The sequence below is a fragment of the Agelaius tricolor genome, unplaced genomic scaffold (assembly GCF_023055355.1).
Source record: "Agelaius tricolor isolate 1412-34295 unplaced genomic scaffold, bAgeTri1.0.p SCAF_21, whole genome shotgun sequence".
Lineage (NCBI taxonomy): Eukaryota > Metazoa > Chordata > Aves > Passeriformes > Icteridae > Agelaius > Agelaius tricolor.
Genome location: NW_027269281.1, coordinates 7057366 through 7201544, shown reverse-complemented (window position 1 = coordinate 7201544; position 144179 = coordinate 7057366). Strand labels below are relative to the sequence as shown.

At 42.9% G+C, this 144179-nt stretch overlaps 2 protein-coding genes and 1 long non-coding RNA gene across 6 annotated transcripts; 1 reads left to right on the top strand and 2 right to left on the bottom strand.

Annotated features, from left to right (window-relative positions):
- The first annotated feature begins 58620 nt into the window (after window positions 1–58620).
- LOC139598969 (mothers against decapentaplegic homolog 4) lies at window positions 58621–86638 on the top strand. 4 transcript variants are annotated; one of them, XM_071445906.1, is made up of 12 exons: window positions 58621–58829; window positions 66423–66789; window positions 67690–67864; window positions 68267–68296; window positions 69835–70050; window positions 72241–72360; window positions 72494–72604; window positions 74377–74427; window positions 77841–78024; window positions 78903–79071; window positions 80233–80371; window positions 81551–86638. In XM_071445906.1, exons 2-12 carry the CDS (start codon window positions 66541–66543, stop codon window positions 81760–81762), a joined length of 1656 nt encoding a protein of 551 aa, XP_071302007.1. In that variant the 5' UTR covers window positions 58621–58829; window positions 66423–66540; the 3' UTR covers window positions 81763–86638. The 4 variants fall into 4 exon arrangements, with proteins under 4 accessions (XP_071302007.1, XP_071302004.1, XP_071302003.1 ...); XM_071445903.1 differs by lacking the exon at window positions 72241–72360 and having other exon boundaries at window positions 58623–58829; window positions 81551–81797; window positions 83654–86638; XM_071445902.1 differs by lacking the exon at window positions 72241–72360 and having other exon boundaries at window positions 58623–58829.
- Window positions 86639–87378: 740 nt separating this feature from the next.
- Window positions 87379–88197, bottom strand: LOC139598924 (uncharacterized). Its single transcript, XR_011682072.1, has 2 exons — window positions 87935–88197; window positions 87379–87654 (listed from the first exon to the last, which is right to left on the bottom strand). It is a non-coding gene; the product is annotated as an uncharacterized lncRNA (long non-coding RNA).
- A 16977-nt stretch (window positions 88198–105174) lies between these two features.
- LOC139598989 (RNA-binding E3 ubiquitin-protein ligase MEX3C-like) lies at window positions 105175–129915 on the bottom strand. The gene is made up of 2 exons (XM_071445922.1): window positions 129330–129915; window positions 105175–108205 (listed from the first exon to the last, which is right to left on the bottom strand). Exons 1-2 carry the CDS (start codon window positions 129913–129915, stop codon window positions 106980–106982), a joined length of 1812 nt encoding a protein of 603 aa, XP_071302023.1. The 3' UTR covers window positions 105175–106979.
- Between the last annotated feature and the right edge of the window lie 14264 nt (window positions 129916–144179).

The window sequence follows — 144179 nt, the reverse complement described above, 5'->3', positions numbered from 1 at the left end:
GTTGCCAGCTTTTCCAGGAGTATGCTGTGGGAGCCAGTGTCAAAGGCCTTGCTGAAGTCCAAATAGACAACATCCACAGCCTTTCCCCCATCCACCAGGTGGGTCACCTGGTCATAAAAAGAGACCAGGTTGGTCAAACATGACATACCCCTCCTAAACCCATGCTGGCTGGGTCTGATACCCTGGCCATCCTGTAAGTGCTGCATGATGACACTCAGTATAAACTGTTCCATTACCTTACTGGGTACTGAGGTAAGGCAAATTGGTCTATAATTACCAGGATCCTCCTTCCCAACCTTTTTGTGAATGGGCATCACATTGGCCAACTTCCAGTCATCTGGAACCTCACCAATGAGCCAAGACTGTTATTAAATGATGGAGAGTGGCTTCACTGGCTCATCTGCCAGCTCCCTCATCACCCTGGGATGGATCCCATCTGGTTCCATAGATTTATGAACATCCAAGCGGCTCAGCAGTTTTCTGACTGCCTCCTCCTGGATAACAGGAGGACCATTCTTCTCCCTGACACCATCTATCATCCCAGGAGGACAGTTGTCCTGGGGACAAGCCATGTTCCCACTAAAGACTGAGGCAAAGAAGGCGTTGAACACATGCGTCTTCTCATCTGCAGTTACGAAGTTCCCTCCCTCATCCAACAGAGAACTGAGGTTGGTCTTACTCTTCCTTTTGCCATTAATATATTTATAAAAACATTTTTTATTATCTTTTACAAAATTGCCAAATTATTTTTGAACTGAGCTTTGGCCTCCCTAATTTTTTCCTACATGCCCTAGCAACTCCCTTAAATATTTCCTGAGAGACCTGACCCTCCTTTCAAAGATGATACATCCTCTTTTTATTCCTAAGTTCCTTCAAAACCTCCTTGCCCATCCAGCCTGGACGTTTGCCTCGTCAACTCATTTTTTGGCACACAGGGACAGTCTGTTCCTGTGCCCTCAAGATCTCAGTTTTGAAGCACGCCCACCTTTCCTGAACTCCTTTGTTTTTAAGGACTGCTTCCCAAGGAACTCTCTGAATAATTCTCTGGAATAGGCCAAAGTCTGTCCTCCAGAAGTCCAATGTAAAAGTCTTATTGATGTTCCTCCTGATTTCACCAAATATTGAGAACTCTATAATTTCATTATCACTATGCCCCAAGAGGCCTCCAACCACCACATCTCCCACCAGCCCATCTCTATTTACAAACAACAGGTCTAACATAGTCCCTCCCTTGGTGGGCTCACCCACCAGCTGCGACAAAAAGTTGTCCTCCACACACTCTAAGAATTTCCTGGACTGCCTCTTTTCTGCTGTATTAAGTTCCCAGCAGATGTCTGGTAGGTTGAAGTCACCTACAAGAACAACGGCTGGTGATCCTGAAACATTCTCCAGCTGCTTATAGAATAAGTTGTCTACCTCTTCTTCCTGGTTGGGTGGACAATAACAGACACCCAGTAGGATGTCAGCCTTGTTGGCCTTCCCCCTAATTCTTTCCCATGGGCATTCAATTTCATCATCATTAGTTTCAATACCCATGGCATCAAAAGCCTCCCTAATATACAGGGCCACCCCTCCACCTCTTCCCCTTTTACTGTCTCTCCTGAAGAGCTTGTAGCCATCCAGTGCAGCACTCTAGTTATGTGAGCTGTCCCACCATGTTTCTGTGACGGCAACTACATCATAGCGTTGCTGGTGCACCATGGCTTCCAGCTTTTCTTGTTTGTTACCCATGCTGTGTGCATTAATATACATGCACCTCAGCTGGGCTACTGATTTCACCCCTAACTTGGGCTTACCACCCTTGGGCTTGCTTCCAGACAGCCCATCTGCATCCCCTTCCTCCTTCAAACCTAGTTTAAAGCCCTCTCAATGAGTTTTGCCAGTTCATGAGCTGAAATTCTTCTGCTCTTAACAGAGAGATGCAGCCCATCCAGTTCCAGCAGGCCAGGTACCATAAAAGTTGCCCTATGATGAAAGAACCTAAAATTCTGCTCATGACACCAACCCTTGAGCCACTTGTTGACAATGTGGGCACTCCTATTCTTTTCACCGTTTTTCTCTGCCACGAAAGGGACTGAGCAGAACACTACCTGTGCTCCTGCCCTATCAACTACTTGACCCAGTGCCATAAAGTCCCTTTTAATTGCCCTGACGGTCGTCTTTTCAATCTCATCACTGCCAGCCTGGAGTATTAGCAGTGGGTAATAATGAGAGGGATGAATCAGCCTGGGAAGTCTATCAGTGATATCCTGTACCCAGGCCCCAGGGAGGCAGCAGACCTCTCTGTGGGGTGGGTCCAGTTGACATATGGGCCCCTCTGTTCCCCTCAGAAGAGAGTCACCTACTACGACTACCCATCTTTTATTTTTAATGTTAGAGGTGGTGATCTGTCTGACAGATAAATAGAACAGAGCTCCATAAGAAAAAGTCCCTAAAAAAAGAAAAGGTGAACCTAACAACCAAGGCCCAATCTGTCACTATTTCAAAGAATTTAGGCATTTAAGGCATAACTGCCCACAGAGAGAAAAGGACCTGAAAATTTTTAAAGAAGCTCAAAACACAAATGAATAGGGATATCTAGAACTCTACCTCCTGGGGTCCAAATATCAACAAGAACCCTTAATAACTTTAAAAGTAGGTCCCCAGGAGGAGGAATTAAATTTTTTAGTAGATACAAGGGCTGAGAAGGCATGTGTTTGTAGAATCCCAAAAAAATGTGAAAAAAAGCCAAAATAGAATTCAAGTACTAGGGGCAAAAGGAGAAAGTGTTAAAGCAGCAGTTACAAAATGTAATATTTGAAGAAACAAACAAAATAGGGATGGGAGATGTTTTATTAGTACCGGGAGCAAGATATAATTTGCTGGGGAGGAATTTTCAAGTGCAATTAAATATCAGAGTTCTTTCAGAGGGAGAGAAAATGGTAGTCAAACTCCTCCAATTAAAAGAAAAAGATAAAAAACAAATTAAAAAAATAGTTTAGGCCAAGCCTGAAAATAAAGGCAAGTTAAATATAACCCCTATAGTAATTAAAATTAACAAAGATTGCCCAATTTGAGTAAGGCATTACCCACTTACTTTACAAAGAAAAAAAAGGGTTGCAAAAAGTAATTCAAGAATTACTTAAAGATGGAACTTTAGAGCCATGCATGTCTCCCCACAATACACCTATATTACCAATAAAAATATCAGATAGAACCTACCAGCTTGTCCAAGACCTGAGAGAAATAAATAAAAGAACTATAGATCGATATCCAATAGCACCCAATCCCTATACACTATTAAGTAAAATCTCCCCATCACATCAATAGTTTGGTGTAATAGACATCAAAGATGACTTTTGGGCTTGTCCTCTAGCAAAAGAAAGTAAAGATATATTTGCTTTCAAATAAAAAGATCCCAATACAGGGAAAAAGCAACAATTCAGACCAAACTACCCCAAAAATTTACGAAATCCCATAATTTATTTAGACAAACTTTAGAAGAGGTAGTGCAACTTTTCCCTACTATACCTGAAGTAAAACTTATCCAATATATTGATGATTTACTTCTCTCAGGGGAAGATAAAGAAAAGGTCCAAGAATTTACCATGAAGTTAGTAAATTTTTTAGAGAACCAAAGACATAAAATATCAAAAGAGAAACTTTAATTTGTAGAAAATAAAATAAAAAAAAATACTTAAGGCATATAAGTAACCAAAGGAACCAGCGAGTGAAGCCTAAAAGGATGTCATGGTTTGGAATGGGAGGAAATTCAGGGAAGTGATGTAAAGCTTTTTGTGTAACTGACAGTGTTGAACCACTGAGAAGCTGGACACGTCTTTGTGAAACACACATGTTAAAGACGAAAAAAGCCAGGAACTCTCTCCTTTTCTGGTCGGCAAGGAGGTGGCGTGTTTTGAGTAAAAAAGTTGTCCATATTTTTAAAAGTTGCAGAGTTCACAAGTTAAACCAATTGCTGCCAAGTTGGAGTTCTAACTATTTATTGTTAATACTTTCATGTTGTAATCTCCTGTTGTTAATAGTTTCCTTTTAATTACCTGTTCTTAATTGTTGCCCCGACCCAGCCCGCCGCTGCCTTCCCAGCTGTGCCGGGGGAGCCCCACGGGGGTAGCCCGAGAGTGTCCCAGGAGCGGGGGCCCGCCCGGGGAGCAGCGGCCCCCCTCCCCGCTCAGCGCGGGTCCCGGCCGTGCCGGGAGAGCCCCGCAGAGACCGGCTCGGCTTGTCGTGTCCCGCAGGGGCAGCTGCTGGCCGGCTCACCTGCTGGTCCCCAGCGCGGGTGAGTGTGTCCATGCCTGCTGCTCGAGGCACCGGCGCGCAGGGGTCCCCCTTTGCTGGGCGTCGCCCTGCTACTTCCTGGAAGATAGCACCCGGCACTGGGAGGAGGAGGGGACATCGGAGCCAGCATGCAAATGACATCGGAGCCAGCATGCAAAGGAAGAAGCCCCTCACCAAACCTAGCAAAAACCCCCTAAAAACAATGAGCCAACATGAAATTGACGGATCCAAATGATGTCTAGATGTGAGGAACAGAATCCAGTATCCACTAAGACGCTTTCTACCCCTCACCCTAACCTAAAAAGATGTCGGCTAGACAGAGAACCACGAATGTCAAACCGAAATAGTGGGTATGTCCGTATGCTCTTGTGAGGACGGAAGCTTCAGCTCTGCCCGCAGGCCAGCAGACAAAGCTGCACTCTCCCTCCTCCTCCATTCCATTCCTGGAAGCAGAGGTGGCGTGAATGCAACTCGTCGGTTCTTCCCACCCGAGCTGACTTTAAATAAAGGCATTAAAAAGGAGAAAGATCTCCTGCCCTAATAATTTCAGCTGGGGGCTCTCCGGGATAGCCCTGCCTGAAGAGGACACCGGGATTGGGACAGCTGCCCACACTGGACCTCCAGGACAGCTGGCTATCAGGACCAAAGAAGATTGGCTTGGGACCAGTGACGCGGAGGAGCGTCAGACTGGAGAGAAGTATCCGGTGGCGGGAGTAGGGGGCGAGTGAGAGTGTGTGAGTGAGACGAAGGCTGGCAGCTCAGACCCTCGGAGCAAGTGTGGACCTCCTAGTACGGCGGTTCCGGACTCCTGCGAGGAGGCCGTGAGTGAATCGCCTCCTAAGGGGTAAAGAGGGCCCCCCTCCGGGCGTGCAGAGGAAACAGTGTATGAGTGGCACGCACCCCAAAAGTCCTGACAGAGGGAAGTCAGGCAGATTGCAAGTCCCGAGAAGGATTCGGGCAAGCTCACAAGTCCTGCAGGCAAATTAAGTCCTGACAAAGGGGTCAGGCACGAATCCCGGCGGAGGAGGCTGGGGTCTTGTGTTTTTAAGTCCTGATACGTAAGTCTTAGCATTGGGGAAGTTAGGCAAACTAGAGATCAGGCAGTTCTTTTCTTGTAAAGTCCTAAAAAAAGGGGTCAGGCATATCTGAGGTTCAGTGGAGGAAGCAGAGACTCCTCAAATAAGATTTTTCTTGAGTCACCTTTTAGTACATTCTTTTCGAGTAGAGGCACCTTTGTGATTTATTTCTGTTGAGACCCGGAAAAATGGGAGGATGTAATAGTAAGAAGAGAGGCAAGAGATTGAAGAATATACCCCCCCACAGTCCCTTAGGTGAACTGCTAGAGAGATGGGATTCTATAGAGGCCACAGAGGGATTAGATAAGGTTAAGATGATTCATTACTGTGTAGAAGTCTGGCCAGAGTTAGATGTGCAAGGAGGATGGCCGTGGTGTGGGACAAAAGACAAGTGGATGTGTCAACAATTGAGTCACTATCTGACAGCTCGAGAGGATACTGATCCCCAGCAACTATTATATGCAGCTTGTTGGTTAAAGAGTGCTATTGGGGATGAAGGGGTGTGAATTTGTAAGGTGCAGAGGAAGAAAGAGGGGAATGAAGGAGGGGATGCTGGAGTGAGAGGAAGTAGTAAAAGGTGGGACCCCCTAGACTATTTGCCTCCTTATGCGCCTCCACCTTATCATCCTCTTCCTCGGGCACCTCAAATGGCAGATCCAGCTTTTCCCCCGGCTGCCATCCCATTACCACCTCCTCTAATTCCTTCTTCTACCTCTTTGGCTTCCCCTGTGGTAGACTCACTATCTCCCCTGGTGGTCACTCCCTCACCACCACCTTCGGCTCCTCCAGTTGCTTCTGCACTCCCACAAGTGCCTACTCCACCTGTTGCACTCGCCACCCCTTCTCCAGCTCCACTTAATATGCACACAGGCTCCTCTCCCCCTCCTATTGCTGTCCCTTTACCTCCTCCTAGTTGGGACACAAATGCCTCCTTACCTGGTAAACTCTTATCACCAAATACAGCTGTCGACCTACAGAAAATCCAGGGTAATGCTAATACCCCTCAAATAAGTATTTTTGTGTCTGAGGATGGGCCATCCTGCGGTACCCGATCCAGGACCTCCAAGGTAGAGAGACTTTTTTCCCTCAGGGAAGTTCCTATGGGAGGAGTAGCAGGAGATGTTGGCTTTGTGAATTCTCCTCTAACCACTTTTGAGGTGAGAGGATTCAAGATCTTGTTCATAGATGGCTCTTTGAGGGCAGTAGATGGAAAAAGAGCTTCATGTTATGCTATCATAGATGGAGAAACACTACAAATTGATGAAAAAGGGAAACTACCACCAAACTGGTCAGCCCAAAGTTGTGAAATATATGCCCATAAAAGAGGATTAGACTTACTGGAGGGAGACTGGGGAACTATTTATACAGATTCCCAGTATGCATTTGGGATAGTTCACACATTTGGGAAAATATGGGAGGAGCGTGGATATCTAAGCGCAAAAGGAAAAATCTTAGCCCATGAGAGCCTGGTCAGGTCCGTATTAGAATCTCTACAGAAACCAACAGAAATAGCAGTAGTCCATATAAAAAAGCACCAAAAAGGAGACAGTCTTGAAGTTAGAGGAAACCAACTGGCTGATTAGATAGCAAAGGAAGCAGCGTTAGAACCAGGAGATCCAGTGAAAGTTTTTAAAGCAGAAACCGCACCTGAGGGGGGAGAAAGAAGAGAGGAACCCATATTTAGTGAAAAAGAATTGGAGGTTATAAAAGATTTAAAGTTACACCAAGTGCAACGAGGGGAGTGGTTAACCTCGGATGGACGGGTGTTTTTAAACAAAGCACTTGCTCGGACAGTGCTAACAGAACTACATAAATTGACCCACTGGGGAGTCCAAAGACTATGTGATCATTTCCGAAGAAATAACCTGTGCATAGGCATATATGGCCTGGCAAAAGCAATTACAAAAGGGTGTTTAATTTGTCAAAAAAGTAAACCAGAAGGTTATGAGAAAGGTAGTACCCAGAGGGAGAGAATTAGCTCTAAGACCTTTCCAGAGCATACAGATAAATTTCACTGAGATGCCCCCAATGCAGGGATACAAATATTTAATAGTTATAGTAGATTATCTCACCCATTGGGTAGAAGCCTTCCCGACTAAATGGGAAACAGCACAGGTTGTGGCAAGAGTAATCTTGGAGAACATTATCCCCAGATACGGAATGGTGAACACCATAGACTCAGACCAAGGTCCACATTTTGTTGCCCGAACATTGCAAAATACAATCGAAGCTTTAGGAATGGAATGGAAATTACATACTCCGTGGCACCCCCAGAGTTCTGGGAGGGTGGAGCGGATGAACAAAACTCTCAAAAATGTATTGACTAAATTGATCGAAGAAACAAAAATGAATTGGCTAAAGTGTTTGCCCCTAGCGCTTTTTGCACATTAGAACAAGACCCCGGTCTGATATAGGGATTTCACCCTATGAAATGATGTTTGGACTGCCATTCTTGTTAACACCCTATAGCACAGGAGACTATTTGGAAGGAGAAGCTACCAGAAAATATTTAGAAGTCATTGGAAGAACCCTGGAAGGACTTAGGAAAAAAAGATACATCCCTCAAACTTCCCCTCTGGACACAAAAGTACATAACATTAACCCAGGAGATTGGGTTTTGATAATATCCTGGAATAGTGGACCATTAATGCCTAAATTTGAAGGCCCCTTTCAGGTACTCCTCATCACTAATTCGGCTGTGGGGACCAGAGAAAAGGGTTGGACCCACATCACGAGAAGAAAAAGACCAGTCTCACCCCCGGGCACTGGACAGGACTCAACATCTGTTTCTCCCTCTGGCATTGGACCAGAGTCCACACCACTCCCACCCCCAACTCAGGACAAGATTCAACCACATCACGAGTTAATTCACCTGAGTATGCCATTATAAAAGGACCAAAAGACTTAAAGTTGACTCTCAAAAGGAAGAGCCAAATAGACTGATGAACTGAATAGGAAAAGAGTTTGGTATCAGAACCATACCATATCTTAAAGTGTTTTCAGACAGTTCTGTGTTTAAAAGAAGTTTGTAAAAAGGTTAAAGACTGTCAATAAGTAATTCTGGTTAAGTTCCCCCAATTTAGTACCATGGATTCCAGGTTAATCTTCTACAGAGTACTCCCCTAGGAGAAACTAAATTAAGAAAGACAGACCAAGAGAGGTTTAACCAGAGAAGCGGGTAGAAGGGACTCTAAGGAGTTTGGAAGCTTCTTCTTAGTAAAGTCCCCAAGAGGCAAAGCCGAGTGGGCAAGTTGTGCGAGATGACCCATACCGGACTCTTGGGAAGGGTAGTCATGATGGATTTCATTGCTGGTGGTGCTCTGGGGAGCCCAAGAGAGCCGTGCAGTAAGTGCTACCAACCCCTCTATGAGGAGGAAGAAGTAAGCTCCTTGACGAGAGTCCACACCAATTCCAACCCTTATTGTGTTAACCTCTCCCAATTGGTCCTTTGCCAAGAGGATGAGAGAATGTATTGGATGGCCAGGAATACCGCCACTTTTAGGCAGTGACTCCTGGGAGAGTGCCCTGTAGGAGAAGGCTGGTTGTGCTTTGAACGTGATGCAACTGAAGCAAGCCTGGTAGATCGGGTCAAAGAGAAAGAGATAGCAAAAGCAATAAGAGAACAAGACCATTTAGAGATACCCCAAGGTAAGAACCTATTCATAGATTCAGTAGAAAAAATCAGCCACAAACTGAATCTAACTAATTGTTGGGTTTGTAGAAGTACCCAGATGACTGAAATTTGGCCATGGGAAGGCATTTGTCTAGGGCTATTGGAAATCTTTAATTGGATACAGAATAACCCAGAATTTAGTGTTACAGAAGTGAAGGGAAAAGAACAATGGGATCTGAAAGCAAGAATAAGAGAAGAAAAAGGTATCTTAAAAAAAGGGAAGGGGTACAGTACGCCAGTAAGAAGAATGGTTTTAAAAGGTATTTAGCAGTAAAAAAACTCTGCTACCCAGTGGATCCCATGAGATCCCCATAAATTTTAGTCTGTTGAAATAAAAGAAGGGAACAGGTGCATCCACCATGAAGCATATGAACTTTATGAGTGTGCTGAAAAAGGGATAAACCCCTTTTGGGGAATGAAAGAAATTTTCAAATATTGGGAATGCCCAACAGAAACTAAGAACACATTTTGGGGGGCCCCTAAACACCTGTTTTGGATCTGTAGTACTACGGTGTACACTAAATTGCCAAGAGACTGGTCTGGCAGTTGCACCATTAGAATGATAAAACCAACTTTCTTTTTATTACCCAAAGAATCTGGATCAAGTTTAGTGCAGTGTGATATATTAGCCTGTCTCAGTATCCCGGTTCTTTACCCAGGTGTGCCAATAACCCTCTCCTTTCCCCTCCCCTTGCCTCCTGCTGAGAGCTGTCCGTCAATCTCGGTATGCCAGCAAGGGCGTCATATGATTGGCAAAGTTCAAAAGATGCCTCTCAGCCCTGGGGACATTGGGCTATCCAGGTGCCATTTGTCCCTTGAGACTTCCCCCCCCCCCCTTACCTGGTTGGTGGGATACCTACCTAATAAAGCCTCTCGGATTTGGCCTTATTATAAAGCAGAGAAATAGGGCTCAGGAGCTCAGTCCCTGAGTAGGGACCGGGTGCCCGAGGCTAGCTCGCTCATGCCAACGCCGCGGGGCTACCATCTAGCAAGCATGGTGATTATCAGCTATATAGTGATTGCAAGCTCTTAGGATTTCAGCTTTGCTTGCTAGGTAGTGGTGCCCTGGGCTTGAGGCTGCAGCAGACGGAGAGAGAGGAGAAGGAGAAGGCGCAGGCTGTTCCACGAAGATGGCTTTATTTGGGGAGGTCCATGAAGGGTCTCTGCTCTTCTTCTTTCTCAACTAATGGGGTACAGTATGCTTCTTTTATAGGGTTGGAAAGGATCCAAGCTTGACCAATAGTAAGGGGTTAACATGACATTGCCTTATAGGGTTACAGAGATAGGTTAAGGGCAGAGGACAGGGAAACAGGAATTTTCTTTTGCTGTTTCAGCATTCCTATTGTTCATATTCTCCATGGTGCTTTTCCTAAATCTATGGGGTTTACTACACCTACCCCTTCCCTCCCCCTCTCCCCGGGCTTAAAAGACACAGCAACCACGCGGTTCTGTGTTCTGTTGAAGCTGTTGCTGCATTCAGAGGCCTGTGTGCCAGGAATAAAGCTCTGGATCGAAACCCCCCAGCAGAACCAGACTCCTTTTTCCTTCACTTCGCCTAAAGCCTTTCTGCCAGAGGCAAACCTGAGTTCCTGCATGCCTGGACTCGTCCCAAGCGCCCAGCTGCAGCATCCACCTAGCCAAAGGTGTCTCTGAGGTGAAACCACCTCAGCTGCCGCCTCTGGTCAAGCAGCAAGAGCCAGACGAGCCCAGGCACATTCCATCCGGTAATATTGGGATTTTAATTCCAATAGTTTAGGAGTTCCTATATACAAAGATTTAAGAGAAACCAAAGGGAGGAGGTGAAGTTCAATAGAAATTGGGGGAATCCAAAATTGGAAGAGCCAGGTTTGGACCCCAAGAAAAATTATCGTGACTTATGACCCAGCCACCTGGGCTCAAGATGGGTCCTGGGGCTATTGGACCCCAATATCTATGTTAAACAGAATCATCAGGCTTCAGGCAGTATTAGAGATGAAGAGTGCAATCATTAGAAACTTCTTGAATGAAATGAAAAACCTAGCATATGTAAGTAACCAAGAACGGACTCCTAAACTTGATTCCAGATGGTGGGATAACCTATGGACTTTCAAAGGAGATTGGTGGAAAAAGGTAGCTTTCTTCACTGTGTGTACACTTGCTGGTTTGCTCTTTTTACTGTGCTTACTTCCCTGCTTCATTAAAATAGTAACATCTGCCGTTCAGACCAACCTAGGGATCTCTGAAGAAATTAACCTGAAGAAACCAGAAAAGGTAATAAAGTTAAGTAACCCTGATTACCAGAGTGCTCAAGAAATTTATAATCAATACAAAAAATGTAAGGACATTCTATGCTCATGAGTCAAAAACTGCAAGTTGATGCGAGCGTAAGTTTAAGCCTGATCAAAGAAAAAGAGAGGGGACTGTTAAGAGTAAAAAAGTTGTTCGTATTTTTAAAAGTTGGCAGAGTTCACAAGTTAAACCAATTGCTGCCAAGTTGGAGTTCTAACTATTTACTGTTAATAATTCCATGTTGTAATCTCCTGTTGTTAATAGTTTCCTTTTAATTACCTGTTCTTAATGATTGCCCTGACCCAGCCCGCCACTGGCTTCCCAGCTGTGCCGGGGGTAGCCCAACGGGGGTAGCCCAAGAGTGTCCCGGGAGCGGCGGGCCCCCCTGCCCCCTCAGCGCAGGTCCCGGCCGTGCCGGGAGAGCCCTGCAGAGACTGGCCCGGGTCGCCGTGTCCCGCAGGGGCAGCTGCTGGCCGGCTCACCTGCTGGTCCCCAGTGTGGGTGAGTGTGTCCATGCCTGCTGCTTGAGGCACTGGCGCGCGGGGGTCCCCCTTTGCCGGGCGTCGCCCTGCTACTTCCTGGAAGATAGCACCCGGCACTGGGAGGAGGAGGGGACATCGGAGCCAGCATGCAAAGGAAGAAGCCCCTCACCAAACCTAGCAAAAAACCCCTAAAAACAACGAGCCAACACAAAATTGACGGATCGAAGTGGTCTAGATGTGAGAAACAGAATCCAGTATCCACTAAGACGCTTTCTACCCCTCACCCTAACCTAAAAAGATGTCGGCTAGACAGAGAACCACGAATGTCAAACCGAAAAAGTGGGAATCTCCTTATGCTCTTGTGAGGACGGAAGCTTCAGCTCTGCCCGCAGACCAGCAGACAAAGCTGCACTTTCCCTCCTCCTCCGTGCCATTCCTGGAAGCAGTGGTGGCGTGAGTGCGACCCGTCGGTTCTTCCCACCCAAGCTGATTTTTAATAAAGGCAAGAAAAAGGAGAAAGATCTCCTGCCCTATTTTTTTCATGGCGGGCCCCGGCCCCCCTGTCTCAGCCAGGACGGGCCTGACGGTCCTGCCGCGGGCCGGGCCCCTTCCCCTCCTCCCATCGGCTCTGGTCTGGGTGGGCTGGGCTCCAGCAGCTGCTGGGCAGGAAGACGCGGGAGGCTGTGGCGTGACCGTGTTCACAGGGGTCATAGGATGAGGTATGAGACGAGTATCTGACTCCATGTTTCAGAAGGCTTGATTTATTATTTTATGATATATATTATATTAAAACTATACTAAAAGAATAGAAGGATTTCATCAGAAGGTTAGCTAAGAATAGCAAAAGAAGGAAAGGATAACAAAGGCTTGTGGCTCGGACTCTCTGAGCCAGCTGACTGTGATTGGCCATTAATTAGAAACAACTGCATGAGACCAAGCACAGATCCACCTGTTGCATTCCACTGCAGCAGATAATCATTGTTTACATTTTGTTCCTGAGGCCTCTCAGCTTCTCAGGAGCAAAAATCCTAAGGAAAGGATTTTTCATAAAAGATGTCTGTGACACTGTGGAGCCCTAGCCGGTGCAGGGCTGGCTGCGGCTGTTAAGATCTTGCTGTCAGGTCCCCTCCCCCCAGTGTGGCTGAGACCAGAGACCCCTGCAGTTTGTGCAGAGTGGCCCTGCGGATAGAATTGAACACAGAGAAAACCAAAGACCAGCCATGAAGCCGATCCTGACCCAGCCCAGCCGCAGCTCCCCGGCACAAGTTACTGGCGGGTCAGGTAGACCCCAGGCGGGATGTTAACCCTTTCAATGCTTCAATCTTTCCTCGAGTGAGAGAAAGGAACAACATAAAAACATGTAAAAGAACAACATGAAGACATCGAGATCAGTGAGGAAGAAGTTAAGTCCCAGATGGGAGGGATGAAGGAGATGCCTTGATTTTGGAGCTGAAATCCTCTTGTAAGCTATGGAGAAAGGACTCTTCTTCCTTATAGCGCATAAAACTATGGGGAGATGAAAGTGTTCAAATTGATATCAAGTAAAGGCCTCCATGTTAAAGTAAGCAGATGTTAAAGTAGCTGTAATCCCATGAGAAGTTTGAACAGAGGAGAAAAGAGTAGTCCAATGTCCCCAGGAGAAGATCTCTGTTCCCAGGGAGGAAGATGATTTTAGAAATAGATAATGAGAACTTTTGCCTTTGAACAGCTCATCTTTAAAACAATACCCTATAAGTTGACATGGCCCATTGACAAGCTGTGGGAAGGCTTGTAGTAATGGGAAGGACTTCACAATGGCAGGGTTCCCTGGGTGGCTGTTATTTGTGATGAAATTAAGAACCACGAGAAAACTGTTTTTTTTCCTCTTGTGGAGAAGTCTCCATAACCTTAACAAGAGGGACTTCTCTCCCTAAGTGAACTGAAGAAAGACTATTTTAGAGGTGGTAAACTGACTGGAAATTTTAGGATTTGTTTCTTTACATTGTCAGTGAGAAAGAAAAGGTTGTAAAGGGAGAAGAAGTCTTCTGAAGGGTTGATTTTAATTTTTTTCCCCCTCTTTCTTTTACTTGCCTTTAATAAAATTTTCTTTATACCCTTTTAAAGTCTTGAGCCTGCTTTGCCTTTCTCCTAATCCTATCTCACAGCAGGAAATGAGTGCACTTGTGATTGGCCAGCACTGAAGCCCACCACACTCATTAGTGCATTGGCTGGGAAATCTCAAAATTGGGAAATCTGAAATTGGCAAACTAAAACCACTACAAAGGATTACAAGAATAACCTCACTCCCCCAGCCAAAACCTAAAAAAGAAATCAGAAAGCTTTTAGGCTTATTAGGATATTGTAGATTATAGATAAAAAGGTATATTTAAACTGTTAAATTTCTGTATGAAAAATTAGTAAAAAATGAAATTATGTAGGAAAAAGAAGATAAAGAAAAATTTGAAAGTTTGGAACAAAAATTGATCAGTGCACCTACTCTAAGTCTTCCTGCTTTAGATAAACCTTTTTTCTTATTTGTAAATGTAGAAAATGGGGTAGCCCATGGAGTCTTAGCCCAAGAATGGGGAGGGTTCAAGAAACCAGTAGCTTATCTGTGAAAGTTATTAAACCCTGTTAGTAAGGGGTAGCCAACCTATATCCAGGCAGTAGCCACTACTACCTTACTAGTAGAAGAAAGCAAGAAATTAACTTTTAGAAGAAAATTAAAAGTGCACACCCCACATGCAGTTAGAAATATTTGAATCAGAAAGCTGACAAATGGCTCTCTGATTCTCAAGTGCTAAAGTATGAAGCAACTCTTATAGAAAAGATAATCTAAAACTAATTACAGATAAACACCTCAATCCTGCCCAATTTTTGTACAGAGAACCAATAAAAGTGTTGCATACAAGTAGGAATCTTAGAAAAGTTTTATAAAATCAGGGCTTAGGCCTATCCCTTCTAAGTACGGCTAAGCAGCTAAGTTCCCATGTGAAAGAATCTTGGGAATGAAAAGTCAGTTAACACAACAACATATTCTTGTAGAGGAAAATAAGTTGCACCTGTAATAACAAAAGATCTGTCTCATGAGAATCCACAAAGAAAAAGTGTAAACACCTGCAGATAGTTCTAACTTGTACACACAGGTACTTCTAACCAATGAATTGAGTGGCAAGAAAACTACCAATTGGAGTGAACACGAGGTCTGTGAAAACTGAATAAAAATGAGTTATTTGAATAAAGAATTGGCTTTTCTGCATGAAGAAACTGAATCCCATCTGCTTTACTGCAACAATAAAAGAACTAATACATAATTGCTTAGAAATCATGAACTATCAGACCAAAGTGAGGAAAGATCTAACAAACAAACCCCTTCAAGGTGGGAAGCAATTATACATCAATAGGTATTCAAAGATAATTCAAGAGCAGCAAATGTCAAGATATTCTATGATAGATGAAAAATTAGAAACCATAGAAAAGAGAAAGTTACCCCTCAGCTAGTCAGCTCACACATGTGAGTTATATGCTTTAAAACGAGCCCTCAAAATAATAACACAAGAGAGGAGGACTGTATATACTGACTCTAAATACGCCTTTAGAGTAGTGCATACTTTTGGGAAAATCTGAGAAGAAAGAGGACTGTTAAATTCAAAAGAGAAAGGATTAATTAATGAAAAGCTTATCTCAAAAGTATTGCAAGCTTTATAATTGCCAGAAGAAGTTGCTGTTGTGCATGTTTGCGGACATCAGAAAGGGACCACCTTAGAAATACAAAGAAACAATTTAGCAGACTTAAAGGGTAAAAATACAGCCAAGTCAAGGGAAGAGAAAATAATGATATTCCTAACCCCCACAGAAAAAAATTCAAGGTATCCCAGTACTCAGTGCCATAAAATAAAAAAATTTTCTTGAAATAAGAGCAAAAAAAAAAAAAAAGACAATAAAGGGAAGTGGGTATTACCTAATGAGAGACAGTTGTTAAATAAACCACTGGCCAAGAAAATATTAGAAAGTATGCATAACAAGACTCATTAGGGAATTAGCCTTACGACCCTTTCAAAGTATCCAAATAAATTTTACTAAACTTTCCCATGTGCGACAGTAAAATTTTTTGCTGTTAATAGTAAATCATTTAACTAATTGGATAAAGGCAGTACCAACTGTTAAAGCTACTACCAATGTTATATGCAAAACTCTTTTAGAATTAATCATTCCCCGATATAGAATAGTAGACAACATCAACTCAATTCAAAGAACCCATTTCACATCAAAAATACTACAGCAGATAGTCCAAGCTCTAGGTATAAAATAAAAATTACACACTCCGTAGCATCCACAAAGTTCAAGACAGGTTAAAAAGATGACTCAAACTCTTAAAAGAACTCTGACTAGACTAATGATTGAAACCCAAATGTTGTAGGCAAAATGCCTACCCTTAGCTTTATTAAAAATTTCGCCACATAAGATTGTCACCTATGAAAAAGGGGAAGACAGTATCAAGAAATATGTCCTGTCTATAGCACAAACCCTAAAGGGATTACCAAAAAAAGGGTTAATCCCTCAGACTGCTACCCTAGATTTTAAAATTCATAATGTTAATCCTAGAGATTAAGTAATAGTCAAATCATTGAAAAAACAACCATTAACCCCACAACAGGAAAGTCCCTTTCAGGTGCTATTCACCACTAAATCAGCTGTGCAAGCTACAGAACAAAGACTCATGATAGCAAAATAAAAGACCAGTAGAAGAACCCAATGACTAGAAAATTGTCACTTCCACAAGAAGCCTAAAAATTACTCTAAAACAAATCACGTGTACTCAGTGTAGCAAGTAGACAATGGACAAGAACACACCAATCCAAACTAGAAAGGAGTTCCCTGTGGGCTTTATTGATTTTTTTTATATTCCCAAAGGCCAGAGGCTCTCCAATCTCCAAGACAACCTTTAAAGTGGTAAATTACTTCCTCCCCAATCAAGTGGATCAGGGTTATATAAATTAAAAGACACCAGTGCCATAAGTGATCCTAAAGTTTTTGCTTTTGCTTGTGACCTGCAAAAAGAAAAAACACCAGCTTTCCCTGCTGAGACATCTTCCGGCTTTATTCACGGTCACATACTCTACTGAAAACACCTTAATGCAAGTCATTCAGGTTAGATACAATGTCAGTGTAAAAACTGTGGCCAGCTCAAGCAGTGTAGATCCCCCAAGTGGCAAGCATGTTACAAAATTTGTCAAGAGAAAGGGAAAAGTTCAAACATAAATCGAGGGCAAGTACCAATTTTAACACTGTGTTATAGAGTTAAATTAATGCTCTCTGATACTCACAAGCTATTAAAAGCTGAGTAAGAAACAGTTATTTATCAAAAACGAGAAGCAAATTTTAAGTGCAAACAACTCCATATGATGTACCTATAATAAAACTATTCAAGAAATAAAATTAACTGTGCTAGTTAACTAAGGAACAGTAAAGAACCACAATACAAGCAAGTGACATAAATAATTTAGTGATAAAGAAACAGAAAGCAAGACCAGATTGACCACTGTACTTGCCACCAAAAAGATTATACATACCTGCTGCAGGCAGCAACCCCATAGGCATGGGAAGTGGGAGTACATGCCATTCCAGAGTTCTATTACTCCTTATTAATCTTTTCCCTCTTAGGAATCTAGATAATCCTTGTCACAAGTGCTACCAATCACTATACTACGGAAAACTTCAAAGTTCTTTTTTCACCACTCACACCCTTATCAACCAGTACTGTTATAACTCATCCAAATTAGAAACCTGACGGTTCTTTATCTTCTTCTCCGCCACTATCAAGGTCAGGATTTAAAGTGCTTGAGACAATATTTCACATTCAGACTCAAATGCTTATTATTTGTTACCTATACACAGTCTCACAAGTTGTGAGTTCTACAGCATTCTACTAACAAGCTACAAAATGGCTATCTTTCTCTACAAGGTCTTTTAAAGCTAAACTATCCAATTAAGAAATGACACCTAAATTATTTTCACTTTTAACCCAATAACTACTTACCTGAAGTCCGCAATGCGGACTTTTCAAATCAATTACATAATACTACCCAAATCCATGAAGAAGAAGGTGAAGAACAACCAGCCATGGCCCTATAACCTCCATCTTGCCCCATATATATTGCTATATTCTAAAACCTTAAACTCTAAGTTTTCCACCCTGTGATATCACACACTCCTATTCACACTACACACCTGTAATCCCAGTGCTTTCTATCAATTTTGGAAGCCTTCTCCACGGCCTCAGGTCAAATGCAGTATTCTCTTGTAGGTCTGTGCCTTTCAGCACAGAAAGTTTAAAATTCTCAGCATCCAGGGTTCCAACATGTCATAGGTAGACAAGGACATGAGTTTTCTTGGGAAGTTATAGTCAAACCAATCAATGGTCAGATTTGAATATTGACACCTGGTGTAACCACTGAAGACATGGATACACCTCTGAGAACACAGGAGGTTAAAAGCAGAGAACTCCCAGAGGACTTTCTCTTTTGTTCAGGTCAGTGAAGAGTTCAGACCTCCCTTGCCCAGCCACAGGCTGGGTGGGGGAGGGGAGGCCATGCGGCCTAGGCTAAGGTAGGCCAGGAGCCCCAGACAGAGAAGGGGGGTGAAGGGAATGGAACCAGGCTGGCCCCTGCAGGACAGAGGGGTGGAGAAACACTGGGATGTCCCGGGCAGCCCTCCCCCCCCCCCCCCCCGCCCAGAGAGAGAGAGAGCCTGTGCCACCTTGAATTTTATCTCATGCGCTGGCAGCACACAGGCAGAATAGAAAGAGAAGGGGGGGGGGAAGGAAGGGTGCCCAGCCATGGGAGTCCTGGGCAGGCTGCTGTGAGATTTCAACCATCCTGAGGGCAGCAGAGCCCGAGATTTTAACCCTTTCTTAGACAAAGAAAACTTTGCGAAACACTAATCCTACTTGACCTGAAAGAGAAGAGAGACAGCCTGGGACCTGAGATGTTAGAAGCAGATGGGAAAGAACCCTAGGTGGGAAGTGATGATGGAGTGGCCTTTGGCTGGACTTTTTCTTGTAAAGCCATAGACTGAACCAATTTTCCTGTAACACAGAGACTGCATTTAGGGGGATGCAGCGGTTTGAGCCAAGAGAGTGACCTGCTGCAGTGATTGCCAGGGCAGGAGAGAGAGTGACCTGCTGCAGTGATGCCATGTGCCAGAGTGAAGCGAACAGAGAAAGGTGAGGAGAGTGTGGTGGTGCCCTCTGTCTTCAGGGAGGAAGAAGATCTCTGTTCTCAAGACCCTCGGCCCCAGGGGGGGTGAAAACGGGGGGGACTGTTGTCCCAAAATGAGAAACTGTTGTTTTTTGGTACTTGGCAAAGCATCCTTAAAAGGAACCCTATAAGCAGTTTTGGTCCATGGATGGTGGTGAGAGCACTGTACATGGAAGGAGGATGTTACGATGGCAGATTTTCTCTGGGTGGTGCCTTTTGTGACATGGAAACATAAGAGGTTTCAACTGTATTTCCTATGGAAGACTATGGTACAAGAGAGACTCCTCTCTCCCTTGATGAACTGAGAATTGATTATCTGAGAGGTGGCAACTTGACTGAGAATCCAAGGTTTTGTCTCCCTGTGCTTTGGTGGAAATTGGATGGGGGGAGGAGGAATGTTTTGGAAGGTTTTCATTCTGAATTTTGTGTGTTCCTTTTATTATAGTGTAAGTTAATAAAGTTTTTTTCCTTTATTTTTAAGCTTGAGCTTGCTATGCTCTGTTTCTGGTCACATCTCACAGCAACCATTTGAGAAAAATATATATTCATGGGTGCACTGTCACTGCGCCAGCCCATGACACAACAGAAACCTGTATACAGAATAAGCAAACATTCTAGGTTGCAGAAAACTTAAAACCGAGTAGCATAAAGCTAGGAGTTAGATGCCCAAAGAGGGAAAAATGAGTATACTTGCACAAGGATAGAAACCAAGAATAAATAAATAACCAAAATTTAATAAAAGAACAAGTAATAAGCAAGCTGACAAAGCAAACACAACCATCTAACTCAAAATCAACCCCAAATTTAATAAAAAACCAAATCATAAGCAAGATAACAAAGCAAATACAGCTATCTAACCCAGAACCAACGCCATGTGAGGATTTAAATACAAAACTCAAACAACAATTAAAAAATAAAATAAAAATTCCAACATTAAAAAAATATTTTATTTATAGATTTAAAGGAAAGAATCAGTAAAGAACAAAACATTACCAACTACTATGTATGTGAGAGAGCCTTAATAGCGAAAGAATAGACATAAAAAGGTAATAGCCTAAGCCAAATTAAACTTCTTAAATGGAACAGGACTGTGGTACTCACATGCCCTCTGAACAGAGACAAGCTGTGAGAGAAGCAGAGAAAAGAATGATCAAAACAATTCTTATCTCATTTGCTGCTCCTGTGTTTGTGCCCATGTGGAATGGGTTCTGGAGATTGCTTACCCAAGGTGATTCCTTGACTGGATTTTGGTGATGGTTGTTTGGATTCATTGACCAATTGGATCCACGTGTGTTTGTCAGGACTCTCGGGCAGAGAGTCACAAGTTTTCTGGTTAGTTAGTTAGTAGTAAGTATGATATAGTTTAGTATCTCTCTTTAATATAGTTGTAATGTAATATAGTATAGTTTTAATAAAGCCTGTGTTCAGTATTCCAAAGCCTTGGAGTCAGATGCCAATCATTCACAGACATTTGGGTCGTCTTGAATTACTATACAGGACTAGCATAAAAGAGAGAAGCAGGCCAGAAGAGTAAATTTTAAGCACAAAAATAATAAGAAAGGAATGCCTCTAGCATATTAGAAAAAAGTTCCTTAATAAAATAGGACAAACTCCCTATAAAAAATATAAAGTCTCTACTGGAACTTCAACATAGTAGATCCCTGAAAAACCCACACAATATTAGACCCAGGAAAAAATTGTAAACAAGATAAAGAAATTGAACTTTTCTTGTGCCATAACACTGAAAAAAACCCCTATTATAGAATCCCTAAAATATCTAAATTTTGGCAAAACATAAATCACCAAGGCAATGATTATTAGAAAGCACTGGATGGCCTATTCTAAATATGTAAGAAAAGAACTTATACAAAACTCCCTCCCCAATAGATAGGAAGTTATGCTCTAAGAATCATAAAACCAGAATTTTTCCTTTTACCAAACCGAGACAGAGATAACTTAAGAGTACTGGTTTATGGTGCATTAAAAAGAAATAAAAGTAACATAAAAATAATTGGAAAATATCAGAAGTGAGGTAATGACAAATGAGCCACATGCTTATCTACAAAATGGATGCTCTTCCTTTTATACCCTTAGCCCCTCCCAAAGTTTTGTCAGTCAACTCCTCCTCTGCTGTCCATTGGTGGTGATTACCTTCTTATATCTTGATTCAAGGTCAGGTGTTGTTATAGTGCACCTTTTGGTAATAAGCTGGCCCTCTCCAGATGCACTGACTACTGAGGCTATTACAGTGGGGAGGGGAAAGAGGACTATGGAGGACATATTACTATAACATTACTATAACATTACTATACATTTTAACATCCACATAATATCTATCTCTTAATTGTGAGAGACAACTATTTCATTACTCATTTATAACAAGCCCCCCTTTTCCTTTTCTGTAAGTTATTTGGCTCGAGCAATTAACTCTCATTTTTGATTCTGATAATCTACCATTACTTCTCAAAAAAGGAAATAAAATAAAAAATAATTTTTATTAGCATCTGTTAGTGTGGCCGAGGACAGTGGGAACAGAAAAAAACCTTAGGTTTTCTTTAGACATACTTATTTGGAATGGACAAAATGGGATCATAGAGCTCCAGTATGGCCTTTTTACTCTCATCTACTGTGTCTATGGGGTTGCTACTCATAGCAGGTGTATTTTAGTGGTGAGTACAGAGGCCAACTCGGTCTTGCCCTTTAGTGTCTGTTGTATTAAGAGACAACTGAGGAATGATAGTGGTCTGGTATGGCTTTCTTGTTCCCACTTTACCATGCCTATGGGATTGCTTGCCCACAGCAGGGCTATAATCTTCTCAGTGGCAAACACAGAGGCCAACCCAGTCTTGCCCTCTATTTCTTGTTTTACTTTACTTATTGGTTCCTAAGGAAATTGCCTCAATACCTCTTCCGGTTCCCTGTGTACTTCCCCTCAACAGATGCTTGTTATTCCCATCTATTAAAACAGGACAATTACATCAATAAACGGTACAGTTCAAACTCCCTGCCCAAAGTGTTAGTTAAAACAATCTTCAAGCTGGCTGGTGGAAGCTCGACTTTACTTTTCACATGTCTTTGGGTTTCTTTGGCTATCTCTCACCTGGTCTGGATGTTATAGTCTATTCTTTGGGTTCTTTCATTGGGCCTTTAATTTGATTGACATGAGTCTACTCTTGCTCTGCAGTTTGTACAGTCGATTCAGTGGTTAGTTGTTCCTGAGAGGGATTTCTCTACTGAGGGATTAAACTGAAGATAATGTCTGTAACACTGCTTCATATGTTTTCTTGAATCTTAAAGTAGTTACTTACTACTGTTGACACAAGGGAACTGCATGGTTTAGGAAGCATTACAATTATAGAGAGGTTTAGCACTTGGTCTAGCATCCTGTTTTGCTGATAGTAGTTTTTAGGGAACATGGGCTAGAACAGCAGTGGGTCACAGTGACTGTAGATACTCCTGTTTATAGAGATTTAATGGAAACTTAAACACTATTAAATCTGATGGAAATCACTGTATACAGCTTTACATAAACTTTTGGCAAACTTATACATAGAGGCAAATTCTTCTCCTTACAAGAACAGGGTGTACACAGAGAGCTAGAGCTATGTCCCTGGGCATGCCCAGGGATATGTTCAGAGCTAGTGCACATACACACAGGTACCTGCTCCCTTGCACAGAGTTCTTGTATACTATGGTATTTTCTAGCTGTGGAATCCTCTGAATCCTTCCCCCTCAGGGAAATCCCCAGGGCATTGCCTTGGAAAAACATAGCATAGAGTTTTCCTCACCTAGGGGGACAGAAAGGACTTCCCCATGGAGTCTTGCACAACACCATGAACCACTCCAGCTCCTTTCCCCATTTGTCCCAAATTCTTGTTGTTTCTCCTTTCCCTGTTTCCTCATTGGTTGGGGTATCCATGGTGGCTGGCCCCGTCTTCCCTGTAGGCCAATGGCCTTTGCCCTGCCCTTTGTACCGCCCCCGTGCCCTCCCATACTTAACCTTGTGCAGACCACATGGTCTTGTCTTTTGTCCCTGGTTTCCCTTTGGCATGGTGGATGCAATAAACCTTCGCTGGAACAGAACCATATAAAAGGCCCTTCTGCCTCTCTTCGCTGAGCTAGCCGTGGTGAATCTGGTGTATGGATTTGACTGCTTTACCTAAATGCTTACCTGAGTGGCTTTTCCACAGGAGATGCTTATTGGGGAATAGGTATAGGTAGCAGTGACCACAAACTAAACCTGTACTGCTACAGCTAGCAGTATACACTTGTGTACACCCAACCTGCTACACTACTGCATATGTTACAAAGACATTAATGTACAGTCTTTACTAAGGCATACGTGCCTACAAGCACAAGATTTGTTTGGACGTAGAACTTGAACACGCCAATGTGTGCAGTGCCTCATACAGAGCTATGCTCACACTTGTAGAACCTGTGCACACTCACAAGCACAGAGCTGTGCACAGGTTCACTCACACTTGAGAGTGTGTAATTTAACATACATGTAAACAGCAGTGCACATATCACAAGTACATGTCAGTACATCTATGTGAATAGTGATGTGTACACTAACACACATGTACACTGTGCAAAGCAGGACGTGTACACTCACATTTGGGCACACAAGAAAACGCATGTGCACACAGAGCTGTACACACTGGCACACACGTGTACAGCACTCTGTCAGAGCTCTCCCGGCCCTGATGCCCCTGTGGGTTTCTCTTCATGGGATCATGACACTGTGGGGATGGGAACAGGAGAGGGGAGTACGGGTGGGACATTGTGGTACAGTTTAAAGAGCACCCTCTGTGCCTTTGGGGTGGGAACAGACAGGCTTGTCTTAAAGGAAAAGTCAAAGGGAGACTATGCTGGATTTTTGCTTTTTGCTTCTCACTCTATAAGGGCAAAACTGAGCACTTTTTGCTGTCTTGTTTTCCTCAGGAGTCTGACAAGTACAAAGGAGAGGATTAGAAGGACGTATTGAGGATCACTGCTAGTGCATAGCACACATGATGTTTCTTACCTCTTACATTATCATGGGATGTTGGGGTAGGAACTAACTTACCCCACTGCCTTGGAAGCTTGTGTTTTGTTAAGGGGTACTTTTTACTTTTTAACTGAGGAGGGGTACTTGTGGTTTTTATTACTTTGAAGGGTAGCTCACAGTCTTCTGGGGATATGCTAAGGAAAGTTTTAGGCCTCTCTGCGGTGGTGACAGTGACTTTGAGATAAAGCTTTTATTAAGATATCATCTTGGACTGAAAGAGGGAAAGGTATCTGTGTCATGCATGGAAAAATATCTAAGTTTTTGACACTTAAGCTCTTCTCTTAACATGAAAGAAAAGTAGCACTTTGCCAGTGTTAAAGTTGAGTGGAGGCAGCTCAAGACTTTTAGCTAAAGGAGTTCAAAGCGTGACAAATGTGTTCTAACAGGACTCTACTTACAGGAAACAAGAATATAACATGTTGGGTAAATATAACCCTCTCTACTTCTAGAACAGATGGTTTTCGAGGATGGAAATGCAAGGACTACTTTTATTACAGGTACAGGGCTTTGCTGAAGGCCATTCTTGCTTTTCTTAACACTCAGTAATGTTGCAGGGAAGCAGGAAAAGCTTGAGGGAATGAAAAGAACACAACAGATGAGTTGAGTGATGAAGAAGGCATCAAACTACAGGGCAGAGGGGGCTACAAACTGTAAAACAGTCTGCCAGGAGCTAGCTACCCCTTTACTCTAAAACAACAGAGGAAGCTATAAACAAAGGGAAAATGTTACTGCATTAGGACTGCAGTGTGCAGTGAGACACAAACTCGGAAAGTCTCTCATTTCTTTCCCTTCTTTCTTGAGCATCTCTGCTAGAAGGAGGAGGCACACCTTCATGCTGACAGCTCCTTGACTTTCCCTCTCACTTCGCTACAAGTGATGACTAATTAATCTTCTTGCAGCTACTAGAGCAGGAGGCAGCAGAAGACTGTCCAGTAAATGCCTGGTATGACAGGTCTCAGATGCAGGTATGGATCTGGAATTGTGCTCATTTCACAGGTTTATGCCATGATCTCTTGTAGCTCTGCTATTCTTAAGAGTGTTTGCTCTTGGCTGTGGGACGAGACCCTGGAAGGAAAAGTAGAGTGACACTTTCAGAATACAGCCCTCAGCTAAAGAAAAACTCCCAGGAGCTGATCAAGAGAGGAAATCACTAGACATGGGCATAGAGTTGGGCCCAGGGAGTAAAGGAGGGAAGGTAGTCTGGTTTGGGTATTTCACACTCTTTCAGCTCCACAGAAATGGGACTGCACTAGTTTGGAGCAACGGGGAGTCAAAATAAAGAGGAAACTAGCTTTTTACTATCTCAGTGTCTGCCCAACTTAGGGAGCTTGTGCAGTGCTCCCCAGTAGCCCCAACCATAAGGTGGTCAGTTACTCTGAGAGGCAACAGGGATCTAAACTATGGCAGGAAATAACAGGCACATTCTAGTCTCTAAAACTCATCTGCCAGTGCACTTCCTAATTTGCTTGGCAACTACTAAATGAAAAGCTTAAAGATTAAGGAAGAAGAAAAGCACAGAGGTTTAGCAGCCCAGAGGAGGGCAAGGGAAGAGGGGAGAGCATCCTCCTTCTCTTTTTGGCGACTTCTTACTTGCTTTCTGTCTTATCTTAATTAGCCAACCACAGGCCCTCTCAGCAAGACCTGCCTTCCTAATTAGCTAGAAGAAGAAAGAAAAGAAGTGAGGAAGGAAAAAAAGAGGAAGAAAGGAAAGGGAAAAAAACCAATTTACTTTCTTCCTGAAAAGCAAAAACAGAAAAAAAAACCCAACTTGCTTGTGATTACTACTGGGTCAGCTCTGCTGTTCTATTTGCTGCCGTGTTCTGGCTCTCTGGCACCTCTCGGTTTACTAGCGTGGAGCACCCGCGGAAAGCTATCCATGCGGACCTCCAAGACCCTCACATAACAGAGACAGCTCTCGACCCCCAGCAGCGCTAAGCACAAACCACGCCTCACACGCTCCAAAACACCGCACCCAGAGGCAGCCCCTTGCTGCCCGTGGCCCCTGTCACCCACGGCTCCCACTGCCAGTGGCCCTGCACCTCCAAACCCTCTTCTGGTCCACAAACGTGGCCCTCACTGCCAGCAGCCGGGACCAGCGGACCAACAGCTCTGGGCTCCAGTGCTTCTGACTGCCATGGTCACCCTCAGTCAGGTCGGCACCCCTGAAAGTCACCACACCGGGTGCCCCCAGCCCACTACTGCCCATGCAGGTCCATGTGATCCCTGGCCTGGAAACTGCGCACAACTGGGCCCACCCTGCTGGGTGCCCCTGCACCCGGCAAAATCCCTCTCACTGCCCCTGGCCCCCTGCTGCCTCCTGGTGCCCCCACCCTTGTGGCACCCCAGTCTCACGGCTTTATGCTGGTGGGTTTTATACAGGAGTCCCTGTAGTTCTGCACCCCAGTCTGGGGACACTTGTACTGCTTGGCCGCATCCCAACCTCCAGGAGTGCTGTGTATAATCTTGGTCAGCACACTGGGCCTCTGCCGCCTCCCCCCACCCTCATTGGGTTGGCGTGCACTGGAAGCCTGCCGCGTCAAGCGTGGCCACGTGCACCCCTCCACGTGGACCTGCTCCACGGCTTCCTTTGTGCTGGCGGGTTGAGGAAACCACTGTGGCTCTGCTTGGGGAAACCCCACACCACTGGGTACCCTGGACGCCTCCACACCCAGCATTTTTCAGTCGCTGCTACCAGGGGCAGCACCCCCTCCCAGGCCTCAGCTGGCAAGCTCTGGAATTATCATGCTGACTGCACACCAGAAGCTTACGGGGCTGAATGCTTTATCCTTCCCCCTTTGTTTTGCTTTATGAGTCCCATCTTGTCTATGGGGTGTCAGCCTGCAATCACCATTGACACCAGAAGAAGCTGATCGAGCTGCCGAAATTGGCGGGGCGCACCTCTCACTCAAAATCTCTTAGGGTCATGGAGACGAGGAGTCCATCCTGGATGAATCGCCAATTGTGAGAAACAAAGCCCACTCCGCAGTTCAAATTTAAAGAAAATTTAATAAGGGACAATAGGGGACAAAGTCAATAAAGCAAAAGAAACAATGCTGGCTGCTTAGCCAGAGGCACACCAGTCAACACAGCAACACCCCTTATATACCCTGGGTATTGCATCAGCCAACTATATACTCATAAACATTCACTATAGTAGAGGAATTGTATTAGAATATCTGTATAGAGGCTTTGCCCCAGAGGTCCTGGTTGCCCTTGATGGGCTGCAGCTGTGATGTCCTTAATTGGGCTGCAGCTGTAACCAATGAAGATGACTGGGATAAAAGGGAGGCAGGATAGCCAGTCAGGGAGAGCCTTGGAGGAGCTCTGACCTGAGAGAGAACAGCAGGCAGCAGAAGGAGTCAGTGAAGATTGGCAGCCATGAGAATATGCCAAAGAGGTATGGACTTTAGAAATCTAATAACAACAATATGGGACTCTAGAAATAATAGAAGAACAACAATTCACATATATTCAAACATTTTAACATAGTTCTTCCTCTGTCCCACCTTTTTGGAGCATGTGCAGTGGTCCTAGTTGTGGTCATTTGTTACTTTTCAATACATTCAACAGGTTTTGATTCCTTCATTGGTTAAATGTTAACATTGCAACTCTTCACCAACACTGGTATCACAACACAATATTCGCATTAAAAGAACTCTAAACTTTAGCAAAACTTCTCTTACAGAAGTCAACATTATAAAGCACATAGTATTCACTCTATCAATTACAAAAGCCAACACTAATATATTTATCACACTTATAGAAAGGATTCCTTATTTTTAGAAAAAAAACCATATTGTTATACTTGAAAAAAATCAAGTTACCTTCTTGATCTATGTCATCTATGCCATTCCTGAACTTTGCTCAAAATACAAATGTGAGCATCATGTCTTAGCTTGTGAACTGTTGGATGGATATATGGGTAGTGGGTTCCTTTAGATCCCATGATGTGGAATAAGTATAGGGAGCCTTTAATGGAAGAAAAAGGATTCAAAATCATACTGACAAATGTCCTCACTCATCTTTTTTAATTATTTAAATGGATGTTTGCAGGTATGAATGAGCAAGTTACTATTCAAAACCTACGGTATAAAGTCAGAAATTAGTCTCATATTTTCTTAAATATTAACTCTACATTTCCTAAAGACTGAAAGAGGGTATCATAGAGCAGGAAAATGAAGGGAGTCAGGAAAGCCGTATAAATGTTTCTGTAAAATATGAGCATCTAGCATCAGTTAAACAAATTCTTATTCGCTGCAAATATATATCACATCTTAGCAATTGCAGTAAAATTATTTTTGTTTCACATCACTTGAGTAAAGTATGAAGAAAAACAGATTTGATGTATTTTTGAACAACCTGTGTTTCTCTCCACTGCTGTGTATCCTGTGTACTGTTCTTATAAGAAGCATGACTGTATAGTCCATTTATGGACTCTTTTCCTTTGTGGTATTTAACCTACATTTATTTATTGATTTTTAAGTTTAATTTTTGTAAGCACAGCTTTATAAATCTGGTGGTAATACCAACTGGTAAAGAACTTGAAAAACCACAAAAATCTATTTAGGTAATTCTTGCATTTACTCCTTTACTCTATTGCTATTATATTTATTAGGTTAAGAAATATCTCACAACAAAAGTTATGGGAAAGTAAGAATCTCAGTGGTACATATAGAACAAGAGTTCCTGTTCTTTGCATCAGCACTTCTGGCACCCTGAGTTGTAGATGTCCAGGAGCCTACTGTTAAAAGAGTAATGAAACAAAACATTATTTTTAAAAAAAATTTTATTGCAAGACTACCCTAGGTCTGAACTTTTTCTTTTATCCCTTTTTGATATCATCTGCAAACCAATGAGATCATTCAAATTAAGACACTGATTCAAGGGAGATGATTTTGAAATTCAATATATTTTCATGTTTCATGCTTCTGAAACCCAAAGCCATATGAGGCATGGTGGTACTTGCTGTCGTTGGTTTTTAAAATAAGCATTTTATTGCCTACCAGCTATGGTTGTGTTCTTCACTATGTAGGAGAGGAGAAGTGACAGGGACTGGTATGTAATTTTTTAACTATGAATTTTGTTGGATTTTGTTTGGGGTTTTTGGTTTTGTTCTTTTTAAGAGTAGTGGACTATTCCAAGGCATAGTTGTCTCAGTGGGTGTCATTTTCCAAGGCTGATATTTTTAAAGTTTCAGGGAGAAGCATTGCCCATTTTTAGAGTGAGACTAGGTCAGGAACATGTCTTTGTCCATGCTTACAACTGTTGATGTGTTCTTTAACAAGCTCTGGAAACTTCATGTTTTGCATTACAAATTTGAAATTTGGCAGGTAGCCTTTTGTGCTCGGGCTCTGCTGTTGATTTGACCAAATTATAACTCTCTGGGAGAAGGGGAGCAGGCTGTTTCCATCTGCACAGTAGATATGTAGCTTGAGATGGCTTGATGTCCATAGTGATCGAATATTCTCATTTTGCTGGTCCCAAAGCCAGCTGACCTGTATGCAACCTCCTCTGCCCAGGGATCCCCTGTCACCTGAGACAAGTAGGAACAGGATGAAGCTTTGTAAGCGCTGCTTCCAGCTTATGTGGGATGGGACTCTGCTCCCAGTGATGCTTCTGTTACTGTTTGGCAAAGTTTGAAGCCCCAAAGAATCATTTAGGTTGGAAAAGTACCTCTAAGATTATCAAGTCCAACCTTTAAGCCCACTACTAAACCATGTCCCCAAGAGCCACAACTACATGTCTGAATAAAGTGTGTAGGAACATAACCCCATATGTGACAATGGTTAGGAGAAACTGGAGAGGCTGTGGCTGGCTGCTCAAGGAACATGAAGTGGGTGCAATTGGTGTGAGAGATGAATTAAACGAAAACCAGTTAACATTTGGGATTTGCTGAGGAAAAAAAAAATGAGAAAAGAGACAAGATAGAAACAGAGGGATGAGATTTTGGAGAAGGTGAAGTCAAACTTCTTGATGAGAGACTGGAATGGGCAAAATAAGACAAGGATGAATGGCTTCAAACTGAGAGAGGCAAGATTAGATTCTATATTAGGAAAATATTCACTGTGAGGTGGGGAGGCACCAGCACAGGTTGCCCAGAGAAGCTGTGGCTGCCCCATCCCTGGAAGTGTTCAAGGCCATGTTGGATGGGGCTTTGAGTAACCTGCTCTAGTGGAAGGTGTCCCTGCCCATGGCAGGGGGTTGGAACTAGATGATCTTTAAGGTCCCTTCCAACCCAAACCATTCTAGCATTCTATGATGATAAGCTGTGGAGGGGGGAAGTAGAAGCTGATAAAAGAAAGATCTGAGAAGGAATGGGGTCTGGGAGGGCAAGAAGCTGAGAATGAACTACAGGGAGGGAAAGCAGGAAGGGTAATGACTTTACATAGCACAGGGAGCCATGGGTGGATAACAAAGATGTGATTGGAGATGGTGGAGGGCTCAAGGTCCTACTTGAGGCTATCTAACTTGTTCCAATGGAAACACCCTTTGGAAGAGAGCACATCATGGGACCTGAGCCTCATGAGTTGCAGCATAGTGTGAATTAAGCAACTTCTTCTGTTTTGGTTGGTGGTCCTGGTTTAAAAGACAGGTGTCTTCCACAGAAGGCAGGAACCTTCCTTGAATAGAAAAAATGACCTGCTCCCTCCAAATTATTATAACTTCAAAATTACGTGACTTTGAGGCAAAGATATGGGAAAAGGAATAACAGTTCTTTACTGACACTGCGTTGCTGCAGTCACAGGGAGATGTTCTCTGGCTGCTCGCTCCCAGAGACCGATGCAGTCTCGAGAGGGGCTGCCTCCGGATCTGTGCAGAGACTCTCTCGGGTGGCAGTGCGTGCAAGGGGCTCGTGGCTCCTTGCAGCTGTCGGCTGTGGCGTGGGTGGCACAGCAGCAGTGCATTACAAAGAACTCATTTGCGGAAACTAACAAACTCCACAACTTTTGTGAAAGTTGTAAAGCCGATATGTTTATTACAGCGCTGGACGCTGGATGCATGTGGAGACTGCTTCTTTCAATATACATGTGTACCTCTGGGAACTCCTGATCCTTTTTTATCTCTCTTTCAAATACATATGCATGCAATTTCACAATAGGTTCATACATATTCATTATACTCTTTTCGAATGACATTTGCTGCAAATTCTTCTTTATCAGAAAGAATTCCTAGATCAGATTGACCTGCTCTCACAGCAGTCTTTCTGTTTCTCTGTCTTCCCTCTCTTTATCTCTATCTTTCTGCTGTAGCGCAGCCTTTCTCTGAGCTTAGGCTCTTTATGAGAACAGGCAGTCAGACTAAACAGTTATGCTTTTAAACTACAGACTTAACTCAAAGATGTACATTTCACCTAAATCAAAATAGATTTCTACTCTGGGAAATTTTCACTCTGTCTCATTTCTTCCCCCTTTCCTAGAAAATAAGTAAATTCTTTTACTTAATGTAAATCCTTATGTCAATAAGTGTTTTTTAATGCTTTATCATGTACGTTTGATAAGGAGGTTAACACAGCTACTCGCTCGCTGTAGTATTTTCTAATTTCAAATTAGCAATATAAAAGATAACTTTAACTTATTTTAACTAATATTAATAAAACTACAATGGGATGACACAACTTATTAAAAATCTCATTTGCAGTTGGTGACTACTTAAAGATCACATCCCCCCAGTGATGATCTGCATTTTGTAGAATTTTGGTTATTTCTTTTGTATCATGTTGGATAGTAATTAGGGGTTTTTTTCACTTTCTTGAATTTTCTTTAAGATCTCTAGTAGGGTCTTGGTGTTTAATTAGTTGTTTTATCAATGTGAGGTTCATTCCAATAGGAGTAGGTGATAGTCTGTGATACGTTGTGTAATTAGTTTTAATTAACTGGTGGGATGTCACTGGGGCTAAGTATGAAAAATCACACCCGATAATCTTAACAAAATTACAAATACAAAAATTAGAATTATTTCTACTAAACAAAATAACATAGTTGTTATCAATTTTACAGCAGGATAAGCAGTTCTTAAGCATATACAACTTTTACTAGTATATACGAGCACAGTTTTCTGATCAGTGACTGGATGAATTTTGAAGTGGCAAATACTCTGTTCAGTGTTTAGACACACATCTTGAGCATTAATAGTATTGCTTTTAAAAATGAATCTTAGTTGTTTTCCAGTAATACAGGATTTTAAGTTTACTGTTTGCTACTTTTCATTCACCTTTTGTGCTTACACTTTTTGTTCTGAAGGGTACAGCACTGTTTTTTTATGATTTAATTTTAGTGCAATGATGGGGTGGATAACATAAACAGTGGCATTATGTATGGTAAGCACAAAGGCAGTTGCCACATTAGAAGCAGGATCATAGGTGAAATTTACCATAGTCTACTAGGATTGAAACTTCTTTTCAAAATTAATTGCATTATCTCAAATAAATTTTTGAATTTTAGCTGGAATATTATTTTTACTCCCTTACTGTATGATTAAAGCTGCTGTTGCTTGCATCCATAACTGTGCTTGTATACAACTGAAAGCTAAAGACATGTTATCTTGATTTGTATTAAGCGTTTCTACTATTAGCTTGTGGTCTTGGTCTCCGGTTTTTTCCTACTTTGGCAGTACTTTTGAAATCTGCTACTGGCTAGTTCTTAATGTTAATAGAGATGACTGTAAAGGCTGCTTCAATTTTGTTAGGCCACTGGCTGTAGTGGCCAGCTTATTCATCAGTATTTCTGAATTAATTCTATTTAAAACTCCCAATCTTGTTTTTAATATCTCAGATTTTTTCTTATTCTGCTCTTGAGGTATACTTGTCTTTGTAACTATGTTGTCTAGCTTTCAAAGGATGCTCTTAGGAAAGAGGAGCAGGCTGGTTGGATTTCTGAGATGTTAATTTGCATTAGCAATTCGACATGTTTGAGAGACCATTCTGGATTGCACAACAGTTGTTCACCCACATTCTTAATTATGTATGGGCCTATTTTATATACTTCAGGTTCAAGTTTGGGTTGGGTTTGAACTGCTTGAGTACTGGTGTGAGTTGTATAAGGTTCTGCTGTTGTAAAAAGTGTGGTATCTATTTTAAATTTAAATGAGAGCTTGATAGTATCATGAGCCTCTAGGTAAGTCACTTCTACAGGCTGTATTAAGGTAAAATTACACTAACAGTCTGATTTGCTTGGGCTATCACAAACTTCCTGGTGTTTGCATACAGGAGAGGATGAGACACTAATTGCATTTGGTCTTTCATGAGCTGTTTCATTGACCACTTAGCAATTTACCTTGATTTCTTCTCTTCTGATCCTTTGAAGTGTCTACAGTTCCTGTTCTTGCTACTCCTGCTCTTCATATACTTGATTCCTGTGGATTACTACAGTGGATAGGTTTAAATCTTTTATTTCAGAAAGTTTTCTCATGGATCCAGTATACTGAATAAAAGCTTGTGACTAAGGCCATTCAGCATTGCTTTGAATAGAGGTACTCTCTAATTTGAAGATTTCAGTTATAATTATATGCAAAACAATTTTGTAAATGAAATTACAAACTATCCCCAGCCACAATAGACTTATTTTGCTTGAATAAGTTTTAGTTTTAGTTATTGTCTCTTGGTGTTACTCTCTAAGGGGCTTCTGGGGCCTTCTTTACTCGAGAGTGGTGGTTTCAGACATTCTGCTCCTTGATCTTGATTGCGGTGAAGGTGGTGAGAAGCACTTGGAATGGTTTCTCCCACTGTGGTTATAAATTTTTTTCTGTTAGAGACTTAACATATGCATAATCTCCAGGCTGTATGTTATGTACTGGTCCATCTAGCTCCCTGCTCTGAGTTCCAGCCACGTGTTTCTCAATTTCTCTGTTTGCTTAAAGCTACCATGTAAGTGCCCAATGTTACCTTCTCAATGTGGGTGGACATTCTCTTTTGTATTCCATATGGCCTCCAATAAGCATTTTAAAAGGACTCAGCTTTTCTTTAGCTCGAGGTTTAGTTCGAATTCGCAACAGTGCCAGTGGAAGACCTTGGGGCCAGGGTAGATTAACTTCTTGCCTTAGCTTTACAATTTGCTGCTTAATCAAATGATTTATTTTCTCCTCTTGGCTGCTCGATTGGGGGTGGTATGTAGTGTGAAATTCTCAATCTATGCTCAGGTGGCTACTAATCTGTTGCACTATTTTGGAAATGAAATGTGATCCTCTATCTGAGGATATTGTGGCTGGAACTCCGAAGCGTGGTATTATTTTTTGTAATAATACTCTGGTTACATCTCAAGCCTTGACAGTTCTGGTGGGGAATGCTTCTGGCCACCTTGAAAATGTATCTGTCAGTACTAATAAATACTGATACCTCCCTTTCCTTGGGAGTTCTGAAAAGTCAATTTACCACTGCTGTCCAGGCCCATGGCCCCTCCCAATCTGACTGAGTTTCGGCCTGGGGGTATTTTTGGGGTTAGTCTGGAGGCAAAGATCGCACTGTCAGGTCACTTGAGTAATAGTGGCATATAAATTCTTGGCAACGATTTTTTCAATCAAGTAGGTGTTTAGGGTGTCTATTCTCTAGTGTGCTTTCTGGTGTTCTTTTCTTACTAGTGACTACAACAAATGGGAAGGGATTACCAGCTTTCTTTCAATAGTAGCCTACCCTTTTTGGTTATATGTCTCTTTTTGATTTTTAATTAGTTTTTTATCTTTCTTATTATATTCTGGCTTACCTTCAAGGGAAATTTGTCCATCTGGAATTAAGGCTCTTTTAATAGTTACTTTACTTTTCACTGCTTCTTTTGCCTCTCTACCCACCAGCTCATTTCTTTCTTCTAATTCTGAGCTCATTCTTTGGTGTGCTTTAATATGCATAATTGTTACCTTTTCAGGCATCTGAACTGCTTCCAGCAGCCGGATTATCTCTTGTGCATGTTTGACGTCTTTTCCTTGTGAGGTCAGTAGTCCCCTCTCTCTCCAGATGGCTCTATGTGCATGCATGACTCCGAATGCATACCTTGAATCTGTGTAGATGTTTATTCTTTTTCCTTTTGCTATTTCTATGGTATGGGTTAGTGTAATTATCTCGGTCTTCTGTGCACAGGTGCTTGTTGGTAAAGGTCTAGATTCTATTACTTCTCTGCAGGTAGTTACTGTGTACTCAGCATGTCGCTTTCACCACTGTGAACCAAGGCAAAGGAATAGGAAGCAATCACTTGTTTGAGTTCCAAGGAAGTTTATTTCCCCAGGGGAGTCAGGGACAAGTGACAATAATGGAGGGCAACAGAATTGCTTTTAAAGAAGGGAGGGAATAAGGGGAGGACACAACTTTTCACCAATAGGAAGGCATTAGGGCAGGGGTGCAGGGTAAGGGCTGTCCAGTAGAAGCCAACAAGAGGAAGGAGCAAACCTTACAATCCAATCTTGCTTCGAGGAAGGGATGAAGGACAGGGAACACTCCAGAGCAAAAAGGATGTGCCATCTTTGACAGACCAGGGTAAGACAAGGGAACAAGGGAGGTACAAGGAGACTGACAGGGGGATTGACATACACTTGGCAGGAAAATCTTGGGGTAAACAGCTCAGGACTGAACCATCAGGGAACCCAAATGGAGTACATGGAACGAACCATTACAAACTTATAACAAGGAATATTTAAAACACATTACAAAAGACAAAAGAACAAACTGTAAAATAACAGACTACCACACTTTACTAGAAAATATATATATATATATATTTTTGTTTTTAAATATATATATAAAACAAGACAGAAAACAACAACAGAGCTTTGGCCATTCCTGTTGTTCAGCAATGTCCAGGGCCAACTGGATGGCTTTGAGTTCAGCAAGTTGGCTCAATCCACCTTCTCCTTCAGTAACTTCTGCAACTTGTCACATGGGGCTCCATATGGCTGCTTCCATTTTCAGTTCATCCCTACAGTGCAACAGGAACTGTCAATGAAAAAAGTGTATTGTGTTTCTTCTTTTGGCAGTTGGTTGTACAGTGGAGCTTCCTCAGCACAGGTCACCTGTTTCTGCTCCTCTTCATCTGTCAGACCAAAGTTCTCACCTTTAGCCTAATTTGTGATTATCTCCAAGATCCCAAGGTGATTCATGTTTCCAATACAGGCTGTGGCAGGACATGTTACCACCACCAACCACCTCCCCCCACCCTTCCCCAAAAGTTAGTGCATAAAGAGATAACTCAGGCTGAAAGGCCCCACAAGGGGTCATCTCTGGCACCAAAAGAGCTCAGGCCTCAGCTAAGAATCAACATCTCAGTCTGGAGAGAAAATGTGGGAAGAAATAAAAGAAATATTCTTGACTGAGAGACTCTGTTTTACAAACAATAAAAGCACAAACAATTATCACAGAGGCAGAAGCCTTCTACCCACACACACACCCTGCAAGTATGGGAGACCTCTCCCAGAGTTTAGATGCAGATTCCGTGGTTACTTCCCTAAGAATTGAGGGAAAGCATCTTGATGTGCGCTCCACCAACAACTGGATGGTAATATACATTGAATTTTGTTATATTGTTTCTTCGCTAAGTGTGACATTAATAGGTGCTTTTAACTTTGTGCTACTACCTACTAGTAGTTTCTTTTTTGTCTTTATTCCTGTGTAGTATTAGTTTAAGTCTTATGTCTGTTAGTGTGGGAAAGACATTTCTGTGCTGTTCTTGTGAGCCAGCGAAGGCTTCCTGAAGATAAGGAAAGCCTCATATCTCTCTCAAGGAATTTACCAAGACTATCACCATGATAATGTGAAGAAAGAGAGAGAAAAAAGTATAAGCAAAAAGATCTGGACTTTGGTTGGCTTACACAGTGGCGTGGCTCCTTTCACCTATTGAAAGTTTTGTTTCTTCTTTATGACCAATTGGCAGTGTATGTGTTTGTTAAGTAAATGTAAACATCTTGTAAAACTATAAAAGCAACATATTGCTTCAATAAATAAGTCTAAAGAGCCTTCTGAGTGAGTCCTGGTACTTTGCGCCGTGTGGGGCTCAATAGTGACATGTTAGTTTTATGTCTATTTGTGGCATTCACATTTTCTGGAAAAATCCCTTTGCCCAGGATTTTTCTCCTGGGAAGGTGAGAAGCCTCAGAGAAAAAGGAAAACAATAATTATCTGATTTGCTTCTCCTGTGGTTTGCTCGTTTGGAATGTGTTTGGAGATTGTTTACCAACAGGTGGTTGTTTCATTGGTTTTCTGTGAATTGTTTTGACTCAATGGCTAATCAGGGTCAAGCTGTGTCGAGACTCTGGAGAGAGAGTCATAAGTTTTCATTATTATCTTTTTAACCTTCTGTAAGTATCCTTTCTGTATTCTTTAGTATAGTTTAGTATAGCATTCTTTAATATAATATAGTATCATAAAATAATAAATTAGCCTTCTGAGAACATGGAGTCAGGTTCATCATTCCTTCCTCCATCTGGGGGCAACCCAAATACGATATATATTAAGTAAATAATTCATTCCATACCAGACCAAATCAGCCTTTATTAAAGAACTTGTGAATGAGTGAGTTTTGGGGTGCTGGCCACCTCAATAAAGCTACTGCCTGATGCCAGAGGCCTGGGCAAAAGGCAGGGACTTATTCAAACCCCCACATCCATTCATAACACAGACACGCTATGTAATCTGGGCAATCCGCTCACTCTATGTAGGATTGGTGGCATAGGGGATAGAGGGAACCTTTCCTTTGAACATCCACCCCAGCACCAGTAGTCGGGGTGCCAGGAGACGTTGTGCCTCTGTGCCAATCGTGTCTGAGGCAGCTACAACTCCTTCATAGGCTGCCAAGATTTCCTTCTCTGTTGGGGTGTAGTTGGTTTCAGAGCCTCTGTAGCTTCGACTCCAAAATCCTAGTGGCTGACGTCGAGTCTCACCAGGCACCTTCTGCCAAAGGCTCCAGGAAGGACCATTGCTCCTGGCTGCAGAGTAAAGCACGTTCTTCATTTCTGGTCCTGTCCTGACTGGGCCAAGGACTACTGCATGAGCAATCTCCTGCTTGATCTGAGCAAAAGCTTGCTGCTGTTCACCGTCCCAGTGGAAATCATTCTTCTTGCAGGTTACCAGGTAAAGAGGGCTCACGATCTGACTGTATTCAGGAATGTGCATCCTCCAAAAATGTACGGCGCCTAGGAAAGCTTGTGTTTCCTTCTTGCTGGTCAGTGGAGACATAGCTGTGATCTTATTGATGACCTTAGAGGGTATCTGATGACATCCATCTTGCCACTTCACTCCCAGGAACTAGATCTCTCAGGCAGGTTCCTTGACCTTACTCTTTTTGATGGCAAGGCTGGCTTCCAGGAGAATCTGGGCAATTTTTCCTCCTTTCTCAAATACTTCTGCTGCCATGTTTCTCCACACAATGATGTCACTGATGTACTGTAAATGCTCGGGACCTTCACCCTTTTCTAGTGCAGTCTGCATCAGTCCATGGTAAATGGTGGGGCTGTATCACCGAAGGGCTATCGGGGACAGACAAAGGTGATACAGAGACTCCATCATCAGAAGGCACGAAAAGACACTTTATTATTAGAAATTCGCAGTTCTTATAGAAACAACGGTGGACCTAAGACCTGATTGGCCTTTAGGAATCTTCTCTCACACTATTGGTGAACTATGAATAGCACACTCTGGAGAACCATGGCTATAAACAATGGTTACAGAAAGAGAGATAATAATTGTTTGAATTCTTCTAAGTTTCCCACAGCTTCTCACAGCTTTCCAGGAAAATCCTGGGAGAGCTATGTCTCTCTCTGTTCAGAGAACATGTGATTACCGCAGGGCTGTGCTTCCACCCCTAGGGCAGTAGATTGCAAATATACTGCACGCCCTTCCAGGTGAAGGCAAACTGTCACTTGAACTCTGCTGCCAGAGGAATGGAGAAAATGCATTTGCAATGTCTATAGTGGCATACCACTTTGCTGCTTTGGATTACCGTTCATACTGAAGCTCCAGCATGTCCAGTACAGCAGTGCTCAGCAGTGGGGTAATTTCATTCAAGCCACGATAGTCCACTGTCAATCTCCATTCCACTTCAGACTTCTGCACAGGCCAAATGGGGCTGTTGAAGGGTGAGTGGGCCTTGCTGACCACCCCTTGGCTCTCCACTTCACAGATCATCTTGTGGATGGGGATCATGGCACCTCGATTTGTTCAATACTACTGGTGCTGCACTGCTGAGGTGGCAGTCGGTACTCGTTGTTCCTTCCCCCTCAGGAGTCCTACTACAGAAGGATTTTTGGACAGCCCAGGCAAGGTGTTCAATTGCCTAATGCCCTCTGCCTCCACAGCAGCGATCCCAAAAACCCATTTGAGTCCTTTTGCGTCTCTGAAATAACCACTCCAGAGGAAATCTATGCCAAGAATACACAAGGCCTCTGGATCAGCCACAATAGGGTTTCTTCCACTCCTTCCCAGTCAAGTTCACCTCAGCTTCCAACAGGGTCAACTGCTGCGATCCCTCTGTCACCCCAGCAATAGAAACGGGTTTTGCCCCCACACGTCCCAATGGTATTAAAGTACACTGTGCACCAGTGTCGACAAAAGCCTCGAATTTCTATGGCTCTGATGTACCAGGCCATCGGCTCCACACTGTCCAAAAGACATAATTCTCCCATGCCTCTAAATGGCTAAAGCCAGGGCCCCTCTAGTCCTGGCTATGGTTCCCTCCAGGGGTGTACATTCTGAAGGTTCGTTCAGGGGATCAGATATCATCCTCCCTTCTGTTATACCTAGCAGCTTGGTCACAGGAAGCTGGGGCTACATTCAGTTTGGTGGGACTTCCTCTGTTAGTAGTTTCCTCCTTGAATTTACTCACCTGTGCTGCCAGGACAGAAGTAGGTTTTCCATCCCACCTTCTCATATCTTCCCCATGATCACACAGGAAGAACCATAAGTCACTCGGGGGGTGTACCCCCTCTCCCTAGCTGGGGGATGTCAGGCTCTGACATTCAGACCTCTTGTTTGCATTGGTGCCACATGGAAACTGTTCTTCCTTATCTCCCTCCTCATCTCCTCTTTGAGACTCTGAACCACAGCAGGGACATGAGTCTGCATCAGGCCATGGACCATGCTCTCATAATTCCTGAGTTTGGTGGCTATGGAACCCACTGTCCCTTGGTTGTCCTTGAAATGCATTGTTGCTATGCAGTACAGGGATGCACTCCACAAAATAGCACCGAAGGGGGTGGGAGGAAACATAGGCCTCATTTTATTTGTGGTAAGAGATTGCTTTGCCTTTTCACTTATAAATGAGAGACTACACAAAATAGCTTACTAGAGATTTAATCAGTAAAGTGCATCTTTTTTTGTCAGAATAAGTGTATTTTGTCTCAGAGTGGGAAATAATCTCCAACCTTTGGGGTACTATTTTAGAGTAAATTGAGTGAAATTCTTTCCTTTCAATAAGAATCTGAAAATATGTCCCTTTATGCACTACTGGTTTGGATTTACATTGTGTATCATGTCAAAACAAATAGTATTTTATGCTACCCATTATCATAGCTATATTTTGTTTTAAAATGTATGTTTAAGCATATATTATATTTTCAAAAATCTAAGCATTTAAAAGTCAGGAAATTCAATGTGCAACCACAACTTATCCCTGTTACATTTATGTATTACAGAGTGTAACCATTACTTAATGATCATACACTATTCTTCAAATTAGAGTATATTTTTCTTCTTGAAGGTTAAAGTGCTCAGCTTGGGATATTTTTTGTTGTCAAAGTGGTTCATTTATTTCTTTATATAAAATCTTCTCTTGAAAACAGATCATAGAATCATAGTCATAAATAAGTTGTTATTAAAAAAATAACAAAAAATTAATTGCAACCAAAGTGATAGTCTACACTAATTTTAGCATTTTGCAGTTGTGATGTAACCCACTAACTTGCTATATTTGATCACAGGTTTGTGCTTAACAGCCTTGGCATGATCAAGTTCTCTTCTAGCATAGTATCTTCTTGCAGCCAAGTTCATTTGTGCATTCCATTAATTGCACAACAGGTTTTTAACATTTCAGTTGCCTGTTTTGTGAAAATGCACGTTGATTTTTCAACAAGTCTTTCATGCTATTCTTGTTAATCTTATATGTTGTCCATCCTGACTAGTTCTCCTTGTTTACTGAAATGCCTTGGATGACTTGCTTTCATATATATCATCATCATCATCACTTTGTCTTAAAATAGTATTAGTGACTTTTTATAACCAGAAATTATACCTGTTTCAGCATCTTCTTGTCACCTGTTTTTTATAACTATGCAGTCATTGGCTTTTGCAAATTATTATTCATCACAACGATTTTGATATACTACAGTTGTAATCACTTTTAACTGCTTTAATATAGTATAATTGGTTAGCTTTTGTAGTCAATGCCTTGTGTAGCGTATATATTTATATATTTGTTGCCATTGAGTTAGGAATGGCTGAAGACAAGCAACATTGACTCCATGCTCAGGAAGCATAAAAGCGAACTTTATAAGAAACTTCAGATATTTATAGGTAGGATCATTCACCCAGAACCTGATTGGTTCTTAACAACATCCCTCACACCATTGGTTAATTAGGAATAACACCTTCTGGTAAAAACATCACATACAAACATTCCACATGTTCATAAACACCAGGTGCAGAGACTGAGATAAGAATTGTTTTAACTCTTTTCTCTGAGCATTCTCACAGCTTTCCCCAGGACAATGCCTGGGAAAGCTACCTGTTTCACTCTCTGACCAAACTGTCACATCCACATATATTAGTGTGATATATTTATAGCTTAGGCTTTCAAAAAACATTAAAATAAAGACTATGTAATGTTAAATGGTTTTATATGTGTAACTGTTAATGGTAGGAATAGTTCAGATAATGGTGTGAGATAGCTATGTTGATTTAATGTACTTGTGGAGTATCGTATCTGAATGATAAGATAAAAAAGTCAGGCCAAGCAAAAGATTTCCCAGAACATGTAAACTCACAGGAATTTTTAACTGTGTATAACCCTCCAGAATATGCATTTAACCAATGTAATGAAAAAGTATATAAGAAAATTGTTTTAAGCTAACTGCTGTGCTTCTGGCAGTTTGCCAAGCACCCCAGTGCTGTGTACTGTCCTTTTTATCCCTTATTAAACTTTTAAAAATTTCAAGGATTGAGCCTTGTTTCTCACAATTTGGAGGTTCCACCGAGATGAATCGAAAAATGAGAACCAAGCAGTGGCACTATACCCCCTCCAGGAAGTACCACTGGGAGGGGCACACAGGGGAATTGGGTTTGTAATGCCCCACTCAATTCCTCCAAAGTGACATTTAAAAAGGAATTAAAAGATCTACTAGAAGATCCTATTGGATTAGCAGAAAAAGTAGACCAATTTTTGGGACCCAATGTTTATACCTGGGATGAAATGCAATCTATAATAAAACTTCTGTTTACACATGAAGAAAGACAAATGATCTGAGCAGCGGATATGCAGATATGGGAGAGGGAACACGCACACGGACTCCCTGGGGATCAGAAAATGCCCTTGCAGCATCCTAATTAGGATGACAATAACCCCGGAGGAAGGCTGTCCTGGTTTAGGGTAACGTGGAAGAAAACCTCTAAAGGGGTTCCTCTAGGAAGCAGATTCAAGTAGCCCCTCCCCCAAAAACCTGTTTATTTAACAGGAAAAGCATTCACCAGAAAAAAAAAAAAAAAAAAAAAAAAAGAACAATATTAAAACCACTTGCTGCTTCAAAAGAGATGACAAACTCAGAAAGTCCCCTTGTCCCCTTTGTGGGCTGTAGCTAAGCTCACTCAGCCTCTTATCAGTCCCTCTGGCGCTGGAAATGCCATGGCCCAGGCCCAGCCCAGTGGGCCACAGGTGTGAGTTCCCAGTGCTCTTCTGGGTCTTCAGTCCAGAGCAGGTTTAAACAGTTCCAAGAAAAAGAAAAAACACTGTTGTCACAGGTCCCCAGCCAGGTAATAATTAGCATTGACTCCATGATTCACAGAAGGCTGATCAATCACTTTATTGTACTATACTTATTAAGAAACCCATTGCTTTTCTGGACAGTTACAATACAGGTGGACCTAATTGGTCCTCCAGTCCAAACACAATCACCATTGGCTAATTAAGAAACCACCCTTTGGTAAACAAATCTCCATAACACATTCCACATGTTCACAGCAACAGGTGCAACAAGCGAATATAAGAATTGTTTATCAGTCTTTTCTCTGATCTTGTGGCCTTCCCCAGGACAATGTCTGGGAAAGTTGTGCCTCTTGCTCTCTGTAGCCAGAGAGCTGCTGCCACAAACCACAGTCCTGGTGTTAGAACCCTGAATGCAGAGAATTTTAAACTTTCTGTGCTGAAAGGCACAGACTCACAAGAGAATACTACATTTGACCTGAGGCTGTGGAGAAGGCTTCCAAAATTGATAGAAAGCACTGGGATTATGGGTATGTAGTTTGAATAGTTTGAAAAGTTTGAATTAAATTTTCAGTTTGAAAAGTCATTCTAGCAAAAGCGAAAGAAATCAAAGAAGAAATATATATATATATATATGCATATAATAACCCAGGTACCGGTCAAAAAAAAATTAGAAAACAATGTTAAAACCTAGCTGGTGGGGTAATGTATTAGAAGAAATTAAGATCTTTCATTTTATGTGTTACAACTGTTTTTATATTTCTTCCTTGTGTAATCCCCTGTTTTATTTTGCCAGCATAGTCCAGAAGATGCAAGTAGATAAGAAATATTGCTCAAGCCAAATGATTTACAAAGAATAAGAGTGGGGATTGTGAAAAATGCATGTATTTTATGATTGGCTTTTCGCAAATATTAAAATGAATATTGTATGTGTTGTGTTAGAAAGTAATGCTGTATTAATTCTCTTAAGTACTGTGTTAAATATAGTTTTAGGTTATAAAAATTGTTAAAATAGAAACAATGCTATGTAGGATGCTTTTTTTAAAAAGAAAGGACTCGCAGCAAGATAGCAGCCACAGGACACCTAAATCTTTCAGAGAAGAATTTATGGCCCTCTTATCAGAAGAAATGAACTTCTTCCCGCCTCGAAGGTGCTGTTAGGATTCGGAGGAAGAAGTTGACAGATGACCAGACAGAATCCTGTATTTGAATGGAATTTATGCATCATGTATGAAGTGTATGAATATGCAACAGGCTATTGTTTTTAAGGGTTGATCCTTTGTTAACGGGTGTCCTTTTTCGGGCTCGTGCTGCCCAGAAAAAGGTACCCGTACATCCGTAACTCTTTGTATTTGTTGTCTCATATTGTCCTAATTCAATTTGTCCAAATTATTATTACTCTAATTGTATTACTATTTTTATAACCATTTTATTACTATTAAACTTTTAAAAAATTTAAAAACAAGTGATTGGTGTTTTTAACAGGAGTTACACACTCCATGGCATCCACAGAGTTCCAGTTGGGTTGAGAGAATGAATCAAACTCTTAAAAGAGCTCTAGTTAAGCTAATGATTGAAACCCAAATGTCATGGATAAAATATCTCCTTCTGGCCTTATTAAGAATTAGAACCAACCGCAGTCAGATTTGGGGTGTCACCCTATGAAATGATGTTTGGGTTACCCTTCCTAACCTCACCCCAGAAGGCTGCCACCTATGAGGAAGGGGAAACCAATGCCAAAAAATATGTTATGCCTATAGCACAAACCTTAGAAGGGCTAAGACATAAAGGGGCAATTCCTCAAATTACCATCCTGGATTTCAGAATCCATAATATTAATCCTGGGAATCGGGTGATGATTAAATCATGGAGAGATCATCCTCTAACTCCTCAGTGGGAAGGTCCCTTCCAGGTACTACTCACCACCAAATCGGCTGTGCAAACTGCAGAGTGGGGATGGACTCATGCCAACAGAGTTAAAGGCCCAGTGGAAGAACCCAGTGAATGGACTGTAATATCCAAACCAGGGGAAATGAGATTGACTTTCAAGCAGAGACTGAGAGGCAACCAGGAAAACACCAAGACACCCAAAATGTAGAATCAAGTTTTCACCAGCCAGCCTAAGAACTTTTGGTTTTTTGTTTGGTTGGTTTTTTTTAATGTTTTAATGATGAAGAATTATAAGCATCTGTTGAGGGAAAGTACACAAGGGACCCTAAAAAGTAATGGGACAGCTTCCTTAAGAAAATAAAACAAAGGAAGGAGGGCAAGACCAGGTTGGCACCTTTGTTTGCTACTGAGAAGACCCCATAGCCCTGCTGCGGGTAGCAACCCCATAGGCATGGTAAGGTAGGGACAAAAGGCCATACCGGACCTCTGTAATTTCCCAGTTGTCTTTGAATACAAAAGGGACGGGAGGGCAAGACCAAGTTGGCCTCTGTACTCACCACTAAGACACCTCCTATTGGTAGCAACCCCATGGGCAAGGTAGATGGGGGTAAAAGCCATACGGGACGTCTGTAATGACCTTTTGTTCATTCTGGATAAGGGTGTCTAAGGAAGTTTTTGTTTCTTTTCCCTTTGGTTCCCTCTGTCCTTGCCCAAATCAACAGATGCTAGTATGACTCATTGGGTTAAATTGTTCAAGCCAAATAATCTGTAGAAAAGGAAAAGGGGGGATTGTGATAGATGAGTAATGCAATGATTGTCTCTCACAATTAACAGACAAATATCATGTATATAGATTAAAAAAGTTTTATAGATTTATAGTTGTGTTTTACCCCCTTGTGTTGTTATCAAGAGACAGCCAGGGTTGGGACATCTGGGAGGGTCGGCTTGTCACTATGGCGACATCTGACCTCCAATCAGGATTTGAGGAAGTGATCTCCACCACTGGACAGCAAAGAAGGGGTCGATGGACAGAACCTTGGGAGGGGTTAAAGGGTTAAAAGGCAAAACCTCCATTGTGTGGGCAAGCACGTGATGGAGAAAATCCTTTGCTCCCGGGGCCGTAACATTTTCTCTATTCAGTCTTCTGTTGTATTTTTTCATAAGGTTTAATAAACCTTTCTAAAATTATTAAAAGTGAGTAGCCATTTCTCACAATACTTAAACTGATAGATTATGTTATATTAGCAAGCAGCTAAAAGGAGTTATAATTTGTACCATATCTAAATACTTATGATGAATAACAACGTGCAAAAGCTAATACCTAAATGCGAAATCCAATATTATATGGTCATTTTTTTTTTGGTTTTTTTTTTTTGTTTTCCCCGCAGTTCCAGTGACTGTTTCAGTTTATTTAATTCACTGGCAATTGACTAGTTTGTTCATTAGCACCTCAGAGTCTATGCCATTTAGAACTCCCAATTCTGTTCCCAGGATGCCAGTCACTATTCCTCCTGGTTCACCTGGAGGAAGCAAGGACTCGTTTATGCAGTCATGGTGTCCACCCTGCATAAGAAGTTTTCAGAAATGGTGAGCAAACTGGTTGAATTGTGGAAACATTATTCTGCATTAACAGCTTAACTTGTTTGAGAGACCATGTTGGGTAATATAACAGTTGCTCTTGGCCTGTATATTTTTTTGGTTGGTTAGGTTTCTCAGGGAATTTTTTCCCATCTGTCATCTGGAAAAAACGCTGGAAAGGGGGGAGGGGGTGGTTTTCTAGGTGAATACTCTGTCATACTGCTGAAATGGTTTGGAGAGTCGAGGGGAACAAAGGTTTGGCAGTTCTTATCTGGATGTGAATAGTTTTTTCCCGGCTGGGAGCAGAGAGGGTGGTGTGGTTTTTTCGCCTTGGACTGCTCCTGCACAACAGTTTCAAAACTGCTATGGAGCTCTCCCTGCTGCCTGCTTGTAACTCCATTGCTTGCAAGAGAGTCCCGGCTGCCCCACTGACTGAGACTTAGGTGGCTGCCAGTTCCAGGAGAGCAGCACAGTCTGTGTGAGTGGCCAGAGGATCACCCCTTTCTCCCCCACCTCTTCCTTCTCATCTGAACTGCTATCATCCCTGTGGATATCCCGAACTTGCATCGGAGCACCCCCTGCTGGCCACGAATAAGCTACTGCACCCTTTTGCCTCGCCTAAGCTGCTAGCGCTCACGTGCCGGCCATGGTCATAACTACACCAAAGGGGAAACAGTGCTTAATGGGTGGGAAACTTCTGTTATTGTTTTGCTGTTTGCTCTGTTCTGTTATATATATTTTCTAGTAAAGAACTGTTATTTCTTTTCCAACATTTTTGCTTGGAAGTCCTGTAATTTTCCAAGATATAATAATGTGGAGGAAGGGGTCTTCTTTCCATTCCAGTAAAGTTTCCACCTTCCTTGGCATACATTTGTCTTTTAAACTAAGGCAATTTTTTATTAAGTAAGGACCAATGTTATAGATGTAAGAAGACAGTTTGATAGGAGGTGGAGTTGGTAAATATGGCTCTTCAACAATTTCGAATTGAAGACCCAAGCTGCCAAGCTAAGCCGAGAGTTGGGGTCTGTCCAGAGATACATTACAAGAGTTGGATGGAATATTTTAAAGGTGGGCCAGCACTCATGCTTAAAAGAGTAGGTCTGTATGTTGTTCAGCATTATTTGCAACACCTTTTCCTTCTACATAACTTAGAACAATTTGTAAGAGTGTTGTCCTGTATTTAAGACTATTTTCAATTTGGCATCTTATCAAAATGATGTCTCCTTTAATTCTCTTTAGAGATGGTATGTGTCGATTTCCACTCTCATCTGTGATGATGCACTCTTGCCCATAAAAGGTGATGTTGCTGTGCAGTGCCACTGTAAACAAATTTAGGTTAGGCATAGGTATTTTTAGAAGTACATACTCTTCTATCCATGGCCACCACTTCATACACAAATTTCACAATTTACATTCTACAATTAGGAATTCCTATACTCTGTTTTCCCCATGAACAAAATGCAAGCACAGGTTGTGCAAAGTGAAATTGTACCAACAGTCTGATTTGGATGTCTGATAAATTTCAGTTTCCAGATAATTATGCATAGCAGAAATAGTATTACAGCCCAAACTAATGACAGAATTTCTTGTATACATTCAAGTTTGGTGTAGCCTAATCCATCCATCCATGTGCAGTTCATTCAGCATTCCTGTGAAACAGAAAAGAAAGGAAATATCCTCGGTTGAAAATGCAACTGGCAGTGTTAATTAAAACGTAGGTTTTGAGATTCAGGTGGAATCTAAACTTCTAATTCACAAAGTGCTTGCCAGATGACTGTTGCAGCTTCCCCTACAATTTCAGGGGGGGAGGTCTCCTCTGATCAGATTATTTGGAGAGAGTGAGACTAAAATTTTAGAAGCAGAACATGTGCAATCATGGGGGAATGTTTATACTCCTGCGGGAGTCTGTTAAAGGTGTATGGCACTCCCAAGCAAGCATGAATTGCATTTTCTTGTGTTCCAGTAGTGAAAACCTTGGCTATAAAAGATATGCCCCTTCCACAAAAACATATCTCTTGAATCCAGGGCTGCCATCCATGATTGGGACATTTTCTGAAGTTGAGCTACCAGTTCTGCAAAATTTAGAACAGCAGTGGTTAAAGGCACAGTATTGGCATGCAATTGTTTGCAACAAACTGTAAACCATGACTATTGCAGTCAGGTAGAAAAGTTATAAAATAAAGGCCTCATAAAATCAGGCCTGCTCTGTTAGATCGATGGCTGGCCTGTCATTTCTTCTAAGTGCAGCTAGCACTTTGCAAGTTCCATGTGAAAACAATCCTGGTATGAATAGTTCATTAACATAACAATCTATTCCTGGGTGAAAAACAACTAGCACCTGCATAAACATTAAATCTATCCCATGAGAATCAGTGAAGAAAATATGTAAACAATTTAAGAATAGAGAGATTTGATGGACAAGTAAAATACCCTTTATTAACCAATAGAGTAATTAGCAAGAAAGCTACTCACCAATTGGAGTCACACACGAGGTCTGGAAAACTGTAAAAAAAATTAGTTATGTGAATAAAGGATGGGCTTTTTTCTGCATGAAGAAAAATGGAGTCTCGCATGATTTATTCCAATACATTTCTGTCTGTCCAGCTCTTTTCCTGGACAGACAGGAGAATTAGGAGGAGAGTCTGAATGAGTGATAATACCTCATTCCTCCAAGTCTGTTACCACCCTGTCAATACCCAATTATGTGGCTTCTTGTACTATAGCTGTTAGGTTTGGAATATTGGGTACCATAGCTGTTAGTGGAGCTGCGTTGGCATTTAAGCGCCAGTAATCAACAGTTAACACTGACTGCCTTTCCAAGTCAGCATTAACTACAGAAGTTTCATTTTGTGCTGCAGCAGGAATTTTTGTTTTAGGGAGTACAGGTGCTCTATGAAATTACTGCACTACAGCCCCCCAATTTTTGAGGGGGCTAGGGTCATCATTTGAACTGCAAGACCACATGTTGCTATCTGGTAAATGCCAGGTTTGACTATTCAAAAGATCAAAACCCAATTTGTTTTCATTATCATTGTTCATTGCAAAGCAAGTAGCCAGCATCCACTCCTTGTGGGGGGAGCAGCTCAGCAGATACTGCTTGCTACATTTACTCCAGTGATTTTAACTCTTTGCCGTCCAGGTCATACACTCAGCTTCTTGGTATCCTGCTGCATTAATATTTAATGCTGTGCTTCTGTATCTATTAAAAATTGTATTAATTGTTGATGAGAACCAACTGGAATCCAAATGTATGGACCATTGTGTCATGGTTTGACACTGGCACAATGCCAGTGCCCCCATGAGAATACCCTCTCCCTTGGTTTCTGCTGTGAGATGTGACCAGGAATAAGCAAAGCAGGCTCCCACTTAGGAAAAAAAAAATTATTAACCAAACTACAAGGGAAAGGAAAAAAAAAAGAAACACACAAGGAAAATGAAAACTTCACAAATACATCTCCTCCTCCTCCCCACCAAATTCCCAATACAATACATCCCCCAAATCATCGACTATCAGTCCGGCACCACCCTTCAGAATACTCAATCCTCAGTTCATCAAGAGGAGAAGGAGTCCTTCTTGTGCCAATGGTGACCTCTTCCTTTCATGTCCAGCGCTCTCACCACTGAACACGGACCAGAGCTGCTTCTAGGGTCGACTTTTAAGGATGCTTCGTCCCACTCCAAAAAGGCACAGTCTCAACTTTGGGACATCTGTCCTCCCCATATTTTTCACCCCCTGGGTCCGAGGGGTACCCACACCGAACCCTCTTGGTTCTGAGGCATTGCCTCCCCCTAGAATGCAGTCTCTGTATGACAAGGAAACATGGCTCTGTCCATGGCTACACAAAAAGTCCAGCATAAGCTACTCCATCATCACTTCCACCTGAGTTCTTCTCTATTTCTCTTGTGGCCCATTTCCTCTTATCTCATCTCTATCTCTCTTCTCATTCAGCTCCAGGAGGATTAGCATTTGCAAGGTTTCCATCATCCAGGAAAAGGGTTAAAAATCTGAAGCTCTGTCTGTCCAGAACTCCCACGGCTGCCCAGCCAGGCACCTTCTCGCCGCCCCCCCTTCTCCTTCTCGGCCGGCCACTATTAAATTTCAAGGTGGCACAAGCACAGGCACAGGCTCTCTGTCTCTCCTGGGGGGGGGGCGGGGGGTGGCTGCCTGATTCCTCTCAGTGCTCCTCCACCCTTCCATCCTGCAGGGGCCTTCACCTCCCTTCTGTCCAGGGCCCGGCCGCATGGCTTCCCCTCCCCCGCCCAGCCCGCAGCCGGGCAGGGGACCGGAACCCAAGAGAGCCTCCCAGGGGAGAGCCCTGCTTTTAACCCCGTGTTCTCAGAGGTGGATCCAATGTCTCAATGGCCACATTAGGTGCCAATATTAAAATCTGAGCACCAATTGGCCTGACCACAACATCCCAGAAAACATATTTCCTGTCAAACACCACATATTGTTACGTATGTATTGATAGTATTCCATTTGTGGGTTTTTAATCTCACCTGACTTATGGCCATAATGATTTTGCAAATCAGCCACTTGGATTGAATTGTTTTTTGGATATGGTTTGAATATTTCTCCTGCGATTTTACCAATTCTGTCGGAGGCCAGTGAATAATATGCACAGTGTTATAGATAGTTAATGAAATGATTGGCTCTTGCAATTAAAAGAGAACTATTGTGTGAATATTAAGAAAAGCTTTAGTGATATATAGTTATGTTATTGTAGTTTAGATGTCCTCTGTTCTCCCCATAGTTCCCTTCCCCCCCCCCCCCTTGTGTTGTGACCATCAGACAGCCAGGGTTGTCTAGGACAGGTAAAAAAGAAGGCATGCACGTGTCCCTTGCGTGGGGCAGTTGGGAATGGAAAAACTTGTTGCTTAGGGGGTGCAGCATGGCAACATCTGATCTCCAATCAAGTTACAAGAAAACAGTTTCCACTGATTGTTGGGGAAGATGAAACAGGAAAGCCTTATAAATATGATTGCCTGGCAAAAGATTTTGAGAATATAGAAACTATAAGCAAGATTGAAATGAAAACAAGCTTTGAGATACCTTAGTTACTAAACAACTGGAAAACCATAGTATGGCCGACTGAAGGTAATCCCCTTTTGATTAAACAATACCCTCTGCTTGCAGGCAGGTCCAAGGGTCCAAGCAGACCCTGCCAGATTGGCAGAAGGGGTCCAAAGAGTAGTTTTAGGGTTTAAAATGTAGCACAGTATGGTAAGGTAGTGATTCTTATAGGCTGTATGGAAATGCTATAGGATTTGTATATTGTACTAGATTGGTTAGTGAGAATCAGAATATTCAACACAGAAGAAGATTTATTGTATTGTAACGGGAACTTTGTACTCTTACTCTTACTCTTACCTCTTAGCTCTTGCCTCTTATCTCTTACCTTTCTATGCTCTTACCCCTTTTACTCTCTTATGCTTTTACGCTCTTACCCTCTCATCTTCTCTCCCCCTCTCTTCTTTCGGGCCTGCTCCAAGCTGCGGCTGGCAGCTCCCAGCAGGGCCCTGCACCCACGCCCTTTACAATAAACTGCAAGTTCCATGACCTGGCTTCAGAGATCTCTCATCTCCGTCCGTCCTGACCGTGCTACCCCCATCAATCCTACAACCGATAAAATACAAAGAAGAGCTGACTGACAGACTTTGGGAGGGGCCAGGGCTGGCTGATGCAACCCCCAGAGGTATAAAAGACTGAGCATCCATCTTGAAGACAAACTGGCCATGTGGTATGCATGAGGGGCAGTTCCCAGCGCTGCAGCTTTTTCCTTATGTAGTCCTTTGTTGTATTTTTGTTAAGGTTTAATAAACCTTTTTAAATTTTCAAAGTGAGCAGTTTTTTCTCACATACAGGAGTGCACATCTTATTGTTACCCTGATCAGATTTGAAATCAGGGTTTTCTACAGTTTTATCATTATCACAATCACAGAAAATATCCCTGTCCCAAGTCTTGGGGTCTATATGATGTACCAATTTGCAGAGTCACGTATCTAAAGCAGGATGCAATTTCTTCAGCAACAGTTTCTCTCTGTGCTCCACTGCAGTGAGCAGAGTTTTAAGGTGGTTAGCCTCAGTTTTAAGATGATAATTTTTAATCCTAAATTTATCAACTTGGATTCCCATTTTTTTTCCTGTTTCCCTCTTAAAGGCTAATGATGACTTCAAAACTTCAATTTCTGACTTTAAAATAGTATACTCTACATCAGAAATCTGCTCAGAAACAAGTGAATCTTTAGCTTCTCATTGTGCACAAGACAAACAGGCTCCTAAAAATGCACAAATGGCACCTTCACCTTTTCCTTCTTTACACTTCTGATCAGTCGGACATTCACCACTTTCTCTTTATCCTTCCAAAATTTTTGAGTCCACTTCTTCCCAGCCTGGGAAGGGGCACATTTAAATTTTTGCAACAGACTATCCATGAAATCCTGCTAACTACACCAATTTTGTTTTGCTGTTGCGTAGCGTCAGAGACACCGACACAGACAGACACCAACTTAAGGAATAGTGTAATTTACTATAATGCAAAACTGCAAAGAATTACAAAAGGATAAGCAATGCACATAATCATTACTACAAAAGAATGCCTATAGTGATTAAGAAAGATACATCACCAGTTACCCTGTGAAAAACACCAATCACTTGTTTTTAAAATTTTAAAAAGTTTAATTATAATAAAATGGTTATAAAAATAGTAATATAATTAGAGTAATAATAATTTGGACAATTTGGATTAGGACAACACGAGACAATAGAAACAAAGAGTTACGGACAGTCTGGGTACCTCTTTCTGGGCAAAATAAGCCCGAAAAAGGACACACATTAACAGAGGATTAACCCTTAAAAGCAATAACCTGTTGCATATTCATACATCTCATACATGATGCGTAAATTCCATTCAAACAAATGAGTCTGTCTGGTCATTGTCAACTTCTTCCTCTTAATCCTGACAGCGTCTTCAGAGCTGAGCGAGCCAGGAAGTAGTTAGTTTCTTCTGATAAGGGAGCAATAAATTCTCTTTCTCTGAAAGATTTAGGTGTCCTGTGGCTGCTATCTCAGTGTGAGTCCTTTCTTTAGAAAAAAAAGTATCCTACATAGCATAGTTTCTATTTTAACATTTTGTTATAACCTAAAACTATATTTAACACACTACTTAAGAGAATTAATACAGCATAACTTTCTAACACAACACATATAATATTAATTTTAATATTTGCGAAAAGCCAATCATAAAATACACATTTTTCACAACCCTAATACTTTACCCCTTCATCCAGGCATCCTTTAAACATCAGGTGAGGGAAGCTATCACAGTGAAGGGCTGGAGAACCATGCCTGGGAACTGGGAAATCCTGCAGTACATCCACCTTTGCAGGATTGTCACAAGGCTTCCTGACTTTGCTGTGTTAGTAGCCCAGCTTTTATACTGTTAAACAAACAAGCTGACATAGATTCTAGTTTCATTCTCCTGTTGGCTTTCTCACAAAGCCTGGCCAGAGCTCAAGGAGGAACCAAGGGAGTTGTCTTTGATCCTACATCCCCCTAAGAAGGCCAGATGTGGCCTTGTCTGGTTTCTAGATACGGAAAGGGAAATACATATTTTGCCAATAACTGATCACACATAACAATATTTAGCTGAGTGAATATATATATATATAACATTTGGTTGGAAGGTTCATCTAGAGGTCTACTGTTGTGGTTCATGTTTAGTTCATTAAGTTATTAAATGGTTCAATCTGTTATCCCCCCACATTTTCCCCAAGTTGGTTTTTCCCTAAGTTGTACCCTCCCTTAAAGCTGTCCCTCAAGCTATTCCCCTCCCTTTGTTCTAGTCCCTTCCCTGCCTGTCAAAGCAACCCTGCTCTCCTACCCTGCCTGTCAAGGTGACTCTACCCCTCTTTCCCTGCCTGTCAAGGCAACCCTGCCCCTTTTTCCTGAATGTTCCCTGCCACTCACCCCCTGGGCCAATCCCTGATTGAAACACCCACTTGGAACTCCCCTAATCCATGACACCCCATTGGCCCATGTGACCTTTCCCTCTCCTCCCCCTATCCTTATTGGTCCCACAGTGTTGATGTAATCGGCTCACTCCTCCCCTGAGGATTCCCTATTGGTTAGCTGTTTGTATCTGAACAAAAAACCCCTGCATACTAGGGTGAGGGGTTCTTTTTTGTCCTACTCCTTCCACCTGGAATAAACTTTCCCGTGGAACGTCAAGACAAAGAGCCTCCTCCTTCACCTGGTCCCTGCCATGGCTGTAACAGCATGCACTGTAGAGCTTGCAGCTCTTCAGGTTCAGCTGTGGGCAAACCCCAGTCCCCAGCTGTTCCCCACTCCTGTCGTGGCTACCGGAGTGTACAGAGCTAGCCTGGGTTCCGGTAGGCTTCGGCAGTCTACTTTGGCTCAGGGCCTGTTGTTCAGGCCTTAGTATTTCAACCAGCACATTGGAAACACCCTACATGTTTAGCAAAAATATATTGTGTTTTGTAGTGGATATGGTATTTCATGAACTTTTTCCCTTCTGTTTGTATTCTAATGGTGGCCCAACACCACAAAGGCATAAAGATGTAGCCTTCTAGTTAAAAAAAAAAATTATTCTTCTCAATTTCAGATTAATTCCTTTGCAGAGTTTGCTTTAGCTGTATGAGGTGATGCAAAATAGAAAAGCAGTTGCATTTCTGGCCCAATGCATTTGTTGGGATTAGATTTGTGGGGCTTTGCATTTGCAGGGCTGTGAGTTTGCTTGGGTTACATTTGCAGGGCTTCAACTTGTGGGAGCCCAACTATATTCTAGGCTGCATCCAAAGCAGTGTGACCAACAGGTCAAAGGAAGGAATTCTGCCCCTCTACTCCACTCTTGTGAGAGCCCACATGGAAGACTGTGTACATTTCTGGAGCCCCAACATAAGGAGGATATTGACCTGTTGGAGCAAGTCCACAGGAGGCCATGAAGGTTATCAGAGGGCTGCAGCACCTCTGCTATGGAGACAGGCTGAGAGAGTTGGGGTTGTTAAGCCTGGAGAAGAGAAGGCTCCGATGAGAACTTAGAGCACCTTCCAGTACCTAAAGTGACTACAAGAGAGCTGGAGAGGGACTTTGGACAAGGGCATGAGGCATTAGCTTCAAACTGACTGTGTGACTTGACACAGGCAGGCAGCTGGAACAACTGTTGGAAATTATATAACTTTTCTAATTATTTTTTCTAATTAATGGCTTTAATTAACTTTTAAATTGTTTTAATTAATCATAAGCAGTGTATTGATCATAAGAAGTCAAGCAGTGTAGTTTTCCACTCTGGCCAGCACATAGCTAACTTTCTTTTCACAGACTCTTATTGCTAAAGTCTGATTATTAGATTACTGAAACTTTTAAGTTTTGCTAAACTAACCCTGATAAGTTTCGGTGAACAAAGCCTGAGAGAGTTAAAAGCCGGACACCTGGAATCCAGAATTTATAGCCCTCCGAGGACATGTTGGAGTAACCAGAAGATAAAGAAACGACTAACAAAGACATTTCAGCCTGAGTCCTGGAGACTCCCTGTCTGGGAAAAAGATAATAAAAAGACTGAAAAACATGGACTGATTGGCATAAGAAGCAAGAAATCAATAACCAATAGAAGACAGAAAACTAATAATGAAGATAATTATGTAATTTAAAACCAATGAACATTAATTTCTTTGTTTGCTAAAAATAATTACATAAGTGAAAAGTTTTGAAAGTCGTGTGCATGTAGGTGGAGCCATCCCTGTGCACCCTGGCCAGAATAAAGTAATGCCTACTCCCTAATACTAAAAGTAATACTGTTAGAGAGTTTCATTTAACCTGACATTTTTGGTGACTGTAAAAAGTGCATATTATATGGCTCTACGAAGATATTTACTATATGTATTATGCTGCATTGATTAGTAGTGCTGTATTAAAATTTTAATAGTATGGTAAATGTAGTTTTGTAGTTAAAATGTAACTTTTGTAGTTAAAATAGAAACTATGTATGTGGGATATTTTTTAAAGAAATGAATGAGGTACTCATACCAGATAGCAGCCACAGGACACCTAAATCTTTCAGAGAAAGAGAATTTATTGCTCCCTTATCAGAAGAAACTAACTACTTCCTGGCTCGCTCAGCTCTGAAGACGCTGTCAGGATTAAGAGGAAGAAGTTGACACTGACCAGACAGACTCATTTGTTTGAATGGAATTTACGCATCATGTATGAGATGTATGAATATGCAACAGGTTATTGCTTTTAAGGGTTAATCCTCTGTTAATGTGTGTCCTTTTTCGGGCTTATTTTGCCCAGAAAGAGGTACCCAGACTGTCCGTAACTCTTTGTTTCTATTGTCTCGTGTTGTCCTAATCCAAATTGTCCAAATTATTATTACTCTAATTATATTACTATTTTTATAACCATTTTATTATAATTAAACTTTTTAAAATTTTAAAAACAAGTGATTGGTGTTTTTCACAGTGACACAACCACAAAACCATGGCTGAAATGCAAAAAGTAAATTAATTTCATTACCTCGCTAACCAGAGGATCCCAAAGCAACACCCGGGTGGAGACACACAAGTGGGAATGCAGGCATTGTTAGACTCAGTCCATGCTAGTGGGTGGCAGATCTGCTGTTTGCAACAATGTAGGAGTGCCGGGGGGTAGGACGGTTGGGATGGACAGAGATGAGAGATCTCTGAAGCCAGGTTGTGGAACTTGCGGTTTATTGCAAAGGGCCTGGGTGCAGGGGCCCTGCTGGGAGCTGCCAGCTGCAGCTTGGAGCAGGCCCGAAAGAGGGAGAGAGAGGTAAAGAGAGTGGTAAAGAAGATGAGAGGATGAGAGAGCGAGGTTCCCGTTACAATACAATAAATCTTCTGCGTTGAATATTCCAATTCTCACAAACCAATCTAATACAATATACAGATCATATAGCATTTACATACAGCCTATAAGAATCATTACGTTACCATACTGTGTTACATTTTAAACCCTAAAATCTACTCTTTGGACCCCTTCTGCCAAGCTAGTAGGGTCTGCTCGGATCCTTGGACCTGTCTGCAAGCAGAGGGTATTGTTTAATCAAAAGGGGATTACCTTCAGTCAGCCATACTATGGTTTTCCAGTTGTTTAGTAACTAAGGTATCTCAAAGCTTGTTTTCATTTCAATCTTGCTTATAGTTTCTATATTCTCAAAATCTTTTGCCAGGCAATCATATTTATAAGGCTTTCCTGTTTCATCTTCTCCAACACACCAATTTATCCAGGGCCTGCGCACGCATAGTTTAGCACCATGCTGTGATGTCCTCTGTGCTTTTTATGATCTCTGAGCTGTGATCTCTCTCCCAAAACAGGGAGCTCAAGAATGTCCATGGGACTGCCTCCAAGTCTCTCCAAACACCTACGTTATCTCTAAGCAGAAATTCTACTTCTCAAAACAGAGGATAAACAGCAGTGGACAAGCTCACTTGAGCAAATCTACCATCCTCCTCACCATTCTTCCACTTTTAACCCTTTCCATCCAATACTGACAGAGAGCAGCTTTAGACTGGATATTTGGAAGAATTTTTTTCCTGTGAGGGTAGTGAAGAACTGGAACAGGTTGCCCAGAGAAGCTGTGGTTGCCCCATCCCTGGAAGTATCCAAGGCCAGGTTCTATGTGGCTTTGAGCAACTTGGTCTTTGGAAGGTGTACCTGCCCATGGGAGGGGGGAATTGGAGCTATATGAGCTTTGAGATATCTTCCAACCCAAACCAGTCTAGGATTCTGATTTGTGCATTTTTTGGGGGTGTTTTTGTAGGGCTTTGCACTTATGGGGGTTGTATTTCCATGGCCATACATTTATGGGGGTTGCTAACGCGGCCCTGCGCATTTGTTGGGCTTCCAGTTTTGGACCTGTTCCTTTTTGGGGCCGCGCCTGCAGTTGCAGGAGCGCTGCCGACCTCGCCCGATGCACCACCGCCGGACGCCAACCATAAAATTAAACCCCGACTGTGCCCACCCGCCCCGGTTTCCGGCTGCCGCCAGTGTGGCTATTGCGGGGCGATAGGCGCGCAGGCGTAATAGTGGCGTGTGACGAGGGGAGCGTGGAGGCGCTTGGCTGTGGTGGCGGTGGAGAGCGTTACCCGGATGTCGCGCATGTGCAGTGGCGTCCGGACGTGTCGGAGGCGGCCGCGGAGTGCGAGCGGCCGGAGCTGCGGTGACGAGGCGACGGTGACGACGGCCGTCACTGGGCGCCTGGGTTCCCCCTCCCCCGCGCCGCCGGCCTGAGGGTGGGGGGACGGAGGCTTGCCCCGCTCTGCCGCACTGGGGCCGGCTGAGACGAGAGTAGGCTCATCCCCGCAGCCGTCGCTACCCCTCACCCCAGCCGCAGGCCGCACCCGGAGAGTGGCCGCTCCGCCGCCGCCCGCGGCCCAGGTAACATCCGCTCTCGCCTCTCGTCCGCCTGCCCGCCGGGGCCGCCTGCAGCACGCCCTCTCCCACCGCTCGCCACCGAGGCTGCCGCAGGACCGGGCCGGGCCGCCCTGCCGCGCTGGAGGCGTGCCGTCTGCTGTTCCGGGGAGCCGAGACAGCGGCTCCTCCCACCCGCCGTCCGGGGGCTTCTCCTCGGCCCCGCTTCTCTGGCTTCCCTCCCTGGCTCCTTCCCCATCTTCCCCTCTTTTCCTGAACGAGAAAAAAATATGATCGCCCCGCCTTCAAACTTTTAGTATTATTTTTTTTTAATCCCGGCAACGGCTCTCCAACCGGCCTGTTCCCAGTTAAACTTTCCTCCGCTGCCGTTCATGCAGACTGCTCTCATCCTCCTCTCTCCCGCATGCTGGAAAAACGCTCTAGGTGGTTTTATGTGAGCCGCTTCTCATTTACTTCTTTGAAATCTGCCATCTTATTTGCAGTAACAAAGAGCGGTGCCTTTAGCTCATTTTCAGACAGCATGGGGCTGCTCAGCACAAGGGGTATTAATTAAGATCCATCCTTCCTTCCTTCCTTCCTTCCTTCCTTCCTTCCTTCCTTCCGACTTGCTGCATAGTTGAGCCTTATGTTTTACCTACGAAGACGGGTTAATTTGTGGGGTAATCTAGTTGAGAGTTAGGTGTATCACTTAGTACCCAAATTGTGCTACTGCAAGCTAGTTCTTCTCAAACACATACGGTTGGAGTAGGATCGTGGTGGTTTTTACCACCGCTTCTCGAATTATCTTGGTTAATAATAGTGTGCCACTGTCAACAGGCAAGAGTGAATTCAGGCTCCTGCACTGTTGTTACTTTGTTCAGTAATGTAGATAATTCCATGCAAGGTTGTTGAAAGAGCTATACTGCCCTATAAAATTAAATGCGTTTTTGTACTCCAGCATCATGATAAGTAGCCAACTTGTCCTTCTGGCCCTCCTCTTATTTTTCTTGGTTGGATTGTAACTGGAAGGAGTTTCTTCTCACTTTGCAGTCATGAACCTCTTTTGATTTGCTTGTTGTGTAGGCATGTTTAATATTGATATAGAAACTTTATTTCAAAGAGCTGAAGCCTAAAGAAAAGCAGTGTCTCTAATTAGAATTCCTTTTTTAGGCAGATGGCTCTTTACATAATGCATTCAGTTGAAGCTAACACAATAGGGATGTGACTTTTGAGAGGAATCAACAGATTTAGTGGAGAACAAAGGTGTGCCGAGGGCAGATCCGTGGATCCTGATGAGGAGCAGCCTTTGCTGTGCTGTTGTTAAGGTCTTGCTGGAATTTTAGGACTCTTCTATGTTGCTAACCTTGTGAAAAAATATACTTTTGCTTGAGGCTGGAATTTTCCATGTTTCTGGAGGTGATTTTGTTTTTTACGTTTGAGCAAGTGCAGAGAACATTATCCCTGTGCAGATTACAATAAAGATGTTATCTAATACACCTATTTCTAGGGTATCAAAACATTACACACAAGTGAAAAATCACACTGCCTGAGCAAGGTTTGATTCTTCCTTTTATTGCTTGGTGTAGCCACAATTGTTTTCTCTTATGAGCTTTTGACAAATTACTATTTGCCCTTGTTGAAGGAAGCCTTCTGCAAGAAGAGGAATCTTGCAGGATCCTCTGAGGAAGAGTTCAGATTTGCCATGTCATTCTATAGCAAGGATTTTCACCACCTTCTGCTCTCTGAATGTGGTCTCTCCTGCCATTTCTGGGTTTTTATCCTCAACCCCAGGTACTAGGATGAGGAGGGGATGACCTCTTGCTCAGTGGGACTCCAGGGGTGCTTCCTCACAAGTGAGATAGGTTGAGGTGCCTAGAACTGTATTGTGGAAATAGATCCAGTTGTAGAGGAGCTTATTGCCCTTCCCACTCTCATGGTGTAAGGTGCAGTAGTCTTCCTTCTCTGACCATATAGAAGTCTGTATTGAAAAGAGGAGTTGTTTTCAGCTGTATGATTTCTCAAAAATAAAAATGTGGAGAGGGGAGTGGAACCAAAATGAAAAAAGAAACTTTCTAGGATTTAAAATGTGTGTATATATAGTCATATCAGCATAGTAGCTCTACCTTGCTGTGGTGGTTTAACAGGAAATATGTTTTCTGGGATGCTGTGGTCAGGCCAATTGGTGCTCAGATTTTAATATTGGCACCTAATGTGGCCATGGGGACATTGGATCTGCCTCTGAGAACACGGGGTTAAAGCAGGGCTCTCTCCCTGGGAGGCTCTCTTGGGTTTCTGGTGGGAAAGAGTTCGGGTCTCTCCCCCGGCCCAGCTGCTGGCTGGGCGGGGGGAGGGGAAAAGCCATGTGGCCGGGAGAGGTAGGCCTGACCCCGGGGGTGAAAGGGTGGAAGAGAGAGAGAGACACCGGGAGCCATCGGGCAGTCCCTCTTCCCCAAGGAGACAGAGAGAGAGAGAGAGAGAGAGCCAGTGCCTGGGACTGTTACCTTGAAACTTGATAAACATGTGCCTGTGCCGGCAGCACGGCTGAGAAGGAGAAGAAGGGGGGGGGGGGTGCAGCCAGCCGCTTGTAGGAGCTTTTAACCCCTTTTCGGACAATGAAGACTTTACAGAACATTAACCTTTCCTAGAAGAGAGATAGAGTGGAAGATGAAGAAGGAAATGGGCAAGTGTGAGAGAGGTCTGGGCAAGTGAGAGATGTTGGAAGAATAGAGAAGAATCTTAGTGGGAAGAGATGATGGAGTGGCTTTTGCTGGACTCTTTTTGTATAGTCATGGACAGAACCATGTTCCTTGTGATACAGAGACTGTATTCTAGGGGGAGGCAATGCCTCAGAACCAAGAGGGTTCAGTGTTGGTACCCCTCGGCCCCAGGGGGTGAAAAATATGGGGGGGACAGGTGTCCCAAAGTTGAGACTGTGCCTTTTTGGAGTGGGACGAAGCATCCTTAAAAGTCGACCCTAGAAGCAGCTCTGGTCCGTGTTCAGTGGTGAGAGCGCTGGACATGAAAGGAAGAGGTCACCATTGGCACAAGAAGGACTCCTTCTCCTCTTGATGAACTGAGGATTGAGTATTCTGAAGGGTGGTGCCGGACTGATAGTCGATGATTTGGGGGATGTATTGTATTGGGAATTTGGTGGGGAGGAGGAGGAGATGTATTTGTGAAGTTTTCATTTTCCTTGTGTGTTTCTTTTTTTTTTCCTTTCCCTTGTAGTTTGGTTAATAATTTTTTTTTTTCCTAAGTGGGAGCCTGCTTTGCTTATTCCTGGTCACATCTCACAGCAGAAACCAAGGGAGAGGGTATTCTCATGGGGGCACTGGCATTGTGCCAGTGTCAAACCATGACGCTTGCTCACCATGTCCTGCCCCCCCATGCATTCAAAAACGAGATAGGGATTGGGATGTGTTTTTACTGTTGTATTAGTTTCTTGAATGCAATAAAGAAAACTGGAATTGTGTGCAGCAGAAACGTTTGCTCTGTTTATAGGATCAGTCTGTTGCATTTGTTAAGTGCTTTTCAAAGCAGTCGAAGTGCACAGATTGAAGCTGAGAGGAGTAAAAATGCTGAGCTGCACTTGGTAGCTACATCAGATCAGTTTCTTCCACAAAGAAATGGTTGCTCCTACTTTTTTAAACTGTGAATTTATGTTAAGATGAAAGAGTTGCCACTCAGTTGTCTTAAAACTCTTTTCCAGTTCCTTTTATGCTGTCATGTGTCTTACATTTTTGTAGCTACTGACAGTGAGATGAGCAGAATTGAGACTTATGATTCAGATATGCACACAAAAATAGTATTCTGGGGAGTGTTGACTTACTGTACAGAACAGTGTGTGTAGTACCTTCTTAGTACTCTCTCTTGCTCTTTAATGCTAATTGTTCTTATGTCTACAAACACTTTGTTCCTGTTCACCCTTTGGGCAAGTTGATAATAGTCTAATATGCTGGAATGTATCTGCAATTTAATAATTTATATCTTCATCAAATCATAAACTGCCTTTTTTATTGATTTATGGATTTTTCTTTATCATAAAACTGCATTATTTAACGGCAAAACTGTAGTAATGTTTTGGTGGTTAAAAGCTATCAAATGTATATGCTAATTTTCTGACATTTTTGTGTTTGTCTAATTTTGGAGACAAGAACCTTTCTTGTCCTTTATTCATGTGAAATGTTCTCGCAAGATGTCAATTTGTATGCTTTTCTAATTAGCCAGTTTGTTAGCATCGCATTACTGCCTAGTATCAAAATGCTGGAAATCTGTCTGGGATGGCTGTTACTAGTAAATCACATTCCAGAGTATCAGTGGCAGGTTCACTACCCTATTAGTTTATAGTAGGGTTTATCATATCAGTGTTGGGCCTGGATTAACTGTCTTGCCCAAGATGTTGGATTACTGATTGCCTGGATCATATTCCTTTGGGTTACATCCCTGATTTCCAGCTCCATAACTGCTTGGTTTGTCTGCATAAGCGTATTCTTTCCTTTGCTTGTTAGGGGTTGATTGTTCTCCTCAAATTGCAAAATGTGGCTTAAGGTCACACTAGGGCACATTAATGGGAGTTTAGGTGAGGTCTTCAGGCTATATAGGATGTAGGGAAGAATTATGGTGTTTGTTCAAGTTTGCATCAGTCTTGAAGGAAGAGTTTCAGTTAATGGTTACTTATCAATTCTCTGAGATAATAGTGTGTTTGTTACAGATCATCAAGGATGTTTTTAATTACCTGGCAATCTGAACTTCTTTTGTCTTACAGATTTACTTATTCAGAGGCTCTTATTCTTGTTCCAATACTTAGAGTATTGCAGAACACTAGTTGTTGTTCACTTGTTTTATAATATACCTCTTAATACGTAGCTATTGAAACAAATTACTTTCTATAACATAGAATTATAGAATCGTTAAGGTTGGAAAAGACATTTAAGTTTGAATCCAAACATAATCAAGTACTTCTCTATAACTTTGTAACTTGTTAGTATTTTATATTACTTGTCCGTTTTTTCCCCTGTTCTGCTTGCATCACACTATAGCAAAAGGGAGGGAAATACCTTTTTGTTCCTTGGTGAATGAAGCTGAGAGCTTTACTACAAGCACTGTCTCCAGCTACTGTTTTTCTCATGTTCCCTGTCTCTTCTCTCTGCCTCTTTTTTCCCAAAGCACTCTCTCACCAATTTCTGTTTCCATGAAATTCCTGAGTAGAGGGAATTAAGAACTTCTTTGCTCAATATATTTGGCCCTATGTATTCAACTGTAAATCTAAGCTTGAACTGTAGTGTCCATTTGTAAAATATAAAAACTTGGCTTGTCTCCAAAATTTACTAATGCTTCAGAGGAAATATGTCATGACGCTTATCAATATGTGCCAGATTGATACCCACTGACCTCACTCCCTCTTTTTGGAGATCAAAATTGCAAGATTAAAGACAAGATTTTTGTAGATGTAACTTCTAAAAGGAGGCTCCTGAATTAAGGTGCAATTATGCATCAGCAGTGTTTAACAATATTCAAAATCTTAAACTGGCCTGGCTTTCAAAAATGCTGAAGAATCAGATGCTCCTGCTGAGTGCAGTGGCAGCTGAGGGGTGACTTCAACATTTCTGAAGATCGTTACACTTAAATAAGGGTTTATTTGCTTGATATTAGTCTTCTGAAAGTCAGCCATCAAAATTCCCATTGATGGTTTTAGGGATGTAAAAGAGCTGCATGTCTAATTTTAAGCATCTTTAAATAAAGCTCCTTTAGCTAGTAACTTGATAAAGTCCCTTATTTGTGATTACTTATGTGTATCTATCTGGGATGCTGTTTTATATTTAAGGAAAATGATGTTCTATTTTGTTTTAGCTGGTAAACTTTGAGATTTACGTGAATTCGAGTTGCTGTGGAGAATGAATGGCAGGTTAAGCTTGACTTTTGATAGAGGCTTATTGATTTGAAGCATTAAAAGAAGCTAGTATTGAGGGAGAAACTTTAATAGCTAGGTAAAATGATCTTACTCAAACTTATAGGTAATTGTTTTCCTTTGGGAGAAATTAGGTCCAGAAGCATCCTTACAAAGGAAAAGTATTGAAAATGGAGGGGGGGAGGATGATTTGCGCTGTGTTTTTTCCCAAGTATACCAAAATGTGATGTATTCAATTTGAAATCAGAAAAAAATACTAAGTGGGGAAGTGTTTGTTTCCTTTTATAATTGTGCTGGATTTGTGTTGCAATATTCCTTTTACAAGGAGGGAAGTCATGTTAATACTGTAATTTGTGTGATACGTTAACTTTCTAAGTTAACACCCCACTCTTATTTTTGTGCAATGCATTTGTTTCCAATAAATAGCTGCTACTGCTGTACCTCTAATGACATGGAAAATTTCAGTGCAGAAACAGGTCTTTGACTGGATGCGTTCTTCAGATAATGAGAACATTTTTTTCTTTAACAATTGAAATCACATATATTTTATTTACATTGCTGAGAACAGCATGGTAGTTTCAAAAAGGCTTATATTTTAAGTTTACTTGGAAAATGTAAATGTAGTAAAATCACTTATATGTATTTGCTGCCACTTTCTTAAGAAAGCCAGACCACATAGTTCATAGAATGGTGTTAGTGAAGCCAGAGCTGCTTGAAGAACCAGAGCAGCTTTTTGACATTAGACTCCTTTTCTGCAACTGCACAAAATCTGCTGTCCTATGTTTCTGGATAAAGCAAGATAAAGTGTAACAATTGGCTCATTCAAAATCAAGAAAATCAGGCCAGATATAATTTGTGGATTAAAGGAAACTTAAAAAGGATCATGTCTGCTGGCTTTGAGAAGAATGGCTTCATGACTAGGAACCACTGCAGGTTCTTAACAAATGGAGTTTAATGGCTAAGTGTGTTAGGAGGGACTTGGTCTTGAGCTTATATTTAGTGTAATTAAGACAGTTCTGTTTGAGACAATTCAGAAGTGCTTTTTTAGTGACATCAGTCGATTTGTCTTGATCCAGAAGAAGCTGGATCCAAACAAGAAAAGACAAATGTGCCAGTTGAGGTTTTCATATCTAAAGATACACACAATACTAATTTACATAAATGTGTATTAAGCTAATGGCCAGGTACAATTTTTGCCTTTCTGGTTAGCAAAGAGAAATAGAATTGATCAGAGGTCAGAACATAGTTGAACTATTTGAACAGCATTCTTAAATGAAGATGACAGATTATTCTGGTGTGTATTCATGCTTATTCACTATTCACATTTTGTTTAAGTCAGTGCCACTTGATTCCCAGCCAGTATTTTCACTTGTTTTCATCCTGCCAGTATAAAACATAGGAAATCATTGTTACTGTTCTCATTTTCCTGATTAATTTAATACATTTCTATATGTACATACTATGCGTACATATATATAAACTATAATTTTTATTTAAATATTGTTACTCGGGGAAAATAAATCTTATATTTAAAACTGTGCAAGCGGTGTCTTAAGCATGTCTTGGCTATCATGGGACAAGAAATGCGGTTTTGTCATGTGCTTTTAATATTCTGCACTTGAAAATAAAAGAAGCACAAAGCCACAGACTTCCTTAAAAACATGATCTGCAATGTTAAAAACAAATCTAATGTAGATATTTTTTCCTCCTAGGTTTTACCAAGAGACAGTACATCTAACAGTTAACTTGGATCATCTCTTGTACATCAGCTTGAAAATCATAACAGCCCCCAAAACTGACATTTGATCTGAAAGAAAAAAGCTGTGACAAATGGACAATATGTCTATTACTAACACACCAACAAGTAATGATGCTTGTCTGAGCATTGTTCACAGCTTGATGTGCCATCGACAAGGTGGAGAGAGTGAAACTTTTGCAAAACGTGCAATTGAAAGTTTAGTTAAAAAGCTAAAGGAGAAAAAAGATGAATTGGATTCTTTGATTACAGCTATTACCACAAATGGAGCTCATCCTAGCAAGTGTGTTACAATACAGAGAACGTTGGATGGGAGGCTTCAGGTTAGTACAAGTGAAAATCAGATGTTTTCCTCCTAGTGAAGCTGGAGCAAAAGTGATTGACACAGGATCCTAGAGTGTTGAGGAAGAGTAGCTCTTGTCTTGCATCTACCCTTGCCCCCATTTGTAGGCATGTTTTATGGCTGGAGCTCTGGACTGCTGCAGTAGTGGTTTGTTTGTTTTCCAAAAGGAGCAGAAGTCATTGGATCAGCTGTTCTAAATGATTATGGGTGTGGCAGTAAAAACCAGGGTCATGTAACAAATTCAGCTGTTTATCCTGGTATTTTCACTACAAGCTTCTGTTAGCTCTGTGTTGGTCAGAAGTATAAAGACAGACCTATTCTAAGAAGCTACTCCAAGGAGTCTGCACTGAGGATTTATGTTAGCCTTATATCATCAGTACTCAGTACCTGTATAGCTTGGGTTGCAATTTCCTTGTTCCAGGACAGATGTCATGTTTGCTGGCTAGCTTTCTGTCTACCCTAGAAGAATTTTTTAATTTTTTTTTTCATTATAATGGAATGGCATTCTTCTACTTGTAAATTCCTTATTGTGTAGCTCAGCACCTCGTTCCTCTTCTGGGGCAAAGCTCCTTAGTCATCCATGGTGGGGAAGGTGACCATACATACTACCTTAAGCACAAATTCTGCTTCTGCCATTTTGTATCCAGTATTTTTTTCTTAAGAATCACAGTGTTGATTTAACCATAGCAAAACCCTAATAGAGATTTATTTCTGTTGAGTACAGAACTTGGGTAAACTGTACATCACCATTTTTTTTCCCCATGTTTTGATGATGGAGAAAGGTTGTGTTGTTGTTTGTCCTCTTCCAGCTTTGCTCCTCACTAAGTAAAATGAAATGTGTTGCTACTTTCCCAATCAACTCTTGTGTGTAACTTTTTAGGTGGCTGGTCGCAAGGGATTCCCTCATGTGATTTATGCTCGTCTTTGGAGGTGGCCTGATCTTCATAAAAATGAACTCAAGCATGTTAAATATTGTCAGTATGCTTTTGACTTGAAATGTGACAGTGTCTGTGTAAATCCTTACCATTATGAGCGTGTAGTATCGCCTGGCATTGGTAAGTAGACTCTTGATTTAAAATGGAACAGTGAGAATAAAATGTAAAGTGTTTTCCTTTTGAGTGTAGAAAATACAGGCCTAAATTAGAAACATTAATTTTAATTAAATAATTATAAATTGCTCTCATATACTCTTGTCCATCTTCTTAATGGAATTATTCTTTTATTCAAAATTTAAAAGAACAATTTGTTGCTTTTGTTTAAGTCTTTCTGTTGTCTTTCACACAGTTCTTGCAGTCAATGTGTATCCTAGGAATAATTTAGCATTGAGACTTGTGTTGAGATAGAGGGGATATAATATGTAGTCTGTAGTACCAATTTGTAAAGTTTATAAACTTGATGTTCAAAAGTTGTTGAAGATCTCTGAATATAATTTTCTATGCCCCCTTTTCTTTTTAAAGATCTCTCGGGACTGACACTACAGAGTTCTGGTAAGTAGTTCTGTTTACTATTGCATTTCTATGGATGCAAACTGTGTTAAATTCTTCAGTATGTACACAGTTTATTCTGTTGTATCTCCTTAGGAAAGATTATAGAGAGCAGACAAAAATGCATTTTTCTCTCTGGTTTTGGAAAAACCAGCTAAGTAGCATATAAGAGGCATGATAAATTCTTTAAATTGAGGCTTCAGCTGAGCTTGTCAGTATGTTCTGTTTTCATTGTCCCACAAAAAAACCCCAAACAAGAAAACTCTCACCGTTGAATGCTGCTAATTAATAAAGACACCCAAAACCGTGTGCACCTGTATGATATGCTAATTAATTGAATTCGGAATAATAGATGCTTATGATGTAATAAGTAGTTTAGCAATAAACTGGTATATGTTCTGTAATTAATATGCAATTGAATGAAGGAGTCTAATATTCTTGCTGTCTCTGAAACTTGAGAGAAATTGGACATTAAATCTCCAATGAACATTATTCAGAAATTATGAGATTGTGCAGCTGGTAACTCCTTTATTTCAAAACTAGGGTTTTTTTTTCCTTCAGGAAGAAATTCATAGAGAAATTTGGGTTACCCAATATTTTTAGCAAAGACTACTTAAAAAAAACCCAACCCACCCAACAAACTGTTAACTTCACAAGCTTTAGCTTGTTTGCTCACCTCTGCTTATTGTTACATATGTCTTCTGAAAAACGATCCTTTTATACAGAATCAAAGCTTACTAGCCAGCAGTTAAATACATAAATGTTTTTGTGTCATGCAACTGATTTTGCAGCAGGAAACAAAAAAATTACTGTCAGATTTTAATATATTTAGGTCTGCTTTAAAAATGAGCATGGGAGCTAATGTAGTGTGTTATTTCAAGATGCTCAATAGGATATATAGAAATAAATTCTTGTAGTGGCAATGGTAGTAATTTCCTTACACTGTATGTGGAATATTCTGAATTAGTGGCTACATTATTAAATATGGAGTAGTGGTGTATTGTCTTTAAATGTGAATTTGTTGTTTCTAGTCAATTTGGATGGGAGTTGCTTAAAATTATTTAAGGGATGCATGAAGTATTTTATGTACTGTGTTAATGAGTTGTTTTTCATAGGAGCTTTATTTATGTTCTTATTTGTGTACTAGGAATTGGTTTGTTAACTACTGCATTAACATATATTTAGGTGCTTGACAAAAAGCATGTTCTTCCCTTTTATTAACCGTGTCCCATCACACAGTGATGGACTAGAAAACAAAATGCTATTGGAGTCTACTATTGTGGGACTAAACTGCTTGTTTGATAGCAGTAAGCAAAATAAACAGCTTGCTTTTCTATTCAGTTATGCTTCAAAATTTCTTGCTGCTGGCTTGAAGTGTTTATTTGTAATTTAGTGGAGTGCTTTAGCAATGTTTATATAGGTTAAATTCTCCCCCCGCTAGTTTTAATGGCATTGTTATTGCTTGAATGTAGTAGCACAGTCTATGGTTAAATCCTGAAAATAGATTTGCTTTGCATGTTTAACTGTTTGTTTCTTCACAGCTCCTTCAAGTATGTTGGTGAAAGACGAATATGTTCATGACTATGAGGGGCAGCCATCATTGTCTTCTGCTGAAGGCCATTCAGTCCAAACCATCCAGCATCCACCAAGTAACAGGGCATCTACAGAGCCTTATAGCACCCCAGCCATGTTAGCTCCTACTGAGGCTAGCACTACCAGCACCACTAATTTTCCCAACATTCCTGTGGCTTCAACAAGTAAGAATGAGATTATATAAAATACTAAACTCTGAAAATGTGAAAGCTCAAAGATAACCACTGATTTTTGACAAAGTAGATCTTGTATTGGAACTGTGCTGCTGCCACACTACACTGGTAAAAGTGTGTGGCAATATGATCTAGGCAGTCTCATAAGCATTAACATAAGGGTTTACCTTGGAGCATAATTTGAGTAACTTTTTCTGGTGGCCCAGTCTTTTTTCAGTGAGACTGACACTACATGACTCTTACAAGACTCTTGAATATGCCAAAGATTCAGTAACACAATGTTAAAACAATTGGCCAGTAACAAAAATATTATGGCTATTATTTGATTATTGTAGAAATGGAAGAATTTTATTATTTTATCACAACAGAAAATGGGATAACAAACAGATATGCTGTAAGGTAGCAGTATCAAGATGTTTTAAGGCAATTCTTTAGTGTTCCACAATTGACAAAATGTATCTTCCAATTTTAACTTGATTATTTTTATAATGGCCCACTGTACTACCAAAGTGACAACCCTAATTAATATTTTCATGAGTCTGTGGAAGTGCTGCGTTGAAGTTTTTTGTTACTTTTTTGTGTGTATTTGGTACAAGTGGAAGAGTCTGGTTTGCCAACACCAAACCTCACATTTCACTCCAGCAGGACAGTAAAGCATTATGTGCACAGCATCCTGCAGCCCTAATGTAGGGAAACCATGAAGTTTGGAGGGGTTTCACATACTCATTGTCACTTTAATATCAAAGATGTGTGAATATGATGGATTTCATGTTATCAAATTTGAATTAGGGTGGAATTATGTTTTTATAATGTCTTGAATTTTAGCTGGCAACTTTTTTGTTAAAGCTAATGATGGTTTTGCCAAGGTGGGATGTGGTGTCTGTATTTGTCTCCAGCAGAGATAAAAGGATAGGCAGTTTAATTGTATTGCTTTTGCACAACAGTTTATTGTCAATAGCTTTTTCTCATCAGTGTTATAATTGTTGGAGCCAAGTGGACAAGAAAAAAAGGCTCATTTTTAGGTTTTAGTTCAAGTTCTCAATGTATTAAATTCTGCTAGCCCACATCAGTTTGAGTGCAAGTGCACTTGTGAAACTGCTGATCAGTTCAGTGTTAATGGCTGAGCTGAAGTCTTTTAAAATCAAATTCTGTTAACCTGTTCTAAAATATCTGTAGTTTTACTTTAAAGCTTAGATAATTCCTGAAATACTTACTTGGGAGGAAAAAAGCCCAGCAACTTTCTCAGGAAGGAATACAGTTATGTATGCAGCTCTATTCAAGAACTGTGACCGTGTTCACAGGGGTTCTTGGATGAGGGAAGAGATGAGAATGTTGACTCCATGATCAGAAGGCTTGATTTATTATTTTATTATATATATATATATATATATATATTACATTATAACTATACTAAAAAGAAAAAGAAGGACAGGTTTTCTCAGAAGCTTGCTAAGCTAAGAATAGAAAAGAAAAGAAATGATAACAAACGCAGCTCTCTCGGACTCTGTCCGAGATAGCCCGGTCCTTGATTGGCCATTAATTATAAACATCCAAGATGGGCCAATCACAGGTGGACCTGTTGCATTCCACAGCAGCAGATAACCATTGTTTACATTCTGTCTCTGAGGCCTCTTAGCTTCTCAGAAGGAAAAATCTTAAAGAAAGGATTTTTAGTGAAAAGATGTCTGCGACAAAGAACTATTTCTAAAAATAAAATACCATTCAGTATGTTTTGGATGAACACAAATGAGTTCTCCTTAGGAACAGTAGTTATAACATGCTGAAAATAAACAACTTATTGGACCTGCTATTGGCCTGTTTGGATTCACACCAAATCTATTCCAGCTATGTTATTCAGTAAAACCTGATGTTTCTTCTTTCCTTTCAAACTGAAAAATGAGATGTGAACAAAACAAAGATGCGCTTGATAAACGTGGTTCTTTGCATACTTTTACTCTTTAAAATATTAAGGGTGTCAGAGTCAAAATTAGTTGATGCAGAATCTTGTTTCAAGTTTCCCTAAGACACTCTGGTGAATGGAAAAAAATACTGAAACCAAACTTGTAGGAACTGTGTATTGCAGTGCCTCTAGTTGGGTGTATCTTCCTACCCAGTAGTGCTGAACTCTTCTTAATTAAAATTTTGGAATGTTCATGAATAGGTAGTGTGTTCTTTTACCAGGTCAACCTACCAGTATATTGACAGGTAGCCATAGTGATGGACTCTTAGAGATTGCTTCAGGGCCTCAGCCAGAAACTCAGCAGAATGGGTTTACAGCTCAGCCAGCTACTTACCATCACAGTGAGTGTATATGTATATGCACTCTTTTTAGTTTTCTAAAACCAGTTTCCAAATGTCAGGAGAAATAGAGGATTAGAAGTGAGATACAGAAAAAAAAATCCCTCTAAAACCAGCCACTCCTTTCTTTTTCTAGACAGTACTACAACTTGGACTGGAAGTCGGACAGCAGCCTACACACCTACCATACCTCACCACCAGAATGGCCATCTTCAACATCATCCACCTATGCATCCTGGGCATTACTGTAAGTAGTGCAGATTTCCAGATCACTTAATTTTCAATTTTGTTGAATGGTAGGGGTTCATTTGTGATTACTGTTGACCCCCAAATACTTTTCTTTGTTGTTGTTTAATATTACAGACCTACCATTACTGTGTTTAGTATTTTCTGACAGTTAAGTATAAAAGCCTGATGGACTTTCCTCTGTTAAAACAGCAGAGATTAGAAACTCAGATAGCTATAGTGATACCATCTATATTATACATGTCTTACTATACCTAACAAAACTAGCATTTCCTTTCTAAACCTCTGTTTTTAAGGCTTTGCAATCCTGTACTAAATATTTCCTTTGCTGAAAAGGAAGTCAATTCAGAATGTGTTGTTTGCATATTTTTCTTTCAAAACTTGGAAATTCTTGGCTGTTTATATTTTCTGAAAATTTTAAAGTCATACTAAGCTTTGGAAGACGTGTCCACGTACCCTAGCCTGTTTAAAAGAACCTTGTGAAAGCTCATGTAGTAAAGTACTTGTCAATAAACTGGTCTTGCCACAGCCTGATTCATGAGTACATTCGGCACACAAACTTGAATCTCTTGTTTTAAGGTACAGGAGATAGGGAGGAAAAAAGTGATCAAACTGCTAGTGTAAGTGTCTAACACAGTATATGTATTATAAAAATGTAGTGGGGAAAAATCCACCCAAATTAAAGTTTTTCTAAATTTTCTGGCAAAAAGCTAGAACAGTTCTTGGTCTTCTAATGTAGTACTTAACCAGATCACCTGTTTGCAGCAGTCATGGTTAGCAGAGGGGAGAATAAACTGTGAGCTAATATTACAGTGACTTTTCAGCTTGTCTCTATTGAGAAAATTGTGATTTAGATACAGTTATTAAGTTTCATTATTTTGGTCTGTTAGGATCCCACTTCATCTGCCATCTAGTTTGTCAGAAATACCAGGATGTAAAAAAACTTTTGTGATGCTGTAGATACTCTATAAATGTTTTTCAGTGCATGTATCTTTCCATAGTTATTATTTATAACTGGCTGGTGGTACTATGTAGAGCTTTTCTTGGCTACTGCCATCTCTCTCTTCAGAAAGTCACGTGTTTTGACACCTACCACCGTTGTGTTTCTTTTGACATCTTGTTGCAAAAGGTGCTCTTACTTATAATACTATGTTTAAATTTTTCCTCCTTGTTCTCTGCTGCCTGTAAGGGACCTAGTTAATTCATAAAAGTCAAGAGACTAAACTGACTAATACCAAGACTATATTCACTGTAATTTTTTTTCTTAGAAAATTATTTCTCTAGGGCTTCTTTCCATCTTCAGTGAGTGTTTCTTATGGTTAAGTCCACAGCATGCTGGGCAACTTGTTTTGTAATTGATGAAACTAATGAAGTGTGGTTTCTGACAGACTTGTATCACCTGCCTCTATACACTGATTCTCTCCTTGCACAACTTGGGGGCAGATGTGAAGTCCTATTTCTCTTACATCTCAATGCTATATCTGGTTTCTGTTCTCTCCTGGAGCCGGGTCTAGCTTGAGCAGCATGCAGCCTTTCCTCCTGGGATACTAATGGAGCTCTTTACTCAACTTCTGAATTTTTAGGAAACCTCTAAGAGTGTAATTTTTCTGTGGGCATTTTTATCCCCTGTCAGATTAGGCCAACTGATTCAGAAATTACTGGGATTTATAACATCGGGCATCCTCGCAAGTCTTTTTTTTTACTGGAAAACAAGCTAAGTTAGAAAACATTATTTTTCCACATGTAAAACAAATGGCATGTTTTCTTTTAAAGGGCCAGTTCACAATGAACTTGCATTCCAGCCTCCTATATCAAATCATCCTGGTGAGTAAAATATAACCTATAATGCTGACTTATAACTTTGTGGTCTGATTATTTTTTTGTATCAAGTACTCTGAAATTTGAGAGATATAAATTCCAAAGAAGAGGAAGAATTTTGTGATTAAGTCTTGTTTTGAATTTGAACATCTCTTGGAATGGTGACATAGGCTGTGAACTGAATTTAATTGAGATGCCTAAGTCAAAGATTGCAACCCTCAAGCCCACACTGAGATGTTGCCTACCCTGGAGGTATCAGAACTCTGAATGTCCTTGATCCTAAACTTTTCAAGGTGCCTGTAGTTGTACTTTTTGCCTGCTTAGAAATATAATGGAGTTTAGGTCATGCCAAAGTTCTCTTCAATCCATAATCTAGTTCATCATTACAGCCAGATGCCCTGAAAGATAGGTATTGTGCTGCTTAGCATTTTGGTGCTGAAGTTCCTCATTGGATCTTTGCATAAAGCTTGTTCTTTCCAAGAGTCTTCATTATTGGTAACAGTTCAGGGAGCCAAGGAGGTTTTGTCTTGTGGTACAGGCTAGCTCTCATGTAGGTACAAGGTGATATTCTGTTTTTAACAACAGCAAGGCTGTTGCCTGCATAGGGAGATCTGCACAGTTGAAAAGCCTAAAAGTTTAGCTTGTTTATTAATTGGCTAGTGACTAAATCCATACCAGAAATAAAAATGTTGATAATTGCTGGCTAAACTTAACTGTAGCTGAATTTTATTTCACATTATTTAGTATGACTCTTTCACTCTATTGATTTCATCCTGTTCAGTCCTCAGAGACATGAGTACTTATTTGAAGATAAAAAAACTTAAAGTAATTTAGGCACCTTTGTTTATTGTTTTCTAATAAAACCAGAACAGTTTCTTGAGGCAAATAGGTGTACTGTTGGGTGCTGCTGTTTATAATGAATGAGTACCATTTACAGCACAGGAAGAACTCTTCTTCCTGTTGGCTTATCAGGCTGTTGTGTTTAGGTCCTACTGCACTAAGTATATCCAGTCATTTCTTGAATGCTTTCAGGGATTATGACTCCACCACCTCCCTGGACATCCCATTCCAATGCTTAACCACCCTTTCAATGAAGAATTTTTTGCTAATATCCAATCTAAACCTCCCCCGGCGCAACTTGAGGCAATTTCCTCTTGTCCTATCACCTGTTATTTGGGAGAAGAGACTGACCTCCACCGGTCTAAAACCTCCTTTCAGGTAGTTGTAGAGAGCGAGGTCTCCCCTGAGCCTTCTTCTCTCCAGGCTAAACATCCCCAGCACCCTCAGCTGCTCCTCATAGGACTTGTGCTCTAGACCCTTCACCAGCTCTGTTGCCCTTCTCTGGACACACTCCAGCACCTCAGTATCTTGCAGTGAGGGGCCCAGAACTGGACACAGGATTTGAGGTGTGTCCTCACCAGTGCTGAGTACAGAGGGACAATCACCTTCCTGGTCCTGCTGCCCAAACTATTCCTGATACTGGCCAGGATGCCATTGGCCTTCTTGGCCACATGGGCACATTACTGGCTCATATTCAGCTAGCTATCAACCAACACCCCAAGGTCCTTTTCTGTCAGACAGCTTTCCAACCACACCACTCTTCTTTGAGCCTGTAGTACTGCATGGGGTTATTGTAACTGAAGTACAGGACCCACCTAGCACTTGGCCATATTGAACCTCGTACTGTTGGCCTTGGCCCATTGATCCAGCCTGTCCAGATCCCTCTGCAGAGCCTTCCTACCCTCCAGCAGATCAACACTCCCACCCAACTTAGTGTTGTCTGTGAACTTACTGAGGGTGCACTCGATCCCCTCTTCCAGATCATCAATAAAGATATTAAACAGGGCTGGCCCAAATACTGAGCCCTGGGGGACCCCACTAGTCACTGGCTGCCAAGTGAATGTGGCACCATTTATCACCATGCTTAGGGCCCCAGCCATCCAGCCAGTTTTTAACCTAGCGAGGAGTGTACCTGTCCAAGCCATGGGCTGCCAGCTTTTCCAGGAGTATGCTATGGGAGACAGTATCAAAAGCTTTGCTGAAGTCCAGGTAGACATAGTAGCTCCTTCCAACTACCATCTTTCTTTTGTAGCCAATTTTTAAAATAGTAGGAGTTAAAAGGCACCACTTGGCTGTTAAAACATGCCATTTTGTTCTGCTCCCTTGCTTAATACTTCCTTGTTTTAGCCTGTACCTGTGTGCAGACAAGGTCACTATGTGATCTTTGCTTTTTCTCCTGTTGCTCTACTTTGCAAATCTGGTTTGCTTTGCAGGGAGGATAGAGAAAACCGACTTCAGTTAGGATAGGAGGTAATTACTCCTATCTTAAGCCAGATCTGTTTCAAAGTTAGTTTCTGCTAGCCTAGCCATGAATAGGCTTATATGTATTACTTCTTTATGCTAAAAGCTATAGTCATAAAGTGCAGGAATGCAGATGGCTTACAAAATCTTACTGGAATTATAAACTGTACAAAGATTTGTAAGATCTACAAAAAATCCTAGCATTGTGTTGTGTCCTACCCCTACACGGAAAGGAGCACCCAATGTTTGTAGATGCCTGTGGTCAGAAAAGAATGGCAAAAGCCAAAAGGGTCCAAAGTTTTATTAGTAAACTATGTACTCTGCATGGAAATTGGTATATATTTTTCCCCTTAATAATGATGATGATGCTAATAATAATAATAGAATAAAAATAAAGAGGGGAAAAATAGAAAAATGAAAGGCAGATCATAAAGAGAGGAAAGGGGATTACCAGTCCTGAGTCCAGCATCAATACAGATGACAGGGAGTCCTGGGGATGCCACCTAGGCTCTGTGGGGGTACCTTCTTATAGGTCTTCTTATAGGTAATTTTTCCCTGCCCTGGGATTAAGTTCCTCCCTCTTCATGTGAGTTAGCATGTGCAGTCTGTTCTTCTGGACCTTTCTGGAAATGGGTTGGGGGGATTTGAAGTTCCTTTGGTGGTCTCTATTCCCCTCTATTGGTCTTGCCTGCTCCTTGATCCCACTTCTGAGCTTCTGCTGTATGTTGTATTGTCACCATGGACCTGAACAGGAAAATTGGCTCCAGAAAGGTGCTGCCATACCTTCATAAGGCCCTCCTTTCCAGGCACATCATGTTCTAACTTGCCTGCTTGAATGGGCATCGGTGTTTGAGGCATAGCAGTGCATTAACTCCTTACTGCCCAGGCTTCTACACATTGATGTGTACTTTAATAAAAAAGATAAGCCCATGTTCGCTATAGTATGTCCCAATTTTCTGTGCTAGTAGATGTGTCTTTGTCTATCTGAACTTCCTTATATGAATGTGCACTCTTAGTCTGAATGACAAATGCAGTTGCAGAAGGCTTGATTGATTGTCTGAATGGGTTTGTTGGGTTTGTTTGTGCCTTTCAGTCAGTTAATTGTAAATATTCTTTAGCTCCAGAATATTGGTGCTCAATCGCATATTTTGAAATGGATGTGCAAGTCGGGGAAACATTTAAGGTCCCTTCAAGCTGTCCAATTGTTACTGTTGATGGATATGTGGATCCTTCTGGAGGAGACCGTTTTTGCCTGGGCCAGCTTTCCAACGTGCATAGAACAGAAGCCATTGAGAGGGCAAGGTATTCTGCAGATCCCAAAATCTCCAGATGTCTGTGGTATTTGAAAATATTTTGGTTTGTCTTCAGTATGTGCCTCTCTTTTGAAATCACAAGTATGGTATGTTTCTTTGAACTGAATTAACTATACCAGAGTAATTTTTTCTAGGCCGCTCCTGTAACACATTCAAAATGTGAACTTTGTGACAAAGCCCTTCAGAGCTTTGCAGAAGTTGCATGTTGCTTTTCATTGCTTTCAAAGGCTGTGCCTTCAAGGAAAGTATTAGCAACTCGTGCCATTATATATGCAAACTGAATAAAGGAAGGTTGATAGAGAGCTAGTTGGATTTTCATTCATTCTCACCATGCACATGCTATGCTTTGATGTGGAACTGAAGCAATCTTTCAATTTTTTTTCCATTCCTTTGAAACAAAAAGGAAGAAAATTATTCCATGTCTTCAGAAATGTTGCATTGTGACAATCAAAATGCTAGATTGCTATAATGTGATCCAAACAAACATAGAGTTCTGCATTAAAATGTGGCTTTGTATATGTACTTGATTGACTTTCTATTCTAGAATACTTGTGGGATTTTACACTTCTGAACAGAACTGAGTGTGTTTGGTATCCCAACTCTGTATTGTTAATGTCTGAGGTAGTTGCAACTCAAATATCATTGCTTCTGCATTCTGTTTCCCTTAGATCTTTACATGGTATTACAGATTTTTTTTTTTAGTTTACAGATTTTGCATAACAAATGCTAACTTACACCTAAGATAATAACTACAATTTCAAGTCCTTGTATGAGCAGAGTGCTGGAGAACTGTTTATGGTTTATTTAGGAAAGGTCTGATTTATAGTATATATACACAGATGCATTGGATCTGTTTTTCTTTTTAAGGTTGCACATAGGTAAAGGGGTGCAGTTGGAGTGCAAAGGAGAAGGTGATGTGTGGGTTAGATGCCTCAGTGACCATGCAGTCTTCGTTCAGAGTTACTACCTGGATAGAGAAGCGGGGCGTGCACCAGGGGATGCAGTTCACAAGATTTACCCAAGTGCATATATAAAGGTTGGTTTGATGTTCCTAGATGAAAATTGTAGGAGAAATAGCATGTATCTGAGTCTTGTAAATGTTAGAGAAGCTATGAGAAACTGAAATAAATGTAACTTGGCTTTGAAAAACCCTAAAAATTTCCATTTGACAAGTCACTTAAGATGACTCTTAAAATTGACTAAACTGAAAGTGTCATCTAGATACTATGAAAGTAACTCATTTTGTATTTTGTCACAAGCAATCTTGATAGCAGTTTTTTGTATTTTTAGCCTTACAGGTTTAAATTAATTGCTACTAAAATTTTTAGCATGGATTATCTGTTTCTTTACTTTCTCTCTCCGAAACAGGAAAAGTTGGGAAATTATGTATAAATGCAATAGAAGTGTATGTTAAAGTGCATGTTAGTGTTATGAACATGAAGTGATCCAGAGGTCACAGAACATTGCATGGAAACAAATTATTTTGAGGATGTTCTTACTTAGATGTGCCTCTGCCAGACTTGAAACTTTATTAAGGACAAGTCACACTTGTAAAAATACATTTTTTTAATTAAACTGCTTGAAGTTTACATTGATGTTTTTACAAACTTTCTAGTATGAGAACAGAGTTCCTGTGTATATATATTAGTGCTAAACCTGATCACAAAGATATAAAATACCACCAACCCGAAACCTAGCTGCTGAAACTTCAGACCTGTCAATTATTGGTATTTCTTTTAAATAGACTAACACATTTCAGTAAAATGATGAAGAATAAAGTCTGACAAAGTTAAGATGGACTTGTTGGCATCCATTTTTATTTATATGCCTATTTTCTGGAAATACTGGGATTTAAAAATTAGGATTTTATCAGTCTGTAGAATCCTTCACACTTTGATCTTGCAGTCAGTCCCACACATGATACCTCTGTAGCCTGCTCAGTTCAGCCAAGTTCTGGTAGTGCCAGTGGCAGTATTGGCATATAAGAAGAGTCTCTAAGAATAAGCTTTAATGGATTATTTCTGTTAGAAATTAAACTAGTCAGGGAAGGTTTGCTTTTACCCAAGTGTATGGAGAGACTGTACAAGTTGCTTTGGGAGAGTAGAGAGGTCTGGATTATTGGGGCTGGGAGTTGAGAAATTATTTTCTTTATTGCTTTTGGTAAGTCTAATAGTTCAATATTTTAATTTTTTTAAAGGTGTTTGATTTACGCCAGTGTCATCGTCAGATGCAACAGCAGGCTGCCACGGCCCAAGCTGCTGCTGCTGCTCAAGCTGCAGCAGTAGCAGGAAACATCCCCGGACCCGGATCAGTCGGTGGAATAGCCCCAGCCATTAGTAAGTGCATTAACTTCTTGGTTTCCTTTTTTCCTTACCTGAAAACAAGTAACACAGCTTTCCCTCATAACAGCACCCACCCACTGCCCCTGCAACAGTACAGACAGACTTGAAATAGCAGGATTGGGGTAAGGTGGGGCTGGGATGGCATTTTGGTAAGTCTGTATTAATTTGCTTTGTACCCATTCCACGCACCATTTTTCACTCTGTAGTCTTCAGGGAATGTTGGATATGGAAGTGGCTGCTTATTGTACTGCAAGAAGTGTTGCAGTATAACAGAAAGCATGTTATATACAAGGTCAAATAGCATAACTCTATTACTTTAAACAGAGATACTTTTGGCTGCTTGGATACAAGCTCATAAAAATATTACTCAAAACAATAGGGATTACTTGGCAACAAAGTCCTTGACTATGTTTAGGAAGACTTAAGATCCTTGAGAAGAGGAAGAAGAGAGTGTGAGGGTGTGGTTTTTTGTGGTTGGGTTGTTTTTGTTTGTTGCTTTTTTTTTAAAGTTATTCTGGGCTAGAGTTTTCTTAGTTACTAAATTCTAGATTCTTGAAATTGTACCTAAGTACTTTTAAAAGTGGAAGTACTTACATGTCTCAGGCTGCTTTATGTGCCATAGTGTTTTCTGTATTCCTTGTATTGCTACATGGCTCTTTCCAGCTATCTTACAAATTGCTGAAGGCATCTTAGGGAAATGTGTTTAACTTTTGTCTTAGTGATACTTGGAGATTTGAAGTTTGCCAGCAGTATTCATCTTTTTATTACATGTAAGTAGTGTTGTTTGTTAATCCACCTTTATGCAGGTGGTCAGTCTGATTTTCTATGCTGAAAATGCAACATTTGGCAAACATCAAGAATAAGTGTATTTTTTCATCTACATAAGGGTTACGTGTATTGTATCACGTAAGATATTGGGTGTCATCCTATCTGCTTTATTATAGAGTTTTATATTTCAGCACCCTTCCAAGATTGCAGAATGATGAAAAAAATTTAATTGTAAAAAACGCAAATTAATTGCTGCATTCATTATAGCAGAGATCTAGAAATATGGACTGGCCTTGGCTGTGGTGAGAGGGAATTGTATGTGAAGCAAAAGCCAAGCAAATGGGAATGGCTAAACAAACATGATAAAAGAACATGTCTGAACACTTACTTGAAACTTCTGTTTAGGTTTGTCAGCTGCTGCTGGAATTGGTGTAGATGACCTTCGACGCTTATGCATACTCAGGATGAGTTTTGTAAAAGGTTGGGGACCTGATTACCCAAGGCAGAGCATCAAAGAGACACCGTGCTGGATTGAAATTCACTTACACCGTGCCCTCCAGCTTCTAGATGAAGTACTTCATACCATGCCTATTGCAGACCCACAGCCTTTAGACTGAGATCCCTCTGCTGCACTGCTACAGGCCATTATATTGTGAGGATGATGGATTGTAAAATACAGTACTGTTTATAACCTGAAGATATAATTTACTTTTGTTCTACTTAATCTTCTAAACCCAGGTTTTAAAAATGTGTTTGCCATCTTGCTCTAAGCAGAAAGAAATTAAACATGCAGAATTTGGATTTCAGTTTTTTTCAGAACTTGTCATAATACAGGGCTTAAGGTGAAAGGTAAACGCCTTATAGAGACTTTATAGTATTGGGTTTGTTCCCTTTGAAACTTTCCTTCTCTATTATGGCATCTTGGTGATAAGTCTCACAGGAGCCTTTTGTATGCAGAATATATATTATATATATATATTTATATCTGAAAATTCCTTCTACTAGTTACAAACATTTACCTTGTAGCAACTTTTAAGTTTCAGCTGATTTGTGATGGTTTTTTTAGGGAACAATAGTTAACAGAAGGCTTCTTTTTTTTTTTGACAATCTTGTTATGATTTTTCCAGATTAAAATGTAGAGGCTGCCAAAAAGGGAGGGGATGAGACATATGTTGTTGGCACTGATTAAAAATAGCAAGGAAAAGAAATGTGGCTTTTCCTTCACTAGTTTTTTAAGAAGATATCATAGATTTTTATTTATATAGATAGGTGAGTTTTAAAACACTAAAGAAAATGGATACTTTCAGTGCTGACACTCAAATAACATGAAATACCTAGTCTGCAAAGTTGCCACTGAAATTGCATAACAAGCACCTAATGGAAGGAACATATTTTCATAATTGCTATTGACTTCTATGATTTTACTCAACTAAAATTTGGCAGGTATTTAAAGAAGTTGCATGACTCTTTTTACTTGCATATACCATTAAATCATGTATAATATTGCATCAATATTTAGGATTCAGTTTTTGTATCTGTTCACCATTTCCACTCAGGGCAAGATGGCAAACTTGTTTTTTATAGCTCTTGGTTATTTTAAGCCCTATGCCATCGATGGCTGTATCAATTGGCAATGACTTTATATAGAGAATTTATAGTAAAAAAACCTGCAAGTGTATTGTCTGTATGACAGATACAATGTGTATGCTTTCTCTCTAGCGAATAGTATAAATAAAATTATGAAAATCCTGATTTTTATAAATTTAGTTTGCTTATATAATGTAATTTTGCATCTTGAAACCATTGATCTTGAGTGATGGATTCCTTTCCTTTGCAAAACCTGCAGCAGCCAATAGTGGTAGGAATTTTTGTTGGTTTAAATTTGCCAGGAACAAGTCCAATTTTTCTTACTTCCACTGCTTCTCAATAAAAGTGTATCCTGAGGATATATCTTTTTGACTGTTTGAGGTATGGAGAGAGAGCAGGAATTCCTTCTTTTTTAGCATGTGTGTAAGGAGTTGGAGCTTAATTAAACAGGCTTAGAAGGACATACACTGAAGTCCTTCAAGTGCTGCAGGTTCAGTCTGCCTGCTGTGCTGAGCTGACCTGGCAGCACAGCTGGAGTGGTTAACAGAAGCAGAAGTCTTGGAAGAGAATATTCAAAAGCTTTTGGACAAGTTTCTTGCATAGTGTCAGGAATCTGTCAAGAGTTGTGACAAAGTGTTTAGTTATTGCTTCTCCCATATGCTGGAATTTTTATGAAGTCAGCAGTCATTATTTCTCTTAGGTGTGGAAGTACAGAAGACAGATGATCTGGGAGTAATGGCCAGAAATGGATCAATTTTCTCTGTATTTTCACTAACAGTGTTGTCTTCTTCAGACTAACTTCTAATGAGATCACTTTTTCTTTTGACTTATGTGGCAACTTCTCGATGTATGGGAAAATAGTGTTTGCTTTCCTCATGGCCTTTAGTTTAAAATCTTTTTCATTTTTCTTTCTCTCCCAAGTGATCTATTTTGTCTGCAAAGCAAGCTGCTTCACAGTCTTGAGGACCACTCAGTAGAGGATTCAGACCACATCCTCAGAGAAGCTTATTAACCGGCAGCTTGGTTACGCTTCATCCACAACAGAAATCTTGATTTGGGGGAAGAAATTAAAAGCCTGACTACATCTTTTTCTTGCCAGCCTCCCTATCAGATTATATACCCTGCACTTACTGCTGGGTTCAAGGTGCCTCAGTGTTTGGAAAGTATGTAACCTTCTGTCTGATGAATTGTTTATAACAGGCTGTTCGTTTGATTAGGAGTCCATGAGCTTACTCCCTATTTAACTTTGTGGCTTTGCAAGGTGTTTTTCTTGATGGATGACTGATCTGTATATGACTGCTTCACAGACAACTTTCTGTACCAGTTGCTTCTGCTTTGATTGTGCCAAACTTTGATAAAATAGTGAAAGATTGCTTCCACCTGTTGGTGTATTGGCCTGTACTATGGTCTGAAAGAATTCAACTTTTAAGATTAGTTTTCTTTGCAGATGTTTTGCAAGTCTCCTAAAGTCTGCACCTGCAGTGTAGTATTTAGATGGCTCAAAATGTTTGTAATAGAACAACAAAATAATGTCAGATGAGTCCATCAAAAACAAGAAATTGCAGGCTCCACGTCAGGAGAAATCTGAGCATTGTGTGAGGCAGTACAAATACTGAAAAGGCATTCATCTTCTCCACCAGGCAGTTTCTGATAAGATGCTGTTGTAAGTATTAAAGGTCAAAATGAGAGAATCTCATTCTTATTTCTTAATATGCGTTTAACTTAATTTTTTGTACTTTTATGACAAGGCATAAAAGGTAGTGCATAATGGATTAGAAACCCTTCAGTGGCTGCACACTGAATCTTTGAGTCTTGCATTTGTCTTTTTCTGAGAGTTGAAGAAGAGCGACAGCTACTCAATAGCCATGATGACCCCTATACATGCAGCAGGCAGGAATGTCAAGGATGCCAAAATTGTGTCTCCTTCAGCTCTGAATGTTTCAAATTCAACAAGTATTTTTTCAGCTAGCAATCTCCTGCTTGTAATCCTGTTCCCATGTCTGCTCTGCTTAGTTCTTTCAATGAAGTAATTACCTCTGTGTTTCTCACCCTTGATTATGTACTCCTCAAAAAACACATTGTGCTGGAATACTATGTAATTTCACTTCATGTACTGGTGAGCTGGGATTAACACCAGAAGGTTTAGATTGCTTTATCTGTGTTACTGTTAGTTTTAAAAGCGAGGGCATTTAAAGTTAACATGGTAGAGATGTAGGAGAGAAAAGCTTTTCTCTGGAATGGTTTAAAAATACTTATTTCTACAGGAATCCCTTGGAAGGAGGCATAACTGCTAAACAGTGGTGGTTGAAAGTGGTTGTTCCTTTCATCACTTTTCTGGGCTTGATGAGAATGATGTGCTCAGAGACCTGGAGCCACTGGCTGTGATATAAACCACTTCATTTACAGCTCTGGCCTACTGAAGACCTGGGAAGTACCCTTCTGCTTTCTAGGGAGGAACCTACACTGCAAACAAGACAATGGTCTCCCCCAGTCACCAAACAGGTCTGTAGCAGCAGTACTCATCGAACCTGTGTCCAACTCCTGTGCCTTACCTTTGAGACCATCTTCTCGTAACACTTCTGATGACAGCATTGTCTCTGTGTGGCTCAGGAACAACTGCCTCTGTTCTTTTACTAGGAACCATTACAAAATTCGTATACCAGTGTATATAGGAGGGGCTTCTGCCTGTAAACCCTTTAAATGTTATGTCTTGATAATGGTCTTTATTGAGGCATCATTAATCTCTTCTTTGAAGAGTAAATGCTTTAGAAAAGACTGTCTCCTCAATTTGCATTTTTACTCTGTTACACAGAGTGACTGGGTTTGCTGGTCACTTTAATGCAACCGGTTAAAGACAGCCACGTGGATCTTCATCTAAGTGAGATTCAGACTTCATTTAAGAAATCCTCTTTCCTCCCCCCCTCCTCTCAGGCCCTGTGCTAATTAACATCTGCTCTATAAAATTCTATAATGCTTAGTTGTCAGCTATTTTTAAGGATGCAATTTTGGAGAGGTTACCTTCTTTTGGTTTTTGAAAGTCTTTAAAAGCTATGGTCTTGCCTGGTCCTGCTGATAACAGGAGTATTTCTATGACTGGTATCAGGTTTTTGAGGACCATGGCATTGTTCTTGGGACTGAGATTTGCAAGTTGCCTGTCATAGGCATGTGTGGGAACCAGCTTTGTGCTCATGCTTCTAACCTCTAATGCACTTTGGTCCTGGACAGGGAAACAAAAATGGAAAGTGCTTCTCCACCAGCCCTAGGGGCTGGATACTGAACATCTCCTTTTATTGTGTCATTCACTTTCAAAACACTCTTCTTGATTGTGTGTTTCTGAAAATTATCTAAGGCATGTGACCATGCTGACTCAAAGCTACTGCACATGATACTGCTGACGTCCCCAAGAACTGACTTGACTTTTCAGCCATGTGAAAGTTTCACTTGGTGGGACCTTGTGAAAGCAGAACTACTGTCAACAATATCTCAAGAGGTTTTGACACTGTTGGCTGCTCTTGTGCCTTTTGGGTGATACATCGCTCCTAAATTTGCAGGACTTGTATAAGTTCACCAAAACCACATAGCACTTTCTTGCTCCTGTACCTTTTTCTGTGTCTTTCTGGTGAAGTTTGGTAACAGGATAAAGTGATTCAGCTAGATTGACAGCTGCGAAGTACCCACAATCCAAAATCTGCTGTGAGAGGGGTTTTTTTGAGCATGAAAGCCTAGTTAAGCATTTCTTCTTTCAGCCATTGCCTTTTGATAAGCGGTCAACAGAATTCCCAGTAGTTCCTTTGTAGCTTACTGTATGTTTTTCATTTGACCTAGTTTGTGGATATTAAACTGTAGTTAACTTTCCTGAAATTCTGTTACAGAGTATGTTTTTGATTAAAAAAGGTAAAGATTCAAGTCTTTGGCTTCTTTATTTCATTCAGTGGAAAGCTTTTATCCTGTTTCTGGTCAGCTGTCGGAGCTGTTATCTGCAGTCTTGAACCGTGTCAGGGCTAGGGGAGCTTGCTGGAGCAGAGCTGTGATTCCAGAGGGTCCCTCCTGGGAGTCCCATGTCAGATACTTGGGTACAACTAGTATCAAACCCAAAGCCAAGGTCAGTTTCCAGTGTAGAAATGTCTCTGGGCGCCTGGAGGTGTGCAGATACCAGTCTGCCTTAAGCTGGTGGGGCACAACAGTTCTGTGGGTGTTCATGTTAATGGAAATTGCTTCATTTAAGCCACCAGCCAAGCTGTGTGTGTGGGTCTCAGAGGAAGGACCAGAGATCAGAATGAGTGCCAGGTGTGGGTGAGTGATTGCCATCCCATGTTAAAAGTTGCACTGGAGCTCTACTCCACCTGCTCCTGCAGTCAGGCTGCAGAACTCTTCCCAATAAATGAATCAAATACCAACCACCACAAGTCATGCGATGTAGGAATAAAGCAGGAGGCAGGTGATGTGTCTGTAATGCTCTGTATCTCATCTCCATAAGCAGCTGCATCCCAGGGGTAGAGAAAGGGAAAAAAACATATACCAACTGCCTTAGTTTGAAAGACAGGTATCTGCCAAGGAAGGCAGGAACCTCCCTTGGAAATGGAAAATATGACCCCCTTCCCTCCAAATTACTATAATTTTGAAATTAAGGGGCTTTCAGGCAAATATATTGGAAAAGGAATAACAGTTCTTTACTTATATATATGTGTATAACAAGGCAAACAAACAACAATAATGGCAGCAACAACAAACAAAAACAGAAACCCAGTAACAGCCTTCTCTCGGCTGTCAGGCATTTTCCCCCTTGGTGTAATTATGGTCACAGCCGGCAGGGATGCTGGTGGCTCCTGGCTGGGCAGGGCAGGTGTGATGATTCCCCCACAGCTGCAGGGGGCGCTGTGGTGCGAACTGAGCCCACCCTCCACACAATAATGGCGAACGAGCTGGTGGAAGAGATAGAAAAGGGGCTTCCTTTACAAACCTCCAGGGGCAGTCTCAATGCCCCTCCAGATGGTGAAATGAGCTGTAGCAGAAACCTCGGAAGTAGCAAGATGGAATGGCAGAGTCAAGCAGACCTGGGGTGACAAAGTGTAGCAGAGACTCCAGGGCCATGCCAGAAGCTGCAGGGTGTCCAGATGTCAGGTTAAAATGTAGCAAGAAGCCCTGAAGCAGTGGCAGAGAACAGCAGGGCTGGACAGGGAATCACTCTCCTGGATAGCTCACCGGCAATGGCAGGTCTCGGGGTCGGGCTGTGCAGAGCGGGCAACCCCGTTAGGGGATAGGGTACTCCCGGGTCCCGGCATGGCACGCACTGGCTCTGGGCTCCCAAGCAGCAGAGAAGCAGACCAGAACCCTCCAGTTACAGTGCCAAAGGAAAAGAAAAAACCTGGGCAAAAACCACATGGCAACAGTATCTCTCGTCAGAGGGATCATGCTGTGTGGCCGCTGAGATGAATTGCCCCACTGGAAGGAAGCAACCCCCCTTCGCCCCCAACTCTCGCAGGAATCCCAAGCTCTCATGCATCACAATACTCAGGAAGCCAGGAGGAAGGGGGGGGGCAGCAACCACCCTGGACGCAAAACAAAAACAAACCTCAAAATGGATATGTGTGGATGTGACAGCCTGGTCAGAGAGTGAGAAAATTAGGTAAGTTTTCCCAGAATCGGCCTGAGAGACTTTAGGGAGTTGAAGATAAGTAATAATAGCTTATGATTATAAACAACCTGCAGGTGTTGTTTCCCTACTCTCTGTTTTCATGTTTTTCTCAAAGAAGGGCATCTTGTTAATTAGCCAATAAGGTGAAATGTATTAACTGAATGACCAATGAAATCTACCTAGATTGGAACAGCTTATAAAAGGAGCAGTTCCAAATATAGAGCATGCAGGCTATGCCAATCAGCCTTCTGATGAGTCTGTGTCCATTTCTTACTCAACAGCTACATCTGGTGACACTGATGTGATTTGCATAGGTCAGCCCTTCGTGGATTGCAGGACGGATGAAGAGACGCCTCGGACCCCTGCTGGAACTCCGCCAGGACCCCACGGTGCCTGTGCTGCCTGTCCACGTCTGGACACCCTCTGTTCCCCCGGAGAGGTAACGGCCTTTCCCTGCATCCTCCTGAAAAGGACTGGGATTGCGGTTTTGCCCTGATAGCTTAAAAGCTCAGGCAGGAACGAATTCCCCAGAAAAGTGGACAGTCAGTACCTCTTGCTGGAGGTTAGGGGCCAGTGTTTTCACGATGGGGAGTCACCTCTCTAGGGAAGAACACGCGATCGTTTCTGTGTGGAAGGACATTATTTGCTTTATTGGAGTCTCTGTGTCAGATGAGTTGCTCTGCATTCTGCTTGCCTGGGTGTTGCCTTCTTGTGAAGGCCGCGATGACTTGGTTTCAGGGTCCAGCACTTCGATCTCTTTTGTGGGATCCTTTGTGGCCAATAACGGACGTTGACACCAATGTGGTGGACGGTTAAAGGCGTTTATTGAGGGGTCTTAAGGGTATTTATGGACTAAGGGGTCTCTCTACGTCAGACAGGGGTTTGGCTATACTTTCTAGGGTTAGTATGGAGTGGAAAGTTACTGGCATGCATAGGTTAGGGGGGCTACACGTCTGGCTACATTCCAAGGGTGATCCTTATCTATGGGGAGGGGGGTAGAAGGATTCCTGTAACTTTCCGTTACAGCCCGAAATCTTCTGAGCGCCTGTCCCTGGCCTACCACACTTCCCCCCCCTCTTTCACAAATGAACGAGGTAGTCTTATACATAGGCACTGAAATGAGGTAGGAAGTTGAGATCTGACTAGGGAAAAGGGTCTTGGGAAACCTGAGTAAGTTTCTGCCAGGCAAGTCTCTCGTGACTGGCAGCATCTCCTGTTGAGTTCACAGGAATTGTGGCTGTCCCAGGAACAGGATGTTAGCCCGTTCTATGCGGGCCTGAACGAATGAGACCAGCTTGTTCAGCAGACATGGCCCGAAGGTAACAGCTAAAAGCAGCATTGCCAATGGACTTATTAGGGTAGAGATGAGGGTGGTTAGCCATGGTGATTGGTTGAACCAGGATTCGAACCAGTTCTGTTGGGCTTCCCTGTCTTTCTGTCTCTGAGCCAGTCTGTTTCGGAGTTCTGCCATGGAGTCTCTAACGACTCCTGTGTGGTCAGCGTAGAAACAGCATTCTTCTTTCAAGGCAGCACACAGGCCCCCTTGCTGCATGAACAGGAGATCCAGTCTTCGCCTGTTCTGCAGGACCACTTCTGAGAGTGAAGAAACTGACTTTTCTAGAAAGGAAATGGATTTCTCGATCTTCTGCAGGTCCTCATCGATGGTCATCTGCAGCTGGGATAGTCCTTGGTGTTGAGTTGCTAGGGCTGAGACACCCGTTGCCGTTCCAGCTGCTCCTAGGCCGAGCAGCATTGCGATAGTTATACCTGTTAATATTTCTCTCTTGTGGAGCCGGTTGTTATTTTCGGAAAGGTGATACACCTCTTCGTCTGAGTGGTACAGGATCTTAGGGATGATCAGAACTTGAACACAAAAGTCGTTAGAGTTATCGAATTTGGCAAGAGACACGCAGGGACTTACTCCAGATCTCTGGCAAACCTACATCCCAGATGTGGATGGGACTACCCACTTATTATTCTTCCTGTCGGGCTCAACTACTTCGGTGCAGATGTCGCCTTTCCGCTTAGCTAGGGTTGCATTGCCGAAGCATCTGCCCTGACCTGTGACTTGACTCAGGGTAATTCTTTTGTGGGGTGTGTCCCATCTGCACTGGCGAGGGGCATCGGCTGTGGAATAGCTAAAGGGGGTATCTAAAGCGACTCTTTCGTAAAAGGGGGGTTTAACATCGTAACAAAGCCAGCAGGAATCGGTTAGGTTAGGGTTAGATTCATTCAGGGATAGAAAGGTGGCTTCTAACATGCGAAGGATTGGGTTCGAGCCTGACCTGGCTGATTGGCCTATCTGGAAGGCTTCTTCATCGCCAGTCAGGACGTCGGTGACCCTTGTGGGTAAGGGTTTGGGGTAGGTCATATTTTTCCCTTTCTGTGTGCTTTTGCCTGTGGGAGCATAGGGTATGAAGATCCCCTGCCCCACTATGGGTTGGCATAGATGGGCTGTCTCGCATCTATAGCGGGAGGGGGCTGAATCCCACACGTCCCCTCCCTCTCAAAAAGCATACGGCTTATTTGCACTATATCAAAAGGGAGTAAATCATCATTGCTAAAAAGACCATCCACGAGAGTGGAAACCACCCCTGAGTTAATTCTTTTTTCTGAAATGGCTTTTACTATTGTTTGAACGTCTTTGGAATTAACGGGAGTATACGTTCTTTGCTGGTTCTCTTGGGGTCCCGTAATTTTCATCGGGAAGGCATGCACCGATGCTGCGGATGCCCATTCCGCGCATTCGATTTTGATTTTACTCTAGTCGGTGAGTTCGTATTGGGGCTGGTTCCCGGTTGTGTTAAGAGTTTTAATTGGTTTCGTCCGAAACTGCAATGATTCTGTTTTCTCTGCTTCCGAGTCGCTGCTGGACTCGGTGGGCTCCGCAGAGCGATCCGGGGAGCTGTGGCTCCCTTCAGAGTCGGAAGTCGACTGCCAATATACTTCCGGTCTCTGCTGCCGTTTTGTCCGGCTACGGCCCCGCTCCTCCCCTCGGGGGCGGTGCTGATGTTGCTGGCGGTGCCGCCCCCTGGGCTCGCCCTGCCTCCCGCAGGGAGGGATCGCTCCCATATATGGTGGCATCAGTGGGCGTGGCTCCTGAGTGAGTGCTTGCCCTCTGTCGCACTCCCACGCATGCGCGTCTGCTGGGACCCACGGCTCTCGGCCGGGCATGGGCTCAGCGCTGGTTTCCCGCGCATGCGTGTTCGCGGCTGGCCGCGGTTCTGGGTTCTTCCCGCCGCGGGCCGGCGGGCTCCACCCCTCTCCCCGGCCACCCGCGCCATATTCAAACGGGTAGGGCGGCGGATCCCCTCCGCCGCTCGCCCGCGCGCTTGCCCTCTCGATATTTCGGGCTTCTGCCGCCAGTCCCTCCCAAAAGGACCGTGCGAGTCCCTCTGCTTCTTGCGCTAAGTCGGCTAGCGGCGGGGAAGGGTTGGGCGAGGGGTCCGCGGGCACCCCGGGGGGCTCCGGAGGTGGTCTGGGCCCCGGCGGGTCCCCCGAAGGGGTCAGGGGGTCCCCCGGGGGCTCCGAGAGCTCCGGGGGCTTTGGGCTGAAGGAGGGATGGGTCGCGCCCGGCCCCCCCGTCTCCCCGCTCTCAATCGAGTCGCCACCAGGGGGGTTTCGCGTTCCCGCCCCCTCCCCCTGCTGTGGCGCGATTAACAAACAGGAGCGCGCAACGTTCCACGTCTCCTGTTCTTCTAATGCTTTGCGTAGGGCGGCTTCTGCCTTCTCCCACGCTTTCAGGCTTTTGCTGCTGCCTGTGGCTTTTGTGTCCTCTGCTAGCGCGACAGTACATTTCTGCCACACCCCAGGGTGTAATATATCTATGGGTCGAGAAATGACCCCAATCTCTAGGAGTCTCGTCAAAGCGAGATTAAAATTCCTGAGTTCACATTTGATTCTTCATTGCATATGTATCAAACTTACGACCTTCGCTATCGCTTCCATACGAATCGCGGGTCTCTGGGGCGTCCCCTTTCTTCGTTATGGCCGTTCTGGCGTTGAGTGCTGTCCCCTGGCCAGGAGTACTCCCGTCGCCCGGACTCGTCGCTTCCCGATCCCGGGTTTCGGCACCACTATGTTGCCTTCTTGTGAAGGCCGCGATGACTTGGTTTCAGGGTCCAGCACTTCGATCTCTTTTGTGGGATCCCTTGTGGCCAATAACGGACGTTGACACCAATGTGGTGGACGGTTAAAGGCGTTTATTGAGGGGTCTTAAGGGTATTTATGGACTAAGGGGTCTCTCTACGTCAGACAGGGGTTTGGCTATACTTTCTAGGGTTAGTATGGAGTGGAAAGTTACTGGCATGCATAGGTTAGGGGGGCTACACGTCTGGCTACATTCCAAGGGTGATCCTTATCTATGGGGAGGGGGGTAGAAGGATTCCTGTAACTTTCTGTTACAGCCCGAAATCTTCTGAGCGCCTGTCCCTGGCCTACCACACCTGGGCCAAATCTCACTACTTTCCGGTAGATATAGAGACCACTTTTAGTCTGCAATTGTGAGAGGCATTGGGCTACCAGCTCTTGGAAGAAGTTACTAATGGGGATTCCACTGTGCCTCGACTCATACCTGTATGGAGACTCCTGTCCCATGTCTTCAGAGGCCACAGCCAGAGGGAAAGTGAATCAGAAATGAGGGCCTCAGAGGGTGCCGATGCTGCCTCTGGGGGTGCCGACACCCTGGGGGAAGGATTGGCAGGCCGGGCAGCTGCCGGCTTTTCTCCGGCTCCCTGCAGACTGGTGGGGGACGTGGGGACCCCCCGCGGAACCTATCTCTCGCCTAGAGATTATGTTCCGCCAAAATAGCCTCATCCCTATGATTCTGTGAGACCAACATATCCTCCTCCCACAAAACTGGCACCGCCAAGCACGATAGCCACGTCCCGACCATGCCCGGGGAATGGCCCCTCCCCGTTTATGCTGCTTTCAGCCCCTCCACAGCCGCTGGCGGTGCCAGAACTGTTGCTGCTGCGCCCAGTGGATTGGCTTTCCCCTGCCCCGCTAAGAGTGGCTGGCGAGCTGCTGCAACAGCCGGCCCCGCTCCAGCCACCGGTGATACCTGCCTGCGCTCCGTGGGATGCAGCGGACATGTTTGTGTTTTAGCCAGCCTTGCCTCACCCAGTGGGACGGCCTTGCGCTGTCCCACAAGCCGCTTGGCCCCGCCTGCCGGTCCAGCTTTCCCCCTGATTTGCGTAAGCAAACAAACTCCACAACTTTTGTGAAAGTTCTAAAGCCGGTATGTATATTACAGCGCTGGACGCATGTGGGAATCATTCCCCTAAAATGACATGCGTACCTCTGGGAACTCCAGATTCCCTTTTATCTCCCTCTCAAATACATATACATGCAATTTCACAATAGGTTCATACATATTCATTCCACTGATTTCGCGCGTGACACTTGCCGGTAATTCTTCTTTATCAGAAAGAACTCCGGGGTCAGGTCGCCCTGCTCTGTCTGCCCCCCCCTCCCCCCTTATCTCTTGTCCTTCGGCTGAAGCAGTCCCTCCAAACACAGGCCCTTCGCGAGGACAGGCAGTCAGACTAAACAGCAAGCTACAGACTTAAAGATGTACATTTCACCTAAATGAAAATGGATCTCTACTCTGGAAAATTTCCACTCTGCCTCACCCCCCTGCAAGCCGGGGACCGACTCTTTCACGGCCGGCAGAAGATGCTACTCTCGACTCAGATTTTCCCCCCTGCACCGCGGGTGAGGGCGGAACCACCTCCATCAGCGGCGGTCACCACAGCTGGACCGGTCACTCCGTCAGCTCCCTTGTTGTCAGCCGTGGAGCCTGTGCAGATGTACTGGCCGCACCCATCGTCAGCGCCTGCTGGTGAGCATTTGTTCCAGCCAACGTCACACCCCCCGCCTTTCCCCCCTTTTCCATGGCGCTTGCGCAGACTACAGCAACAGTGACTGCCGCACTAGCAGCGTCTCTCCAATTGGTAAATCACACAACAGGAACTGTATTCTCTTTCACCCCCCCTCACCTTTAGTTGCAGAACCACTTCCTCCTCCTACTCCCTGCGCGACGGCTGACTCGGTTTACTTAATGTCTTTTGCAGCTTTGCCATTGCAGCCCGCGCCGGTGGCAGCCACGCCTGTAGCCCCCACAGCGGCGCCAGTAGTGCCGCCGCCCACCGCCACGCCGCCTGCCGCCGCACCTCCAGCTGCGCCATCCACGGCTGGGCCCCCGGCCGTGGCACCGCCGGCGGCCGGCCCGCCCATAGCAGGGCTTGTAACCAGCCCCTCAGCTTCACAGTCCACAGTTGGTCCGTCGACTTCAGCGCCTCTGGCCAACCCACCACCCCCTGCTGCCCACAGGCTGTCCTCCCCATCCCTGGATTGGGACAGCGACAGCGATGAATGCCAACGGCCAGCCCCCAGGCAGAGGCGTGCCCTGGCGGCAGAATGTCGTCACCGACAGGCGGCGTCATCGTCCCTGAGTAATCTCTGGACTTTGCCCCCCTGTCGGGTGACCGTGCGCCCCAAGAACCTGTGCCAATTTTGGGAAGCAGTTAAGATTCGAGCTTTAGAGACTGGGGATTGGAACCTGCTAGAAAGAGTGGGAATGCCACGCTGGGAAGCTGACACCACACCAGATCTGGGGGAAGGGGCCACAGATGTCAGTCAAACAGTTAATCCAACATCTGCGGAGGAGACACAGGTGGTTGAGAAAGACAGTGTTCCACCACAAAGAGTGATTCAAGCTTTTCCCATGTATAAAGCTGTCTCAAATATGGGACAAGCTGACAGGCATGATGTGATTGCCTGACAGTGTCGGAACCCAGGAAATTCCTCTGGCTGCCCTGGAGGGCTCGAGCCCCTGCCCAGGGGGCTCAGAGACCTTGGCACAGAGCCCAAGACTCCTGTGCCTTTGATTTAGTCCTTGGAAAAAACAATTGCCAACCTTTATATGAAGAATTACAAACCACGAAAGTTTAAGTAGAATGATAGTGAATTTATCACAGAGTGAAAAAATAGATTTTTGAAGTTTTTAGAATGGGGTTTCAGGGGGCAAGATGGAGGAATCTGGGTGTGTCCAGCCTTTCTCCTTTTTCTTAGCCTCCATCTTTTGGGTGATGTTGGCACTTTTAATTGGTTTAGAATAGAAGCTCACTGTCTAACATAGGTGATAGATATTGGAAAGTGTTAAAAATGCCAATCACTTGTTTTTAAAATTTTTAAAAGTTTAATAGTAATAAAATGGTTATAAAAATAGTAATACAATTAGAGTAATAATAATTTGGACAAATTGAATTAGGACAATATGAGACAACAAATACAAAGAGTTACGGATGTACGGGTACCTTTTTCTGGGCAGCACGAGCCCGAAAAAGGACACCCGTTAACAAAGGATCAACCCTTAAAAACAATAGCCTGTTGCATATTCATACACTTCATACATGATGCATAAATTCCATTCAAATACAGGATTCTGTCTGGTCATCTGTCAACTTCTTCCTCCGAATCCTAACAGCACCTTCGAGGCGGGAAGAAGTTCATTTCTTCTGATAAGAGGGCCATAAATTCTTCTTCTCTGAAAGATTTAGGTGTCCTGTGGCTGCTATCTTGCTGCGAGTCCTTTCTTTTTAAAAAAAGCATCCTACATAGCATCGTTTCTATTTTAACAATTTTTATAACCTAAAACTATATTTAACACAGTACTTTAGAGAATTAATACTTTCATATTACTTTCTAACACAACACATATAATATTCATTTTAATATTTGTGAAAAGCCAATCATAAAATACATGCATTTTTCACAGAAAGTAATGTAAATATTGTACATGTAGTTTTTAGTATAAAAAGATAACACCGCCCTGGGGGAGGCAGAGTGCCTTGGACTGTCTTGCTGAGCAGACCTCGGCTGGACAGGAAAAAAATTTTATAGATAAGATACAATAAACAACCTTGAGACTGAGAACTGAAGAGCTCTGACTCCTTCTTTGAGCGCTGGGCTGGGAAAAGAGACTTTCTAACATTTCTTGGGGTCACTCTGACCAGCTAAAGAACCCGAGATGACAGGTGGTCCAAGATTTGCAAGATAAGGTGGCAAAATATGGCCTTGGCTCTGCACAAGTTATGCAAGTTCTCTGAGTGCTAAACACAGACCTGCTTGCTCCATTTGATATTAAACATATAGCTCAAATATTGTTCCAGTTTTTTTGGACAAGTGGAGGCAGGTCACTGAAAGGATTGCAGCAGACAACAGGCAATTGCCTCAGGGAGATCCTAGGTTTTATGTGGGAATAGACGTTCTCCTCGGAGAACAGGCCTTTTCCAATCCTGATCTTCAGGCTACCTGTGACCCTGCTGTTCTTGAGCAGAGTCATAAGGGTAGGGTTTAATGCATTGCTAAGAACTATAGAAATGGCCTCTCCCAAGCCATGATATGTGACAATAACTCAAGGGGCAGATGAACCCTTTCTGCCATTTGTTGAGAAACTTGTAGCAGCCCTGGAGAAACAGGTTGAGGATGATATCTTGAGGCAGGTTTTATGCAAGCAGTTAGCTCGGAACAACGCAAATAGTGATTGTCAGAGATCATAGATGCTCTTCCAGGTGACCGGACGCTAACAGACATGGTCCACGCATGTGCCAAACTAGGTGCTGTAGACCACAAAGTGTCTGCTTTGACAGTTGCTTTACATCCAGGCCAGAAATCCTTAGGGGTGGACAACAGAAAAAAGGCAAAAATAAGGGCAAGAAGAAGCAGGGAACACACAAGCATACCAATTTCTTGTTCTGTAAGTGCCTAAGGGCAGGTCATTATGCAAACCAATGTAAGTCTAAATATCGTGCCAATGGCCAGCCTTTGGCAGGCCTGGGAAACGGAAGGATGAGCACACAGGGGAACTGCGCTCTGACACAAGTGATTCCTCAGGGCATGGCACCGGCACAGGCCTGCTCAGCCAGTTTGGGGGCAGCACCTACGGCTCCGCCAGGGTGGATGTACATACCACAACCATAGTCATCTTAGAATCCTGTCATGAACATAAGGCTCCTTTGGATGTGTTCAGACCTTTAGGACAAGGACTCAGCGCACTGCTTGTGAGAAGATCTAGTGTCACCCACCAAGGAATCTTTGTTCATCCAGGTGTCATTGACTCTGGTTTTTCAGGTCAAATTTGTGCTACGGTTTCCACCCCCCCCCCCCCCCCCCCCATCACTATTCCGGCAGGGACTTGGATTGCTCAACTTGTACCTTTTCAGTCATGTGTCCCCAGGACTGGCCAGCAGACTTGTGGGAATGGTGGCTTCGAATCCACGGACTGCCACAAGTCTTCTGGTCTGCAGATATTTCTGCTCAGCGACCCCAGATGATGTGTACTCTGACCCTACCAGGTGCCTGCCTGCCGAAGACCTGGCTTCGAGGTTTGATCAACACAAGGGCGGATGTGACAGTCATCTCCTTCTTTGCATGGCCTCCTACATGGCCTTTGGTTTCCATAAGGTCGGCCATCCAAGGGTTGGGGGGTACAGCGTACACCTTTGTAAGCCAACAGTCTGTGCTGATCAGAAACATGGATGGGCAGACAGCTGCAGTTCAGCCCTATGTCACTGCAGCTCCAATCAACCTCTGGGGGCAGGATGTATTGGCAGCCCGGAGGGGTACAAATTGGGATGGATTTTTAATTGGGGCCACTGTGCTAAAGGGCAGAAAATATCCCACGCTGCCTTTATGGTGGCTGGTGGACAAACCCATTTGGGTACACCAGTGGACCCTGACAAAGGAAAAATTGGTCGCCCTTCTTGAATTGGTTCAGGAACAACTTCAACAGGGACACATTGAGCCTTCCACTAGTCCCTGGAATACTCCTGTCTTTGTGATAAAAAAAAAATCTGGGAAATGGAGGCTGTTTCAGGACCTCTGAAAAATTAATGCAGTGATGGAAAGCATGGGGGCATTGCAGCCTGGTATGCCCTCACCCACCATGTTTTCCGCAGGATGGGAAATCTTGATCATTGATTTGAAAGATTGTTTTTTCACAATTCCTTTGTATCCTGATGACAAGCCAAAGTTTGCCTTCACAGTGCATTCAGTCAACAATGACGAACCTGTGCAGAGATATCAATGGAAACTTTTGCCCCAGGGCTGTTGCAATAGCCCGACTATTTGTCATTGGTATGTGGCTCAAGCCTTGTCCGGAGTCCCCGAGCAGTTTCCCGAGGCATGTTGTTATCATTACATGGACGACATCCTGGTGGCAGCACCCAGCCAGGATGAGTTGCTGAGGATTCGGCCTCAGCTGTTCACTGTTCTGCGTTCTTATGGGCTGCAGGTGGCTCCGGAGAAGATTCAACAGCACCCTCCTTGGAAATATCTGGGAGTCAAAATTCTTGACCGAACTATTCAGCATCAGGAGGTGCAATTCTCAGATTCTATTAAGACCTTGAACAATGCCCAGAAATTGATGGGTGTTATCAGTTGGTTGCATCCTTACTTGGGACTATCCAAAAAACAACTGTGCCCGCTGTATGATACTCAAAAGGGGGACCCTGACCTGAGATCATCTTGGAAATTGACTCCTGAGGCGTAACAAGCGCTGAGGGAGGTCCAAAAGGTTGTTTCTGCTTGTCAGGTTCATCAAGTAGACCTTTCCATTGATATCACTGTCTTGATTACCAATCCAGATTTTCATCCTACGGGTATCATTGGCCAATGGAGTGACAAATGGTCTGATACTTTGCACATTTTGGAATGGGTCTTCTTGCCCCATCAACTGAAAAAGACAGCACCCACACTATTTGAACTGATCACTCATTTGATAATCAAATGCCGTCAACGGTGTTTGCAATGAATGGCAGCTGATCCCTCAACAATCATTCTTCCAGTAGAACGGGTAGACTTTGAATGGAGCTGTGCTAACAATGCTCCTTTGCAAAGTGCGCTGCAAAACTTTTCAGGGCAAATTGCCTATCATCTGCCCAGTCACAAGTTATTGCAGTTGGCAAAAACAACCAATCTGTTATTGTGGCCAAAAAGCAGCTGGGTGACAGTGCAAGGACCCACTGTCTCCACTGACGGTTCTGGAAAAACAGGGAAAGCCATTGTTACTTGGAAGGCTGAATCTGGATGGCAAATATTGGAGGGCCATGAGTCAGGCTTGGCCCAACTGGTTGAGTTAAAGGCTGTTGCCATGGCATTCCAGGAATTTTCTCAGGTGCTGTCGCAGACATCTTTTCATTAAAAATCCTTTCTTAGGATTTTTTCCCTTCTGAGAAGCTGAGAGGCTTCAGGAACAAAATGTAAACAATGGTTATCTGCTGCTGTGGAATGCAACAGGTCCATCTGTGATTGGTCTCATGCGCTTGTTTGTAATTAATGGCCAAACACAGCAGAGCTGGCTCAGACAGAGAGTCTGAGGCAGCTGCCTTTGTTATCATTCTTTTCTATTCTATTCTTAGCTTAGCTAGCCTTCTGAGACGAAACTTTTCCTTCTATTCTTTTTAGTATAGTATTAGTGTAATATATATCATAAAATAATAAATCAAGCCTTCTGAAATATGGAGTCAAATCCTCATCTCTTCCCTCATCCAAAGAACCCTGTGACCACCGTCACAAGGTGCCTCTGAACTTGGTCACTGATTCTGCCTATGTTGCAGACATAACTAAGCATTTGGATTGTTCACTTCTGAAGGAAGTCAATAACGCAGTTTTGTTTCAGTTATTGAGAACCTTGTGGAGTGCAATTCAGTCCCGAGTTCATTCGTATTACATCTTGCACGTTTGGAGTCAAACCAGGTTGCCAGGTTTCATAACAGAAGGTGACTGACAGGTTGGCTAACCTTGCGTGGGCAACGCCTCAGCCTGACAAGATTGCGCAAGCCAAAGTGTTGCATGATTTTTTTCCATCAAAGTGCACGTACCCTGCAGAAACAATTTTGCCTGATGCCAACTGAGGCTTGTGACATTGTCAGTTCTTGCTCTGATGGTCATGGGCTTGCTGCACCTTTACCAGCAGGGGTGAACCCCAGAGGCCTAAAGGCCTTGCAGCTTTGGCAATCAGATGTTACTCACATCACTGAATTTGGCCAACTTAAGTATGTGCATGTGTCTATTGACACGTTCTCCTCTGCCATGTGGGCATCTGCTCACACTGGAGAAAAGGGTCGTGACATGATTGCCCATTGGAGGATGGCTTTTGCAGTCTTGGGTATACCTTCTTCTGTGAAAACTGATAATGGCCCTGCCTATGTCTCGCAGTAGATGCAGCACTTTTTGCGCTTATGGGGAGTGTCCCACAAACTTGGTATGCCGCACTCTCCAATGGGCCAGGCCATTGTTAAACGTGCTCATGGTACCTTAAAGCGTGTTCTGGACAAACAAAAAAGGGGAATGCCTGGAAAAACCCCACACAGTTGATTGGAAAAAGCTCTATATACAATCAATCATCTTACAGTGCCATAGAATTCAGAGAATCCTGTCATTCTAAATAATTTTCTCTTGTTGCACTCTTCAGGTGAGACGCATCTGCCTTGAGTGAAAGTCTGGATACGGGACCTAGCCACTTATAAGTGGGAGGGCCCGTACGACCTTATCACTTGGGGCCGTGGGTATGCATGTGTTCCCACAGATACTGGAGTATCTGCAGATACTGGGTACCTGCAAGGTGTGTCGGCCCTGATTTGTGACACCAAAACCAGAATGTGGCCAACAGGCAACCTCCGAACAATGATCAAGATGACAACCATCAATCAGATGGCCCCTTCATGAGTGGGGAATGAACATGCGATCCTTTCCTTGTTTCTAGAAAAAAACTGTTGACAAGTTAAGACTGTCAGTTCTGATTTGTGGGAAAAAAACCTAACTCCACAACTTGTAAAAGTTGTAAAGCCGGTATGTTTATTACAGAGCTGGACGCATGTGGGGATCGTTCCCCCTAAAGGACATGTGCACCCCTGAGAATTCTGAACCATTTTTTATCCCCCTTACTTGTACATATGCATAGAATTCCACAATAGGTTCATGCATATTCATTTTACTGATTTTGTGTTACACTTGCAGCTAGTTTTTTTTATCAGTCCTTGTACAGAAAGAACTCCCGGGTCATCCTGTCCGTCTCCTGCAGCCCCAGCTTTGGCTCTCATCTTTGTTTCAAAGTTCAAGGCCCCCCCCCTTATCTTTCTTTCCAGCTTGGAAGTTCGCATTCTTTTTCCTAGGCTGAGACAGTTTTGTGAGCACAGGCTTTTTTGCGAGAACAGGAAGTCTTAAGCACAGCACAGAGTTAACAGACTAAACAACATATTTCATCTATGCAAGCAAGCTACAGACTAAATAATTCAAAATGGCACATTTCACCTAAATCCGAAATGGATTTTTCCCCTGTTAAATTTTCACTCTGTTTCAGTTCTTTGAACAAACTAATGATAAGTTGCTACTCTATTAGACTTGATATTGTATTAGAATAAGTAACTGATTTTAAGATCATTAGTGTATTTCTTGTAAGAGGGAATCACAAGATTTGATCTCTCAGACCATTTCAAAATGGCGTCCGATTGAGGTTCTGATTGATAACTAGTAACTTCTAGAGGAACCTCTGGAGCTGTGTTTGTTCTCCTTTCTGCAAGGGGCCCCACAGAGGATTACAAATACCGCCTTATCGAGGTTTAGGGCAAATTTGGAGGAGAATTTCCAAATTAGGGCTCCTCCAGTAAGCAAACCCACACAGCCCCTCCCCCCAACCGGTTCGGGAAGGATTCCTCGGAGAGGAGTGGAAAGAACCTGTTTATTTAACAAGCACAGCACCCCCCAGCACACAAATGAACAATACCGGATGACACCGCTCTGAAAAAGATGACAAATTCAGAAAGTCTCTCTGGGGGTGGTCACTCTGTTCTCAGTCCCTCCGGCGCTGGGGCTGCTGCTGCAGGCCAGAAGGTGCAGGATCTTGGTGTTTCTCAGGTCCCAGTCCGGAGCAGGTTCGAAATGATCAGAAAAAGGAAAGGATAAACCGTCCGGGAAGAAATTGGACAGTTTAGCTAAACTAGCTAATGAGCAAAAGCATGCAGAAGCGAAGCAAGCAAGAGCGAGAGAGCAAAAGCAAAAAGCAAAAGCAGCAAAAGCAAAAGCTGCAGTCTCTGTGTCCCGCCAGGCTGATAAGAAAACCAAAACAAAACTTTCCCTCTTCAGAGCCGGTCTTAAAGGTACAGAACATAATATCCAACATTAACAGAACACATGAATGGGGATACAAGCATCATAACGTCACCCTAGGACACGCCTCCTCCTTTAAACAAAAAGAGGGACCTGTGGATGTGACAGCCTGGTCAGAGAGTGAGAAAACTAGATAAGTTTTCCCAGAATCGGCCTGAGAGACTTTAGGGAGTTGAAGATAAACAATGATAGCCTATTATTATAAACAACCTGCAGGTGTTGTTTTCCTACTCTCTGTTTTCTTGTTTTTCTCAAAGATTAAGAAGGGCATCTTGTTAATTAGCCAATAAGGTGAAATGTATTAACTGAATGACCAACCAAATCTACCTGGATCAGAACAGCTTATAAAAAGGAGCAGTTCCAAATATATGGCGCGCACATTAGGCCAATCAGCCTTCTGATGAGTCTGTGTCCATTTCTTACTCAATAGCGACAGATATGGGATAAAAAAAAAAAATCCTTAAGACACCAACCCTCTGAACTCCAGTGATTTATGAGCATGAGGCAGGGTGAAAATTCCTTCTTTCTCCATTGCAGATCTGGTGCCCTGTTTGAGCAGGAATGGTTATAACAGAATGCCTCAGTGCCCACCCACTCTGGGTCTGGGGCTTCACAGGTAGCTCTGGCAGGCTGGAGGGCATGGATGCATAAGTTGTATATCCTAAGGTACTAGACTAATAACTGAAATGTGAAAGATTATACTTCCCCTCCACCCCCAAACAGCTTCCTATATATACAGAAACATCAAATCCTCGAATTTTCTGTGGCCAAGATGTTCCTGCTTAGTTGCAATCCCTCCATAAGCCACCTTAAAGCAGTTTTAGCTCCATACTTCTCCAGAGAGCTTTTCAGATGCTCCCTCCTGGTACTTAGCAATTATTTTGTAACTGGTGGCTAGTCGTTGTGACCAAGGTAAAAGCATTGGATAGCACACTGGTATTGGCTTTAGAGCACTGAGAAACTATATACCAGCACATGATGTGCATTTAAACCCTCTGATACAACCATGTGGCTGTAGGCATAGAATAAATCCATATCACAAAGCTAAAGCTGGCCCAAAATGTCTCAGTCCGAGCACCTCTGTGCTGCCCCAGGGGCTGAAAGATGTCCCCATGTCAGACTCCTGCCCACACTGTTACTATTTGCATGTCCATGGGGGTACTGGAGTGACCCAAGGCTGGGTTTGCCACAGGGTGATGGCTATGCACCAGGGGGTTCTGTAGCTGCCTTGGGGCATCTGGGGTAGGTGCCACTAGATGTCCACTAGTGCTCCATCTTCTATGTCTGAAAACATAGGGGTGGGGGGGGGGGGGGGGGGGGAGGGGGGGAGGAGGGCAGCTTTGGGAGCATCCCACAGATGGTGTGGGTCATGTCTCCTTTTGGTCATGTTCTTCATAGATATAGGATGGCAGCAGAAGATGGGGACACCCTGGGGCAGACTGGCAGTTTGGGTTGATTTTGTTGATTACTTGAGTCAGGGTGAAGCATTGTCTTGAAGTCAATGCAGCCAAAGCAGTGCAAAGCAGCATGGCCATGCTCAGAGCAGGGAAGCCACATGGCCAGTACGATGGCAGGTGTAGGTGCTGCAGTGAAGCTGCCTCTGGGTGTAGTGACATGACCAAGGGCACATAGTATGGTGATAGCAGAGGTGGGAATGGCTGCTGTGGGTAGGGATCCATGGGGACACCTGGGCAGCTGGTGTCAGCAGCAGGAATGAGATGCACCACTGACATGCCACTAAGGTTAGCACAGGTTGAGGGAGCAGACCCCAAGTGGGGAGCAGGCATGGAGCATCCCAAGTAACAAGCAGTAGGATGAGTGTCATGTTGTGCCAGGGGCAGTTTAAATTGGAGATTAGAAAAAATTTCTTCCCTGAAAGGGTGGTCAGGCATTGGAACAGGTTCCTCAGAGTAATAATGGAGTCACCATCCCTGGAAAGATTTAGAAAGCATGTAGCTGTGACACTTGGAGACATGGCTTAGGGGTAGACTTGGCAGTGCTGAGTTAACAATTGGACTCTGATTTTAAAGTTCTTTTCCAACCTATGTGACTATATGGTCCATATTTCTTTTCCCCCTTGACTTATGGACAGAGAATGGTTTAGATTGGAAAAGACCTTTAAGACCATTGAGTCAAACCATTGACCCAGCCATGCCAAGTCCACCACTAAACAACGTCACACCCTGGGGCAGGTACCTGCCAGCCTCAATATTTTAGATTTCCTACAGTTCCTGGTGCAGCTCATTTGCCCAAAACCCATTTGTTTTCTTAGCAACAATCTGCACCCTCCCCTCAGCTACTTCAGCTCATTTTGCATGGATTTATTTTAAACTTTAACCCAGCAGCTCCTGGAAACTCTTCCATGCAACTTTGGGAAAAATTGGGCCAAGGGTATTTTGGGAGGAAAAACTCACCAAAAAAAAACCCCACAAAACCCCTAAATTTTTGTTTATACCAGTTAAACTTCTTTCAGGAGCGGAGCTCTGCAGCACTGGAATGGGATCCCACCAGCCTGAGCCCTGCACATGAAATACTAAGCACCAGGAATGCCCCTGCTTGCGTGGGGGACATCAGCCAGCCCCAGCCTGCCTAAGCTGCTCTAAGTAATAGCTATGAAGAGAGCAAAACATTCAAGTTAATGGAAATAAGTCTTTATTAAGTAACTTTTAATATCAGAAAAATAAAACTCTTATAATTCTCTTTACAACAAATATATAATATCAGTGCTTCGGCCATCATAATTTAAAGGCCCTTTATCATAAAATATATAGTTTTTAAACTTTACCAAAATTTAATTTATAATCCCTATGACCTCCCTACATATACATAACAAAGAGTGTAGTAAAATTAGCAAATACTAAGCTAGATCAATAGTTTATCAGTTTATTCTTAGTTTGTTGTTTATAGAAGTGGTACACGTACCTTATGTCTATTGATTCCTTGGCTTATTAGTTGCAGTGTACAATGCAATAAAACAAAATACACGCTCAGTGAACATTTGTTTGCATCTACAAGACTGTAGCTAGAGATCAGATTTTAATACTGACATATAACTATCCTACAAGCAATTATAGTATTAAAGTTATGCAGTACGTAATATGCCTTCAAGGCAACTCCTAGTTGTAAACTTTTATACGAAATGTAACTCTTCAAGTGGAAATAAAAATAAAATTTTCTGCATATTTACTAGTTTAATACATAATTTCTTTTTTGTTGTTACACTGAGAAAAAGATTGTCTTGGGAAAATAATGCTTTAAAAAAGAGGAAAAAATACATCAGGACTCTACTTTTGTGTCTTTTTTTTGTTTTTGCTGTTTTAATATATGTCAGCACAGATTTGGTAATGTACTGAGGATGAAAAAGCTAGAAACATCCACAGGTTGAAATGTAAGAAGCTCATTCAAGAGACTTTTTTTTTTTGGAAAGACAGTTTTGAAATGAAGTAAACTGATTACAGGGCCACTGTCACAGCTGCTGTCATGAATAATACAAGGACATTACACAACTCCCCCTTTTTCCTTTTTCTTACTAAAAATATATATTTATGAGTAAGACATGAATTTAACATAAAAATGCTTCACATTTTGAACTATATACTCTCTAAAAAAGGTCAAGAACAGCTTGATCAGACTAATGAACAGAATGTCAGCATCATCACTCTTAGTCAAAGTATGTGCATCCCAAAGCCCTTACTGTAACTAGATGAAGCCAGACAGACTTTTTCCACATTACACTAACAAAAGCAGTGGGTAGGAATTCACAAATTGAGACATTCCTGATCCTCTGGACATACTGCCCTTATCAAGGACAAAATGAAGGTGCATCTGGCAGTTTCTCTCTTCCCACCTGTCATTTATTATCTGAACCTGCCAAATAACACAATCCGTTTCAATAAATCAAACTATACTTTAAAAGATATTTGCAATGCTGAAGAATTAGGCATAAGTTGTCACATAAAAAAAAATATTTCCTCAAAGCTGGTAGAAGATAGCATTGGAAGTGTTGTTTGATATGTAGATAAGACTACACATCCTCCATAGCAGACAAGTACTTTTGCATTTAGGCAACAAGGTTCATTGCTGCCAACTCACAGAAGCCAAACAATTAACAGAGATCCTTTAGAAAAGCCTGGAAAATTTTAGGGGTTTTTTCAGTTGTGTAATTTATGAAAACTTGCCCTCATTGTGCCATAACATTATACCAGATGTATCTCTGCTAAACATGCCATCTGCTTACACTGTACCAGACAGAGACCCCTTAAGTTTAGTGTTACCATAGCAGCCTTTTGAGAAAGTAAAAATTTATTAATAACTTCAGTCTAATCCCAAGGAAGTCAAACAGTCAGAATTCATTAGAAAGTTTACTAGAGGGTACCATTACATCTATGCCTTCAAGTCTTTAAAAGTCCACATATAATAATATCCCTATAATATCTCTATTTAAGAGTGAATTTGAATTGCCTGAGTAACAGCTATCTGGCAAACAGGACACAATGGGACTTCCTTTTCACAGATTTTGTTGGCACACTCCAGGCAGAAGAGATTGTGACCACAGGGGACCAGAGCCGCAACAACTTGGTTCTCGAAGCACATCACGCAGTCGAGCTTCTGTCTTGACTCAGGGGGTGAGCTGGACGTGGAGCCACCATTGGAAGATGAATAGCTGTTGGTGCCATTGGAGAATGCAGGGATGTAGATAGGGAGGCCTACTTGGTGGCCAGTGCTAGGTGGGTCATTATTTGCTCTCCCAGCCAGCGGGTGATCCAGGCTTTCTGGAAATGTGGGTGACAGGCAAGGAGTAGATGGCTGTCTCCCTCGGCATTGAGGCTTAGTATTAATAGCAGGGTCACTACCAAAGCCAGGGAGAGGGTTTACAGGTTCAAAAGGAGTCCAAATGGTTTGGGAAGGCATTGATAAGGAGTCATACACAGGAGAGTCAACCGCAAGGTCTTCCATGCCCACTGAAGGCAATGTTTCTCCAAACCAAAAGTTGCTTTTGCTGAATGGACTTGTTGGGCTGAAATCAGCCAATCTATTGCTTCCAAAACAGGAATCTGTGGAACTACTTCCCAAGGAGCTGGAGCTGTCATTCCTATAATTAGAAATCATTCTGGTGCAACTAAGAGGGACAGGATTAGAAGCAAGCCATGCAGACCTGAGAGCGCCTCCTTCAAAACTCACATCTGTACCATTGTAGTGGAAATCATTCTCTTTATTCAGCTTGATGTGGTTCCCAGTACGCATGGCTATATGCATCTCTATCTCCTCACGTGCACAGTTGACATTTTCAGGCATTCCTGTGACTTCAAAGACTGGCTCCTTGTCCCTGCTGGGGGTGACTATGTAGGTATGGGTCTGCTGCTGAATTCTTTTGATTGTAGCTCCTTTTGGTCCAACCACCAGCCCAACTACACGGTAAGGCACCCTGACTTGGACTGTCATCTGACCTGGCAGATTAGGGGTACATGGCAGGCCTCCCAGAGCAGGACCACTCTTGTTGCGTGATGCTCTGATCATGGAGAAGTGTTCAGCAGCTGAGAGAATTTCCATTTTAGCCATGGCTACGTCCTCCTTTCGCCCAGTGACAACAAAGACTGGTTCTTCTCCCCGAACAGGGGTCTTAATGTAAGTATTTGTCTTGGCCCTTAGTGCTTTTATTTTGCAACCTGTTTAAAGGAAACATATACAAGTTTGGCAAGACATCCAAGTCTAGAAAGCCACAAGAAAGCCATCTAAGCTGTTTGAGTTTCAAGAAACCATAGGGTGAAACCAGAAGCAGCTGTTTGCATCTCTGCAAGCCACATCAGCAAAACCAGTATCAACTTATACCTATTATTTCCAAACAGGCCTCTGATACTTATAGCCACAAACTATTTTAGCAATGTTTCTTGGGCTGGTTTAGCCCAGCAACTCCTCAATTGCTATTTGATGGTGAATAAACATGAATGGCTTTTTCCTCCATCAGCCACCTTTGTGATTATCCCATACATACTAGTAGGTTTAAATTTTTTCCATTGATTGGGTGCACTTCAGTTATTTATAAGATCCTGCAAAAGGAGTAAAGGTTCACGCACAAATTTGCTGATATATTAGTCTTCCACCAACAAGCATGACCTAAAAGCAAATTAAGCATTTACAAGTGAGAGAAGTGTCTGTATTGCAACCTGTATAGGGTATAGATAAAATCAATTAACTGAGAACTCTTCATTTGCTTCCTTTTATCAGTAAGTGTTATTTAAAACTTTATTATTCCCTGGGAGATGAAGGAGCCACTGCTTGAACTGTCAAGTATGAGTTCAAGCAGTTTGTTGCATGCAAATAAGGCTTACTCTGTTAATAGTATATGCCTACATGGAATTTCTCTCATTCATTAACTGAGTAAATACAGTCTGAAATAAAAGCAGAAAGTTAATGAAATATTTGTCTTTGATTTTTGGGGACTGAATTATAAAGTTTGCCATGACACAGTGACAACAGGCTCTTTCCTGAGATACTCAAGGCATTTTGAAATACATACAGAAGCCCCTTTTACCCATGACAGGACCAGAAAAGCAGGCATTGCAAAATAAAGAGACACAAGCAGGTCCATGACATGCAAAACAGTCTACTGGATTCAGTCTTAATTGAATTTATCCTATTGTAAACAAATTCAAAAGCATGTAACAGTAAATGTTATTTTATAGTGAACCTCATCTTGAAAAAACTATAACTAACATTTTCAGATCAAGTGTTTTAAGCATCATTCCACTTGCAGCAATTTATTCACCTTTTCCTTATTTACTTTAAGCATCTCATAACCATTTGGATACTCAAAATAGTGTAAATAGTGTTTTGTTAGTCCTTTGCACCCAAGGTATCACAAGCAATAAATTGTACAGTTAGAAAACCACACAAAGATGCACTTTATTCAGTACTATCTACTAATATAAAGAAAGCAGCAAACATGCAGATGCTGGTTGGAATAGAGGGGAGGAAGAGCTGCTTCTTGAAGGGCCCCTGCACGTAGCAAGGACAAAGGCTGAACACAACAGTCCTTTGTTTTTGTGACACAGCTGGAAAGAAAGTTCATTAATCTTCAATAGCTAGTGAGGGCTCTGAGAGGCCCTACCTCCCCCAGAAAGCACATGGAGGAGCACAGGAGGGCTCCCAGAAGAGAGGGTGTGAGGCACAGACATACCTGTGCAAAGGAGGGGATACAGACCAGAGAGCCAAACATGTTGATCAGCAAGTGTCAGCAGGAGAGAGCAAACCCATAAGCCTCAACCTCCCACTACAGCCCACTGAGAAGGCATTAGTGCTCTACTAGATAAAAAAAAAGGGAAAATGGATATGAGATGCCTTACAGAGGTGGCAAAGCACACATCCTTTGAAGCCATGCCATTTCCCTACATGTACTAGAGAGCAGCACCTCACTGGCAACTTACCTTTACTCCTTCCATCTCTTTGTTTGCATTTTTCCCTGTAGTAAATCTGCTTGCTCACTCCATTCCCATTCTGAGAAACAACTGCTCACTTTAAAAATTGCAAATGTTTATTCAACATTAACAATAATACAACAAAAGGACTAAATAAGGAAGAACAGGCCTGGGAACCTCCCTCATGGCTGCCTACCACGTGGCTGGCTCATCTTAAAGATGGATGCTTTGCCTTTTTACATCTCTAGCGCCTCCTAGAGCCTTTGTCAGTCAACTCCTTCCTTGCTGTCCAGTGGTAGAAGTCACTTTCTTACATTCTGATTGGAGGTCAGGTGCTGCCATAGTAACAAGCCAACCTTCCCAAATGCCCAGATTACCAAGACCATCCCATTATAACACATACTGGGGGGAGCACATTGCAGTAACATAACTATACATTTATAAAACTTCTTTTAACATACATATAATGTTTACCCCTTAATTATGAGAGCCAACCATTTACTCATCTATAACGATTCCTTCCCAGTTACTCAGAAAATATAGTGGGCTCAAACATTAAACCCTAAGGATCTGTAAAATGGTGTCATTGACATTTTCACACTCTTTTTACTGAAACACCTAAACACAAAGTCAGTCTCCTGCTGTGTATCAATTATTCTCCAATATATACAGATTACTTTCATTTACTCCATTCCACCCAAGTATATATCCTTATTTCCCGAAAAATTACAGAGGCAACATTTAAAGAATACTAGAGGCATTTAGACATAGACATCTATATAGCAATATAATTCTATATTATATATCACAGTTCAGAGCCCACTTAATTCCAGATTCCAAACAGCCTTACCAAGTCTTACAGCTTACATTTTAAACAAGATTTTCCTGATATTTTAGAAATTCAAATTAAGTTAGAATTATGCACCTTCAACTCCATTCCCTGCAAATTCCCAGAGATGGCTTTGCCAGTGTCACATTTCCAAACCACTCTAGTATAAAGAAAAGCCTTCTTGCCTTTCTTCCTCAGGCTGCAGAACACAGACCAAGATGGGTATAGCTTTGCTTTTAAGGTATGAGTCACATACCTAGAAAGCAGAGGCCAAACACTGCCTCAAAACCTTGTAGCAACAGAATAAGACTTTTAAACATCAGAAAGTTTGCTTCAGCGGAAAGCTGACTCCCCAGACCATCAAGACCAACTCTCAATCTGTATCTGAAAAGTTAGGAAGAACTGAAGAAAGTCACCACATACAAAACCCAATATTTCTGAATGAGTCAGTCAATACTCACCGGATTTTGCCTACAAGGAGTGCTGGAAATCCCCACAAAAGACACTCATGTCAAAATACAAGGTCAGTAGCCCATAATACCACTCTAGCCAAATGACCTTTCTATTTGCTTTTACTCAGCTGCTCTGGTTTCCCACTCTCTTCCATTAGTCACTACTGAGGCAATGCTGCAAAGCACAGCTGATCCCATCCCCTCTACAACAATTCTGCAGCCACAATGACAAGTTCTGCCAGCTATGAAATCACAGGGCCAAAGGATAAATCAAGAAGTTTCTGTATCTAAGCTCAGGAGACTGGGAAAGACAAAGGGGAAGAAAAAATATGTCACCCACACTTTTGCAATAAGATTTTTGTATCCAAGATTTTGAAGTACATAGAAAAAAAAGCCTGAAAAGGGGACTTCTAGACCAGAAATTTCATCTAATCAAACCTTTCCAAGTGATTTTAGTTTGGTGTGATAACAAAAGTCTATTCAATACCAGTTACCATCCTTGGTTCAACAGCATAAGCATTCCTAAGCAGCACATTCAGCCATAAGTACATACAGACACAGTTAAACCAAGAATCTTTTAGTTTGTTTTTATTTAGGCAAAAATTTAGTACTTGCATGCCCAGGCACCTGACGAGGAGCCAAGCCTGAGCCAAGTTCTGTAGGCAGTGTTCACCCTGTGCTGGCTGATTTGTATCATTCTTCTCAAGCCTTCTCCCCATTTTTTTTCCCCTTAAGAGGATTATTTGACTGTACATTTTAACCACACAATGAACATTATACTCCTAAAGAAACTTAAGGGTAGTTCTAAAGGAATAGTTTACCTCATACACTGCCAATTTGAAATGATCAAATACTTCCTAATTAAAAAGAGATTATAAGAAGACAGAATAATTTTTTCCCTTGAAATGAGTTAAGTTTAGCAGCCATAGCACCTGCAGTCCTCATCCATCACACAGCAACAACCAGCTCAGCCCTCACTCCCCTTTTCACCTTTCATCATCACTAACAGGATGAGAGACATCAAACCCAATCTCAGGCCATTCAATCCATGAAGGAAACTCCCCAATGAAGCCAGCAGAGCCAAGTAACCACAGTGGGAAGCCTGTGCACACCTGCTTCACATCACACCAGCTGAGCTGCTGCCATGAGCCAAGAACCACCCCAAAAAAGCATTCCAGACTCCTGTTCTGCACAGCCATGGAGACATGTAACCTTTCCCCAGTTTCTTTCTTCTGCTGAATTCACCTCCATGTCACACAGTGGGAATGGGACATGGATCAATTTATAGATGAGGTTCCCTTTGTTGTGTGGTATCCCCTCTCTCACCACAGGACAGAAGTCCTTAATCCTTCCAATTATCAACAGTGGCAAAATGCAACCTGTCACAGCAGGGACACACACCTTATACCACATTCCTCTTGCCAAGTGCTGCAAAACTGGGGTTCAGGCACACACAGGAACTTAAACCTTCTTACCGTTATGTCTATTTAATTTTGCCTCCCCAATTACAGAGGGATCTAGGAAAAAAAAGCTGAAAGAAATTTATCCAAATAGAAGCCTGGAAGTCATGGTGGGTAAAAAATCAGTGAGCAGCCCCTGTGAACCACAATCAAATGAAATCAGTTTGTTTTCCTTCCCTGCTCCTGACAAGTAACTAGCTAAGGGGATCAAAACTGAGAACTTCCTGCAGCTCTTCAAACACAATTAGTGTGTGAAGCTACCAGTACAGCCTAGGCTGGAAAAGCAGCAAGCAGGGTGAAGCTGTATTAGCATCAACTCATCTCTTAAACAGGAGGGAGGGCTGACGAGAAGCCCTGACCAAGTCTGGCATCCTTCAACTTGTCCCCAGAGCAACCACAGATCTCACAGCCCATCAGCACTAAAGAGAAAGCCATAGTTTGCAGGAATATATTTTTCAGTAGCTTTGCAGTTATCTGATAAAAGACAATATTGTATTACAGCCTCTATTCTGAATACAGTCTTTAGTGCTCTGACCACCATAATAAGCTGACACCCAGTAAAAAAGCAGCAACAAAATAATTACTCACATCAACCCCAAACCATGAGCTGCTAGCAGAGCCATAGCTAATTTCTTGCCTAGAAAGCAAGGGCAAGGTCTGGGAAGTCCCTCCAGACCAGCAGGGGATGGCATAGCATTGCCAAGTGTGTTGACAGGAACATGCAGGGATTTGTTTTCTATGAGCCTGTGTCGTGGTTTGAGAAGAAGTGAGTTTTTTTGGGATGCTGTGGTCAAACCAATAGGTGCTCAGATTTGAATATTGGCACCTGGTGTGGCCACTGGAGACATGGATACGCCTCTGAGAAGACGGGAGGTTAAAAGCAGAGCACTCCCAGGAAAATTTCCTCTTGGGTTCCGGCGGGGAAACAGGTCAGACCTCTCCCCTGCCCAGCTGCTGTGGCTGGGCGGGAGAGGGGAAGCCATGCAGCCGGCTTGGACAGAGAGGGGAGGTGAAGAGGCCCTTGCAGGATGGAAGGGTGGAGGAACATTGGAGAGTCATCGGGCAGCCCCCCGCCCCCCCCGCCCAGGAGAGAGAGGGAGAGCTGGTGTCTGTGCCTGTGCCACCTTGAAATTTGATAGCAGGCCGGCTGAGAAGGAGAAGGGGAGGGGGGGAGGGTGCGGCGAGAAGGTGCTCGGCTGCCGTGGGAGTTCTGGACAGGCAGAGCCTGAGATTTTTAACCCTTTTCTTGCATGATGGAAACCTTACAAATGCTGATCCTTCTCCTGAATGAGAAGAGAGATAGGGATGAATAGCAGGAAATGAGCAAGTATGATGCAGGATTGTGCAAGTGAAAGATGTCCGAGAGAAGTTGAGAAGAATCTTAGGTGGCAGGAGATGATGGAGTGGCCTTTGGCTGGACTTTTCTTGTATAGCCATGGACAGAACCATTTTTTTCCTGTGACACAGAGACTACATCTAGGGGGAGGCAATGGCTTGGAGCCAAGAGAGTGCAGTGATGTTATGGGAGTGCATGAACAGAGACAACGGATGAGGAGGGTGGTGGTTGGTGCTCTCGATCTTCAGTGGAGGAGAGGATCTCTGTTCCTGAGACCCCTCGGCCCTAGGGGGTGAAATTTCATGGGGACAGGTGTCCCGAAAGTGAGAGACTGTGCTCTTTTTGGAACTGGACAAAGCACCCTTAAAAGGAAAACCCTAGAAGCAGCTCTGGTCCATGCGCAGTGGTGAGAGCACTGGGCATGGAAGGAAGATGTCACGATGGCAAATGATCTCCAGGCGGTGCCACGTGTGACATGGAAACACAAGAGGTTTCAACTGTGTTTCCAGGGGAAGCCTATGGCACAAGAGGGACTCCTCTCTACTTGATAAACTGAGAATTGATTATCTAAAGGGTGGTGATGGACCAGGAGTTGGTGATCTGAGGGATGGATGTATTGGAAATTTGGTGGGGGGAGGAGGAAATGTTTTTGGAAGGTTTTCATTCTTTCTGTGTGTTTCTTTTTACATATAGCTGTAGGTTAATAAAGTTTTCTCTTCTTTATTTCTAAGTGGGAGCCTGCTTTGCTTATTCCTGGTCACATCTCACAGCAGACACCAGGGAGAATGTATTTTCATGGGGGCACTGGCATTGTGCCAGCATCAAACCATGACAGCCTGCAACAGCTGTATATGGACACAGCTTTAAAGGGAGAGTCTGTTAAGCTGGCACAGCCCTTATTTCATTGCTAGGTTGCCACAAATTTTTAATCAGAAAGCAAGAACCCCTGTGACTATGTGCAAATCCTTTGTTACCTGACTGAAACATTGGATGGTAGTACCACAAGGCCAACAGCTGCTGGTCTGCAAAGCATAACACTGCACACCTGATTAACAAAGAAGGAAAAAATAATCTACTTCATTAAAAATGACTGCTTGACATATTTCAGAAGAGCTGTTCATTCCCAAGCTGCATTCTTTTGTTTAAACAGAACTCTTCCTCTCAGTTGTGAAATAACTAAAAGTATTTCTACAGTTTGTGATTATACAGAACAAAAAAGATAAATGCCCCATTTATTAAGCAGAGATGAAGCTGCATTGGGAGAGAAAATGAAAACCTATTCTAAATTGTTTAATGGCTAAACTTCCTTAAGCAGGCTGGCTACACAAGAAAATTAAAACCAGAACATTTGTGGCATTTTGCTGGGTTATTAAAGCCATTTTAAATACTACCTGTTGTCTAGTCAGTTGATAGACTGACTAGTTACTATCACCTTTCAACTAAGATCAAATAATTTCATCTCACACCTTGTTTTAATTAATGGAGTAGAAAATTTTAACTCTTGACAATTTAATTTTTTTAACTGGCTGTTGAATATAATTAGTTGATTTAAGGAAGATGGTCATTTCTCTATACTTGCAAAAGATGCTGATCTACATTATACTGAGTTTGTGTGGCCAGGTTTTGGTAGCCAGGGGGCTGCAGGGGTGGCTTCTGTAAAAAGCTGCCAGAAACTTCCCCTCTGCCAGACAGAACCAATGCCAGCCAGCTCCAAGATGGACCCACATGGGAGCAGGTAGATGCTCAAAAAAAGGCTGTGACCCTGTAGGAAGCCTGCACTAGAACAGTATTCTGGCAGGGACCTGTGGAGAGAGGAGCCCACACTAGAGCAGGTTTCCTGGTAGGACTTGTGACCCTGTAGGGGACCAACATTGGAGTAGGTTGTGCCTGAAGGACTGCACCCCATGAAAAGGGGGCCACATTGGAACAGTTCATTGAGAATTGTTGCTTGTGGGATGGACTTACATTATGAAGCCCGTCATCATTGTTATAAATGATCAACAAGAAAGCCAAATTAATAAATGTGAAAGATTTTATTTTCACGATCAAAATACAATCCTCAAAAACCACAGTCAAAGAGACAGCGTCGAGCCCGGGATTGGTGCTGGGTGAACCTAGATCCGACCTCTATCGCACCAGATCTCCCTCTGTTCACGAATGCCAAATGCTGTCTCCAGCGAGGCTGTTTTATACAGTTTTTTATGCCTGAGGCAGAGGTGCCCTGATTTCTTTTGTAACCCCGCATATATATGAAGTTTTCTTTCACTGTGCAGGGTTGGACAATTGCTGTTTCCTGAGTAGTGGCAGGCGCTGATCATGTCAGGGGAGGTCATGTATTCAGATGTATGTTTCTAGACGACTTCCGTTATTTTGATTGATGATATCTATCAAGTGCTGATCTCCTTCGGTGTTCCCTGATGCTTCCAGAGGAAGCCCATCTCCGCGCCAGCCATGTTCTTTTATTAGTTAATGAGGCATTCTTCTCCTGCTGCCACCAGGAGTTTCATAATTCCAATGTGGTAATCTGTCTCCAGGTTGTTCGTGGTCAGAGGCTCGTTAGATGTTAAATTCATTTTACAATTTTTATTTTATACATTTCCCCTTAAGCATGAATTATTTTACATTATATATTACAAGCATGAAGGACTGTTTCCCATGGAAAGGATCCCATGCTGGAATAGGGGAAGGACTCTTCTCCCTGAGCAGCAGCAGGAACAACATGTGATTGTTGGAAATTATATAACTTTCCTAATGATTTTTTTCTAATTAATGGCTTTCATTAACTTTTAAACTGTTTTAATTAATCATAAGAAGTTAAGCAGTGTAGTTTTCCACTCTGGCCAGCATATAGCTAACTTTCTTTTATTGTTAGAGTGTGATTATTAGATTACTGAAACTTATAAGTTTTGCTAAACTAACCCTGATAAGCTTCAGGGGCATTTTCTGTGCAGGGCTGCAGGGCCACCTCTGTTCTCAGCCGCATGATTTTCTGCGGTACCAGCAGGATGGCTCGGCAGCTCACAGCCAAAGCGGGGCCCAGCTCAGCTCCACCCGAAGCCGAGCAGAGGCGGCCTGGCCTGCCGGCTGTGGTTGGAACTCAGCGGCGGCAGAATCTTAGCCGCACTGCGGGCTGAGCTGGCCACGCAGAAAGCAGCCCCGCGGCTGGAATTAAATGTGACAGGGGTTAGAAAACAGCCAGGAAACAAGACCAGCCGCCACCCGCAGAGATCACATGACCATTCGCAGGCCTGAGCGAGATATTAACTCTTAGTGCACAGATGAAATTTGCAGACATCAATCCTCTCTCGAGTGAGAGAAAAAGGAAAGGGTGAAGACACACAAAGAAAACAACATGGGGTCAGCGAAGGAGTCAAATACCAGATGGGAGGAGAATGAGGAGATGCCTTAGTTTTGGGCTGAAATTCTCTTGTAAGGCTATGGTGACAATATAATTGATACATCAGACTCTTTTTTTTCCCCTCCTAATTCATGGAATACATTGAGGGGATGTAGCGTTCTAGCCATAGTCGTGAGCAGAAGCACCAGTGTTGAAGCAAGCAGATGTTGAAGTAGCTGTGATCTAATGAAAAGCTTGAACAGAGAGAGATGAGAAACCTGGCCCCAGGGATGGGAGAAGAAAATCTCTGTTCCCAGAGATAAAACAAAAAAACTTTTGTTTCTATACTAGAACAGCTCATCCTTAAAATTGCACCCCAATAAGCTGAGATGACCCATGGTGGTAGTTGTGGGAAGACTACCAAACCATGGGAGGGACTTCACGATTGCACATTTCTGGGTGGCTGCTATTCATGACAATTCAAACCATGAGAGAACTGTTTCTTGTGGAAAAGTCTCCATGGCACGGCAGGAGATGCCTTTCCCTAAGTGAACTGAAGAAAGATTATTTTAAAAGTGGTAAACTGACTGAAAAAAACAAATTTGTCTCTTTATACAGTGTCAGTAGGAAAAGAAAGAAGAGCTGGGGGGAGGAGAAGTGACCTGAAGGTTTCTTCTGATTTCTTACTATTTATTTTTAGTTCTGTTAATAAAGTTTTCTTTATACCCTTTAAAGTTTTGAGCCTGCTTTGCTCTCCTAATCCTTATCTCGCAGCAGAAAATGATAAAATAATTCTAGTGGGTGCACTGGCATTTGGCCTGCACTAGACCCAGTACATTAATTGGTGCATTGGCCGGGAAACTCGGATTGGCTAACCAAAACCACTACACTTAATTGGTGTTTCTGCCTGGTTCAACCAAAACCACCACACCTGACATTTTTGGTGACATGATGAACTGACCATAACCCCCATTCCATGTCTCCCTGCAATGGTGGGGGAGGAGGCAAGAACCCAGGAAGGAGGGAGGGGTGGGGGGAAGGTGTTTTTAAGGTCTTATTTTACTTCTCATTATCCTGCTCTGATATTGTTAGCAATAAATTCAATTAATATCCACAAGTTGAGTCTGTTTTGCCAGTGATAGCTATCTGTGAGTGATCTTTCCTGGTCCTTAACTCTTGAACCTTTCACTACATAATAAAAAAAATCAGAGCATTTTATACTAAAGATATTTTTCCTTGCCTCCTGACCCATCAACAACTCACCCCTGCAATCACAAGCTTTTAGATACACTGCAATGTCCTAGGGTGACTTTATGATGCTTGTATCCCCAATCATCTGTTTTGTTTATGCTGGATATTGAGTTCTGCACCTTTAAAACTAGATCCGAGAGCGAAGGGGGGGAGAAGAAGTGCGCGAAGTTTGTCTGCAGAAACTGCACTTGCTCCCCCGCATTCTCTCACTGACTGTTGCCTGCACCACGGACAGCAGAAGAGAGCTCTCCTTTGCTGTTAGTTTTTTAGCTAGCTAAGGCAGAGAAGTTCCCCAGACTGTGGCTTTTCTTTTTCTTGGAACCGATCAGCCCTGCTCTGGACCAAAAACCCAGAAAAGCACCGTGAGCTCACACCTATGGCTCACCGGGGCCCAGGATGCGGCATTTTCCAGTGCAGGAGGGACTGATAAGAGACTGAGCGAGCCGAGCTACACCCCACGAGAAGGACTCTCTCTGAATTTGCCATCTCGTCAGAACAACGAGAGGTTCCATTGTTTAATGTTATTCATTTTTTCATGTTTGTGAGTACTTAGCTTGTTAAATAAACAGTTTTTTCCACTTTTCTTGAAGGAGGCTTACCTCCCAAACTGGTTGAGGGAGGGGCTGCTTGAATTTGCTTTCTAGAGGAGACCTCTTCAGGAAGTTCCCTCCCAAATCTGTCCCAAATCAGGACTTGCAGTTACCAAACCTCTGTGCCTGCCTGTGGAACATATCAACATGGCTCTGTATTTGGTCTGGCTGAGCCAGAGTTCATTTCCCCAAAGCAGTCCTCACAGTGCTATGCTTTGCATTGGTAGCTAGAAATGTGTTGATAACACACCAGTGTTTTGGCTACTGCTGAGCAGCTCTGGCACAGCATCAGTGCTGTCTCTCAAAATTCCCCCCATTAGGGGCTGGGAGTGGGCAAGATCCTGGGAGGGGACACAACTAGGCCAGCTGACCCAAATTAACCAAAGGGATATTCCATAAGGGATATACAAGCTAAGAAAAGAAGGAGGAAGAGGGGTATTCCTTACTTATGATGTTTGCCTTCTGGAGCAACTGCTACACATGCTGAAGCCCCGCTAGACATCACTTGCTGATGGGAAGTAGAAAATAAAAAATTTTTCTTCCTCTTTGCTTGTGCACACACAAGCTTTCACTTTTGCCTTGGTAAATTGCCTTATCTCAGCCAACAAGTTGTTTTCCATCTTATTTTCTCTCCCCTGTCCAGCTGGGAAGCAGAAGTAATAGAGTGGCTTGATGGGCACCTTGTGTCCAGCCAAGGTCAACCCACCACAGACTCACCTCAAGTTTTGTGCACAGTTTTGGACACCTCAATATAAGAAAGCTATAAAGCTATTGGAGAGTATCCAAAGGAGGGCAACAAAGATGGTGAAGAATCTGGAGGGGAAGCTATACAAGGAGCAGTTGAGGTCACTTGAATTGTTCAGCCTAGAAGATACTAAGGGGAGACCTCATCACAGTCTACAACTTCCAGGGAAGTGGAGGGGCAGGCACAAATCTCCACTCTGGTGACCAGTGGCAGGACCCAAGGGAATGGCCTGAAGTTGTGTTAGAGGAGGTTTAGGTTGGACATTAAGATAAGGTTCTTCACCCAGGGTAGCTGGGCACTGGAACAGGCTTCCCAGGGAAGTGGTCACAGCACCAAGCCTGACAATTCATGAAGTGTTTTGACAATACTCTCAGGCACATGGTGCAATTTTTCCGGTTGACCCATGCAGGGCCAGGAGTTGGACTTTGATGACCCTTGTGGGTCACTTTCAACTCAGGATATTCTATGTTTCTATGCTATACATAGGGATCAAGACTGCTCCCATTATAATTCCATCACACCCATTTCTGAGGAGCAACCGACCACTTACTTAGCATTAGCACATGTAAAAAAATACAAAGCGAAGATGATACATGACTTATCTACTTGTCATTATCCAGCTGGAGCTGTAGAAGTGTTTTTATATGAGATACTTTCCAGACCAGCACTTCAAGTGCACCAGAGGTGCTGCAGCCACACAGGCTTTGCCTAGGTACCAGGACAGAGGACTCAGGAGATCTCAAGTGCTTTAACCAAGAGCCAAGGAATTGAGGTCGACCACTTGGCTGTGCCAGATCAAAGGAAGCAGGACTTTGTTTGATCCTATTTGTGCCAAGCTAAGAGATGGGAAATGTGGGCAGCTTTAAGAGTCTCTGATGATGTTGAGAAAGCTTTCCAAGAGAAGGCTACTCAAAAGCTCTCATGAATATTTCCCTCTTCTAAAAAAAAAGCTGTGGTTCAAGAACCACATAGAAACTCTTTATTAAAGATTTCTTAGGCATCTATTAATATATATATATATATATATATATATATATATATATAAAAATCTAGTACAGAATGAAGTAGTCAGTCCAGGACACTATCAAATAAATCAGCAATCTCACAGGCAGAAGAATACTCCAATTCCCAAAACAGATGGCAACTTTGTAAGCAAGTTCCATGGAGCAAAAAAGCCAGAGGGCAGCAACTTGTACAATTAGTTACTTGCACTGCTGTAGCACCAGGACTAAGGTAGCAGCTGTTGAGCCAAATTAGGAAGGTACAATAGCAGAAAAGCAATAGTTATAAGAGAGGGAGTACATCCAACAAATAACTACAGGAAAAAAGTTGTTTTGATTAGGAACACTGATCTAGTGAATGAAACAGATTTGTGTGAGCAACAGCATTGGGAAAGCTGACCTGCATGACAATATTAAAAAGAAACACTATTCATGCCATGCAGTAAATGGTCAATGTAGGAAAGACATTCTGTGCTGTTCTTGTGAGGCAGCAAAGGCTTCCTGAAGATAAGGAAAGCCCCGTATCTCTCTTGAGGAAGACACCAAGGTTGTCACCATGGAGACGTGATGAAGGAGAGAAAGTTAAAAGATATGGACTCTAGCTGGCTCATAGAATGACAGTGGCTCCTTGATCACCTAGTGAGAATTTTGTTTCTTTCTTATAACCAATGGACAGTGAATGTGTATGTTAAGTAAATGTAAATATCTTGAAAAAGTATAAAAGCAACATGTTACTATAATAAATCTCTCTTGCACCCTTCTGATGGAGTTGTGGTACTTTGTGCTGTGTCGCACTCTATAACGACATGTCAATAAAGGAAGGTTGCAAAAGACTATGCAAATTTTCACCTACACCAAAACCTTGATTCAAAAATGCTACTAGACCTGTGTTTTTATAGATGAAATCCCACAATATACTGTCAAAGGTTAAATGATCTAGAAGGTAAAAAGTAGCAGATAACGTGTCTGTTCAAAAGAGAAACTGAGAACCTGATGCAGACTGAGAACTACTGACTCACACCAGTAAAGGAAACAGATCTCAGACACTGACAAAATCTCATGCTTTTAAAAGAATACATGAAAGATAAAATGAAAACATTAAGGAGTAACTGAAATTGGAAACAAATGCTTGATTTAGAGCTCTTTGACCTTTCTTTTGATTAAATAAAAGTGTATTAGGGCTCAGCAACATTTTTTGCTACAGGAAGTTTGCAACCTTATCCCTGCTAAATTTTTTGCCTGCAATGAGAAATTGGCTGTATGGGATGGAAGCATTGCATGAAAAAAAAAATTTAAGATCTTTGAGATAGCCAACACCTTGTTTAGAACAAAGTTTCTTTTCCAGAAATTCAGACCACAGTGTACTAGAAGAGAGGGTAACAGGCTGAGACAGGGAAACACACAACATCTACCAACTTTACAAACAGCTTAAAAGAATTCATCCATTTTCTCATGCCAGACAAGTTAATCCAGTGCAGTTCAGAAGCACATTAATCAGGATTTCTTTTTTATGTGTATGTTATAAATATAAAAAAGAAAACCATACTCTTTTATAACACAGCAATTTTCCAAGAAAATCAAAAGGACCAGACAATTAGAAATTGGTATTTTACCTTCCAAGATTTTTAATTTCAGCTTCATTAAAAACTAATCTTATGATGCATTCACACTAAAATCTACAGAATTTCTGGCAGACTACACAAAGTCTCCTGAGCGTGCACTGTGTTTGGTGTCCTTCCCATCCAAGAAGCCAGACAAGAACAGCATTTATGAGCAAGGATTTACAATCCCAGCTGGAAAACTTGCACCTTTCTAACACACTCCACAACTTGAGTTGGATCTTTGCATAGCAGAAATGACAAATAACAACTGAAATCACATTTGTTACATGGTATCAGAGCAATAGGCCACTGAAAATTCAGCAGTAATTTCAGATTATGCCAGGCCACAGTATGCTCACATGTTTCAGATCCTGAAGTTCCAGGCTCTAAAAATGACAAGACTTCAACTACCTCAAAAAATAGCTTTCCAACAAATACCTCAAGTTTTATTTCAGTCTTTAGAACAAGGCATTTAATATAATATTTAATAACTGGCTTCTTATAGAAGATGCAAAAAAATAATATGAAGTGTAATTGCCTTTTTCACTTAAATTAGTTGAACCTGTGGTCTGTTGTCTGTGGCAATCAGTTGGCACCGAGATACATGACAACTTCTGTCATACAAATTAAACTTATCCATGAAAGTAGAAATCTTAAGAATCCAGTTTAAAAAAAACCCCAGAAACAACAAACATGCAATTCAGGTTAGTTAGCTATGCTTATGCTGACTACTCCTTACAGGTAATTAATAACCAGTCAAGGCTATATAAGTACTGTCAATAATTCAGTAATACTATTATCACAACACATCGAGAGATAAAACCAGATATTCAGTATTTTTGAAAGGACTATAATTACTCCCTCAATAGCTAAATACAGTACATAGATATCCTAACATAAGGTCTAGGATTATATTACTGTTATTATATTTTATTATAATATATCTAACTCTAGGGTTGCTTTAGCACTTTTCTACTACCTGAGTGATAGCTATTCCTTTTATTTGGCTGTTCAGCTATGTTAGATAGTTATCAACTACCAACTTATCAGAATTATGGTTTTGTTTCAATTTCCAGGATTATTTTAAACAAAGTAATATTTTGCTCAAGAGCCCACACTGAAAAACAAAGAACAAAAAAGAGTCCCGGATCATTAAATCTGCATAGAAGCGTTGCTTTAGAGTTAAGCAGCTCCCAACTCTAGTAATGTTTTAGGGAGAAAATCCACTATTGTCAGTTTTATCGAGGATATAAACACTTGGAAAAACCACATTACTTGGATAGTCAAAACACTGGAATGTATTAAATATATTCCAGCAATCACTATCTGAAGACAGTCAATATACTCAGAGATGCAGCATGTCTACAGGACACTTTGTCCCTTCCAGCATCTTTCAGGTTTTCTGTTTGTCTTTAGACACTACCCCTCTTTCTGCATTATTCAAAAGAGATTTTAGTGTTTAAATGTGTCTTACTTCAAGTGCAAAGTGCAGGAGGCACTGAAGACTTAGCATCACCAACTATACATAAGGGAAACAGTTTTCAGGTGATCCACAGAAGACTTTCACAAGTCCTTCACATGATTTAGAGATTAAAACAAAACCTTCAAAATTAGACCTCCAAAAGTTTTTTAAGTCTGGATACCTGCTTATTTAATTCCAGCTTTTCTCATGCAAACAAGGTCACCTCCTCAGCAACACAGCTTTCTTGCTACCACTTCTCAAGAGCACTTTCTCTAACTTGATTTTAGTTTTTTTTAAACCAATGCAACTTTGTGCATGCAGGATTTTTAGCTGCTGACAGCAAAGGAAGTAGCTTTTCTGCTCAGCATGATGACTGGCCAAGTTAGCAAAGGGTGGATTCAACAGCTAGTTCAAATTCACACAGGAAGCCTATACACTGCCAGGAATAGAATCTAGTTTTCTTGGCTCCCAGTCACATGCCTTTAAAAGAATAAAAGGATACAAAAATATTTTCCTTTGTTGTTCACTTTTGAGATTTTGCTACCTCAACGACTACAAAGAAATATATTGCACTACCTCAAAAAGTGTCTGTCAACTTCATTTCGCGAGGGGCAAGGGGAATAAGAAAAGGCTGAGAACATTTAAGATTAATAAAAATAACATTAAAAAAAAGAAAAAAAAGGCACAAAAATCTGCCATGTTTTAGAAATAATACACAACTTTTAAGGAGCACTAAACTTATTCATTAAAGTCTTAATCCTTTTCCAGTGATGTAAATGCTTCCAGCAGCAACACATTGAACTACTGTCACAGTAACCCAGCAACCTCTAACATAGTTTCAACTATCAACGACAAAGTACATTTCAAGCACTCCACACCTTCTATAGCTGTGGCATCCCACATCTGTGCACAGCTGCCAGCAAAAATGCCCACACGAGACCCTGGGCTGCAGCAAAAGACATGCCCAGCATTCTCCCCCTCTACTCTGCCCTTCTGAGACCCCACCTGGAGTATCACATCCAGGGGTCTGAGGTCCTCAGCACAAGAAAGACATGGACCTGTTAGAGTGGGTCCAGAGGTGGCCACAAAGATGATCAGAGGATTGGTGCACCTCTCTCCTATGAAGAAAGGCATGGGATTGTCCAGCATGGAGAGGAGAAGGCTTTGGAGAGACCTCATTGCAGCCTTCCAGTATCCTAAGGGGCTTATTAAAAGGAGAGAGTGGGGCTCTTTATACAAGCAGATAGTGACAGGAAAAGGGGCAATGGTTTTAAACTGAAAGAGGGCAGGTTTAGAGGAGATGTTAGGAAGAAATTCTTTACTCAAACAGTGGTGAAGCACTGGAACAAATTGTCCAGAGAAGTTGTGGATGCCCCATCCCTGGAAGTGTTCAGGGCCAGGTTGGATAGGACTCTGAGCAACCTGATCTAGTGAAAGGCACCCCCACCCATGGCAGGGGAGGGTTGGAACTAGATGATCTTGAAGGTCCCTTCCAACCCAAACCATTCTATGATTCTAATCTGGAATCCAGAAACCTAGAGCAGGGCTGTGGGAACACCACTGCCTTAAGTGCTGTATTTATTTCTGAAACTCACACACAATGGAAAAAACGTTAAATGCGTGCACCATAAGGTCTTTGCTTGTTTACAGCTTGCTTAGGACTCAGAAGCTCCTTTGGTCTGATAAAGTGTCTAGAGAGTCTCTTCCACTGTGCAAAAAAATTAAATTTGGATAAAGAATACTGTGGAATTCTGGTTATCATTACTTTTTCAGTTAGGACTTACAAAAAACATGCTCTCAGACACAGCAATGAGGCCTCAAGCAAAGCCTAACTCAAACTCAGCATTCCTGGTATTTCAGAGCTGATGTTTTTAGACTGCAGACATTCAAGTTCTTTTTATACCTCAGACAGAAACAGAATATAAACCTAATCTTTGTGGAAATCTATCAGAAGTAGCATTTCAATCTCATCACCCCTACATAATTAAAGTACTGCAGTACAGAGGAGTCTGGCATAAAACTTACCTGAATTCATTCAAGATAATCCTGGGAAGATCATGGAAGAGATCCTCCTAGAAGCTATGCTAAGGCACATGGAAGACAAGGTGATTCAGGACAGCCAGCATGGCTTTACCAAGGGCAAGTCCCGCCTGACCAACTTAGTGGCCTTCTATGATGGAGTGACTACATCAGTGCACAAGGGAAGGGCTACAGGTGTCATCTATCTGGACTTCTGTAAGACCTCTGACAGAGTCCCACACAATATCCTTCTCTCTAAATTGGAAAGAGATTGATTCAATGAGTGGACTGTTAAATGGATAAGAAATTGGTTGGACAGTTGCATCCAGAAGGTAGCAGTCAACAGCTCAGAGTCCTGATGGACATCAGTGAAAAGTGGTGTTCCTCAGGGGTCTGTACAGGGACCAGTGTTATTTAATATCTTCATTAATGACATAGACAAAGGGATTGAGCGCACCTTCAGCAAATTTGCAAATGACACCAAGCTGAGTGGTGCTGTTAACACACCTGAGGGATGGGATGCCATCCAGAGGGACCCAGACAAGCTTGAGAAGTGAGCCCATGAGAATCTCATGAGGTTCAACAGGACTGAGTGCAAGGTTCTGCACCTGAGTCAGGGCAATCCAGGCTGGGAGATGAAGAGATCAAGAGCAGCCCTGCCAAGAAGGACTTGGCGGTGCTGGAGGATGAGAGGCTGGACATGAGCCAGCAATGTGCACTTACAGCCCAGAAATCTAATTGTATCCTGGTCTGCATCAAAAGCAGCCAGGGCAGCAAGGCAAGAGAGGTGATTCTGTCCCTCTGCTCTCATGAAACCCCACCTGCAGTGCTACATACAGCTCTGGGGTCCCCAGCACAGGAAGGACATTGACCTGTTGGAGTCCAGAGTAGGCCACCAAGATTACAGGGATGAAGCACCTCTCCTATGAGGAAAGGCTAAGAGAATTGGGATTGTTGAGCCAGGAAAAGAGAAGGCTTCAGGGTGACCTAATTGTGGCCTTCCAGTACCTGAAGGGAACCTACAAGAAAGATGGAAAGAGACTATTTACAAGAGCATGTAGTGACAGAACAAGGGGGAATGGATCCAAACTGAGAGTAGGTTTAGATTAGATATTTGGAAGAAATTCTTTCCTGTGAGGGTGGTGAGGTACTGGAACAGGTTGCCCAGAGCAGCTGTGGATGCCCCATCCCTGTAAGTGTTCAAGGCCAGGTTGGATGGGGCTTTGCACAACCTGGTCTAGTGGAAAGTATGATAATGTAACCAGCTGGTTAGGATGTCTGCTAGGAAGAGAATATGCATCTTCATTTTTACAGAGAGCAGAATGATCTGTGAAGGATGCAGCTCTGACCAGCCTTGCTCAAGGCAGATCAAGCTGCACTACAACTGACAACACTTTGTGGGCTAGGGCACAGACACATGCAAAGCAAGTGGATGAAAAAGCAAGAGCCTCGAACCCATGCAATGAGCCAGCAGAGTTCTGTACCATGAAAGGGGATGCAAGGACTAGTATGTCTTAAGACATTTGACAAATATTTAGTGGAACTAATACAAGTTACATGAGGCAGTCTTTAAGCATAAGTCTCCCATTAATGAGAATTTTGAAGGGCCTCCTTGCACAAAGTTTTCATGCAAGTATATTTGGTAACAATTTTTTTAGTGCTCCCTCTACTCCTGCTCCTTCCTCTTTTGTAGCTGTAATTCTTGGTATTATAAAATCCCTCCCCATCAAGGCTAAATATTTTATCACAAGCCAAACAGCATGACACCAGATAAAAAATAAAAGCAGAAGCAGCAAATGAACCCTCAGGAACAATGATCCTATTTTTATGCAAACCCCATTATCTTGTCATTAAGTGACTCAAAGTATGGAAAAATATACTACAGAGAACAACCCTGATCTGGTGGAGAATAAACACGGCAGCCTAACCAGTCCTTGAAGCCCAGTAGTTTTTATTTCTTTAGAGAACTGTAGCAATCGCAGTTTTCATTTCTGTTTTCCACCCACCCCCCTCTCCTCTGCCTACCATCCCCAGTAACACATGAATAGTCTTAAGACATTGAAACACCATTTCTTGGAAAACAAATTTTCTGCTTGAACAGAACAGACCTGTCTGCATCAGAGGAAGCTACCTGAAAATTTCTGCTGCACAGCCTTCTATTCTCCTTTGACACATACAGCAAAAACCCCACCCTTAACTGCTAAAAACCTAAAATAAATGTAGAAAGAGAAAACAAGTTCACCTAAGCATTGGTGCTCAGTGGGCCTTTCTTTAGTACCACATTGGTTTAGACCAATCTTACTATTTCTTCCATACTCAAGGGAAAAAAACATTCCACACTGGTGTAGAGAGACTAGGCAGCATAACTGCTCATTATCAAAGCTCATTAGCAAAGGAGACACACCACCCCCAAAACAATTAAAAATAACACAGAAAGGGAAGAGAGAGTGGCAACTTCATTGTCCGAGTTTCCACACCTACACTTGACACTGCTCAGTGCTTCTTCCAATATATAAAAAGGGCCTTTAAAATTAAGTTCACCACTAGAAAGATGGTGCAAAACATCTAACTCCTCCAAGCACCACTCCTACAAGACCATATAAAAGGCACAGAATGATGGTGACATCACTGATGACCTCATCCTAATGACATAATAGAGACCCACCGAGTGTAGCAACAGCAATCAACAGGAAGCCATAACCCAAACAGAAAGACAAGGGCTTTCACACAGAGGAGGGCTAAACATGGCTCCTTTCTCCATCTCGTTGACTCTTCAGGTCTTTGCAATCGGTGAGCACCATGAAAAGCTGTAGGAACAGTGTCAGCCCATACCTTGCTCTCCAAGGCAAATTAAAGCCCTTCACTCAAAAATCTTCGTAAAACATAATACTAAGTTCCTACAGTGAAAGTCAGCTTCTCACTAAAGACCACGAGCCAAGTGTCACTGAAAAGCAAAGCCTATGCCAACACTTACCTGTACGTTGCCAGGCTATCTACTGCATTTTACAGCTCAGATGAACAAAAATGGAAGGTTTGAGCTAATCCAGTCCTTGCTCTCGCCTTCTCAAGCTGGGCTGGCCTGGTGCCAGCATCCTATACCCCATGGGGAAGCTAGAGGCTGGGAGGGAGAGGTCGTCCCCAGGGGGCATAATGCTACTACCGAGGCAAGGGGCTCCTGCAGCTAGCCTCGAAGGAGCATGCCCCAGGGGCGTGCGGGGATAGGCCTGCCACGAACCCCGGGGAAGGGCAGCAGGCCCAGGCCGCCCCACAACCCATCCAGTCCTCCACTCACCCTGGCGGCCCACGATCTCAGCCACATGGTCAGAGCTGGGCACGGGCACGCACTCGGTGGTGTTGACGCTCTTTCCGCAGAGCAACGCCGTCTGCTCGCCGCTGAGGCCCACCGAACCGCCGCCACTCAGGCCACCGCCGTAAGCGTGGGACAGCATTGCCGCCATCATGCCCTCAGGATCGTGCGCCCCGGCCGCTACCTCCTGCTCATCGAGAGCGGGCGAGAGCAGGACGGATCCCAACGCCGGCAGAAGCGGGAGCGGCTGGGAGGGCGAGGAAGACGTGGAGAGCAGCAGCAGCGCGGCCAAGTGGTCCTCTTCGTCCTCTTCCTCCAGCTCCAGATCTCCCTCGCCCCTCGCCGCCGCCTCCCCCGCTCCGCCAAGCCTCGGCTCCCCGAGGGAGTCCGGCGGCGGCGCCAAGCCCGCCCGCTGCCGGGCCACCCCCATCACTCCGCTGCCTCCGGCGGGCAGGCCGTGGTCGCGGAAGCCGAGGCCGGAGATGTGCTGCTGGAGCAGAGGCAGCGGGGGGGGGGAGAGGCGTGGCAGCTCGGCGGCACAGGAAGCCGCGGCGGCGCTGCTGCTCGGCATGGCGGGGGAGGCACGGCAGGCCGGGCAAGGTCTAGCGGCGCGGAGCCGCCATGCCGTGAGGAGCACGACCCGGACCCCAGGGGCCGCGCTCTCAGCACGCCTTCTGCCCCATAACCCACCCGGCAGCAGGCCTACAGACGGCGCTAGAATAGAGGGATCAGCGGGGAAGAGGTGATCCCGCCCCGCTCTCGCCGAATCGCCATTGGGCGGCAAAGCCGGTTCCTGGGCGGCGGCAGGGATGGATGGGGTGTCAGGAGGCCCCGCCCTCGACCCCGCCGCCTCAGCGCTTCGGTGAGCCCTGGGACGGTGGGGTGCTGTGAATTAAGGTCCGGTGAGACGGGGTGAGCCCCAAAACAGACAAAAATGACAGACACCGTCTGATGGACGTGGTGCCCTCTTTTCCCTCATACCTTGTGTTTCCCCGCTGAGGTAAAGGCTCTGTGATTTGACAGTTACCATCCTCAACAGAGCCCATCTCCCTTCTCTGTGGTAAAAGCAAAGGCAATTGGCTGTGGACATCTTAATACAACCATAATAAAGTGCTTGAAAGCGATCTCTCACGGAGTTAGTTGCTTTATTAAACAGAGCATCTTCAAGGGCAGCCCAATGTGTCAGGGACATTGGTATGAGCACTGTGGCTTGAACAATTTATAGCCCATACTACAAATTAGAATCCAATAAAGCCTTTATAAAGTCTGTTTTAGGAATATCCAGTTATTTCTACCGTGCTCATATTTGAGGTGATAGAATTGTATAATGACTTTGCAGTCAATAAAAAAATATGTAATGTTGCAGACATCTTTTTATGAAAATCCTTTTCTCAGGATTTTTCTTCCTGAGAAGCTGAGAGGCTCCAGGAACAAAATGTAAACAATGGTTATCTGCTGCTGTGGAATGCAACAGGTGCATCTGTGATTGGCCCATCTTAGATGTTTATAATTAATCGCCAATCCCAGCTCAGTTAGCTTGGACTCTCTGTCTGAGACACAAACCTTTATTATTCATTCCTTTCTATTCTTAGCTTAGCTAGCCTTCTGAGATGAAACTTTTCCTTCTATTCTTTTTTTGTATAGTTTTAATGTAATATATATATCATAAAATAATAAATCAAGCCTTCTGAACATAGAGTCAACATTCTCATCTCTTCCCTCACCTGAAAACCCCTGTGAACACTGTCACAATGTAATTCTCCAAACTTCTGTCCATATTGGTTGTAAAATAGTTACATGAATCTATTGTCTGAAGGAGTTGGCAGTACGGAAGGATTATGGGGTATATCAAATGTAGATGCAGGTGGAAGCCAGTTGATGTAGCTGAAGTTCTGCCTTTTGGTTCACTTCAATTTGCTCTTTTGAATGGCAAAATGAGCTCACAGCTTCAGGACCATCCCTGCTGTGACAGCAACATGACTTCACACACAACAGATGCTCCCCATAAATCCTACATGGCAACTCCTACCAAGGCCAGGTTGGATGAGGCTTTGAGCAACCTGGTCTAGTGGAAGATGTCCCTGGCCCTGGCAGGGATCTTTACAATTCCTTCCAACCCAAAACATTCCATGATTCTAGGATTCTATGGTCCTGGGAACTCTCTGGGGGACACATCCTGCTGCTCACCCATAAATGACCAGCTCATTTTTGAAACAGATTAGAAGTGTCTGGTTTCCAGCAGTATCTTGTAAATTCCAGTCATTTCCAAGGCATTTATAACCCCCAGGAGGACTATATTTCTAACGTGCAGGTGAAGTAAATTCCCAGTTTCCTTAGCATTCTCCAAAATGATGTCTCACCAAAAACTGTTGGGATTCATTTATTCAGCTAGACTGTCATACAGGGTAAGGGAAGTAAGTCCTGTACCTGGATCTATTTAACACCATCCCAAGCCCTGCCATGACACCAGAAGTTGACCTTCTCCCAGAAGAGAAGAGGGACCTACAAGGTTCACACACATCTGAATCTCTCTGCCTAGTCTTACTCTTTTTTTTCCTGTTTTTGGTGGAACAAAGAGAAGATGTAGAGTGAGGTATAAATATCAAAGCAAGAAGGATTATGTGCTTAACTGTAAACTGAGATGGAAGATTAAGTCTGAAAAAAGAATTACTTACCTGATGGCTTGTTGGGACCTGTTCCTCACAGCTCACTTCACACCAGGGAAGCTATTTTAACCCTCTGTCTTCCCCCATTGCTTCACTCACCCCCATCATGGCTGAAGGAATTTATTAAAGAACATCATTAAAATCTGAACTACATTTTGATTGACCCAAGAGGGGTTGTTCAGGCTTGTCACATTTTCTTTCATAAAACACTACTTCATAAAATCATAGAATGGTTTGGGTTGGAAGGGACCTTCAAGATCATCTAGTTCCAAGCCCCCTGCCTTGGGCAGATATGCCATTCACTAGATCAGGTTGCTCAGGGCCCCATCCAACCATGCCCTGAACACTTCCAGGGATGGGGCATCCACAACTTCTCTGGACAATTTGTTCCAGTGCTTCACCACTGTTTGAGTAAAGAATTTCTTCCTAACATCTCCTCTAAACCTGCCCTCTTTCAGTTTAAAACCATTGCCCCTTTTCCTGTCACTATCTGCTTGTATAAAGAGCCCCACTCTCTCCTTTTAATAAGCCCCTTAGGATACTGGAAGGCTGCAATGAGGTCTCTCCAAAGCCTTCTCCTCTCCATGCTGGACAATCCCATGCCTTTCTTCATAGGAGAGAGGTGCACCAATCCTCTGATCATCTTTGTGGCCACCTCTGGACCCACTCTAACAGGTCCATGTCTTTCTTGTGCTGAGGACCTGGACAGAATACTCCAGTTGGGGTCTCAGAGAGGCATACAGCAGGAGAATCACCTCCCTCGACCTGCTTGGCATGCATCTTTTGCTGCAGCCCAGGATGTGGTTGGTCTTCTGGGCTGCAAACATACACTTGGCTCATGTCCAGCCTCTCATCCACCAGAACTCCCAAGTCCTTTTCCACAGGGCTGTTCTTAATGACTTCTTCTCCCAATCTATGCTCATATCTGGGATTGCCACAAATGACTTTCAGAATTCAAATAATATGTGCACTCCCCAATCAAGGGACTTGAGAAGGTACAACATGAGCATGCAGACAGGTGTCTTGGATTGAAAGACAGGTGTCTGCTAAGGAAGGCAGGATCCTCCCTTGGAATGGAGAATATGACCCCCTTCCCTCCAAATTATTTAAATTTTGAAATTAAGGGGCTTTCAGGCAGAGATATGAGAAAAGGAGTAATGGAGTAACAGTTCTTTACTAGTATATATAACAAAGCAAACAAACAACAATAACTATGGTAGCAACAACAAACAGAACCAGAAACCCAGTAACAGCCTTCTCTGCCGCAGGCACTTTCCCCTTTGGTGTAGTGATGGTCACAGCTGGCAGGGGCGCTAGCGGGCTCTTGGTGGGCAGGGCAAGTGCGATAGTTCCTCGCGGCTGCAGGGGGTGCTCCGGTACGAGCTCAGACACCACGTGGTAATGGCGGACTTGACTGAGACGGGAAGGGATGGAAGAAAGGCTTGCTTCACAACCACCCAGGGGCAGCTGATCCCAGTACCCCAGCAGGACTCTCAGGAGCAGCAAGCTAGGCCAGCAGGAATGAGCAACAATCCCAGGTGATAGACAAGATGTATCAAACTCTATAGCTGTAGCGAGAACCACGGGATGTCTCGGCAGGCTGGGGTGCGGGGCTACAGTGTAGCGAAGACTCAGAGCAGTGGCAAAGAAGTGGCAGGGGCAGGGCAGCGACAGCCCGGCTCCGAGCAGGGCAGGGGAAATGTGGACTCGGAATCCCGGGGTTTTCCCCTGAGGCACACAAGCAGATGGTGAAAAGTCCCTCTTTTAGTGAGGTAAGGTCCCAGTGTGTGGAAAAAACTAAGTTCACTTTCCTGTAAAGATTTAAAAAGTTTAATAAAGGACAATAGGAGACAAAGACAATAAAACAAAGATTTAAGGCCATATGCCTCTTGGCATTCAGCCAAGAGCACACCGGCTGTTTTGGAAGCACCCTTTATATACCCTTTCTATTGCATCAGCCTGTTACATACTCATAAACAATTATGCATATTAAACTTTTCCCCAAATTCATTTACACATTTCAAGAACTGTTTAGCATGGCTTATCTTTGGGTCCACCTTTTTAGAGCATGTGTGTTTCTTGGTTGTGGTTTTAGTCCGTTCTTATCACTGCCAGTTATGGGCTTTGGTCCATACTTTCTACTGATGGTAAGGGTTGATAGTCATATCAGTAGCAGGGGTCTTCATCACATGTTCCTTGAATATTATCCCAACCAAGCAGGCATTTTAACACAAGCATATCTATATCAGCTATTTCAGTACTATGTCTAAGCATAATTAACAAGAGAATTAAAAACTATATCTTTATAGCAAAGTTACTTTAACATTATATATATAGCATCTGTCTTGGTTTGAAAAGACAGGTGTCTGCTAAGGAAGGCAGGAGCCTCCCCTGAAATGGAAAATGTAAACCCCCTCCCTCTGAATTGTTATAATGTTGAAATTAAGGGGGGGCTCTCAGGCAAAGATATGGGAGCAGGAATAACAGTTCTTTATTAGGGAAGAAAATTTTAAAAAATAAAATAAACAATGCAGTAATACAAAACAACACTGTTAGAGTCAGAATACAACCTGACACCCTGTGAGTTGGTAGCAGTCCAATTAAATGGTGGCTGCAGTCCTCCTGGAGTTACAGATGTGGTTCTGTTGAAGCAGTGATCCTGTAGAAGGGTATAGTCTTCCTCTCTTCATCTACACCCAATGGTGGTGTAGATAGGCCTGGTCTTCCTCTGGGAATCCAGTGAAGAAGAAAGCTGCTCTTCTGGGAATCCAGTGGAAAAGGCTGCCTATGGTCTTCCAAATCATTGATTATATCCCATTAGAAATGCTTGGCTCCTCCCTCTGGGTGGAGCTTCTCACAATGGGACGATGTAATTTTATCAGTCATGCAGTGAGACTCAATGGTCCATTTAACAGAAGGTATCTCCCTGGAGGGAGGATTGGTTTGTGGAAGAGATAAAGAAAACTGCCCAATTAACAGAAGATAACTGCTCCACAGATAGGAATACAATACACACGCTTATTTCCAACCTAAGGCAGCATCCATTCTAATATTTTCAAAAAGCCAATATTATAATATATATCTATAACAACCCCTCCTTCTTTTTTTATAAATAATTTGGCTTGAGCAAAAATTCTTTTCTAACCTCCATTACTTGTTCATTTTTTTCACAAATCAATTTTGCATCTTCAAAGGGTCTTCCATATTATTTTTTTTCTTTAACACCATGATTTTTTGTGCCATTCCAGATGTAGCCAATTTTGGGTCCATAGGCATTGTTACCACTTGCATGCCTTGGACTACGCTGGTGATTAGCCAAATAAAACAGGAGATCAAGCAAGAAAGAAATCTCAAACCAGCTGTAGCACATAAAAGGAAGAAGCCTAATTTCTTCCACCATTCGATCCCCAATACATTATCCCACCAGCTAGTTTTTAGCATTGGTTCACAATTTTGGACCGGTACAAGGGCTATTTTTCTGATATTCTTGGCTATATCCAAGATGGCATTTCCATAGTCATCTATTTTCAAACAACAATGTGATGTATTAAATTTTCCACAAACACCCCCTTCTTCAGCTAATAAATAGTCTAAAGCCAACCTATTTTGATACACTGCGGCTCTTGTCTGGCTTTGTTGACTTGATATTAATTCCAATGCCTGACCAGTTCTGTTATTATCGTTGCAACTGCTTGGAGTCTTGTAATACAATTTAATACATAAATTGGGGTTCAATATCCCCAACTCCCATCTTGTGCCCAGGTGGCTGGCCCATATGTTTCCAATATGCATTCAGGAGGGCATTCCTCATCTCCCCATTTTTGAAATCCTCTGATCAATTCTCTTTTATTTCTTTTTAGGTCCTCATAAATTGGTACTCCTAATTGATCTGCATCTGGTCCTGGTAAAAGAAAAAATCCTGGCTGTATGATTCCCAGAGTACAACTCCCTTTCCACAGGGAGGGGAGTCTTGGGTATGCTCTTTTCCCACATATCCAAAATAAGCCATCTGGTGCTTTCCAATAATAATTTTTCTGTTGATTTATATTCTCCCAAAATTTGGGTATTTCTGGGATCCCAAAATAAGGATCCTTACCTGTATCATTACATTGGCAAGTCTAATTTCATTATTATACTTGCAATTTTTTCTTTTGTTTTTTTTCTGAGTCCAATGCAGTTGGTTCCTCTGGAATCCACCATGTAAAAGTTCCATTACTGACTTTACATCTCTTACAGGGAGTATTTCCTACTTTGTTAAAAAAAACTTTCCTGGTGCACCAGAGACATTCTTTTCCTATCACTGTTGAACTTAGAATCCACCCTTCTAGTCGGTTTCCCCCCCTTATATTTGTCCGATTCCACTTAAGGAGTTCAACTGAGCCTAAGCTACTGCCTTTCCACTGCCATTCCTCTATCATCAAAGCCCCTCCACAGACCCAACAGTTGGTTAAGTCCCTTACTTATTCTTTCCTCCAGTTTCACAAACAGGTTTTTCCCAGATCTCGAGATATCTATTTCCTTTTCTAATTGTTGTTTAAGTTTCATATACAAATCTTGATGTGTGGTTGATAGAGTTAGATTACTGCACTGGCTTTGCCTTTTTGTTTACTAATTGTTCTTTTACCAAATTTTGGACTCTACCCCTAAGGATTAATGTGAAACTGTCCTGGTTTAGGGCAAATTTGGGAGAAAACCTCCAAAGGGGGCCCCTCCAGAAAGCAAACCCACACGGCCCCTCCCCCCAAGTGGTTCAGGAAGGATTCCTTGGAGACAAGTGGAAAGAACCTGTTTATTTAACAGGCAAAGCACCCCCCAGCACACAAAATGAACAATATCGAATGACACCACTCTTTCACTGCTCTGAAAAAAGATGACAAATTCAGAAAGTTTCTCTCGGGGGTGGTCGCTCTAAGTCCCTCCGGTGCTGGGGCAGCTGCTGCAGCCACAAGGTGCAAACTCTCGGTGTTTCCCAGGTCCCAGTCCAGAGCAGGTTCGAGTAGGTCGAAAAAAAGGGAAAGGAGAAACAGTCCAGGAAAAATTTGGACTGCTTAGCTAAACTAACTAATGAGCAGAAGCAAAAAGCAAGAGCAAAGCAGGAGCAGAAGCAGAAGCAAGAGCAAGAGCACAGCAAAAAGCCAAGCAGCACTATGTACTGCCCTGTCTGTGTGTCCCGCCAGCTGTGGGGGAGCAGCTGATAGCAAAACCAAAACAAAACATTCACTCTTCAGAGCCAGTCTTGAAGGCACAGAACATAATATCCAGCATAAACACAACACACGAATGGGAATACAAGCATCATAACATCACCCTAGGACATTCCAGCCCTTATCCCCATATCCCCAACATACTACCACACATCATGCATTTTATTCACATAAAACTTTCATCTGTTCCCCCAAAAATTACAAGCAATACCCATCATGCCCTCATCACATCCCCACACCGGACCACTGAATCCAGGCCCCATACTACAGAGCTGCAGGATTCCCCACTTTCATTTTACTCACTCAAAACTCCATCTTTCACTTGCTCAGACCTTCAACACTTACACATTTCCTTCTATCTCATGTCTGTATGGTTTAATGTACAGACAATGGCAGTAACATCCAACAAACAGTGATATTTGCATATCATTCTCACCCCACAATCAGATCTCCCTGAGGTATACATCGTGTCATTCCATCTCTTTGCATTATCCAACATGTGCAACTTAAACCCTGAGCAAAGACAACCCCACAAATGGGTTTGTCTGTACTCGAGGCAGAATTGATCCACACGGTCTTCCCTAACAAATCTCTGACATGTACCACTGGGACTTTATCTCCATCTATTCTATTCAGGGACTCAGTGGGCAGGACCTGCTTGGTTGGTGGAACCTCGGGTGTTAACTAGCCAGGTGGCCTTTGCTAAATGCTGCTCCCAATTTTTGAAAGATCCCCAACCCAAGGCTTTCAAATGGGTTTTTAGTAGTCCATTGTACCTCTCCACTTTTCCTGCAGCTGGTGCATGGTAGGGGATATGGTACACCCACTCAATGCCATGTTCCCTAGCCCAGGTGTTGATAAGGCTGTTCTTGAAATGAGTCCCATTGTCGGACTCAATCCTCTCAGGGGTGCCATGTTTCCACAAGACTTGCTTTTCAAGGCCCAGTATGGTGTTCTGGGCCGTAGCATGAGACACAGGGTAGGTTTCCAACCATCCAGTGGTGGCTTCTACCATAGTCAGCATATAGCGCTTGCCTTGGCATGTCTGGGGCAGTGTGATATAGTCAATCGGCCAGACCTCCCCATACCTGTATTTGGACCACCGCCCACCATACCACAGGGGCTTCACTCACTTGGCCTGCTTGATTGCAGCACAGGTCTCACAGTCATGGATAACCTGTGAAATACTGTCCATGGTTAAATCCACCCCTCGGTCTCGTGCCCACTTATATGTGGCCTCCCTGCCCTGATGGCCTGAGGCATCATGGGCCCATCGAGCTAGGAATAACTCTCCCTTGTGTTCCCAATCTAGGTCTATCTTTGACACCCCTATCTTTGCAGCCTGATCTACCTGCTCATTGTTTTGGTGCTCCTCATTAGCTCTACTCTTGGGGGCATGGGCATCTACATGGCGGACCTTCACAGGTAGCCTCTCTACGCTGGTAGCGATGTCTTTCCACTCATCAGCAGCCCAAATTGGTTTTCCTCTATGCTGCCAGTTAGCCTCTTTCCACTTCTCCAGCCATCCCCACCGAGCATTGGCTACCATCCATGAATCAGTAGAAAGGTAGAGCTTTGGCCACTTAACTCTCTGAGCAACGTCCAGGGCCAGTTGAACGGCTTTGAGTTCTGCAAGTTGGCTTGATCCACCTTCTCCTTCAGCGGCCTCTGCGACCTGTCGTGTGGGGCTCCATACGGCTCCTTTTCACTTCCGGTTCATCCCTACGATGCGACAGGAACCATCAGTGAAAAGAGCGCAGCGTGTTTCCTCTGGTGGCAGTTGGTTATATGGAGGAGCCTCTTCAGCCCGTATCACTGGTTCTTGTTCTTCATCTGTGACACCAAAATTCTCACCTTCATGCCAATTTGTAATTACCTCCAAAATCCCAGGGTGATTCAGTTTACCTATATGGGCATGATGAGTGATAAGAGCAATCCACTTGCTCCATGTAGCACTGGTGGCATGGTGAGTGGAAGAAACCTTGCTTTTGAACATCCACCCCAGCACTGATAGTCGGGGTGCCAGGAGTTGTGCTTCTGTACCAATCACCTCTGAGGCGGCTTGGACTCCTTCATAGGCAGCCAAGATTTCTTCCTCTGTTGTTGTTCTTCTATTATTTCTAGAGTCCCATATTGTTGTTATTAGATTTCTAAAGTCCATACCTCTTCGGCGTATTCTCATGGCTGTAGATCTTCACTGACTGCTTCAGCTGCATGCTGTTCTCTTTCAGGTCAGGGCTCCTCCAAGGCTCTCCCTGACTGGTTATCCCGCCCCCCTTTTATCCCAGTCATCTTCATTGGTTACAGCTGCAGCCCATCAAGGGCAACCAGGACCTCTGGGGCAAAGCCTCTATACAGATATTCTAATACAATTCCTCTACTGTACTCTGTTGGGGTGTAGTTGGCTTCAGAGCCTCTGTAGCTTTGACTCCAAAATCCCAGTGGTCAACCCCAAGTCTCCCCAGGCACCTTCTGCCAAAGGCTCCAGGACAAGCCATGGTTCCCGGCTGCAGAGTAGAGCATGTTCTTCACATCTGGTCCTGTCCTGACTGGGCCAAGGGCTACCGCATGAGCAATCTCCTGCTTGATCTGGGTGAAGGCTTGTTGCTGCTCAGGGCCCCAGTGGAAAGTGTTCTTCTTGCGGGCGACCAGGTAAAGAGGGCTCATGATCTGACTGTACTCAGGAATGTGCATTCTCCAAAAGCCTATGGCACCTAGGAAAGCTTGTGTCTCCTTCTTATTGGTTGGTGGAGACAGCTGTGATCTTGTTGATGACATCTGTAGGAATCTGACACCGTCCATCTTGCCACTTCACTCCTAGGAACTGAATCTCATGAGCTGCCCTTTACTTTGCTCTTTTTAATGGCAAAACCAGCTCCCAGGAGGATTTGGATGATTTTCTCTCCTTTCTAAAACACTTCTGTGGCTGTGTTCCCCCACACAATGATGTCATCAATATACTGTAGATGTTCTGGAACCTCACCCTTTTCTAGTGCAGTCTGGATCAGTCCATGGCAGATGGTAGGACTGTGCTTCCACCCCTGGGGCAGTTGCTTCCAGTTATACTGCACTCCCCTTCATGTAAAAGCAAACTGAGGCCTGCATTCTGCTGCCAGAGGAATGGAGAAAAATGCATTGGCAATGTCAGTAGTAGCGTACCACTTTGCTGCCTTGGACTCCAGCTCATATTGGAGTTCCAGATGTCTGGTATGGCAGCGCTCAGCGGTGGAGTCACTTCATTCAATGCATGGTAGTCCACAGTCAATCTCCATTCTCCTTCAGATTTACATACAGCCCAAATGGGGCTGTTGAAGGGTGAGTGGGTCTTGCTGACTACCCCTTGGCTCTCCAGCTCTCGAATCATCTTATGGATGGGAATCACAGCATCTCGAGTGGTTCTATACTGTCGACAATGCACTGTGGAAGTGGCAATTGGCACTCGTTGCTCTTTCCCTTCAGAAGTCCTACTGTAGATGGATTCTCGGACAGTCCAGGCAAGGTGTTCAATTTCTGGACGCCCTCTGTCACTATAGCTGCTATCCCAAATGCCCACCTGAGTCCTTTTGGGTCTTTGAAATACCCACTTTGTAGGTAGTCTATGCCCAAAATACATGGGGCCTCTGGGCCAGTCACAATAGGGTGTTTCTTCCACTCATTCCCAGTCAGGCTCACATCAGCTTCCACCAAAGTGAAATCCTGGGATCCCCCTGTCACACCAGCAATAGAAACAGACTCTGTCCCCACATGTCTCAATGGGATTAATGTACATTGAGCACCAGTATCAACCAAAGCTTTATACTCTTGTGGTTCCGATGTGCCAGGCCAATGAATCCACACAGACCAGAAAACACGATTTTCCCTAGCCTCTACCTGGCTAGAGGCAGGGCCCCTCTAAGCCTGATTATCCTTCTTTCCTTGGACATATGTCTTGGAGGTTCCTTCAAGGGGATTGGACATGTCATCATCACCATCATACCTGGCAGTTCGGCTACGGGCAACTGGAGCTGCTTTCCTTTTGGTGGAACTTCCTCTCTGAGCCCTGTCTTCCTTCAATTCATGCACCCGTCGTGCCAGAGCAGCAGTAGATTTTCCATCCCATCTCCTCATGTTTTCTCTGCAATCACGCAGGAAGAACCACAGCTCAGCTCGTGGGGTGTACCTTCCCTCTCCATCTGGGGAACATCTGCATTGGGCAGCAGAACCTCTGATCTGTACTGCTGAGATTTGGAGAAAGTCTTCTTTAATCTCCTCTCTGAGCTTCTTATGATTCTCCTCTATCTTGTCCTCTAATTTCTGCAGATGTGTTTCCACTGCTGCGATTCTGGCATGTGTTGGGCCATGTACAGCATCCGCATATGCTCGGAGCTTCCTTGCCATATCAAGCATGGTCTCATCCCTCTCATCCCTCTTCATTATGGCTAAAGTAGAAGCATATTCATGTGTCCCAAGTTGTACAAGTTTTCGCCACATCACAGTTGTGCATGGTACCAAGTCTGGATTCCTAGTTATTACGTCATCTGAGAAGATAATCTCTGCCACTGCCATTTCTCTCAGGTGTTGAATCCCTTGCTCTATGGTCTTCCACTGTGTTTGTTGCATATAAAGATCATCTGCACACAGGTATCTCTGTGCTACACTTTCCAAGACCCGTGCCTAGAGGCTGTGAGGGTTAGCCCCCCTCATCATTCCTTGGTCGATGACAGGATCATGTGACAGGGATCCCAAATGCCTCTCTTCATTGCCGTCCAGAATTGTAGCCTCACCTGCAGCATCCCAAAGATGGACTAACCAACTAATTATGGATTCATCAGGTCTTCGAGTGTAATCCTTCCATAAGCCACGAAGGTCCTTCAGGGAAAAGGACTCAGTATTGGCTTCTGATCTTGCACCTGCTGCTTTGACTCCTGATTTTATGTCAGGAGGCATTGAGGGTCCTTCTCCTGCATCATCATCATCATTATCATCATCATCATCATCTGTTGTGAACGGCGGAGGAATTGCAGCACACAATATGCGTGGATGACAAATCCCCAAGTTTATTGAAAACTCACACATATTTATATTGGTGTTAATGAAGCTTATACATATTGCAAAAGCTGAGCTCATTATTGGTTAAAGCACACTTGGATCAACCACACCTACTTCTATCTTCTAACAATTATTTTGCTTCTATGTTTGCATTCTTCTAGCTTCTCTACCTAAGATATCTACATTTTCTGGCAAGCGATTTTCTCCCCCGTCTTCCCGTTTCAGCGAAGGTCACTATGACCTTTGTCAGTCATTGGACACTGGTTACATAATCCCCAGCTTGTTTCCCCTATCCTTATCCATCAGTATCACATCGAAATGTCCTTTCTCAGCTAACCAATTATCCAAAAAGCTCTCTACATTTCCCCCGTTTTTCTGTTGAACAAGCATGGTTTGGTTAAACGCGGTGGTTATCATCTTTTGCACCATATTCTGCAAGTATATACAAAAACAAGGCAAAATTAATATTAACAACAAAGCTACAATAGCTACTACAATGCTAACCTTAACAATAGAATGTAACCATGATCTTAAGCTTAAAGACTTGAACTATCCATCAATACCAAGGCCTGATTCTACCTGTAAGTTCCCAGTTAACTTCTGTAACTCAGAGAGCTGTGAGTGTACAGACTGTGCATGATCAGAAAGATTCATGCAACACATGCCCTCAAATTCATCACAGCCATGGCCTTGTGCAAGTAAGAGAAAATCAATTGCAGCTCTATTTTGAAGTGTCGCATGGCGAATAGAATCAACATCAAGCAAAAGACTAGAAATCGCTAAAGAAGTTGCATTTGTTTGTTTAGCAAGCCAACACTCTAACTTATTTAAAATAGCATGAGCACGTGCTGCTGATACCCCTGGGGCTAAGAAAGATGCCGCGATTATGGCTGCTGGGGACCAAAACTTTACATCATCCCGGCAGTCGGCTGGAAATGCATGAGCCATTCGTTTGCTTCTACGATGGCGGCGGCTCATGTTTAGTATCATGGACATGTTAGGTTTAAGTAGAGACAGCCGTCCAAGTGTACATGGTCCCCCGTGTAGCATTGATGGGATACTGGCCCAAGCACGGTCTCCACATATCAGGAAATATCTTGCTGGCAAATGAATAGGATCATTTGATGAGACTGACACTCTCTTTGTTGTATAATTGCACCAGGCTGATGCATTTCGGTAGACAGCCATACTAGAAGTTACAACATTAGAATGGTTCTTGACTGACAGCAGGCTTCTATGGTTAAAACGAATGCATGCATCTGCCATCACTGACCCTAGCAACTCTAACTCTTGGGGTTCCTGTGGTGCTATAGGAAAGTGGGAAATCTACTGATCTCAATTATCCACACTCGTCCTGGCATTGCTGACTTTACAAGTTGGTACATGTGAAGGGCACGGCCAGGGATCTGCTGGTAATCTAACTAAACAGGTTGTGAATGGATTGCCAGGAGAAGATAATGACAGGCAAATAGTCTCTTGTTTAGTTAGGTTTGCCAGGGTGACCCATATGTTAGTCTTGGGCTGAGGTGGGGACCATGCCTGATGGTCTACACTGTCTACAAAAGAAGCAAAAATTAATAAAGCAATAACATAAAGTTTCCATCAAACACAGCTGCTCGGGTCCATTTAGCAGGTACTCACAGAGATCTTGTAGGGGTAGAAACATAAAGATGTCTGCGGCTCCAATATAACACCTTAGCAGGACCTTGCCATTGTACTGTTTTAGGATCCCTGTATCTCACCCATACATCTTTCTTTATACCATCTGTTTCATGTACATAGTGACGAATCACATCAGGAACTTTATTTTCCCCAAAAACACACAGGTGTTTCAAAACAAACAAACGCTTTAACAATCTCTCTTGTGGCTCTCTGGTATCCATATATTTACTCAGATATCTTTTCAAGGTACTATTTGCTCTCTCCACAATCGCTTG

Coding starts and splice junctions, on each gene's coding strand:
- LOC139598989 (XM_071445922.1), bottom strand. CDS start 129,915: ATGCCGAGCAGCAGCGCCGCCGCGGCTTCCTGTGCCGCCGAGCTGCCA. Junction 108,206..129,329: donor TGAGATCGTGGGCCGCCAGG/GTGAGTGGAGGA, acceptor TCCTTTAAACAG/GTTGCAAAATAAAAGCACTA.
- LOC139598969 (XM_071445906.1), top strand. CDS start 66,541: ATGGACAATATGTCTATTACTAACACACCAACAAGTAATGATGCTTGT. Junction 68,297..69,834: donor ACTGACACTACAGAGTTCTG/GTAAGTAGTTCT, acceptor GTTTCTTCACAG/CTCCTTCAAGTATGTTGGTG. Junction 80,372..81,550: donor TGGAATAGCCCCAGCCATTA/GTAAGTGCATTA, acceptor ACTTCTGTTTAG/GTTTGTCAGCTGCTGCTGGA.